The sequence below is a fragment of the Desmodus rotundus genome, chromosome 7 (genome assembly GCF_022682495.2).
Source record: "Desmodus rotundus isolate HL8 chromosome 7, HLdesRot8A.1, whole genome shotgun sequence".
Classification (NCBI taxonomy): Eukaryota; Metazoa; Chordata; class Mammalia; order Chiroptera; family Phyllostomidae; genus Desmodus; species Desmodus rotundus.
Genome location: NC_071393.1, coordinates 126,280,764 through 126,393,537, shown reverse-complemented (window position 1 = coordinate 126,393,537; position 112,774 = coordinate 126,280,764). Strand labels below are relative to the sequence as shown.

The window sequence follows — 112,774 nt, the reverse complement described above, 5'->3', positions numbered from 1 at the left end:
ATCATGAGGCCGCCTAGGGTCTGTCTGCTATGTGGCCCTACATCTCATATGTCTATTTTTTTCCTTCTGAATTCCTACAGCATCTCTGTGGGAGATGCTACTACGAAACAATATACTTTCTATAATATGTATTTTATTTGTGTGTGTGCTTTCTAACAAAATTATAAACTCCTTGTAGGTCTGTATTTCTCCAAAGGGTCTTTCAGGATGCCAAACACATAGTAAGCACTTATTAAATATTGTAAAATAAAAGAATTAATGACTAAGTTACAAAAGCCCTTCTCATGGATACATTCAGTGATCATGTCCTCATTTAACATTGATGAGAGGCGGTGGAGCAGAGTGACTGAGAACAGGGACACCGGAGCCAGGCTGTCTGGGTCTGAGTCCCAGCTCAGCTACTCCCTTCAAGACCATAGGCTTGTTGTTTATCCTCTCTATGCCTCAGTTTCTTCATCGGTGACATGAGTATGATCCCGATTTCCCCTTCGTGGTGTTATTATGAAGTGAGGGTGAAATGTTAATATTTGGGAAGCATTTCAAACTGTGCTCGGCTCATGGCAGCACTATGTTTGTTGATTAAAAATTAAATGCCTGCCCGGAGCCAGATACTGTGCTAGGAGCCAGAGCACAAAGATGAGCAAGGCTACATTCGTGACACTCACAATCCAAAAGACAGGTACACTGTTTCTATTTGTGCACCCACCATTTCAGAACTAAGAACGAGAACACATGTGTTTCCATTCCTGAGTACAAAATCCTTCGCCAATATTTAGGTAATATTGAAAGAACCTGTTAGCTAGTTGGTTAGAGCGTCATCCCATATGCCAAGATTTGGGGTTCAATCCCCAGTCAGGGCACATACAAGAATCAACCAATGAATACATAATAAGTGGAACAACAAATTGATGTTTCTCTCTCTCCCCCTTCCTCTCGCTCTCTTTAAAATCAATAAATAAAAAATTTAATAAACAGCTCTTATAAAAAAAGGAAAAAAGAATGAACATGTTAAAAGAATAGAGAATGTTTTCATTAAAATGTATTTGGAATAGGGAAATTTTATTAAAATGTATTCAAGAAAGAGTTTACTTTGGGGGGCAATCCATTTAAAACTATTGAAAGAGAGGCTTTGCAGGCTGCTTAGGAATATTTAGATCTCCGGAGTAACGTGTGGAACACAGAAGGGGACAACCACGCTAAACCAATCATGTCCAGGGGCCTGGTGCTTCGCCGGAAGATGCAGCTTCACAAACTATCTCGTCAAGAGGAAGAGGAGCATGATGGTGCCCCGAGAGAAACCATTAAAGGGGTCTTCAGCTTGAAAAAGACTAAGCTGAACCGTGAGAATGACATAATTTGCTCTAGGGGCTAAAATGAAGACTAGATTGCCATGAACCACAGCACTGGCTAGGAGAGCTCTAGGGCGTCTTTCAAAGAGAGGGGACTAAAAAGAGCATAGGTTTGGAAGTCACAGAGGCTTGAGCATTAATCCCAAGTTCACGGAGCCCTGAGTCCTCTAACACTGGCCCCCTGCATATCCAACCTCCTCTCAGGGCGACTTTCCAGCTGGCTGTTGTACATCCTTTGTAAGTATGTGTCGGGGTGGGGAGCAGAGGTGAGGGGCTGGGGGTGGTTCCTTCAGCCTGGAATGCTTTTCTGTTATTTTTCTTTGAATGCTTAGTGAACTTTTTATTCATCCTTCCAGACTCAGCCTGAAGCTGATAAAACAGGCATTACCACTCCACTTGGAATATACAAGGCTTGTCCAGAAGGTATCCAGCCAAGTAATATTGGAAAATAGAAACATGTATTGAAGAAGACACGAGATACAAAAAACATTGTACATAGGACAATGACGCCTCAGTCCCCTTCAAAGTTGGCACCTTGGGACCTCATACAGTTCTCCCAGTTGTCATCAGCTGCCCTATCATATTTTCCTGAATCTCATCAATGGGCTGAAATCTCTTCTTTTTCAAAGGTGATTTTAGTTTTGGGAAAAGCCAGAAGTCACAGGGCACCAAATCTGGGCTGAAGCGGGGCTGAGTTGCCTGGGTGATTTGATGTTTTGCCCAAATACTCTGCACGAGACGTGATCCATGAGCGGGCATGTTATTGTGATGAAGCAGCCAATCATCAGTCGCCCAGAGCTGGGGTCTGAATCATCCAAATAGTTTCTGTGGAGGAATGTTCAAGCTTAATGCAAAATTTGATGCAGATTCATTGCTCTACTCCCTCAGTCATTTTGAATGCAACAGCCACACAGTACACATGCTCAGTCAGTGGCATCTACTGCCCTCATTGACTACTACAGTGAAGTTGTCATGTTCACACACGTACAGTCCAGTCCACGGTCCTTGGCCACCAGGTTCCATTGATGTCGTGCAAACTGTTCTCATTATATTAACAATGGCTGGAGTTTTTCCGGACAGACCTCATATACCCATTAGTGTATTCATTCGCCTACTCTACTAGAGTTAGATATTCACCTGTTTTTCACATGGTGAGTCTTTGAGGACAAGGCTATGTACCTTATTTACCTTTCTTTTGGTATAATAGCATCTGTCTTCCAGTGAATGAACAAGTTTTTTCAATAGTGGATACCACATGGCATGTCAGTCCTTGGATGAAAACCCTGAAGTGTTGGGAATTACAGTCATAGCGCTCATTTACGCTACTGAGGCTGACACACTTTTCTCCATTCATGTCCATTGGAGCAAATATATTGCCAACATCATCATTTCTCTGAAGTCCAGGGGAATCGAGCCTCTGATTTGCAGCCGAAAAAGTGCTGTGCCTGAGGTGGTGTTGAGTGTGGTAGGCAGAGCACACAGTGAAGGTTGAGAGACCAAAGGAGATTTCACCTTCTGGCTCTGACTCCCACTACCTCCCGCCCCCCCGGGCATTATTGTCTCTGTCTAAGGTGTTGCAGTCATTCAATTTAGATTCTTGCAGATGATGGTAATTTATATAATGAGGTACAGTGGGTACTCATCAAGCTCTCAAAGCAGATCTAAAAAACTAACCGTCAGTGCACCAACCAAAACACAATTTCCTTCCCTTTTATGGAGCATCTTTAAAGTCAGTAAAGGACTTTCTTTTGTAAGTTTTAATTTTTAATTTTAACTAGAATTACCTTCATATGAAAAAATATTGACGATATGCCACTTTCCACGTAACAGAAGAAAGATACAGATATGCGCTTGCTTACTTATCTACAAAATATTTCTAGATGGATACACAGGATTACAGTAACACTGGTTACCCCCAGGAGCAGAGTTGGGTATCTACCATGCAGGGTGGGAAGGGGAGTTTTCACTTACATGTTTTTTGTCTTTTGGGGGTCGAACCATATGAATTACTTCACTTCCTTCCATACAAACATAATTTTTATGAGTGATACTTTGAAAGCATTGTTCAAGTGGCTTCTCATGAGGATGTTACTGTCTAATGAACATGGTTGGGGGGAAACAGCTACAGTACTTGGTCAGCAAATGACACTGGTGGATTATGAAGGCAGAAGTTCAACTCAGTTATCTAACGACCGTGGGTTTTATGATCATTTTCTATTTTTAAAATTCTTTTATTTTCTTTCTGATTTAATTAAGAAGCGTTTATTTAGTGCTTATTCTCTGCAGAGTAATGTCCTAGGGAATCTTGGAGGTATAAAACAAGCCTTCATGAAAACAGTTTTTAAAGTTCTTGCCAAGTGTGGAGATCACTGTGGAATGGGGTGGCTAGAAAGTTGCCTTGGAAGCAGAGGGCCTTGAATTGAGGCTTGGAGAGAAACGGAATGCTTAGGCAGGTGGAAGAGCGGGCAGCAGGAGCTCCAGGCCAGGAGAAACAGCTCAATGAGAGCATTTGGGAGAGGAGAGAAATAAGGATGGTCTGAGAGGCTGAGGCCAGTTTAGCAAGGCCCTAAAGGTCAGGCAGAAACGCTGGCTTAGCTGTGGGGGTCCCAAGAGAGAGGTATGCGTGGTATTAGCCTGGAAATGAGACAGCTGAAAAACCGAAAGCAAGGAGACCACCCTTGTTGCAGTAATCCGGATGCAAAATGATGAGGGTTTGGATTAGAACGGGGGAGGGGTGTTGAGGAAGAGAGAGGAAAGAAAATTCATGAGACATTTCAAAGGAGGACCTATCAGGTCTTAGTGACAGGCTAGACGAGGAAGGGAGAAGAATCACGCAGAATTTCAATTTTTCTAGCTTGGGAGACCAGGAAAGTGACTCATTGTCTTGTCTCTCTACATCCCTCACACAGAAATTGAGCCCCTTGTAGTGCCCAGTTGAAATATCAATTACAAACACTATTTATTTATTTATTTATTTAGGAGCACATGTAATCTTAGATGCCTCTAGTTAGCTCCTGACCCAACCCAAATCTTGCCCAGGCTGTTTTTCCCAGGCATTCATACCTTTAGGGTGGTGCTCACCATTTAGGCCTCAGGGGTACTACGTGTGTGTGTAGGTGTGTTTATCACCCACTACACCAGAGGTCCTTTGTGTCCAGGGACCATGACTTACGGGAAGTACACAGTAAGTGTCTGTTAACTGTTGAAGAAGAAAATGAGAGTTAAAAGAGATGTAACGTAAACAAGCTTTCCAGAAACAACAGTATTTTAAAAAAACATTTACATAAAAGCATCTCTGCTCCACACCCTCGAAGCACCATGTGCCAAGATCAAACACACTGATGTGATGGTGTCAGTGTCCCGGTTGTATTCCTTGGCTAAGTGTTGCAAGACAGACTAATAGCACAGTGTGATGATACCATGCAATAGAAAACTTTGCTAATAGGGTGTAGAATTAAATGAAGCACAATATGTATTTTACACAAGCTACTGGATAGTGATCATTTTACTCCCATTTTATAAAAGAGGAAGTGCGCACAGCGAAGTTAAGAGATTTGCAGGTCACCAGCTAGCAGGTGTTGGCGCTGAGATTCGAACCTAGACCTCTTGACAATGGAGTCTGCATCCTTAATAGCTCTCACTTGGTATTGTATATGCATACAACTTTTCTTTCTTTCTTTTTTTTTGAGATCCATGGGTTATTTGAGGCATAGCAACTCTTTTTGGAGAAAGGGGACTTTCCCACCCAGTACTAGGGTTTTTCCTTTTTTTCCTTTTCTTTTGTGGGGTATATCCTTAGACGGGGTAAGCGTAGGAGGAAGCAAAGAATGCTTAAATTGTTTGCAGAAATGTACGAGAGTAAACGAAAAACTTCAGCAATAATAGCTTTTTACAAACCACCGAATAGCACTGGAATAAAAGCCTTTCCCTGGAACAGAACTAATATCCCCTTCCCCTCATTTGTATTAAAAGCCTTGCTTTATTTGGAAACTCTTAAAATAAGTGGTCATATGATTATAAAAAGAAGCGGCGCGCCCCCTCCCCGGCGGGCGGGCGCAGCTGTCCGCGCCTCGTCCGCGCCTCCCCCGCGCCCCGCCGCCCGCATTCCAACTCTCTGAGGTCACCGGCCGCGGCCGCCTCCCCAGATCCGCCCGCCCGCCGCTCCGGCCGCGCGTCCCGAGCCCGTCGGTCGCTCTTCCCGCCGCGCCGACCCCCGCGCGCTCTCTCCGAGAGCCGCTCTCGCCGGCGGGCCCCACCTGCAGGCGGCTCCCGCGCCCCGGCCGCCGCCGACTCGCCCGGGGGATGGTGCGCGGGCCGCGCGGCGGGGGACAGGAAGTGCGGCGGGCGAGCCCCGTGCGCGCGCCGCGGGGCGGGCGCGGCTGCGGCGGCCGCGCGGCGGGGCCCCGGGAGGCGGGCCGCTGAGCGGGGCGCGCGGCGCGGAGGATGCGGGAGCCGGAGCAGGTGAGGGCGCGGGGCTGCGGGCGCGGGGCGGGCGTCGGCCGGCGCTGGGGGACGGGTCCCGGCGACCGACCGCTGGAAGGAGCGAAACAAAGAGAAAAGTGTTTCGTTTCCCGGCGGTCTGCGGTCCACGGTCTTGAACGCCTGTTCAGAGCTCCCCTCCGATTGTGGCGGCTTAATTCGGGAGCAGGGTTTTGAAAGTCTGCGGCTCATTTTTGCCTCGGACTACGAAGTGCGAGATTGCCCGGGAGCGTAGGCGAGAAGGGGAGTAGGGAAGGACTGCTCGGCGATGACTTGTTTTTGGAGTAGAGAGTGTTTACTCTGGAAAAAAGAATTCTTGGGTCTGCAAATTCCGACTTGTGATTTCTGCAGATCCTGATTAGAAGTTCTTGGCATGCTCGTCTTACTTTCTTTTTTGCTGAGAGAGCCTTATAATAATAGCGTAAGCTCTCAAACATCCAGAACACTGCGTGTGCTCCCGCTGACAACCGCTGTACGCCTCGTAGTTGTTGACAGGCTTTTTTTTTTTTTTTTAAGTGTCAGATATGACAGTAATTTTACTCTTAAGATAGCCGTCTGTTTCGTTTCTAGGGCATTTTGTTCTCGAGTATCTACGTATAAATGTTTGGTCCTTGAGAAACATACGTTTGATTTAATGCTATAGATGTATATATTACTTAAAAAATATCGTATACCCTTTGCTGATTATTTTAAAGCATCATTGGCAAAGTTACACGTGATGAAGACCTTATGAGCAAGGGGAGAAACTACAGGATTCAGAGTTAAAAGTGCATTTGAGAAACTTTTGAGAGGAGATGTGGAAAGAAGACATTAAAATGAATTTACAAGTATCTCCGGCTGTCTTTTGAAAACTTGAACAGAATTTAACATGGATCTGTTTTCTTATTACTAACAATGGTTTTGTAGAGAAACAAAGTATCCTAGTTTCTTTTTTTTCCTTCAAAAGCTAATTACGAATTGTTTAGTCGTTAGGTAATTTGTAACTCAAGACCCAACTACCTTTCAGATTATTACATACTATTTTACCCCTGAAATGGACTTGCCAAAAAGCATCCTAAATTTCTACTCCTCTATTCAAACAGTTATAACTTTATGACTTCATTTAGTAGCAAATGTGCATAAATGAAAGTTAAGATGTGTACATCATTGATAATTTTGTGATTAAGCAAAACATTGTTTTAACACAGTAGTTTATATAAATAAGCAAAAAGCAAGCTATTCTTATGGATTGATCTTGGGTGGGGGGAAGGTACCTGAGTTATACACAAACCCTCAACTTTTTCAATTACACCATAATATCTACCAAAATAAAGAGAACAAATTGGCTTTTCTTTACCTCTGATGCTGTAAAACATCTCAAATCTCAGGAACAATTGAAAGTTTTACTCAGTTTGCTTAATCAGAGCTTGTTAATAATTACATTGTGTCCTTTTTACCGCCTTTAATGTATAGTTCTATCTTTGTAGTGAAGAGACTACTGTATTTGAACAGCCTTAATACAACTATTCATCTTTCCTCTGCTTACATGCAATATCTTGTTTGTTCATCTACACTACTCAATCCTGTTTCCAGTTACCATAATTTGTATACAAAGTTGAAATCCGTCACCTCATTTCATGAAAGGATATTTAGTATATGCAGGGTCCGGCAGAAGTGACGCCTGCTGGAGTGTGGTTGGTAGAGTAATACGGGTGTAATAATTTATAGCTTTAATGCGAACATTTCACCTAAAATGTCATATGGTGTGCTTGAGTGTGATATTGTTATGTTATAGAATTGCATGCTTATGATTTTGTAATAGGTGTTGTTTGTGTCGGATCCTGTATATTGTATGTATATACAATCTTTGAAAATTTACATAAACCCTAGTTAAAGTATTGAGGTGTTCTCATTTCTTGATTTTTTTTCCATTTTTGCCTCAACTGTCTATTTAGTTTATACCCTGACATGGCAAAGACCATTAAAAACTGCAGGTGGAGACCATAATATTTATTTTCTATTTCACTCCTTAGTATGATGCTTTTACCTATAGGACGCACTCAGGAAATGCTGTTGACAGTGCTGTAGGTAGTTCCGGTTTTCTTCTTTTCCTCTGGCCTTCCTTCTCCATTCCTTGTTTTTTAACTTTTATTTTATGTTTGCTCTCTGGGGATAGCCAGAACTCAAAAACCAAAACAAAAACACAAGGAACAGAAACGAACAAACAAAAAACCAGAGAGAGAAAATCGTGGCTGGGTCCTCATTAGAGATACAGCCCCGTACGTACAAACAGCACGCTTGTAATCTGCTTAAGGGCAGCGACGGCTGGGGATTCGTCTTGGATTCTCAGTGCCCACAACGTTTGCACCCAGAGACGCAAACACACTTCTGTGGAATGCAACTACAAAATGTTGTTGGGCAAAGCCTAGTGTACTAGCTAAGCCGTATTTTCTGGCTCTGCCATCCCCCAGCCCGGAGTGCCCGTCACCTCTGGGGTAGAGACGCGGTCTGCAGAGCAGAAAAGAGGGTCGGGAAGGAGCAGACTGGGATCCAGTCCCACCTCTTCCCGTGCTGGAGTGAAGCCGAGGCCTGGATCCTGGGTCTGCCGGAGGAGAGGGTTGGGGGCGGACCCTGCCCCTCCGCGCGGTTCCCGACCCGAGCTCAGGATCACCAGCCACTGCCGAGCCTCGCAGAACGATTCCTCTTCGGGCGGAGACTCTGCTCAAAAGAAAACGGAGGGTGGGGACTATCCCGGGATCCTGCCGTCTCGTTCAGGGGGAAAAAAACATCCGGCTAATGTAGAAATCCCAACTTGCCGCCCGCGGCCAATTTGCTTCGGCTCAGGAGTCGCCACCAAGAGGTGTGATTAAAAACTTGTAAATCGGGTATGGTGGACTCCTGAGGCTCCAAACCGGGAGTCAACAGCACCGCGCCCAACTCTCCCCACCACCTGTGGGGTCTGGAGCTGGGTCCTTTAAAAGTTCCCTCCGGGAGCAGCCGGGCGGGACCTTCCCTAGGGCGTCCGTCCGGAAACGCGGCCGCGGGCCGAGGGTTCCGGAGGCGGGGAGGCGGGGAGGCGGGGAGGCGGCGCGTTGGCCGGGCAACGCCGGCTGCTTTTCCGCGCGCGGTCGGAGCCCGAGCTCTCCGCGGTGCTCGTAGCCGCGCGGGCTGGCGGAACTCTGTCCGCCCCTCCTTAACCGGGATGGTGTTTTTAGGTGAAGGTCCACCGTCTCTTTGGGCATCCCACCCGGAGATGAGACGGGGTCACGGCTTTCAGAGCTTGCACGCTCCTGGAGGTAGTCGGATAGCAAACATTTGTAAGGACTTCCATGATTTATTATAAAGACATCAGTTTGATGACGCCAGCATTTATACACCAGAAGGGGAACTACAAATGCTTGTTAAGCGCTTCACCTTGTTTGAACCTCACAGCTGCCGTGTGTTAGAGGGGATTATGCCTCTGATTAGGGTTTAGGGTTAATTTGCCTTTTGGCTTGAATCTAGCACTCCTGGAGGTGTTTTGCAGTTAACTCACCTAAGGGCTAAAGATCCTCATATTTGGAGTGTTGGGGAGACAAAAAGTTAACTATGAAAAAAGAAATCTGATCTAACATAGGAACAGGACCACTAATGCTAGCTACTCAATTTGGGGTTATAGTAGTGCCAGCAACTATCTCATTTAGTCCTGAAAGGGCCACAGGTGGTCGTCGCCACTGTTTGGAGGAATAGTTTGACCGAGGGTCTAACACAGCTCCGATTAAACTTCCTCACTGTCTCCCAGACCCTGTTCATGCCTTCTTTTTTCCAGAAGAGAGGGAAAGCTTATTCTTTGGCTGTAGCGTTATTGATGATTATTTTTAAAAGCCCAGAGTTGCCATGGCCCATGTAACCAGTGTTCCTCTCTCTCCAGCACTGGCGTGGATGCTCCCTTCACCTGGCCTTTGGAGACTCAGTTGTGTTTTAATGGCGGCGGCGGCTGCTGGGTGAGCAGCCCGAGACTGTGCAGATTCCCCCCCGGAAGGAGGGGATCGCCCTCCTCCTCCTGCGGCACCACCCCTGCATTGGTGGTGGTGCTTTTCCCTTGCTACCCCTCCACTCTTGAAGAGAGAAAAAGATGCCACTGCCATTTGGATTAAAACTCAAACGCACCCGGCGCTACACGGTGTCCAGCAAGAGCTGCCTGGTTGCCAGGATCCAGCTGCTCAATAACGAGTTTGTGGAGTTCACACTGTCAGTGGAGAGCACTGGTCAGGAGAGCCTGGAGGCTGTGGCCCAAAGACTGGAGCTGCGGGAGGTAAGCTGCACAAAAGGCTGCTTGCTCTTCTGGCCTGGCTTCTCTCCTTAGGTCCCAGCCACTTTAATGTATGATGGCTGTGTGTTCTCAAAGTGTGTCCCTGGCCAGGGTATCTTCAGTTGAGCCTGCAAGCCCATATCCCATGAATAAGGTATGGACACAGAACAAGGGGTCTTTCTTTGGGGGTACCCTGTAAGAGAGTGAACAGTGTCCGAGTTTTTGAAATGTTTATATGTTCCTCCAAAATGTAATTCAAAATCAAGTATGAATGCATTTTGGATGACCAAGTTTCCTTTTTCTAATATTGGGTTGGCCAAAAAGTCCTTTATGTACACTGGCTCTAGCAGTGCTTAGCTGTCTTTAACTTCATTTGACACAATTTTGTTAGGTTGTATTGTGACAGCTGTCATATCAGCATGCATTTAAAAAAAGTATCAAAATTGGTGAATTTTTTGTGCAGCCATTTGAATATTGAAGATGGAAAAATACACAACATTTTAGGCATATTATGCTTTATTATTTCAAGAAAGGTGAAAACGCAACTGAAACACAAAAATAAGATTTGTGCAGTGGATGGAGAAGGTGCTGTGACTGGTCGAATGTGTCAAAAGTGGTTTGTGAAGTTTCTTGGTACTATTGACATTTTGGGCAAATAATTCTTTGCTGTGGGGCTGTCTTATGCATTGGAAGATATTTAGCAGCACCCCTGGCCTCTACCCACTAGAAGCCAATAGCAGGAGATAGCTGACATACTCAAAATATCCAAATCAATAAAGTTATTGGTGAAAATGAAAAATGTGTCTTTATTTTATGGAAAAAATATACAGACTTCCTTGCCAACCCAATATAATCCCAAAAGGGTCATCCTGATCTAGTACATTGTATAGACTTCATTCATTCATTCGACATTCATTGTTTTCCACAGGCCAGGCCAAGATTCTAGAGACACATTGTCTGAGTTTGAATTCTGGTGGTTTAACATTGGGCAAGCTATGTGACCTTTCTGGGCCCCAGTTCCCTTACCTGAACCATGGGGATAACAGGGGTTCCTAATCCTCAGAGTGGTTGTGTGATTTAATGTGCAGGTAAAGCCAAGCTCTAGTAACTAGTCTGTTATAGTAATCATAGAGAGGTTTGCCCTGGAAAATCCCTAATCTAGTCAATAGGAAGTTGTAGAGTCCTCCAGTATCCACATAATGTCTTAAATTTAAAATACTATGTAAAGCCTATGAGGATTACGGCTGTAATTAAACCTAGGACCCTTCCATCCTTTGGCCACCTGGTTCTCCAGTAAGAGAAAGATGGAGAGACTGGTTATTCCACATGAGTACCTATCTTCCTAACTGATGGTTGTAGTTCATAAAAAGTTGGCAATAAACTGCGCCCCTGGTGACCATCCAATCATTTGATGATTCAATACTGAAGGCCTAAGTGCTAAGCACATACTGTATTAGGAGCTTACCCTAGTGTTGATACCAGCCAGAAAACCGATCTGACCCATGCTGTCATGGGGGAATGGAGGGTGCAGAGACGATAGGGAGGGGCAGCAAAGGGAACACTTCCCAGGGCAAGTGATGTCTGAGCTGGCACCTGAAGGATGAGGCAGGGTGGTCCTACAAGGGACTGGAAAAGACTGTTCCAACAAAGGAACTGGACAGGGCCAAAGACATGAGGCAGGTGATCCACCTGGAGTCTGAAGTGGGAGAGGAAAGGCTGAGAACAGGGGCTGTGTAATATAGGGGGTTGTTAAAGGGTTTGGGCTTATCCTGAAAGTAATGGGGAAGTTAATGAAGGGCCTTTAAACAGGAGTGTGGTACGATTAGTTTTTGGAGTGAGCCCTCTGGGGAGTGATTAGAAAGGAGTAGTTGTGCAGATGGTGGGCACTCGGATTTGGGTGGGGATGGAGAGAAGTGGGTGTAACCTGGAGATACTCAGGACCTACCTCCCGAGTGTTGGGCAAGGGCTAGCCAGGGGTCCAGGTTGATACTTAGGTTTCCGGTAAATGGTGGGGGCTCTAACAGAGAGGAAACATGAAAGGAAGATTAGGTTTGAGGGGGATAAGGAGAGGTGTGTGGTGAGTTTAGTTCTGGAAGTACTGACTTTGAGATGCCAGTTGAGAGGTTCAGCAGGCAGAAGCAGGTGTGGGTCTGGAGCTCAGCTGAGAATTCAGGCTGGAGAGAGGAGATTTTGGAATCATCAGCTAAGGTCAGTTAATTAGTTGAAGCTGGGAGAACATGTGAGGCTTTCCAGGAGGGAAAAAGATGTAGCAGACCCCTCAGGGTTGAATAGAGGAGGGGGAGCCTTGGAAGGAGCCGAAGGTGGAGCAGTCCTAGGAGGAAAAAGTAAACCAGAAAAGCTGGCCTCAGCGACCGCTCCCATTTACTTGCATTTATTCCATCATTTTTGCTTCCTTCATCCATTTTTCCTTTTTCCCTATTTTGGTTTGTTTTTCCTGTAACTTCTTCGTCATGCACCAGGTCTGCATACAACCACTACAGAGTCAACACCTTGAGCAACCGCGGTTAATTTATTTTTGTACCCAGAGTACCAGGCCTGGAATGTGCTCAGTAAATACAGGTTTGAACTGAGCCCACAGGCCTTGCCTTCATTCTCTGTCGGCCGAGAAGTCGCTATCCCTTGTTTAATGTTATCAGACTCAGGAATAAGCAACTTCATACAGCTGTGGGTTTATAATGATGTTGAACAGAAGGGTGTAGAGTGTGCTGAGAGGGGACAGATGTGATCCCTAGAAAATGTCTTGCCCCTGCACAGGCTGTCCCGCCATTTCTAACACTTCATGACAGCCATGGTTAGGAACTTCGTTTGGGTAGCACATTTTTCATTTCAAAGTTTCAGAGGCTGTGCTCCGTAGCATGTAAACAGATGGCCCAAGCCCCAGGCCTAATCTTACTGAATGACTGTTCAGAAATGATCTGAGTCAGCAACACCTGTTCTGGGTTTATGTCCATACATCACAGATAGGATTTCATGCCAAGAGATACTGGTACGTTGTCTTACAGTATTCTCCCGTCAAGCAAACGTAAGATTATCATAGTGTGTACATTTGGCGGATGAACTTTGCTACTGCTCAAATCTAAATCGGGGGAGAAACAGCCTTTTCTTGTTTAATTGAATACCACTTCACTTTTATTGTGGCGATCATAAGGCTACACGATAATGTCATTATAAACGCTATTTCCATGGGCTTCCACTGTATCGGTACTATATTATTTCTTAAGATGGATATGATGTTTGTTTTTACTCCTCATTTTTTTTTTGGTCTGAGATTTTATAATATATTAAAAAACTAAAACCAGAAAGGTTAATATACTTATACTCAATTTAGTTGACTTAGATTGTTAACTTTTCTAAATTCATCCCATTTGAACTATGGAAAAGTGACTTATAAAAAGGGGAAAAATTATCCTCATAGGAAAATATTGCTGTTTCTTATAGCAACAGCTTCACAGAGAGCTGTTGAAATTCTCTACATATCACGCATTCTGAGTTTCACAATACTTTCAAGAGAGGCTGTGAAAGGCTTTATGGAACTTAAGCAGAATTAGAAAAATTTCGCTCCAGTCTTGAAGGCATTCGCTCTGGAGGTTTGATGGAGGTGGTGGGACAAGAGGGTGTCCGCTGGGCACAGCCGCTCCCATGGGGCAGTATTACCTTGACGGAATTAGCACATTCTGGAGTGAGGTGGTCAGGCTTCAAAAGCCAGTGTGGCAGGGAGTGAGACCTGTGTTAGCCCAGCTCACCGACAGTGGTATATAAAACCAGGATGCTAGCTTAGTAGTTAACCAGGAGCTGCGGAACCGCCGAGGGCCCCCAGTGGATGTGCCGTGAGATCTCCCTGTAGGCAGGCCCCTTGGGAGCCGGGGCCAAGAAGTTGCTTGGGGAGCATGAAATTAGAGAACGGAGGGCGCCCTGAAAACCTCACATGTCTTCATAAAGGGGAGCTGTACTCCCTCCCGGACCAGACAGGTTCCTTTGGGGCAGTGATTAGGTGGGGGCACTGCCTCTATTTGCCTCTTGAGAAGACTGGTTAACAGTGCGATTGAGACATTGGCCAGCTGAGTCAGAAACCTCGGATCTGGCCCTGGTGCTGCCACTGATTGATTAGTCATATGACCTAGGGCAAATTACTTAATTTCCTAAGTCCACTGGTTTTATCTCTAAATTGAGAATAATAACATTATCTACTTGATGGTGCTTGTGAGGATTCAATGGTAAATGTAAAACATTTAGCAGAGGACCTTGTGTTTAGGAAACTCTCACTAAGTGTTGTTCTTCATGACTGTTAACTATTTGTGACTCTTCCATGTTGGGGTGACTGACCCACTTTCCTTTGAATTAATTCTCTTTTGTGAATATCTTTGTTTCTTCCATTTCCTTAGAGAATATATGGCTGTTTATAAAATGTTCTTATAGCACAAACACTGGTAATCAGCTTCTTACATTACTGAAGGGCTAACTGTTTTATAAACCACTGTAACTTAGCATTCATACTCGAATCTGTTTCATGCTAGCTGGAATTAATTTGTACAATGTCACACCTCATTGCCCTCAAAACACACAGCTTTAGTAGGTTTCTACTTCTCCATTAGCCGGTTTCTTCCCTCCTGTCCACAACCTAACTAACCCCTAGGATTAAAAGAAAAGGTTTTATGAAATTGTGGATTGAGGTTTATATTTTTTCTTCAGGGTATGTCTTAAGGATTCTTTTTAAATCTTACGTTCGATAATCACATTGTTATCATGCTGCCATGGCTTTTAATTAGAGTCGTTGCAATCTTTCATTTACAGGGACCCTTCCTCGGTCTTAAAGTCCTTATTCAACTTGAATTTACCAGTGGTTGGAGTTATTTCTTTTATTTTTATTTTTTTTTAAGTTTTTAAATCTCTGGTTAGGAAACAGGGAAGTTATAAAACCCAAAAACCTTTTGAAGACAGCTTTTTCGTGTTTTTTCGCTGTGAATTTTATGTGTTAGCTGTACAACTTAAACTTTAGAGGTCAGTTTTTCAGCTGTTTCTGAGTGCTTTGTGTGTGTAGAGGGGCAGAAGGATACTCCTTGTTGTGTACGTCTATGGCATATACACATAACTACCATTCTGAAGTTGAGATCAATACTCACCCACTCCTAAAAATTACCTCCAAAGCATTTTGTTGAGTAAGGAGAAAAGGCTAGCACGATTTAGAAGTTCTTATTATGGCTGGTCATTTTAAACTTGTAAGTATAGGCTTTGATGTTTGGGTACCGTGTTGTGGTTTATCACAGATCTTCAGAAAATGCTTTTTCAATTGTATTTGAAGTGCATCCCACATAGGTCAAGTTCTTCTCCTTTAGAACATAAGCTCCGTCAGAGTGGGACTGATCTCTCACCACTGCCTGGAGTAGTTGCTGCATAAATGTCTATTGAGTTAAAAATCAAGGCTTTTTTTTTGAATTTATGTGATAAGCAGGGATAACAGGTCAGTTTAGTCAGTGTTTATACACTGTATGATTTTGTTTCCTGGGGAAAGTTGAACATTGACAAAGTTTTGAACACAGGTTGAAAAGCACCTTTCTTTTTAGACTTTTATTTTTTTTCACTTTGGGGTTTCTTTTGAAACACTTAGAAAATGATCTCGTTTTTCCAACTCCCTGAGATAAGATTGCTGTATCAGGGGCGTGTCAGCTTCTTTGCTGAACTTTGAACGGATTCCTCTCATATGTTTTCTGGTTGATGGGGAAATTTTTTGGCTAAGGGATTTGTTGGGAGAGAGGAATCAAGCATATCATGCAAGCCGTTACTCTCAAGTGCAACTTTAGAAAGTGTTCTTGGCCATTAGAGTGTTTTATTTTAAATTGGTGTCTCAGGTATTTCAAATATCCACTGACCTTATCTTGACTGTTACCTGAGTAGAGCTCAAGAATTTCATACGCATTTCCTGCTGTACTCGCTGTTTTCATCTGGACTCTAAAAATAGCTGAAATATGTGTCATTACCTATAAACTTTTTAACCTTTTGGGCTGGTAGTTATTAATTCAGTATGTATGTTATAAAACTGGTAAGATTCACTTATAGAGGTAGGTCAGTGAATATTTTTAGTTAGAACTATTGAATCATCTGAAGCAAATTTAAATCTTAGATTGGCTTCTTTCCCCCAGATAAAGAAAGCTTTCCAAAGTCCAAAGCTGATTAGAAATGAGCAAGGATTTTTCCTGATGTTTAGATAATCTGTTCTTTTCTCGTTTGGTCTAGATAATTAAGAACCAGCCACAAGAACAAGTAAAGGAATTACACATACAAACATGGAGATGGTATGCATTTTAGAATAAGTAATATATCATCATACAAGTTAAAACAGAATTTGGAAACCTGTTAACTTACAGAAAGGGAGTATTTTTCAACCTTCACCTCTATACTTTCTTTTTTTGTTTGTTTATTCACCTCATTTCTGATAAATATAAAGGCTAACCGCCGGAGATGTTATTCTCTCAGTATTGGATTTTTCACCTAGGAGACATTAGAGATGTCCTTGAACCTGTCTTACCAACAGTCTGCCACGACACTGCAGTCTCAGGACCGTGTGGGACTGTGGCTTTGCTCTTACCGCAGGGTTGTGAGTTGAGTTACAAAATGGAGGACGTGGGGAACCGATGGTGTTTTGGGGGCTCTAAGTTCTGTCATTGTCTTCATCGTATGTGGTTTCAGGTTTCATTCCTTATAATACTAGGAGCTTGACCAGCTTTCTGCTGTCCTCCTTCTGGGTGAATGAACATTATTATGCTGGAAGCTTAACATGCCTCATCTGGTTTAATCCTCGCAGTGAATTAGGCATTGTCTTTTCCAGTTTGAAATGAAGAAACCGAAGTCCCGAAGAACTGGGTCATCTGCTGCAGTAATCTGGGTGGTCACATAGCTTAGAAGCAAAAGAATCAGAACTTGCGTTTATACCTGTCAGACTTCTGCTTGAACTTTGACTTTTAAAGTGAGAGAGGCCATGGACCTCTTGCAGAATCGGGTGACAATGCAGAATTTTGCATACAATTTCAGGTGGTTCTCGGATACTTCCCTCAATCCATCTATGAGCTCAGGCTACAGGCCTAGAGGATCTTGGATGAGCCAACCTTTCCTTCTCTTGGTTTAATATATTCTTCCCCAATCTTTCTCCAGCGCGAAGGTGCTGATGGGATGGGGTATTTGTGAGCCATTGAAGGCCTTCTTCTTTGTGAGAAAATAACTTGTCTCTGAAGCATTCTCCCTACCCCCTTCTCCCACAGATGCCCTTTTTAATGGCCTTTATCCTCAGATCTCCGGAAGGGCCATTTGGGTTATTCATTTCCTCTCTGGGAAAACTTTCTGTTAAGGGGAGAAAAACCCACAACCCCTTTCAAGGACGAAAGGGAGGAGGTTGTGAGTGGGACTCCTTTGTGCACCTCTGAGGGTAGACCATGTCTGTCTTTCCTACCAGACAGCACCTTTGTGCCCACCACGCAGTCCAGCCGTAGGTATGTGACGATCTTCAATGAATGAAAGGATGGCTCTCTTTTCTTTATGCAGTAACCAGATTCCCTGGCCAGTTGTTGAGCTTTATACTTCATTCTTCTTGTCAGATTCATACCCTCCTCGATCATGACATAAGGCCTTTGCTTCCAGCACTTTTTTAGCAAGATGCTGGGTTCTTGTTTTGAGGGGCAAAATTATGCTTCAAGACTGAGTTTGTCTTTGCCAGTAACTTATTTAACACAGGTTCACTGAGAGAATTTCACAAGCTAGTAGCATGCAGGATAATGTCTTTTAATAAGTCGATCAAGAAATAAGTACTCCAAAGGATTGGTAGATTAATTACACTATTGTTCCAGGCGAGGGGAGATGAAAGGAATAAAGTCTGAATTTAGTTGAAGTATACCTTTTAAAAGTTGGCACTCAGTTTAGCCCACCAAGAGCTGACGCCCAGCTGCCAGCACCACAGTAAAAGTCTCGTGTTGCTAGAGCACGTTGCTGGGGAACGAAGGCCCGGGCTTGATGGGAAAGAGGTTCTCTGTGGGGCCCCTACACAGCTTTCCCACTGCTGGTGGAAGTCGCCTTTGTCAGGGCAGGAGTCTGTGCTCCAAAGGGCTTTGGAGAGCTCGTTACATCAGCAAAGGGTGGCCTTGTCCAGGCCAAACATTCTCAGATAGTCCTCCCAGACTCCTGGCGTCTGTCGTCCAAATGTCCTCTGCCGTCATTGCTTCTTCGTATATTCTTATCGACGAGCCCCAGTGGAGCCCCCCAGCAGCTGAGCTGCTGAGTGCTTGGCAACAACTGCAGATGAGATGAACGTACCCTCACATGGCTCACCTCGCTCCTGCCCCAACGGTTTTTACTTATAAAAACAACTTCGCTCTTAAAAACAACGTCAATTTTTGTCATAAACAAGTGGACTTGAAATCCTACCAAACCGATACAGCACAGCTGGTTTAGCAAATATTTTCCTGTTTGGCTTTCCAAGCAGTTTATTCATACATAAATATCACTTAGATTTATCATTTAACAAACTGGTAGGATGTCCAGAGTCAATTTAAATTTTCAAGATTAGCTTAAGATGCTAATTTCAGTAGAAGAAACTATGCATGTCACACGTTTTATATGAGAAGTAGCAACATGCAGTAGAAGTAAGCTTTCTGTTGAGGGTTTGTGGTGCTTTCCATCATAGCTTACCCAGATGAGGTCACTGAAAGCTATGCAGCATCTACATTAATATTTCCAAGTAGGACACAGTAATTGTGCTATTTTGAACAAGCTTGGCCTGAGCTGGATAAGAAAATACACAACTAACTTCATGCTGGGTGGCAGCGACCCGTTTTCTTCGTGAATATACAACAACTTGCCTTTGCTCAGTCCTGTGACAATTATTTAGACGTCTCAGACTTTGACTTGACAGATTCCCTTTAATGAAAGTGAATTTCCAGCAGGTTGAATTCAGCTGCAGTTGACAAAACGGGGTTTTGTAGGCAAAAGTAGAGTTTTGGTGGGTGATGAGCTTGGGTTCCAATCCCTGCACTAATTGTATGATTTTGTTTCTTTCATTTGTGACATGGTTGCACGTGATGGTACGAATGATAGCTATTTATTGGGAACTGACCATATGCCAAGCACTGTACTAGATGCTTTACAGGCATGTAATTTAATCCTGAATGTAACTGACTTCCTTCCTCCTTCCACAAGCTCGGTGGACAGGACCAGTGTCAGACCAAAGGGAGATCCTGATGCAAGACACTTGTTAACTGGCAACTCTGCTTTTTGTTTTTTGTGTTTTTTTGTTTTTTACTGCAAAGTTATTTTTCTTTAGCTATTTCCATTTTATTTTTTATTTTTTAAAAAGATTTATTTGTTTTTAGAGAGAGAGGAAGGGAGGGAGAAAGAGAGGGAAAGAAACATCAATGTGTGGTTGCCTCTCACGCGCTCCACACGGGGGACCTGGCTTACAACCCAGGCATGTGCTTTAGACTGGGAATCCAACCAGTGACCCCCTGGTTTGCAGGCCGGGACACAATCCACTGAGCCACACCAGCCAGGGCCATTTTCTTTTTTATTATGTCAATTTTTTCTTTAGTGGGAATAATATACTGAGAAAAACTGGATTGAAGAAAAGTGATGGTGTTATTTTTTAAGTTTTTATTAAATTTATTGGGATAACATTGCTTAATATTATATAAATTTCAGGTGTACAGCTTTATAATATGACATCTGTACACTGTAGGTGTGTTTACCACCTGAAGTCTAGTCTCCTTCTGAGGTGTTATTATTAAGTCAGCCAATTAAATTCTAAGTTACGCCACTGAGAATTAAGATACTCACTATAACATCCTCTGTCTTTCTGCCAGAATTTGGTGTAAATTATTTAGAAAATAACCTCTTTCCCCCATATTTTGCATTTAACGGTACTATTTAGACAAGTGCATATTTGACTTGTCTGTATTTTTATTACTGGCACCTATTCTGAAGTCCAGTTCATGTTTGCATGGTGAATTCTTGTAAACCTTATAAGTTCTTTGTTACTGTATGATAACAGGAGGAAAACTGAAGCATGTTTAATGAAGAATATACCAGAAGTGATATGTTATTATGCACGTAATGTCTGTCCCCCCAGTGGCACGCGGACTTTACTGTGCACTGCTGTACCCCTCCCCGTGCCTGGCTGGGGCGCCCGGTCACTGACAGCGCCCAATGAGAAGTCGGGTCCTCCAGCTCCAGGTTAGCCCTTTTCCTCCACAACGCACTACTCTGTCATGAGCCCCCGCCATTTCCCTAAAAAAAGCCAAAACAACAATCTGAATGTTGGTATTTTCTAATAATTTATTTTGAAAGGATGAGAGAAAGAAAGGGAAAGTTACCCAAGACAAAACCCTGTTAGTGAAGGAAATATGTAGGTGTAGAATTTTCTATACTAATGGAGATAGAATATGAAATTTTATACTGTTTACGGGAACTTGAAAAGTATGATAATAAATACTAATATTACTTCTGAGTGCTGTAACTGCTTTCCCTTCTTCAGATCCTCAACAGTCCCGTGAGTGAGGCACTATTACACTCACCTGTATTCTGCAGATGGGTAAACCGAGTCTCACAGGTGTTATGCAACTTGCTTGCGGTTACCTGGCAGGAGCCACAACCGGAGTAGTTCTTCTGGCTCCTTGGTGGGCATCTTGCTTCCCAATATGTGGCCCTGGGCGAGTAGCAGGTGTCCTGCCACGGAGCTGGTGCCCTGAAGGACAGCCTGGCACATGCAGCCTCCCAAATCTGGTGGAGATCGTTTTCAGTACTCTTGAGACATTTGTTAGCATACATTTTAATTACTGTACTTTATTATCTTGCTTAAAATATCTTTTTAAAGTCACATCGTGCTAAGAAACATAGGCCTGAGGCAGAACATGAATTTAGCCAACAAGACACCGCTGGGTGCGCCCACCCGAAGTGCCAGGGCAGTGATGGTGGAGAGGAAGACCTTTGTGAGCCTGTTTCCTGGTGGCGTGGGAGCTCGGGCCAGGGCTGATGAAGTAGGTCCAGGGACGCTCCCCTCTGGGAGGTTTCCCACGGCGATACCTGGCTGCCCTGCTGTGGGATGAGTGTGGGGGCTTCTGGAGCCTCAGTGTGCATCAAACAAGAAAAATGGGGGGCCCATGAGCCCATTGAAATTCTCACCCCTTCAGGGACGGAGCCGGGCCACTGTGACTTAGCTGCTTTGCACACGGGTGTGTTTCCACCCGTTACAGCGGGTCACACCTGAAAGTGTCTCCATGCTTCCACCTGTGAGTCACTGGCATGCGGCAAAGCCACCTAAGTTATTCCATTTTTATTCCTCTTCCGCAGGTCGTGATTCTGTTGTTTAACCTTTATTGGTTTTTTTTCCCAGTAAGACATTTATCATTGTGTTCTTTGAATATAGGGTAATTGGATATAGGATAACAAATAGTGGATAATTCCTATCACCTTTGGTAGGTGGCACATACATATTTATGGCCTGTTCATCCTATTCTACTTTTAAATATAATGAAAATATCTTGTCTTACGTATTTAAAAATAGAACTCCTTGGAACAAAATGTGACTGGTACTATGGGACTTAAACAATGAAAACATGCTGAGTGCATTTTTCTGAGTTACCTGCCCTCCATGCCTTGGTCCTCAGTGAGGAACATAGTTTACAAGGAAATCCATTAAAACCATAAGTGTGCCCTTTGTTAAATGGAACTTTATATTGTTAATAAAAAAGGGAATAATAGCTTTTTGTATTAAAAAAGGAACAATTTTACATTTTCTTGAAACATTTGCGTGCATGGAAGAAGTATTTGCTGTAAGTAGAAAACCACCTTGTAAGTATGTGGAGAAAAGAACTATTTCATGCATGATGAAACCATGACTTGTAAGCTTTGGTTAATGAGGAAAACCAGTATAGCTTTTACTAACAGAAGTCTGGGAGCTTCTTCACGTGTATCTCTTTAGTATTTTAACCATAACCCTTTCATGGCAGTACTAATTTAAGAACAGTAAAGCCGTTGTATTTTTCCTCAGGGCAATGAAAAATATGTTGGGTAATATTCAGGCAATAGAAATTAATTTTGACTAGATTCTTAAAATGAAGTAAGACCCATATCCATTTAGAGTTCCAAAATCCTCTTTCTAATTCTCTTTATGTCTTTATGGCCTTCCACAGTTACCACATCATAACCATTTTTGCGTTAAAATGAAACAGCTGTAATTTTAACCTGAAATAAGTGAGTGTCAAAAATAATCAGCTATTCCTAAATATACTCATTTCAGCTCTTCTTTTCTTGTTTGCATTGTTAGCACAACTTCTAAAAATACTGTTCACGATACTCAGTATCTATGGTAAGACAACATAGAATAACTAAGACTTGAGTTCAAGTAAACGCAAAAAGTTTTTTTTCGGTGAATTAATTGGAATGTAAAAACTGGAGTATGGGCCAAAATAGACTGAGGTTATCTGTCTTTTCACTCTCTTGTAAATGAAAAGGGAACAGTAACTATCCATTGCCCTAAAACATAGGCATTTGTGAGTTACTCTAATAAGCAAGTCCCAAAGGGCCAAGTTTAACGAATCTGTCTGATTCGTTTGTTGGAATGGGATATAAGAAAGGGCCCTGCAGTACAACAAACTGGTTAACTGAAATGATTAAAGAATGGCAGGCTGTGCTTGCCCTTGGTTTTGTGGGTCCTAAGCAAAATGACCTTTTATGTGGTAACACAAAATAGAGCATGTCCGGCCTTTGCATTGAAACTTTGTTACTGAAATGTGTATACTAACATTTTCATTTAATTCTGGCTTAGTCTTTAAAAACCGTGACGATACTGTTTTAACTTTATAATCAAGTATCTTTCTGTGTAACACTTCCTCATGTCTGCCCTCCCATGTATTTTGCTTGCCTTTTTTCCCCTACTGGAATGTAAGCTACACAAGGGCAGGAATTGTGTTTATTTTTTTCTTCAATGTTGTGTCCCAGCCAGCATTTGACCCATAGTAGGTGTTCAGTCGCATTCACTGAGTAAGTAGATGAACTTTCTAAGGCATCAGTCTGTTTTCTTAGAAAGTACAATATAATATATATTTTTGAAGACTGACCTTCCTGTGTTTTGGAATCATTGTATTCTTCATAGCATCTTCTCGTCCTGGACAGTAAATAGAAAAGATATGAGCAGTCATCGAGGCAGTGATCCCAGGTCATGCCTTGGACTTTCTTTCAATAAATCCCTGAAATTGGCTTGTCATTTGACTCTTTTTCCTGAAAGTGAAATGTTATAACAGCAACAAAATCTGGTTATTTGAGAACATCAGTTACGTGAGCTTCCGTTTAATAAAAGTCTCTGTATAATTAGAAGATGAAGCTGTACTTCTGATTATTATTTTCCTGAGTCCTCATATGTGTAGGGTGTAGTGATACTGTATTTTATCCCCTTGACTGTGAAACAGATAATATGCTGTCTGACCAAGGATGTAAGAAAATGGATTATAATTAAACAGGAAAGGAAAAAATACTGCCTGCTTTGAGGCAATGTGACCACTTTACTGTCTGTCGGAAGAAGGCGGTTCAATGCTCCATTATTTATGGCAGACTCCGTGCAAGGAAGCTCTGGGCTTGAATTAGGTTAATACTTGTTATCCGCCCTTGTTAGACGATCTCTTTCTGAGATAGGCTTCATCTGGTGCTGTCTCCTCTCATCTCTTTCCTGATGAAACGTCTTCTGACTTCTGCCTAGTCTAAGAAAAGCATCAGGGTAAAATTATAGTTGCAATTTTATATGGGATTAACTTTTATCAAACTCAGTGGCTTAAAAAACCTCCAGCTAATTTGTGTGTCCTTCTGCTCTGCCTTAAAAATAGTACAACTGAAAAGACTCTTAAAATAATTAGACAAGAAATGACTTGGGACTTAGGAAAGGGTTTACATTCTGAAAGGATTTGGACCTGCTTATAATAGTTGGTATCCCTTTAGAGGACTGTGATTTTGGACACACCCAAGTTCAAAGATTTGTAACTACCTTTTTCTCTGAACTAAAAGCTTAATTGCCCAATCACTTTGTCCTCTGAGTAAATGTTGGTTCATTTAAAGTAAGTCAACCATATTGTGCCTGTAAAGAAGGCAGGTTTTGCAACTTGTAACTTTTGTTTATACTGTAGTTTACTTAGCAGGCATAGTTATCTGTACAATTTTAGGAGAGTAGCTGGTAAATTTTTAAACAGCTATAAAGAAATCATTGAATAACTCTAGTAAAACTACTGCTATGTTTGCTCAAAACAAAATAGGAAAGAAACAGTGAATGTAAAAGTATCTGACCATGAAGAAGTTTTACAAAAATCTACTGAGTGATAATTGAGAATAGCGCTAGACGATGCTAGAAGCTTCAGTTACTAGAGGCTTCTGTTGGAGTTCCCCAAGGTCAAGTCAGCTTGCTTTGGTCACCAGTGAGAGGAGACAGAGCTGTGGAGAACAAAAACCACATGGATGACGAGCTGTGGGAGGCCTCATCTGAAAGTCAGTGATTAAAGGCTGGTTTGTGGGAAAATTTTTACTACAGTTCAACCAAGCCCATAAATGATTCTGGACATGCATGACCCGGAAGATCTGGATTCAAGGAAGAGAAGACACGTGATTCTGGGAAACTGTCACACCAAGTAATGACTGGTAACAGTTGAAATTTAAAGCACACAGGGGCCTGTCTATACCAAGGGTTTTGTATATAAAAAAATAGTTCCAGGTGTATATTACCTTTAAGTAATGAAGGCCTAAATATAGATACTAGGAAGCAGCAAATACAATGAACTCATGGCTAGGCTCATCTGTTTCTGGTTCGTTTTTCCCCCTTAGGCTGTTTCCAAAAAACTGTATTTGACCTATTTAAACATTTAAAAGTAAAGCTTTAAAATTTTGTACTTGATTTTAATTGTTTCTGATCCTTAAAAAAAGTATTTTTTTGAGATGAAATTCACATAACAGAAAATTAACCATTTTAAACTAAACCATTCAGTGACTTAGTACATTCACAATACCTCCTCCATCCAGTTCCAAAACATTTTCATTACTGTAAAAGGAAACCCTTCACCCCTTAAACAGTTACGCCACATTCCCTTCCCTTCCCCCAACAGCCATCAGTTTACTTCCCGTTGCTCTGGATTTATGCATTCTGGATATTTTGTTTAAATGGAATCATACAATAGGTGACCTTCTGTATCTGGCTCCCTTCTCCCAGGAGAATGTTGTTGCAAATCGTCCACATTGTAGTATGTATCAGTGCTTCTTTTTAGGGCCGAGTAATATTCCGCTGCATGTGTACTCAGAATTTGTCGATCCTTTCATCTGCTGACGGACATTTGAGTTGTTTCCGTCTTCTGGCTGTTGCGAGTAGCCCTGCAATGGGCATGCTTGTACGTGTGTTTGAGTGCCTGTTTTCAGTTCCTCTGGGTATATGTCCAGGAGTGGAATTGCTGGATCATATGATGATTGTATGTTTAACTTTTGAGGAACTGCCAGACTGTTTTCCGTCGTGGCTGCGTCATTTCACATCCCCACTGGCAGTGCATAAGGGTTCCGGTTTCTTCGCATCCTAACGCGTGTGGAGTGGTATCTCACTGTGGTTCCGAGTCGCATGTGCCAGATGACTAATGATGTGAAGCATGTTTCATGTGTCGGCTATTTGTATATGTTCCTCGGACAAATATCTGTTCGAGTCCTCTGCCCTTTTAAAATTTGAGTTGTCTTTTTGTTGTTGTGTAAGAGTTCTTTATATGTTCTAGGTACTAGATATATGACTTACAAATATTTTCTCCTATTCTATACAATTTGCCTTTTTACTTTCTTGATTTGGTCCTTGGATGCACACAGTTTTTAATTTTGATGAAGTGAAATGTACCTATTTTTTCCTTTGTGGCTCAAGCTTTTGGTTGTCATATCTAAAAATCCATTTCCAAATTCAAGGTTGTGAAGGTTTACCTCTGTGTTTTTTCTTCTAAAGTGTTCAGAGTTCTTATATTTAGGTTGTTGATCCAGTTTGAGTTACTTAAAAATTTAAAAAAAATGTTTATTGATTTTAGAGAGAGAGGAAGGGGGGCAGAGAGAGAGACAACAAGCAATCAAAATGTTGATTGGTTGCCTCCCATACGTGCCCCAACTGGGGTGGGGATTGAGGCTGCAACCCAGGCAGGTGCCCCAGCTCTTTGGAGTTGGAGTCAAACCCCCCAACTCTTTGATGAATAGGACGACGCTCTAGCCAACTGAGCCAGACTATGCAGAGGCTGAGTTACTTTTCATATATGGTATAAAGTGTAGGATTCTAACTTCAGTTGTTCTAGAACATCTGTTGAAGAGACTATTCATTCTCCACTGAATGGTCTTGGCAGTTTTGTCTAAAATTGGTTAACCATGGATGTGTGGCTTCATTTCTGGACTCCATTCCATAACATTGGTTTATACGTCTCTCCATATACCAGTACCTTGCTGTTTTGATTAAGATAGCTTTGTAGTAAGTTTTAAAATCAGAAAGTGTGAATCCTCCAACTTTGTTCTTTTTCAGTATTGTTTTGGCTATTCGGGGCCCCTTGCAATTCCATATACATTTGAGAATTGGCTTTTCCATTTCTTTGACATTAGCTGTTGGAATTTTGATGGAAATTGTATTCGAATCTGTTGATCACTTTGGGTAGTCTTGACATTTTAGCAATTTTAAGTGTTCAATCCATGTACGTGGTATGTCTTTCCGTTTAATTTCTTTCAGCAATGTTTTGTATTGTACAGTATAGAAGCCTTTTCACCTCCTTGGTTAAATTTATTTCTAGATGTTAATACTTTTGGATGCTATTATAAATAGAATTGTGTTCTTAGTTTTCTTTCTGAATTCTTCATTCCTCGTGTACAGAATCCATACTGATCTTTGCGTGTTGATATTATACCCTGCGATTCTGCTGAATTTATTAGCTCTGGTAGTTTTGTTCTGATGAGGGTATCTTCAGGATTTAAAAAATTACATATGATCATGTCTTTTGTGTATAGAGATAGTTTTACTTCTTTCTTTCCAGTTTGGGTGCCTTTATTTCGTTTTCTTACCTGGCGGGAATTTCCAGTACAGTGTTGAATAGCAGTAATTGATGTAGGCAGACTTGTCTTTTTCCCGATCTTAGGGGGAAGCTTTCAGCCTTTCACTGTTGAGTATGATGTTAGCTATGGGTTTTCATAAATGCTCTTGAAAAATAAAATTTAAAAAAGTACCGTAGACACAGAGAAATGAAGTAACATTAAAAATTCAGTTCCTCAGCTCCACTAGCCACACTGCACGTGTTCAGTAGCTGCTTGTGGCTGGTGGCCGCAGTATTGGAGAGTGTAGCTGCAGGACATTTTCATCATCATGGAAGGCTCTCCTGTGTAGTGCTGCTCTAGAGCGTTGCAGCCGTGTCCAGCCTTTTGGCGTCTCCGGGCCACACTGGAAGAAGAAGAGTTGTCTTAGGCTACACATTAAACACACAAACACTAATGAGAATCGATGAACAAAAAAAAGGTTTTAAGTATATTTACAATTTTGTGTTGGGCCACATTCAGAGCCGTCCTGGTCTGCATGAGGCCAGTTGGACACCCCTGGCTCTAGAACAAAGCAGTGATTTTTAGTTACTTTGACTGTAAGTTGCTTTCAAAGGAGGTAGTATTAGCAGTGGCCTGGGGCTATCATTTCAGTTCTTGAGTGCGTTAATGTCCTTTCAGGTTGACCAAGCCCAGGGTCGGTAATGATTTATCTGGACAGTTTCATTACACAGCAAGTGAGATCGAAATGTCTGGGCATTTTTTAAAAACCTCCGAGTAATACACTTAAGTGATTTCATTGCTTTAGGTATTGTGTGTGTGTGTGTGTGTGTGTGTGTGTATGAGAGAGAGAGAGAGAGAGAGAGAGAGAGAGAGAAAGAAAGGAGAATTTACCTTCATAACATTACAGTTGCTTTAAGTTTGTACCTAGTGAACTTTTGGTGGCCCAGAGGAGTTGCAGTTTTGCTATTGCATTAGTATTACTACAATTTACAATATTCACATGAACTTTTTTACTTATAGAAGCCAAATTTTGGAGTAGTGAAAGGTTGGGCAAATATTGTCTATTCAGAGTTCTACTATGTAGAACCCCAGGTTTGTTTATTATAACACATTAATTATAATAAATTTAGTATTTTAATAATTTGAAAACTAAATGTTTCTTCAATATATGGTTTTTGTTAAAAACTGTATGTAAAATTTCCCAGCACCCACTGCATTCTGATATCTAGGCCACGAAGGCACTTTTTTTTGTGCAGAGTTTAAGAAATAGTCTACGCGAGTCGTTGACTTTTTGCCTCTTTTTCCTGCATATGGGTAGTATCTAGATACAGATAGGTCTTGACTCTTCTTTTTCCTTCAGGTTTTGCCATTGTCCCTTTCTGAGAAGCGAAGCAGTAGGAGGAGACTGCCGTCACGTGGTCCCCGGTTCTGGATTAGAGCAATTCAAGTATAGAGACCCTTTTGTACATTTCTGCCTCCTTCAGTGACTTTTCCTCCTTCCAGATCACTTACTTCAGCCTCTGGTACTACAACAAGCAAAATCAGCGCCGCTGGGTAGATTTAGAAAAACCTCTCAAGAAGCAGCTGGATAAATATGCCTTGGAACCGACCGTCTATTTCGGAGTGGTGTTTTATGTGCCTTCAGTTTCACAGCTGCAGCAGGAGATTACCAGGTGAGAAATACCAGGAAGTAATCTAGTGAGATTAAAAAAGTGCAACCCAGGTCGAAGTCAGGAGATAAGACTGACCTTTGCCCTCCTGCCCCACACTTTTATGTGAGGGTTCTGGTATGTGGTATGTCAGAATGCTTTATTGCATGTTGCATGCATAAGTTAAGGGCGCCCTGGGTGCGAAGGAATGATTAAGGGGAAAGTGTTTTACCCTGGCTGTGAACTCTTCTGGTAGTGAGGTCACCTTTAACGTTTTTGTTGATTTGTTTCTGAGCTTTCTAGCACTGAAACAAGAGAGAAATTTAAAAAAATGTTAATCACCTAATCTGTGTTATTCTTCAAGAAAATGTGCTACAGTGTTCTAGCTCTCTGACTCCAGTAGTGAGACTGTGTAGCCACATGGGAGGGGGAGGAGAGGCAGGAGGTGTTTAAGGTCAGAAAATTTTAGCTAATAAGTACACTTAAAAAGGACAAAAAGGCAGAATAGGGAGATCATATTAAGGAGTGGGATAGAGGAATAAATATTCCTTTTTTTTTTTGAAAGATAAACCAAACCAAAAAACATGGAATAAAATTTGGATTCTTGTGCCTATCTGTCAAAATTCTCTGAAACCTGCCAGTAACTTATCTTTTTAACCCTGTTTAACATTAGTTTTGAGTCAAGCTGGACTACTTCCAGTGCCCTGAACATGCCTCATGCCTTTTTATCTTTGTGGCCTAGATATTTCTGCCATATTTATAAACTGGAGTCCTATTCATCTTCTGAATTTTCATTCAAACAGCACCTCCTCCATGAAGCTTCCCAGGCTCAAATGAGCTTTGCCTTCTCCAGGCTGTCATAGAATTTGCTTGTACTTCTGATAAAATGGCAGTTGTCACAGCCTTTCATTAAGCTGCTTGGGTACATATCTTATCATTTTTAAAAGATTTTAAACCCATGTTTTCCTTAGCTTTACCGTTCACACAATATCTAACCTAGTGCCCTGCAGATAGTGAGAACCTGGTACTACCTCGTGTTTGTGGAATGTTCCTTTTAAGTTCTGAGTTTGCCAGTTAATTACTGGAAGCATACGGAAAACCAAAGAAGCAAAAACAAGGTAATGGGGATAAATGCACACTGACTATAAAACAGATGTGAGAGATGAATGTTAAAGAGAGAAGACAAGCCAGGAGGAAAAAAGCAGCAATTGATCACGTTGACTCATTTATTGAAACATCTATTGAGGTATGGTGTAAGAACTATGTTGGTTACAGTGGGAGATAAATATACATGTGAATATGCTTTAATCCTGCACTGGAGGAGTCGCTCATAGTCTGCAACTGACCGTCCATGTAGATAAACACTGACGGGATGTGATGACAGTAAATGCTTTAATTCAAGCACTGGATTCCCAGGGGTTGGGTGTGGGGGGCGTGAACAGGGAAAGAAAAGCAGTTGACTTGTCAACTGACTTTAGAAGAAATTTTCTAGTTAGAGGGAACAGCTCGTGCTACGTAGGAGGACTGACATTTTCAGGGAATTGGAGATTGTACCTAGAGAGGGAAGAGGAGATTTGAAAAGTAGGAGTGTTTTAGCCATAAAGTCATGGTACAATGAGGAAAGGCATTTCTGAATTTTAACAGAATGGAATGATGATGTTTGCATTTTACAAAGAGCATGCACCATAGAAGGTAGAAGAGAGGTGGCAAGACTGTAGGCAGCAGACCAGTTAGGAGTGTGCATGCCATAACCTAGGCATTAGAGTAGAATGTGGACCTGAACAAAGGCATAGCCGTGGGAAGGGCTGAGAGAGAATAGCACTGGGAGCTTCCACCAGTAGATTGCACATTGATTCGGTGTAGGAGAACCTGATAGAGAAGTTGTATCAGGTTGTAAGTATGCCGGTATATAACAAAAACCCTAATACCTTTGACTTCTCCCAGAAAAGAAGTGAGACATCAGCCACGCGGAGCTAATATGGTAGTTCCACAAAATCTTCAAAGGCTGCTCTTTTCTCTCTTACTGTTCCAGCATCCTCAGCATGTTCTTTCCATTTACTGGGCAACCTCAGAGTTCTAGAGGTTGTTGTACCTATTGCATTCATACGCCAGGCGGTTTTACTCTCTGCCAGGTCATGTTCCTCCACGGGGCCTTTCCCAGTTCCTCAGTCACACTCGCAGCATTCTAAGTACTCAGTGGCCACACGTGACTAATGGCTACTTCATGGGGCAGCACAGATTTGTACCATTTTCACCGCTGCAGAAAGTTCTGTTACACAGCACTGCTCTACAGCTAACAGTTGGTTCAACAGTTGGTTCTCTCAGTTGGAGAATAGATGAGCATATCAGATGACCCCATGAGAGTACAAATGAGACAATTTGAGAACGTGGAAAATTCTACATGAAAAATCACACCATTTTGTCTATAAGTAACATGAAAATAAAGAGGAGGCGCCTTTTTTAAAATTAAGAGAAATTGAGAAATAACAATAAAATGTAATCTGTGGACTTGTTTGAATCCTGATTTTAAAAAAAGCTAAAAATACATTTTGATGCACTCAGAAATTTGTTCATGGACTGGGTAGGGATAGTATTAAGGCATTGTTAGTCATTTTGCTGGGTATGTTAAAAGTGTGTATGTGTGTTTACACTACCTTTTAGGGGTGTATGCTGTAGTATTCGTAGGTGCTGTGATGTGTGTGGGATTTGCTGTAACACGTTCTGGGTGGGGAAGGGGAGAGGAAGAGGGAACCTGTTAGGCATGAAGTTGATGACAGGTGAGGCTGCATGACAAGGCTGTCGGGGCTCTTTGTACTTGTTTTCTGTATATCTGTTTCAGAATTTCTGTACTAAAGCTTAAAAATATAAAAATACACATGCTTATACACTCGCCTTCTATTACTAATCCAAGAAAAACAGCTTGCAGACTTGTTTATTAACATTGCATAGCATTTAAAATTTCTGTTATATAAAATGGGGCACCACATCTATTATATTATTTATTGTAATATTTTTTGCATAAAAATATTTTATGTTAGAAAGTTGGTGGATAAGTTGATAAAGCTTTACACTATTTTTATGTAGTTTTAATCAGCATATTTGGGTTTTGGGCAAGTTTATGGGATGCTTGCTTTAGAATTAACATGTGCAGTGTCTTTTATGCCTTGGTTTAAACGGTTTTGAATTCAGGTTCGTGTGTTACGTTTTCTTAGGCATTGCTTCTCCAGGCTGTATTGGCAGTTGGTGGGTCTTCATTTCACATCGTATTCCCAGCATCTAGAGCAATGCTGACTGCCCAGTAGGCCCCAGGAATCACCTGTTTAGTGACTAAGTAAACAGAAGGCAGAATAAGTCTCCACTGTAGCGATTCACCCAAACAGAGAAGTGGTAACAGATGGAATTCCGGTGACCGGCTTAAAGTAGATGATTACAGATAACGATGATAATATGGTTTATTGAGTGCCAGCTGTGTTCGAGTCTTGTGCTGAAAGCTTTAAATTATATTCCTTGAGTATGTTCGACCTTGTGAAGATGATAGTATCCCCTTTTGCTGGTGACAGCTTAAATCCACAGGTCACGACTCGCTCAGATTCACGCAGAATGCAAAGTTGGAGAGCTGGAATTTACCCCAGGCCTGCTTGACTGAGTCTGGTGCCGACAGCCAGGGCCCTGTATACTGAAAGCGTAAAAAGAAGTAAACTTATTTTACAAGAATATTAAGAAAGCATTTAGCAGCTATTCTTTTGGGGGATTTCATCCAAACACATTTTAATATAAGCCGGGTCTGAAATATCAGGAACCACCTTCTTCTGGCTTTATTTTCCAGGGCTAGGGAACTTCCACCAGAGGAAGCAGAGTCTCCTGTTACCAAGTTCCTAGTCAGAGTTTCTCAAGTAAAGATTGGCCACGGAGTCTCTGTTTCTCCAACTGACAAGAACTGTGTGTAGGGGCTGTCTCCCAGGGCCTAAGACAGATGACCAGTTGTCTCCTACCTGGTTAGAGCTTTGAAGTAACTACACTTAAGGATAAATTGATTACATTTTGTGTGTGTGTGTAGGTGTAGATATGGTCAAGAAGGTTCTTGTCGTTCTTTGAAACCATCTTGGGTTAAGATTTTTATTTGACTAGTTTATGCTCTTCTACCAAATTACGGTAAAATGCGTGGTCTCCATTGGAGGTAATGTTGACATTGACTTATTTAAATTGACATTTTTTTATAGGTATCAGTATTATCTGCAGCTGAAGAAAGATATCTTGGAAGGAAACATTCCTTGTACATTAGAACAAGCAATTCAGCTAGCAGGCTTAGCTGTTCAAGGTAAATAATGACAATTGATAATGTAATAGAGCTACCAGGTTAAAACAGTGTTATAATGAAAACAGCAAGGGATTCTTAAAGTAACTGACTTTCTGTAGTGTTACTATATTAGTGAAATATTATTCTGCTATCTGAGGAGCTTCCTTGTGGGAAAAATGAACGTGGATTACTTCAATGAATTGAGACTTTCGGAAAGATAAGCATGTTATCATATGTCCACAGAGAAACAGACCAAAAATAGAGAATCTCCCACCCCCCACCCCCCCACAGCAGTTAACATGCTGTGTATTTCTCTAGTTCAAGGGTCTGCTGCTAGCTGATATTTTCGGAAGAAAGGCCAGCCGAACAATGAGGTTGACGAGATTATGATTACTTACATTTTAGGCATACGTCATTTGTTCGGTTTCTTAAACAGCTGTCCTGGATTATAGAGCATCATCAGTCATAGTAGATAAAGTTTTGCATTTCATGAGTATTTCTTTGAATTGTTTAATTCTTTAATTTTTCACATGTCCAATCTCTATGCGTTTATATGGATATACACGCACACATAGTTTGGGAAGACTTCTCATGGGGCATTATTTCAAACGATAACTGGCATTTAATTTGGGGGATTGAAATTTAATCAAAAATTATTTATAAAATTCCTTCAGCTAGTAGCAAGCATGGAGACATTTATCATTTCTAGACAAACAAATGCCTGATACATATGGAGCCACATTTCCTTTTCAGGTTCTTTAAATCTTCTTAAATGTCATCTTGGGCTGGAAAAGTTAGTTTTTCATAAACTTGATAGTTGTTGAACTATCAATTTATTTTAAAACTACAAATTTCCAAGCAAGTACGTCTTGCTGTAACATATTCAAATGATCTGATTCCATTTCCTAGTGGTAGTCACTACTATGAACACTTTGGTTTCTTCTTGATATTTTTCTGTGCACAAGTAAGGTAGTTTTGTTTGTTTTCTTTTAATTTTAAAAATGAGGTCATGTTACATATAGTTTGTGTTTTTTTCACTTTATTAATAGACATTTTCCCTAGTCAAGACACATGAATCTACCTAACTTTTCAAAAAGATATTTTTTAAACTATACACTTTATAGCTGTAAAGCAAATTTGACTTCTGAATTATAAGCACACCATCTGTACATAGCATATTGAGTTTAGTTGTGCGTGTTTTGCTACACAAATTAAGCATAATTGATGTGAATATTTGTCATTTTGTATAGCTGATTTTGGTGACTTTGATCAGTATGAATCCCAGGACTTCCTTCAGAAATTCGCCTTACTTCCTGTGGTAAGACTCCCTTTGACATTCGACCTTTGTGTAAACAGTTTATTTCCATACCCTGAATGATCCCTGAAATGAAGTCCGTGTGTAGATTTACTGCACAGGAATAGTGTTAAAAAAACAGTTCCCTCTTACGAACGACTCAAATATAAATATTTGTCCTATTATACTTTTCTTGGGCCTGGTAAACCCACAGACATGGAAGGGTCTGTAGCCAGAGAAATTTGTCTTATGTTTGGATGTGAGTCTAAAGGGAGGGATTCATCTCCAGCTTCTGAGGAACCACGCAGAGGTTTTGCTTTGAACCAAAGGCTTGAAACCTCACAAAATTATGGCTTCTCATCAACAATTTACAAAGTAGATGACAAAAAGACACTGCCTTCTACATTTTTTGCGTCACTGCCCAGGGACTTGGCAGGAACACTGTGCACAGGAACAGCTCTGCTCTTCCGTCTGCACAGCCCACCAGGGATGCACAGACGCCATTGCTGTGCCGGGTTCGACACTGGCTGTTGGATGTTACTGTCCTGAAATAACTCAGCTGAAACTTTCTCTGGGACAAACTGAGAAGGCAGGGCAGGCGTTTGGCTCCTGAACAGAAGCCACTTATTTCCTGAGAAAGATCATGATTACGTGCTCAAGCAAAGTGCCCTCATATGAATACCAGCCCCACTTTTGCCTCATGGTGACTCAAGCTGGTTAGTCAGTAGCAACGATTATTCCCAAGAAATTTGGGGTGACTTGTTTACATACTCACTGCAGTTTGTTTTCTTCAGGGGTGGTTACAAGATGAAAAAGTATTGGAAGAAGCAACCCAAAAAGTGGCCTTACTGCATCAGAAATACAGGTAACGCTAAGAAAAGGAGACATAGAAGTAGCGTAGAACTAATGCCTGTTTGAACCTGCAGTAAGCATTGACACAGTTAAATTGGGAACTTAAGACTGTGGCTGCAACTACCACCAGTCCTGTGAGTCGCCAGTGTTTTCATAGCACTCACTGTGGGCCAAGTGCTGGTCCAAGCACTTACCCATAGTAGCTCACTTATTACCCATGTGGTATCAGTGAGGAAGCTGAGAACGTTGAAAGCAGCCAGTCATTGAAGGGTGCCCATTCGCCACCCCGTATGGTAAAGGTTTGGGTGCTTACCTAGTCCTTTGTAGATGGATTCAAGGCTGGAGAGACGTGTGTTCTTTGCGATGCAGCAGGTGCAGGCTTTTTCCCCTCCTTGTGCACCTTTGGAAGCTGTATCTCTATCTTCCGGGGACGCTGTCTGTGCTGCGAGCCGTAGTGCTTACTGCATGACTTGCTTTCATTGTGAATCTGTCTTGGTCCGTAAGAAAAATCCTCTCCGAGAAAATTCTAGGTCTTCCTCGAAACCAGTTCCGAGTACTTGATGTATCATTAAATCCTTATAACCACTCTTTAAGGTAAATGTTATTATCTCCTTACAGATTGGGAAAGCCAAGCTCAAAAAGACTAAATAACTTGCCCAAAGTTACATGTGGTAGACGTGGGATTTGAACCCAGGTCTGTCTAATTATAACTTATTGTTCATCCCTTCCCATTAAAAATAACCTTTTGCCTTTAGTCTCTCTCCACTCAAATCCATACGCTCACTCCCAAAGGATTAATATTCTAAAACATCACTTTCCTCTTATCTACCCCACCACCCCTTTTCTCAAATGCTCATGAATCTTTTCTTGCTCTTCACTAGCCTGAGCTCATTACTCCTGGGATTCAAGGCCTCCTATCAATTGTTATATCCTGCCTTTCCAGCTTTACCTTCTGCTGTCCCAAATGAACCATGTTTTCCCGGCACAATTAATCCCTCGGGCACACATCACCTCGTCTTTTGTTACTTTCATTCATTCATTTGTGCATCCCCCTAGAAGATGGTCTACGACGATTACTCTCTGGGGGGGGGGAGTGCTGCATGGAATGGCACAGGATAAATGGACAACCCCCTGCCACCTGAGAATGGCCTTGCAGTCTAAGGGGCGGGCAGGACTACCTGCCCCTGTGGTAGTCATTACAATTCTAAGCATAGAATTGGGTGCGGTGGGAGAAATGTGCACAGAATGTGGTGGGCCTGCGCAGAGCAGGGGCATCTGGCTTACACTCGGGGGGATCCCAGAAAGTGATAGAGAAGGAGCGAGAGATACATAGGCAAGGTCTTGAAGGATATTAGGGATTGACCACGTGCATAGGTGAGTGACAGGTAGACCAGGAGGAGGGATTAGTGTGTGCAAAGGCCCAGAGGCATGAGGGAACATGGTGTACTCACAGAAATGCAGAGTTTGGGATGGCTGCAGTGTGGGGTGCCCTGGGGGTGTGGGGGAGCAGCAGCAGATGAGGCTGGAGAGGCACGTTTCCGTACAGTTGAGCACTTGCTTTACCCGCACCACCTTCCCGCCCATCCTTTCATTTCTGTCACTGGAGCGAAAAAGGATTTCCATCCTCCTAACTCATTATTTCCTGCACTTTCATCATTTGGCATGTAGCACACGATGCCTAGTATTGCCCAATACTTTGGATAATAAGCAGTTACACAGTGGCTTAGAGAGAATTTTAGCTTTTAGCAATGACATTTCAGGGGGTTGTCTTATTCCCTGCGTTCCCCTTGTCTGCCTAAAGTACAAGGGGCAGGATCTTCTGTAACTAAACCTCAGTGGCCCACAGCGCTTTGCATGTAGTCAGTTTTCAGTCGATGCTGATGGATTGATACAAGCAATTACAGATGCTTAGAAACTTGAAGTATGTATAGTGTTTTATGCCAAATTCGTCTGTAGTGTTTTAGAAAAGCTTCTCTTTTGTTGTTTTCGTTTTTGTTTTTAGCTTTGTGACTAATCTCACTAACATCCTTTGGGTTGCAGAGGGCTTCCAGCCCCTGATGCTGAAATGCTGTACATGCAGGAGGTGGAGAGAATGGAAGGCTACGGGGAAGAGAGCTACCCTGCGAAGGTGAGTGGGACGCGAAGGCCGGGGTTCTCCAAAATCAGCCTCAGCTACTCTGAGGGGGCAGTGGGGAGGCCCCCGGGGGGGCCTGCTGTGCACAGGCCGAACGCGCACAAAAGACTGGAAATTTAAAAGCTGAGGTCCTCGTGGCCAAAATTTTGAGGTAAAACACATGCGTGTTTTACAGTGTGTTCTTTGAATGCTCTCGAGAGTTCCTTAAGGAGTCCATCTCTTCCTGTACTCACATATTTACAAGGTGGTCCATCAGAAGTTTGACTTTCCCCTTCAGAATAGTTACTCTGCATGCTGTCTGAAGGTTTCACGGGCGCAAGCTCAGGGATTGAGGAATGGCTGTAGCTCCTCTCTGCCTGTGCTGCCCGAGCGTCTCCTTTCCTTTCAGGATAGCCAAGGCGGCGACATAGCCGTTGGGGCGTGTCTCGAAGGCATCTTCGTGAAGCACAAGAATGGAAGGCCTCCTGTGATGTTCCGGTATTTTCCTCCCATCTTTCTCTGCACTCTCTGGGGCTCCTGTTGGTGGTATTGTTTAGTCCCTGTGCTGGTTCTGTTGCTCGTAAGTCTCTCCCAAGGTCTCATTAGGAGATGGAAACATGCCCTCCCTGGAATAAACCAGCCCCTGACCGCAGTGGTTCTTTTTTGTAAGCTGCTTTCTTCAAAACCAAATGGGCAGAAAACTTAGGAAGTGCTTAAAAGCATGTGCCCCTTTTCTTAATATTTGGAGGTGTTCTTTGTTATGATGTGCACTTTTCATTTGAGCTCTGGTTTCTAGGGCTATTTCTTGTGGAAAATCTAGGGCTTTCTCTGACTCCAGTTAATGTATCAACATTCCTAACCTACCAACATCTCAGCAAATTTCAGTGACGTTTTGTAATGTTGACTTTGTTCCTGACTATAAAAAAGTGGCACTGTTCATTTATGGAAGCATTAGGAGGTGTGGAGTAAGGAAAACAGAAAAGATATGTAACAATGTGCTAATTAATAGTGGCGGATGCTGAACAATGAAATTTCAGGTGGCTTAAATTTCATTTTCAGTATTCTGTGTTCCAATTTTTATCGTTCTGTTTTAAAGATGTTATTTACTTATTTCTAGGGAGAGGAAGGGAAGGAGAAAGAGAGGGAGGGAAATTCAATGTGTGGTTGCTTCTCCTGCGCCCCCTACTGGGGACCAGGCCCGCAACCCAGGCACGTGCCCTGACTGGGAATTGAACCAGCAACCCTTTGGTTTATAGGCTGGTGCTCAATCCAGTGAGCCACACCAGCTAGGGCTCCAGTTTATATCTTAAAGATAGTAAATAGGGCCATGTCGTTCAATCTCTTTATTCCTCAAAATTCATAAGTTAAAATTTAAAGTGTCATTTCATAGAAGTATTTGCAGTTTTACTGAGATTCTCCCTATTAGATTCTGTCATCTCTTGATGAAAAATGAAACGTTTATATCAGTTTTGTTTTTTGATTCCTTTGTGTTTACCATTTAGTGACCCCTGTATTAAACAGATTCTTTTATTCCCCTTACCCCTCCCCCCCTTTAAAAGTAAATTCCTCCACCTCCACCCCATGTAAGCTTTTTAAACCATCCCTACTATTTCTTCTTGGGAACTAGTTACTCCTTTCAAGATTTTTTTTCTCTGAGCGAGCATCTCTTCCCTCATTTTCTTTGGTTTACTGCGTTTTGGGGCCCTGAGTTCTCATGGTGATCATGACCACAGTGAGTGAACACTGCTCGGGGAGAGGTTCCCCTTCCTAGGCTGGGCGGCACTGGGCCTGGCCGCTCCTTTTTGGCGATTGCTGTCGTGTGCTTGTTAAGTGTTCCCAGTATGCTGAGTTGGGGGTTGGGGCGGGGACCGGATCTGGACCCCACTGGAAGGGCTGGGCCCGACAGTGCCCAAAGGCCCACATGGAAGCTGGAGACATCAGTTGGCTCCCTTCCTCTCATGGATAGGAATTTCAAAAACTGTCTTTAATATGATACTCATAATCTTTGGATTTAACAATTCAACACTGGATCACTACAAATTAATTTCATTTATTTTAAATAATATAATGGAGAAGGATAAAGAGTAGTAAACATTTTTTCTTCCAGACCCATTTTCTCATTCATAAAATTACAGTTACGTAATAAAATCAAATATTAATATATAAAGTCTAACCATGATAAAATACAGTTAGAAAGTTCAAGGCAGGATTTTGAGTACTGGTGAACACACCCAGGATAGAGTAGTTGACTCTTTGGGTTCCTAGCATTGGAACTTCATTGTCACCCTGAAGCTTCTCAGAGCACCCCTCCTCCAGCTTTGGGTCTTATTTTATCCAGCCTACAAAACTCAACAGTACTTGCGTGCTTCTCTCTCTTGCCGTACCCTCCAACTATGCCCCTTTGAGGGAAGCGCTGTGACTTACTGATCTTAGTATCCCTGAGACCTAACAGAATTTCTGGCCTTGTTATAACACATGACCTTTAAGGTGTTTGTTGAATGAAGAAAGGAGGCACTGGCAACCAGCTGATATTGATCCAATTAGTGTTGCAAGGGAGGGTAAATAGATTTTACATTTTGACACAATCTTTGGCACTATTTGGTATACATGCATTTACTTTCTGCAACTAGGTGTTGTGACTTCAGTTAGAAAACGCATGCTAGCTGATTAAAACAAGTTTTCTTCCTAAAATAATTAACACACATTATCTTATGCATCAAGCTCAAGAAGGAATCCGTATCCCGGTGCAAACATGAGCGCTCACATTGCCATCTTCTGTCTGTCGCTCTGCAGGTGGCATGACATCGCTAACATGTCCCACAACAAGTCCTTCTTTGCGTTGGAGCTGGTGAGCAAAGAGGAGACTGTCCAGTTTCAGACTGTGAGTGGACAGTAGGAGTCGCATGGATGACTTTCTGAGCGTTCAAGTTAGCGTTTCTGTGTGTATGTTGGGGGGGTGGCATTAAAATGATAATGTTTTACAGTTTTATAAAACATTGTAAGATTTTATAACATTTTGCATAATAGTAGTTTTGTCATAATAGTACCTTTGGCAAAGGCAGTTGCTCAGGTAATATTGTCGAATGAATGAGTACTTGGATCAATACTGTCTGATCATGATGGTCTTTAAATTAAACTTAAGGGACTAAGTAGGAGAGGAAGTAAGCACTAATAGCTTAATTTCCGTTGATACGTGAATGGCTCTGTAGAAAGATTATTTCACAGTTAATTTGCTTTTGCTCTCTTGACAAAAGATAGTATTGAGTGGCTGAGTCAAATGTTTTGTTTGAAAATGTCTTTGAGTTATCTGTCAAAATAAAAATTGATGTTTTCATAATTTTTAAATTTCTAAGTCATTGAACTTGTTTAATGCAGGAATCACACTGTTAGAATAGATTTTTTGTCTTCATACCTAATTATAGCACTCGATGAAGACACAGTGTTAGAACTGAAAGAATCACAGTGTGTTAAGTGACTTCACATAATATGTTACCCAACTATGTCTTGTCCTCAGATACACTCTGTAACCAGTTGTAAATGTGCTTTCATTTATTCTATGCACATTTTGTTTGCTAGGAAGACATGGAAACAGCGAAGTACGTGTGGAGACTGTGTGTCGCGAGGCACAGGTTTTACCGCCTGAACCAGTGCAGCCTGTAAGTATGGCCGGCCCATGGGAGCTGTGGGAAATGGCAAGTTCAGAAATTTTGATCTTGAGTTGTATTGTATCATCTTAGAAAGGCAAATTTTATGAAAAATGATATTTTTATAAGATTTTTATGGTAAACTCTTTGTGTATTAAAATGAAATTTCTCAAATTATTTTTTCATTTTGGCTTTGGACCAACATCTGATAACTCCACATATGCCTCTGAGATCTTCACTCATTTACTAGGATCCTTCTAATTCTTGAAAGTTAGAAAGGGAATAGCCTTTTTTTTTTTTAATCAGCATTTTGTATAATTAAAGATTTTTGCTTTTCAAGCCATTTGAAGAATTTATGCCCTTCTTCCTAATGTACGTTTTTCTTAGCCCACGTGGGATCCCCTCCCCCGCCTCTGCTGGATCGTTGGTTCCCATTGGCAAACAGACACACTGCTAATATCTCACATCTGAAATGCATCTCCTTTATTCCTTGTGCCCTCCGGCTGCAGTGTCCTCTCTCTGCTCTCCTTCCTAGCGAGTTTCTGCAACAGAGTTGTGCGTACCTGCTCTCTCTCCCTCCTCCATCCTGTTTCCGCTGGGCTGCCTCATCATTGACACCGCCTGTCCCAGCCACAGTGACCTTCACCCAGGGGTCATTTCAGGTTCACCCAGGGGTCATTTCAGGAGTTCCTGCACTTGACCCCTCAGCAGCACTTACCCTGTGACTACCCCTTCCTCCTTGCACCCAGCCGTTCCTCGGCTGTGGGGACCCTGTCCTCTCCTGCTTTCCTCTTTCCAGGCTGTTTCTTCTCACTTGCCTTTGCTGGTTTAACCCTCAGAACTCATCTCCACCCACTTGGCCCCTAAGGGATTTTGCCTTGCCTCAGGCTTAAAAATTGCATCCCTGTGCTGAAAGTGCATCTGATCTTATATCTAGCCCCATCTTCTCCCTGAGCACTTGGGCGCTGGCCTAGTTGACTTCTCCACTTGGGTACCTAAGAGGCTCTTCAAATTTGATACGTCTAAAAGCAAACTCTTGATTTGCTCCTCTGCTTCCTGCCTCCAAACCTTTTCCCTTCTTCCCCTTTTTGACAAATGACAGCACTATATTCACCAGCCGAAAACCTACCTAATTCCTGCTTGATTCCTGTACCTCTTTCCTCCACATCCAATTCTTCAGGAAGCTCTGCCTGCTGTGCCTTCAAAATATATCTGGTTCGATCCCCGGTCAGGAGACGTACAGGAAGCAAATAATAAATGCATAAAAACGTGGAACAACAAATTGATGTGTGTGTCTCTCTCTCCCCTCCTTCTTCTCTCTCTCTAAAAATCAGAGTAAGTTTTTTGGCTGGATGAGCAAGACAGAGCACCACTCTCAGAGTTCCAGCTCAGGACCAGACCTGAGCCTGTTCCTCTCCTCCACCCTTCCTTAGCTAGGGGGTCACTGCAGCCTCCTGTGACCCCCCTGGATCTGTCTGGACAGCTGCCCCTTGATCCCAGCTCCCAGACCCACCAGTCCTTACAGTGGGAATGCCCCTCGAAGCTGCAGGCCTTTGCTGGCATACCCCTCCTCCTCTCTCCTGGCAGACTCGTCACCCTGCAAGATCTGGTTTAAATGCAGCCACTCTGGAGCCACCATGCATTTCATTTGCTTAGTCCTCAGTACTACTCTCAAAGTCCTGTCTTTTCCTACCACTTTCATCATAATAATTATGATTCAGGAAGTGCTTTTCTCTGCCAAGCATTATGCTGAGAACTTTTATCTCCTTTAATCTTTATAGGAGCTCTGTCTGGTACAATTATTATTGCCCCTTGCTGGAAGAAGGGATGGAGACTTAGAGGTGTGAGATAGTGTTCCCTCGCCGCATAAGTAGTCACTGGGAGCAGGGTGACTAGAGCCTGTGCTGTTGGCCACATGCTAGCCTGTGACAGCTCACGTCTGCTGTTCCAACATGAATGTGGTTTGTCTGTCTTGTCTGCCGGAGCCTGGGTGACACAGTGATGGGATTGCAGGGGAGGAGACCCTTCTGCTTCTGGTTAATTTCCTTTCATTACTGATTGATTGCCAGTTGGGGGGAGAAAAATCTTAAAAGGACATTTTATCCCTTTGGGCCAGGAAGGAAGAGGCAAGGCTGGGGAAGTGCTTTGTGTTTTATAGGGACCCAGGTGTAAAGAAAACCTCCAGTCAGGCCCAAATGCGCAGAGACTCCTGGGAGAAAAGAGAAGGAATAGGCCTTGGGGGACCCATTTGGCAGATCCATCTACTGAGGGGCACTTGGGCCCCCTGTTCCCCTCTCCACCCTGCAGCCCCTCCAACCATGTTTTTATCTGAGTTCCTCTGCTGGTCTGTGATGGGGTTTTGGAAAACCCTAACTGACCGGGAGGAGCAACCCTGTTTTCTGAGGGTGTGGGGAGCCGCGGCTTGCTGTCGGGCATGGAGTTCTGGGTGCATTTGTGGGAGGAAGTGTTCCTTCTGCTGGCTGGATTCAGTGTTGCTGCTAGGCCAGGAGAGCTGCATTCGGGGCTCCTCTGGGCGGGCCTGGTTCCACCCAGCCATGTGTGACATTATTTTTATGCAGAAGTGTGTTCTGAGATTCCAGGAGTAGGCATGCAGTCAGGCTTTTCAGAAGTATAAAGCCTTTCGTAAGTTTAAGAGTGTTCGTAATATGGAGCCATCAATACCTTAGTTCATTCATTTCCTGGAGAATAATGGGGAACCAGTCATTTTGGATAAACCATAAACGTAGCCCCTTTTCCAGTAGGCATCTGTATTGGTCGGTGCCACGTTGCGTTTCAGGCTCTGTACATGCAGTAGGCCGTGGAAGTCCATTTCCGTGGAGTACTTTTTCCTCTGTAATTATCTATGACGGTTGATGTCCACTTCCTTCTGTGGGAAACGAATGTTGCACTGTGAGCACTCGGTCCCCAGGTAAAGTAAGTGAATTCTTAGCTTTTAATATTTTGCTAGGTAATAAAATGGAAAATAACTTTAATTTTTATGGTCACTTCTCTTAAGGCTCTCAACCTAGACTGTTGAGTGACCTTTAATATTACAATGATTCTAAAGTGGCAGTAGACTTGTTCTCATGGTCCAAAAGGGTAAGCTCAAGTCAGTAGACTTGTTCTCATGGTCCAAAAGGGTAAGCTCAAGTGTGGTGGGCATTTCAAGAGACAGCAGGAGGCCTGGCGCTGGACAGCGGATGCTGGGTGTCTGGTCCAGGCTGGGGCCACCGGTGACTCAGGAGATGGATTCTGTTTGCATAGAAAGGGAGACTTCACTCCTTGAGTGTCCCCTTGCCACCTACTCAGACCTGATACTTATTGATGGTGTGATGGTGTTGAGACGACCTAATGAGATTCATCTATCCTTGGCCCAGATGACCGTATTTCAGAGTTTAAAGAAGGGCCTGATCCACCATGAGTCTTGCCTGCTCCCTCCACTTTCAAACAAGGTACTTAGGTAACAGGATCATCTTATGTCACCCAAGTCTTAAAAATGTTAGATAACAACAGTTGTTTTGTTTTTAATTTATTAAATGGGGATAATAGGACCTTACGCAATATTCCCTTAGGATTGGAGTAGGAATTCAGTAAGATAACGTCAGTCTTTTAGGTGAATGACTTCTCGCCCCCCCCCCCCCCCCTGCCCCGTCAACTCCCCCAGGACTGGTCATGCTAAAATCAGCCTCTGGGAAAAGCGGGGGGGGGGGGGGGGGGGGGGGGGGGAGGGGAGAAAAGGAACCTTGAGAGGGTTCTTGGTGTAGGAGGCTTTTCTCTCCCTTCTATGTGGAGGGGAGTAGAGAATGGTATCCACCCCCAGGCTATAAAGCCAAGTGGTAGAAGTTTCAATAGACTTTCTCTAGAGGTGGAAGTTGGATTTCACTCACTAGCAGGCTGCTTGCTGAGCACAGTGAGAGGGTTGGCGTGTGTTCCCTGCGGTTTGGGGCTGTCCGTGAACAGGGCAGCCGGCATCACCTGGGTTCTGGAGACTTTTAGGATCAGGAGACTGCTGGAGAAGGCCCTGCCTGGGCAGGGGAGGGGGGTTGCCCCACTTCTTTGAGGCCTAATGCAGGGTTTGAAGATCCCGTGAGAGGTCGGGGGGGAAGGTAGAGTAACCGCTGTTCCATTTGAGGAAAGCCACAGAGACTAACATTTTCTAGGTATTTCCACCATCCCCCACAGTTTTTTGTTCATCAAAATCTCATTCCTCTGCACTAGCCATAAATATATAAAAAAGAAGCTCATTAAGCAAAATTCAGACAACCCTTAGAAATACGAGCTCAACTGTAAGTGCTTAGGAATAAGCATCACTTTCTGCCTCATGTAATGTATCATTTGTTCAGCAAAGACTGAGGCCTTCCTTGTGTGCCCGGCTCCAGCGATGCCATGGTGTACGCTGTGGCCTCCGTGGAGCTTACAAATTGCCAGGGCTGGGGCTGGGGAGTCAGACTAATAATCAGCTGTCAGGAGCCTGTGCTCGGGAAGCTGACAGACCTGCCTCCTTCAAGTGCCAGTTCTGCTGCTTGTTTTCCATGTGACCAGGAGTAATTTACTTAATCTGAGTATCAGTTTCTTCATGTGTGAAATTGGGGTAATGATCGTCCTCCCTCCACAGAAAGCACTGTACCAGCAAGTGCTGTCGTTTATTTTACTTGGGCCAGCAGCCTTTTCTCGCTTTCTCATGTCCAGCGCACACATCCCAGTGATTTTTTCCCTAAGAGTTCTTCACCTGTCTCATCTTAGCAGCACCCGCCAGCATTGTGAACTGCCCCCAAAGTCTGGAAAACACAGCCACCAGTTCCACCGTTTTCCCTTGTGTACTAAGTTTAGGAGAGCTGACCTCACAGTAGACGCCATTTACAAGAACATTGGCAAGAAGCAAGAGTTGGTTAGAGTATTAGAGCGGATGGCGAGGCTGGCCCCGTCAAACAGTTTGGCAGGAGGAGGAGGTGGTTTGTTGGTGTGAAGCAGAAACAGCCTCTGCAGTGGGCGGTGTCGCCCACATCATGGGTGCTGCCAGCCAGGGAGCCAAAATAGCGTGGGGGGGAGTTGCTGCCTGTGTCCTAAGCTCTGTGTCCTTGGACTTTGTGTTAAACACACTTAAGTTTATTTTTGCTGCAGGCCGGGCAGCTCTGGACGTGTTGGAGGATTCTATCAGCATCCTCCTTTCTCCTCATGTCTGGGTTTCGAATTCATAGCACTTGAAAAGTTCAGTCCATTTCAGTGAGTCTCTGGATGAAACACAAACTTCAGAGGACCAGTGTGCCTGAACCTAGCCCTGATGATGGCGAATGAGCAAAGGCCAAGTACATTTCAAGGCTACAAAATGCAGTGTCTTCAAATTCTGGACACGGATTTTAGGAATATATTAACACCCAGTTAAGGAGTGTTAAAAAACAAAAGAAGCCCAGACACACCCTCCTGACCTGTTTCACTAAGGAGGCTCCTCCTTTTAGCAGCGTGTGGTACTTTACCAATTGATAGTAGGTACTTCTGCAGTCCAGTAGAATTCGCATCCGTTTTACTGTTGAGCAACGCAAGTGCTGGCGGAGTGGAGCGTCCTTTGGAAAGAGACATCTGCTCACCTGACGTTCAGCTAAGGTGCAGGGTTCGAACGTAAGATACCAGTTGTTGGAGCACTAGGAGTGTTGGTTTATGAGACACGGGGCTTGATGTTATGGAAAATGTGCTGATTAAGTGGAGTGAGTGTTCACTTCGTAATTATGGATTTTCTGGTAATTAGTCCTTAGAGTGCTATAACGAAAGGTCACAAAGTATTTTTGTGATCAGTGATTACATGTCACGTAAGCTCCTGAGCCAGGAGCAGATGGCGAAAAGTTTTTTTTTTTAAAGTGCTTTGACAAAATTCTGTAAGTCATCCACAAAGCCAAGAATCCTCAGTATTTAGGTTCCTAGATCTTATTTTTGACAAAACTGACCACACAAAAACAAAAAGTGTTTAAAAATGATATAATTACAAATGGGCTTTTCTGTTTCTTGGTCCTTTTTGATCTGATTCAGAGATGGGCCTTGTGAATAGTTTCAACTCTCAGCTTATCTGATAAACATTAGTTGACCCTCCTTAATATTCTCATATTAAGATTATGAGAATAATCTTATATTGCTTTTTAAAAAGTGCATTTAAAGCCAATCAGAGAGAAGTTTCTTGAAAGAAAGTTAAATAAATGGGTTTACCACAGGCCCACTAGAACGATTTTCCTGCCTTTTTGTTTTTCCTAACTCTGTTCCTGAGAAGAGAGACAGTCTTAAGTTATCAGAGCTATAGGTGTATCCCATCGTTACGTTTGCAGACTTTTAATTAAGGGCAGTCTCCATTGCTTCTGGTGTTAGGGCCCTGGTAATGGGGTGTTCAGTGCTGACCTGGCCCCCAGGACGGATGCCTTTGCCCTGAGTCCTGCTTCCTCTGGGATAAGTCTGTGGCTGGACTGGCCCTGCCCTCTTCCCCGCTGCTTGAGGTCATTCCCGCGGCTTCTGGATGGACCAGGGAAAATCACTCCAGTGGATCCCTCTGGTATCCAGGCAGCTGATGCTCTGTGAGGAGGCTCAGACCCTGAGTGGTCAGAGAGACCCGGGCAGCAGGAAGGGGCAGAGGCCCCATGTGAGGACAGAGAGTCTCCCGCAGCTCAAATTTGTGGTTGGGTTACTTTGTCTTTTTGCGTTAGAGCATTTGTTGTTTTACCTTCTTCTTCATTCGTCTCGGTAGAATTAGGAAGACTGTGTGTGTGTGTGAGCATGCATGTAAGGTCTTCTAAAGACATGTCTTGTTTCATAGGCAAACTCAGACCGTCGCAGTGAACCTGATTAGGAGGAGGTCTTCTTCAAGGGCGTCTCTGGTAAGAAAGGAGGAAAACTTCGGTGGCCGTTTTTCTTTCAGTGACGTCATGTCGTCTTTCTCCGTACAGCAGGCTCGTGGCAGTGCTGGTTTTAGTTGGAACCACAAGTGTGTCGATACATGATTGTTTTTGACCAAAGAAATGGTGATTTTTCCATAGGTTAAGCCCAATATTTATTTGTTTACTTATTTAAAAAAAAGATTTTATTTATTTATTTTTAGAGAGAGGGGAAGGGAGGGAGGAAGAGAGAAAGAGAAACATCAGTGTGTGGTTGCCTCTCCTGTGTCCCCTACTGGGGCCCTGGCCTGCAACCTAGGCTTGTGCCCTGACTGGGAATCGAACCAGTGACACTTTGGTTCGCAGGCCCGTGCTCAATCCACTGAGATACACCAGCTAGGGCCCCATATTTATGTACTACTTATATGTCACGTATTGAGATGTTAGGTCCAACCTAATACTTAAAATTTTGACTATTAGCCAAGTGTAATCAGAAGTTAGTACTACTGATTAAGATGAGCTATGTGCCTCTTAAGATGAACTTTGCTACATGAAAGCTTTTTGTATTCAGGTGTTTATATAAGAAGCCAGGATATTCGTGTCCAGGATGTTTTCTCGTGCTGATGTCTGACATGTGCGCCCGGGGCATGGCGTTGCCCTTCTGGGAGACGGTGAAGATGACAGGTGCAGCTGTAGGGTCTTTGCTTTGTTTACTTCTCATGTCTAATGTTTTTGACTCCTTTAGAAGTTTCCTAGTGGCAGGAAAGAAGCCAGCAGAGAGCTACTTCACATATGGTGCACAGGCAATGCGTTTTAACCCTGTTTCCAACTTTCCCTTTATCAGCCTAAACCTCAGCCCTATGCGATGCCTCCGCCGCCCCAGCTGCATTATAATGGGCATTACACAGAGCCATACACTTCTTCTCAAGGTAAGGTGCACTGTTTCTCCAGCGCCTTACAAAGTTATTACCACTTGAATAAATTGTGAACATTTGGAAATCTTGAAGCCAGCATCAGTTTTGGCTGAACTGACATCCAGAGTTGGTGTCATGATTATAGCGAAGCCGGACGTGCAGAGTAGACGGCCGCTGTGTTCAGTTTCTTGGACGTGTGTGGAGAACGTGCAGTACAGTCGTCCTCCTCTGTCTGCGGGGCACGTGTCCCAGGACCCCCAGTGGGTGCCTGAAACTGCGCATGTACCGACCCCCGTGTGTACTGTGCTTTTTCTCATGCACACATGCCCAGGTAAACTTTACCTCATAAATTAGGCACAGTAAGAGATTAGGGTGTTCGGAGAGTAAGGAGGTCCATTCAGCTCACACAGGGAACTGGCAGGAAACGATGCCTGAAGGGACCAGGAGGTGGACCGGACTGTGTTGTCTGTGCTGGGCCCCGGGGTGAAGATGAGAGTTCCATGCAGCGAGGTGGTCAGTAGGGGAGCAGTGTTTTGGGGCGGACACTCTAAGACTGTCCGTCTCGGGATGTTTTGCACCTTCACTGTCCTCTCCTCCTCGCGCCCTGCCCTTGTCTGGGTTTGTGACCCCAGCCCCTCCTACTCCTGGGACAAGACTCTTCTGTTTGTGTTGCTAGTGTTTCCTTCCTACTCGTTCCTTTTCCTGGGTCTACAGACATCCTATCCTTTGCCCCTCTCTTCTCTTTGACTGTGTGTGATTGTTTTCCTTTTTCACCCCTTTCTTCCAAGAGCAACACCTGTGTGTTGCGTTGGTTTGGTTTCCCGCTTACTCCTTGTGCCTTTGCTGCTCTGTTTGAGCTGCCCTCTCCCGGGTCCCTGGCACCCCACCCATGCTCCTTACCATCTGGTTCCAGCATTCCCTCCTTCCTGAGAGGTCTCAGTGTGCTGGGTGCTCCCTCCTCTGCCTGCGCCATCAGTGTTGCTTACGCCTCTGACGTCCGTCTGTCCCTGGTCGCCTTCCCTCCCTTTGCAGGCTCCTCCACACCTCAGGTTTCACCAAGGATGAGTATCACACCTGTACTTTCCACTCCTTCCTCGATCCTGAGCCCCAGCCCCTCACTTCCATGTCTGCTAGGTGTCCACGCTGTTCAGGGAGCTATGGCATGGATGCCCTCAGCCGAGCGCCTGCCTTATGGTAAGCAGTCAGTACATAGGACCAGCTATTGCAGACTCGCGGGACGTTGATTGAAATATTAAGTTTGATCTCTTCACTCTACTAGCCTTTCTCCATGTTCCTTCATCTTTATGATGAAGTCACTCTCCTGGTTGCTTGGACTACACACTGCATGCAGTTTTTCTTTTCTTCCCTTCCTCGCCCTTAACATCCAGTCAGTTACAGATCTCTGGTATCATATGGCTTCTAACTGCGGATGATACTGCTTCCTTCGCCCCGTCCCTCTGCTACGGCCCTAGCCTAGTTTCTTTTCAAACCTCTCGCTCACTGTTGTGCCCCAGGGCCGGGTATCTTCCAGGCCCACTCTCCCAGCTTTCTTGGCCACACAGCTGCCAAGTGATTGTCTTAGCTGCCTGATGGTCGTTCCTTTGCCTGGCGTTCAGCTCTGCACGACATTCCCTCACTTGGTTTCCAGCTTTAACTCCACCACCCTTTCCCTCCTCCCCAGCTGCCTGGTGCGCAGCCAGGCCCAGCCCAGCCTCTAGGAGGGGTCTCGCATTGCCCTTGCCGCTCCGTCACCCAGAGTGCCTGTATCCTGCCGGCCTCCATCCGGTCAGGATAGTCCAGGTTGTGCCGTGAGAACAAACAGTGCTAAACTCTCCATGGCCCACACAGTCAAGGTGACTCCTTGCTCAGGAGGTTTCAGGTTCCCTGGCCTCTGTGCACTGGCAGGAGGACCCTGCTACCCACTGGAATGTGGCCGGTCATATCAGCAGGGGCAAGGGAGCCTGGAACCTGGCTGGCCTCCCTCTGCTCACATTCCCTTGACCACGACCAGTCCCACGGTGGTGCCTGACCTCTGGCGGTGAGGAGGCGCCATCCCATATGCCCTGGGAGGTGGTACTGGCCACTCATGAAAGCTGGGTGTGTCTACCCCACCCACCTGTCCCTCAAGGCCTCCCCAGTGCCATATCTTCTCTTCTATGACCCCATCAGCCCGGCACTTTTATTTGACTGGATTCCATTCATTTCCCCCCTTACGTTCTTGGCGTGATGTTTTACAATATGGGCTCAGAAATGGATGGTTCATGGGATGCAGTGAGGAGCCTGGAGGCAGGGTGGCCAGGTGGGCAGGGTGGGGTTAGTCCAGACAGGCTGGAGTGGGGGGCTTGAGCTGTGCCGGCAGCGAGAAGAGGGGGTGCTCCTGTCTCTGAGATCGCGTGTGTCCCAGGTAGGGAAGAGTACCGGGACAAGGAGACGTCGTGCATCAGCAGGAAGGATGCGGCGATACCTTAGAGTCCTGTACCTCTGGCTCTTGGCTACCAGGATGAAGTCCCCACGCTGGACTGTGCTGCATTCACTTAGAAAACCCGTTGTTACTTAAAATTGTCGTGGGGCTTTTGATTCATGAAAAGAATGCTTTTCAAAGGCTGTTCTCTGAAGGACTTGACTGCTGCTTCTCTTGAAGTGTGAGACATCACCCTCATCAGTGTTTCAGGTGAACTGCAGATGGGCTGGAAGAAATGCCTCTTCCCAGCCCGGACAGGTACACACTTACCCACATAGCTGCTGTCAGTCAGATTGCGGTCCTGAATCTGAGCGGTGGGTCCCAGGCTTAGCGAAGCGAGGAGGCAGGAGCAGGGGCAGGGGTGGCTGGATTAGCACGGTTCTTCTTGGCTTCTGCCCCCGGGTGAGGCGGACAGCTACAGGTGACACTGTGGGACCTGGAGAAGCTCAGATAATGCTGGACTAGTGCCTTCTCTGTTCATTCTGGAAGAACCTATACGAACAAGCCGCAGTTCCATTTAAAGAAGTGTTCACAGAGCGTTGGTGCTTGAACTAGCTCAGCACCCGCAGGCCACGTCCCCACCAGGGAGAAAGCACAGTCGGTGGCCCTGTGCCTGCAGTGGAGCCCCTGCCTCTGGCTCCCCAGAGTTTCAGGAAGCCTGTTTCACCTCTCGTAAAACACGTGTTTGACTTTCAGAAGAAGACAGTGTTTTGTGATACAAGTTAAGATGGGACTTAGACTTGGCTAATCTTTACTGGGTGTCAAGTGCTGAGCACCATCCTTGGAGCAGGCAGAGCTGTTCCCAGTCTGTAGGAGAGGAAGCCGCGGCTCCAGGACATGACCTGCCCAGGGTCACTCAGTGCATGTGGGGAAAGCAGGTCATTTCAGCATGGAGTTTCACAAACTACATTGAAAATGTCATCAACATTCAAGACCTGTCTCAATATCTGTCTAGAGTATTTAAAAAAAATCTCACTTTAAGTGTTTTTCCCCAGATAACCTCTTTGTGACCAACCAGAACGGATACTATTGTCACTCTCAGACAAGCCTGGACCGAGCCCAGATCGACCTCAGCGGCCGCATCCGGAATGGCAGTGTCTACAGCGCACACAGCACGAACTCCCTGAATAGCCCTCAGCCCTACCTACAGCCCTCGCCCATGTCCTCGAACCCCAGCATCACTGGCAGTGACGTCATGAGACCCGACTACGTCCCGTCACACCGACACAGTGCGCTGATACCCCCCTCTTACCGCCCGACCCCAGATTATGAGACCGTGATGAAGCAGCTCAACAGAGGCCTGGCGCACGCGGAGAGGCAGAGCCGCTCGCTGAGAAACCTCAGCATCGGCAGCTCGTATGCGTACAGTAGGCCAGATGCTCTGGTCTACAGCCAGCCCGAGATCCGGGAGCATGCCCACTTTGCCTCGCCCCAGTCGGCCCACTGTCCGTTCAGCCTGAATTACAGTTTCCACAGCCAGTCCCCCTACCCCTACCCCACAGAGAGGCGGCCTGTGGTGGGTGCCGTCAGTGTGCCCGAGCTGACCAATGTGCAGCTGCAAGCCCAGGATTACCCGGCTCCAAACATCATGAAGACCCAGGTGTACCGCCCGCCCCCACCCTACCCGTACCCGAGGCCTGCCAACAGCACCCCTGACCTGTCCCGCCACCTCTACATCAGCAGCAGCAACCCGGACCTCATCACCAGGCGCGTCCACCACTCGGTCCAGACGTTCCAGGAGGACAGCCTGCCGGTGGCTCACTCCCTGCAGGAGGTCAGCGAGCCCCTCACTGCAGCCCGGCACGCTCACTTACAGAAGAGGAACAGCATCGAGATCGCGGGGCTGACTCACAGCTTCGAAGGCATGAGGTTCAAGGAGAGGACCATGTCGGCCTCGGCCGCGGACGTGGCCCCGCGGGCTAGCTCTGCAGGCTCCCAGCCAACTGTTTTCACTGAAAGAACAAAACGGGGAGAGACGGCCGAGCAGGAAGGCCTGAGATACGGCCACAACAAATCTCTTTCGGATGCCACCATGCTGATACACAGCAGTGAGGAGGAGGAGGACTTCGAGGAGGAACACAAAGCGCAGGCTGTGCTCTCCCCACGGGCCCGGGAGCCCCGGGGCAGTCACTCCCAAGAGCCACAGGCGGGCTACTCCTGCGCCTCGGTCACTCCGGGTGTCGGCCCTCTGCACATTCTTGAGCCCAAGTCCCATGTCGCAGAGGCTGAGAGGAGGGTGAGGGAGGGCAGCCCCATGCACGTGCTGGTGGAGGCCCAGCGGCCCAGGAGAGACGGGCTGCTCACCCCCTCCATGTCCGAGTCTGACCTCACCACGTCAGGGAGGTACCGGGCCAGGAGGGATTCTCTGAAGAAGAGGCCGGTGTCCGACCTCCTCTCAGGAAAGAAGACCATCGTTGAAGGACTTCCGCCGTTAGGGGTGAGTGTTGCGTGTGCAGGGCTGCCGCAGCCAGCCCCGCACAGCCTTCCAACCTGCCTTTTCTCCACGCCTGCTGCCCTCCGTGGGTCTTTTCTTTGACTCACTACTGATGTTTCCAGCTTTTTTCCTTTTAACGTTTTTTATCCCCTCCCCCCTCTCTACTGTATTTTTGTCTTATTTGGAACACATTTGAGTTTGATTGTCTATGAAAGTAATAGAGATTGGCTAGATTTTAGTGGCATTTGTAGAGATAACTAGAGTTTGGAAGCTCTGTGGAGTAGAGCAGAAAGCATGAATGGAATGTTTTAGCAATGCAGTGTGAGGGAGAAGGAAGCTAAGGTTTGGTGACTTGAGCCCAGATTGCTGTTAGCCTCCTGTTAACAACCCCCGTTCCGTTTGCGGGTTTGCTTGAGTGGTGTCTGAGAGCAGCATCCATCGGGTGTCCCTAACGTGTCTTTATGTTAGAGTCGTGTGGGTACAGGTTCAGGTGCTGGGCTGTGATCTCTGAGGGCTGGAGCGACTCTGGCGTGATCCTGGAGTTGGGAAGGTGGCATGTTGTCAAGAAAGCTCAGGTCTCTTTAAAAGATTAAATGAACCGAGAACCGAAGGAAGGTTCCTTGTAGAAAACACAGCTGAGAAGTTTAATAGTCAGTATAATAAATAACTGTGAACTAATTAAGCATGTCTTACTGATTGGAAGCAAAATGTAAAAAGCACAGCATCATCTCTAGCTGCCATTTCCAGCTCATTTGCCCAGCATGCCATCTGCTAACTAACCTTGTCCAGTTTGAACAGGCCTCCTGTTCTTGCCGACGAGGAAGTGCATTCTGAGATACTAAGTAACTTTTCCAAGGTCACACAGCTAGTGAGGGACTGGACTGGAATTTTAAACCCACATTTATCTCTGCAACCTGTTCTCTTATTTGCTACACTGTTCTGCATCCAGATGTATTGTATATAATATTTTGTTAAGTAATAATTGCTTATCTAAGCTTTGCTGTTCTCTATCTTTCCACTGAAACCTTTTAACTTTTGAGTCCCCAAGCTTTGGCCAAGCGTTGGTGGCCTTGTCACATCAGCTTGTCCACTGAGTCATTTTGCTTCATTGCCCATGCCCTGCAATCTGGCCAGCCTGACTCGAATTGACCTAACCAGTCCATCTCCCAATCGCTCCCAGTGTCCTGGCAGCTGGGACGCCTTATCTCTGCTAGATGGCAAACTCAGACTTCAGGGCCCATCGCAAGTGTGGTCTCTGAGGTGCTGTGAATGTCTTCATAAATAGGAAAAAAGTTCACACACTATCACTGTGCTTACGAAATAGATGAGTATACATAAACTAAACCTCCTTACAGCAGTGCTGTGGATTTAAATGTGTTCTCTTTTAATGAATTTCAGTTTCCTTTTAATTTTTTTTTGGGGGGGAGTACGTTCTTACTCACCTGGCTGAACAGTAAAGGCCGGTGTCTCAGATTGGCTGAAAGCGTGGGCTCATGGTGAGTGATTGTGGGAACAATCAGTGAAGTGTGGATGTGTCTTCCACAGTCACTCTGCTTTCATGGTTAATATTCTCCTCTTATTACAACAGGAACCGCCCATCATTTTAGGTGACCCAGGTCTTTTCCCCAGATGGAACTTGTTTGAGTATGGTCCGGTATTCACGCCTGTTGTCCCCCTGCGGTGTTCATGGGCCGAGCAAGGCCTGCTAAATCTGAGGACTTCGGTCAGTTTGGTTCTCTAAAAACACAAATTTTCCTTCTCATTGACTTTTAAGACCTATGGTATTAATACAACTAGGTGATTGGATCAGGCTTTTGTTCTTCTTTTCCCGTAAGGATTCTCTTCACTCACAGAACATGCGCAGGAGCTGTGGCCGGAGGAAGGGTGCAGGACCTGAGGGAAAGAACCGGTCTGGGTCCAGGGACTGCCTTTTTTATTAGTTCTCTGCTCCGTGGGCCGGACAGACCCTTCCTGCACCAGAACCTCAGCTTCTCCATCTGCCGCACGGGCACGGTCCTCTCTGCTCTGCCTGCTGTGGTGGGTTGTGTTACGTCCTCTGTCAGGCTTGGCATGGAAAATGCTTTCTCAGTTCTTCGGTGCAGCAGAACTGATTTTAAAGAAGGTAGTTTTTATAGTTTTGACACAGTTACCATATATATACACAAATAAACAAAGAGGCAGCTATGTGACCTTGGACAAGCTGTTTAATCTCTCAGTTTTCTCTTGCCAGTGAAGATGGATGGCCTCAGGGAGTTGCTGGAGGGATATGGTGAGATCCCAGCACACAGCAAGTGCTCGGGTTTAACTTACCACTGTGTGTCGCATCCACACGTTTAACCTGCTGGCTTCCCAAGACGGAAGAGCTCAGGTCTGTTCCATGATCCTGTTTTAACTGTCACAACAGAGACACTCAGTTCACATATTGATGTGAATTCATGTTTAGGATTAAAAACGGTGAAATAAATTGCAGACAAGCAGGAACACTTCAGCATTCTCCACCCATCTCCACCTCCAGGGCCTTGATTGCTATCTGGGAAAGGTGGACTGGTTTGAGTGCTACAGAAAGACTTTCTTTCTGCTGCACCCTTAGTGTTGTGTGGCGGTTCTCACGTAAGAGGTCGCTGTGCAGGCTGTGCATTGAAGACCACGGGCTTGCGCTCTAAGGGCTCTGTAAGAGGTATCGCAGGCTACTTTTGACTGTATGCCCCTTTCTTCAAACACTGGCGTTCGAGCTGACCTTACAGCCAATCAGCCTCATCCTGCATGTCCATGCTGGGGCATTTTGAACTACCTTGTACTGGCTGGTGAGAACTGACTGTTAAATTTTCAGGGCCCTTGTGATTCAGTTGATGTCACTACACTGGCAGTTTGAACTTGGCCACGGTGGGAGCGTTTGCACCACGGAGGTGGGCAGACCTTACAGATCAGAGCTTCCCCCACCCAGACAGCTGGTGGTTAAACAGCCCGCTGGTTTTTGCACACATTGGAATCGTGGAGTTTTCGCCAATGCAGCAACCTCTCAGTCTCTCTCTCCCTCTGTTCCTGTCTCCCTCCCACTCCCTCCCTCCCGCCCAGGCTGGTAGAGCTGGTTTCATTTATGAGACAGAGCTGAGAAAGCCACTACTTCTGAAATGGGGCTACTGTTGTTGTAAACTTACGGCTTCGAGGGCGTGTAGGACATCTAAGGAAACAGCGTTCTTGGGCTTATTTGCCTTACAGCAGAAAAGCCTTTGCTTTAACAGTGAGCTTAGGAGCGCCTGTGTTCAGGAGGCAGCTTCTGGTGACGTGCTGTCTTCTACCTGGTCTTCCTGCAGTGGCGATGAAGCTCTCAGCCCTGTTTTACTGTCCTGGTTGAAAAACGTGGGGGTCCTGAGAGGTGAGGTGATCCGAACCAGGCCACACAGTCTGAAATGTAATGACAGAACAGAGAACATTTCCTTCTTCAGAGAGGCTTAAAGGACTCATTTATATTTCTTAAAAAATCATCAAAACATATTGCAGTCAGCTGACGGCATTTAAAACTCTTTTCTAAGGACAGCAGCTGATTTTATTGGCGCGCCCTGTTTTGAAATTTGGGGGTTCTGTGTAGGAATGCTGTCTGCCTGGAGCCTCACCTTTCATTACAACAGAACTCTGAAACCAACTGCATTTCAAAACCTTCTTCTATCTGGGAGACTTATCAGGGCCTTGGCCTGGAAGGGAAGGCCCTCCTCCCGACGCTTGTCCAGGGACTGGGTGCGGGTGGGGAGGAGTAAGCTTTCTCCTCAGTTTGCTTCCAGTCTTCACACCGTTCCTGAAGGTTTCTTTTCAAAGGAGTCGTATTTGTGTATATTTCATATATACATATCAATATTTTTCTAGGGCATGAAAAAGAGCCGAGTAGATGCAAAAAAAATGGGTCCTCTCAAACTGGCTGCCCTGAACGGCCTCTCCCTGTCTCGCCTGCCTCTGCCTGACGAAGGGAAGGAAGTGTGTGCCAGAGCCACGAATGACGAGAGGGTACGTACGCTCAGGGCTGCGTCCCCCGCCGGGGACAGCGGGGGAAGCGCTGCAACACTGCTTCTTAAGACTTTAGTGACTTCCCTGACACACTGAGTGACCACAAGTGAGGGTTAAGGAATTTTGTAATCTGGACTTCAAAATTGGGGCTAATTGATAGCTAATGTCTTATAAGTTCAGGCTAGAATGTTCTTCTATTTTTTTTTTTTTTTTTTTTTTTTTTTTTTTTTTTGGTGAATGTTGTTCTTTGCATCTTCCAGCCACCTGTGGCAGTCTTGATTTTTGATGGCCTTGAAGGCAGAGGAAACATGCAAAGGCATACAAGCACACACAGGAAAGAAAGCAGACATTGACTGTTAACACTGTACTGAAAATTTACCTCAATAGTAAGCGATTACTGGATTTTTTAAAACTTCCTTTGTGACCAAGAGAGGCATGAATTATGCTAAGCAAAAATTAATTTGCTTACCACTGGACCCCGGAGATGGTTTCCAATAGTTACTATTATGTTCAGCTTTTTATATAATTTATATTATAAAATTGAAGTATTTGTTCACAGATGTTGGAATGGATTATCCTATGCTAGGATTTACTATTCAGGGGAATTTTCTCTTTCATAGGGGTCACCAAACTGCCCATAAATTTAGAGGAAATGAATTCAACAGATGGCATAAAGCCATTTTGCACCTATAAATAGAACTGTGCATTTATTTCTCACCAGTGAGATTACTTCATTTGTTAATGTTACGGCTTGGTAAAAACTGGACTTTGGTTTCAGTGTTAGAGAGTGCCAGACTTGACACCGAAAACGAGACACAGCTGCAGCATGGACCGCATTCATGCCATCCCACGTGCTCTGTTTTACAGTGTAAAATCCTGGAGCAGCGGTTAGAACAGGGAATGGTGTTCACAGAGTATGAACGAATTCTTAAAAAACGGCTAGTGAACGGCGAGTGCTCAACGGCACGCCTCCCCGAAAATGCGGAAAGAAACCGATTCCAAGACGTGCTTCCCTATGACGATGCCAGAGTGGAGCTGGTCCCAACCAAAGAGAACAACACTGGTTACATCAACGCGTCACATATTAAGGTGAGAGGCACGTTTAGAATAATAAACGGGAGGTGAAGCTTTGAGTTAAGTAAGTTACAAGACTGTTGGAATTATGCCCATGACTGTATTCTACAAACACCTGAGTTCTGCTTTATGCTGTTAGCTGGGAAATCCATACATCAGGGCTGGATAGAAAGTGGTTATCAACAGAACCCAGGTCCTGCTTGCTGTCTCCACATGGTGAACCACTGTACCCCCCCACCGTGGGGTTAGGACTTGAGGTGCTTACCTGCCAGGTTTTAGAACTTTGCCTTTCTAATTTCTGAAGATTTCTTTCCATTGCCCCTGAGAGAACTTATCAACTGGAATTGATTTCTTTCTCGTGACAAACCTACATGCATTTTTATGTAACAGAAGTGCCTGGGTTTTTCAGTGTTTTCCCCAAAGCTTTTACCTACGATGGTGCCATCTGTTCCCTTTGCATGCTCCCTGTGATCTCTTTTGAACATCATTCTGCTCTTCGAAGGAGCAGTGCCACATTTTTCCTGGAAATGGTGTAATGCTGTTTCCCTGGGGCGACGTTGCACCATTGAAATGGGAAGAGCGATGGTTCAGCCCAGGGAGCCAGGGGAGGCCGCCGCCCCGTCTTCTCCATCGCTGAGCACACTGTTCCTGCCGGCGCGGGGCAGCTCCTCACTGCAGGAGGAGAAGTTTCCTTCTGTGCGTGAATGACTTGGAATGCATGGGCAGGTGCTGCTTGTCTTTCCCCCACTTTATTTAGTTTGCCAGTGGTGCTCGGTGAGAGCAGTTCCACCCCCGAGGCCTGGCAGCCTGCCTGAGAATGGCAGTGCCCTGGTGGCCCTCGGAGCTCTGTGCGCGTGCTGTGCGACACTGCCGGGCTGCATAAAGAGCACGCATTTCTTTGGGGTAACTCACCCTGTCTCTGCTCTTCGCATGGATCAGAGTGGGACGACGCCGTATTACTGTTCTGTAGTGGCATTTCAGAATCTTCACAGGCAGCCCGAGGGATGGTGGCTTTGGAGCTTTGGGCCTACCGGCCCTACCCTCGCCCGCGTGGGGCGTCACGGTGTTTATTTTGGAAGGAAGAAATGCGGGCATGTTCCCCCTGAGGCACCCGTCAGACCCTTCCTCCCTGGTTCTTGTTCGCCATGTGACTGGTGGCCTTAAGTGAGAGCAGGGGTGGGACAGCGCCCTGCACGCTCAGGGGAGCACGCTCAGGGGAGCCCCTGCGGTCGGTGGCAGTGAGTGCAGCCGAGCGGTTGCCCGACCTCCTGACCGCGTGGAGCATTGTTTCAGACGGCTCTCCGGGAGGGCGCATCGGAAGGGTCAGCCCCGGTCATCGTGGGGGCTGATCTCCACTCGGAGGGCGGAGGGCGGCGAGGCCCCTCCCAGAGGGAGGTCACTTTCTCCCAGACCGCTGACGTTTGACTTCGGTGTTGGCTGGCTGGCCAGTGCTTCCTCCAGTGCGTTCCGCTCCCCGTGAGGGGATCCTGTGTTTGAAATTCAGGTGCTGTGGCCTGGGTACTGCTTTCCTGAGAGGAAGGGCCGCTGCTGCAGCAGCAACAACTGCTTACCGAGTGCCCACGGGGTCCAAGGCGCCGTGCGTGGCCCCACGAGGGTGGGCCATGCTTTCCCTCTAACGTGGGAACCCACGTGCAGAGAGGTGGAGCGAACTGCTCCAGGTCACGCAGGTCTGTGAACTCAGAGAGTAAGTGTATGATGACGTCGGACACAGAAGCTGTGCTAACAAGGAAAAGGAGCTAGACGGAAGCCTTCCTTATTCTGAATGATCTAGTTCGCTCTGTAGTGTCACCGCCAACAAGTCCACGTGCCTGCGTGTCTTAGGCACACACGCGGACTCCTTCCCACCCTTTCTCGCCTCAGGTCTCTGTCAGTGGGATCGAATGGGACTACATCGCCACGCAGGGGCCCTTACAGAACACCTGCCAGGACTTCTGGCAGATGGTGTGGGAACAGGGAATCGCAATCATAGCGATGGTGACAGCGGAGGAGGTGAGTCCTCTCTCCTCCCGTCCACTTTCCTCCGCCTCCCACGCAGTTGGTGTCGTTCACGCGGGATCCTGGCCTTGGGAGAGAAAGGCGGGTGGGGAGGGAGAGTCTGGATTCCAGACGGTGGCTGCGAAAGGCCGCGCGTCGCTGGATATCGTGTGCCATCCTGACCGTGGGTGTGCTTGTCTGCGACAGGAGGGGGGAAGGGAGAAGAGCTTCAGGTACTGGCCACGACTGGGCTCCCGGCACAATACTGTCACCTACGGAAGGTTTAAGATCACCACCCGGTTCCGCACGGACTCCGGCTGCTACGCCACCACGGGCTTGAAGATGAAGCACCTGCTCACCGGGCAGGAGAGGACGGTCTGGCACCTCCAGTACACGGACTGGCCCGAGCACGGCTGCCCGGCGGACCTCAAGGGCTTCTTATGTAAGTGTCTCCGTCCCCACACGGCCCTGCGTGGCCTGTCAAGTCAGGCGTGGAGGGGAGGGCCTACTTTCCTGAAATACTTCCTTTATGTTGTTTCATGTAAACTTGGGACTTGTTTTAAAATCAAGATGTCAAGTGTTTAGGGGAGGCTTAGAAGAAGGTTTTTAAGTATAACCGGGCAGTGAGTGAGCACGATGCTGTGAGTGTGTCTGGGGTCGTTTTGTTGGTGAGAAAATGGAGGCCCAGTTGGGGTCGGCGACTCTGTGAGGTCGCACTGGCAGTCATTGGGGGGCTTGGCTAACTGGGACCCAGGGCCCCTCGTCTGGAGTCCTCTCCATCAGTAGGGACCATCTCAGAAGGGTCGATTTGGTACGCCTTACACCCTGAGTTTTTTCCTGCTTCCTTGGTGCCTCGCAGCATACCTCGAAGAGATCCAGTCTGTTCGCCGCCACACAAACAGTACAAGCGAACCCAGAAGCCCCAGCCCCCCGCTGCTGGTCCACTGCAGTGCGGGCGTGGGCCGGACGGGCGTTGTCATTTTGTCCGAGATCATGATCGCCTGCCTGGAGCACAACGAGGTGCGCATTTCCTTGTTTTGGTGGGGGGAGAAGCGGGCTAGGGAGAAGTCTGGGGAAGAGAAGGACCTAGCGGCCTAGTAGCTCTTTTTGCATGAAGTTCCTTGGGATTTTTTTCCCCCACAAATAGGATTTTTTTTGTCACCAGTAAACATCTGACTTTTAAACCGATTCTTTGACTGGGGGCTCCTATCCATCAGCTCGTTCACCTTTAGCACCTGTCTCATCCCCAGTAGCTTTTCCAGAACTGCTACCTTCACCAGGAAGCTCCATGAGTTTTCCCAGTTTGAACTTGGGCTTCTTCGTCATCCTGACTTCTCTTAACGAAGACGTGACGGAGCTGATGGATGACTGGCAAGCCTTCGGTGTCTTTTCCAGAGCTGCCTGGAATCAGTTTGTTGACTGCCTTTTTTCTAGTCATGTGTCTGCAGTCTAGGGTCATGATTCCCATCGTCATGCTCTGGATTTGGTGGCCCTATTCATGCTGAGCATAAGCGGTCTTCAGAATCCGATTGTTGTGTTTTTAGTAAAACCAACACAGAATAGGTGAAGCAGATAACCGCTTGTATCGTGACATCTTGAGCTTCAGTCCTGGGCTGCCGTTTTTTGAGCATGGAGCACATTTCTCACGGGTAAAACCCATGCTGTTGAAATCAGGTGGTTTTTGCCCTGAACATGCGCAGAAATTAGCTTGAATTTTCTAAATGCATCTTCATCGTTCTGCAGATCAGGTAGGCTCACTTCAAAAACGAGACCCGTGAGACCATCACATGCGATTTTGGTTCCTTGAGTTCTGGTGACTGGTGTTTTCCCAGTGTTTTTTATGTTGATGTAGCTGGTACTTTCACGTCAAACAATTTTTCTTAGAGAGTGGATTAACTGCTTTCTTCTTGGCTCCCTTTGCTGCCTTTTGTAAGGTGCTTGTTCTTGCCCACTACCATGGGGCTGCTCACAGAGCCAAAAGGCCCTTGTTTTTCTTTTTAAATATATAGAAGATGTGAAGGTAGACAGGGTAGGAGACTATCTGTCTCCTGCCCAGCTAACAAGACTTCTGCTTGGACACCCACTCTCCTGCCCCCTTCTCTGACGCAGATCTCGGCCCGCAAGATCTGCTGTTGAGGTTTCAGTATTCCATGTACACACGGACTACAGACATCCTGTGGGGGAAAAGGGACGCGAGGCCGCTCTCTCAAGAGGAGAGCACCTCTGAGCGCCTCGGCCACTCCCTCAAGGGGGGAGCGCCAAGAGCCTTGCTGTGACCAGCCTTTATAGGTTTTTGAGGCTCTTAACATCAAAGAAGGTCCTCTTTACTATACAAAGGTTTGTTTTGGGTGGTTATCTTTGCAGACACAGGAGAGGAAGTCACTGAATACATCAAAGGAGGATATTTGCAATGTAAAAGGAGAATTGGTCGAAAAGGCTATGTTCCATACCTGGAGGGTCTAGCCTAGATTCTGTAAAGATAAAAATACTCAGTAAACATTTGCTTCCTCAATTCAGGGTGAGGGAGTTTTTTAGCAAGAGCAAGTCTCATAGCAGTCTGGGTACAATGCAGGCCTGATTTCCCACTGGAGAACTTATCCATACGTGGGTCCTGCCCACCAACTTTGCTCCCCACTAGTTTTCTGAGTGGGGGCTGAGCCACATTTCCCACGCTTGGAATGGTTCCCCACACTTCTCTCTCCGGGAGCGCATTCCCCTCACCACTGTTTCTCTCAATCCAGGTGCTAGACATCCCAAGGGTGCTGGACATGCTGAGGCAGCAGAGAATGATGCTGGTACAGACCCTGGTCCAGTACACGTTCGTGTACAGAGTTCTCATCCAGTTCCTGAAAAGCTCCAGGCTCATCTGAGCTCCCACAGCTTCCGAAGGGGACCCGACCACGTGAAGCGTTTACAGTAAGGAAAGGGCATAGTGCCCAACTCGCAGTGCCCCCTGGACTCGCCCGTGCAGAACGCTGCATGGGGACTGGGCGCAGTGCGAATGCGGGGCACTGGGGAGTGTGCAGAGCACGGGCCGCGGGGACGTTCCACCGGGGAAGATGCAGAAGCAGGTGGCGTGGTGTGGAGGGCCTGGCCCGGCCCCGTCTGTCTGTCCGGCGTGCAGCCCTTGCACACACCTCTTGGAGGCCGTGTTTTCTGGACAATTCTGTGTTTTACTGAAGCTGTGCTGGCAACTCTGGCAATCATTAACACACATAGATTTCTCTCTTAAACTTAAGTTTTTGATAATGGAATTTTTATTTTATGGCTAAACTATGTGGGGTTTTCTTGTTGAGAAACTGAACTTTCCATGAGGATAATCCACCAAAATGAGTGGTTCCTTTGTAACTTTGTATTCAAAACCATGTTGTTATCTTTTGATATTTTTTAAAAACGTTGGGTACTTAACAATTTAGTTATCAAATCCAAGCTACAAGAAGAATCTAAAGGTGTTATTTTGAAACATTTAGAAAGCATTTTTATATTCAGAAAATTTTTTATCCTAAAAATTCTATATATTTGTACCTTCTGTATTTTCCGAACAAGAGTTCAACTCACTAAGGTACGGATATGAGTCAGTTAAGGGCAAGCTGGGAATGAAGGCACATTATTTAAAAATGGGAGAGAATCATCGGATTCACTTTTTTTCAGTATTATTCATAAACCTCAATGAGTTTGATTTCATTGGTTGAAAATGAGGTGAAAAACAATCGCATAGGATGGGTTTAAGCACTTTTTGGTTAGAAAACAGTAAGTCTGAGTTTTAATGTAAGTGTTGCTTCACAGATGAAATGGTAGCGTAACGGGAGAGCTTTGGACGAGGTCAGGAGTAAGAGCACGTAGGACGGCAGACGAAAGTTCACGCGGGGCGGTCAGTGCAGGGGCCTCTGGTTTTAGAGGTCAGTGTTATCTGAGCTCAGACTGACATGCTGGGGCGGGCGTGGGGGCTGGGAGTTTGGGGCGCCCCACCCCCCAGAGGTAGCTCTCCCCAGGAAATTCAAGGCCTGTCACTGTTAGTGACCCACTGTTTCTTTGGAGTTCTTCCACCTCAACCTCTATTTTTTAACAAATAAAATCAAGTATATGTTATCATTAAAAGAAGCCTTGAAGAGACTTTATTATTTTTGTTGTTGTTGAAAGAAGAGAAGAATCTCACCTCTTCTCCCAAAACCACAGCCCCAGACTTGTGGGGCTCCCAGCGGCTGGTGTGGCGCTAGCTCCCTAACCCCTGCCTTCACCCCGGAGGTCAGTTTTAGCGGCTCAGCCTCCCCTGCCCCATCACAGTGGGCAGGACACGGCTGAAGGGGGGAGAGTGTCGCCCTGGCCCAGGCGAAGATGGCCGTGTCACAGAGGGAGTCGAGTAGGTAAGGGCTAGCCCAGCGGTCAGCAGGTCAGCCAAGGAGCCATCCCGTTCTTCCCTCTTCGGAGGCTGCTTCGCCAAAACAGGGAGCTTCTGGACTGGCAGGTCTGGGGCTCTTTTCCCAGTGACAGTACCCTGTGGGTGTCTTCAGTTCCCGTGTTAACGCCTGACCTGGTTTAGCTTGCTGCTGCGACCACTCGGTCTGTGGTGTCGGCCATGCGACAGGCCTCCTTCAGACTGTGGGTCTGCCTCACCCTGAGCACCCCGAAACCAGCCATGGACGTGGGGAACGCAGAAAGTGTTAGCAAGAAGGAACATTGCCAGTGAGCACATCGGTCACTTAGGAACCCAATATTAAGTTTAAATCCGAAATTGTTTTTGAGAGTGCTGTTTAAAGAGCAGGAGACTTCGGTGTCAATATTCAGGACGAGCTCCTCAGAAGAACGGAGTAGACGTTTTTTATGGTAACAGTTCCCATCTCCACGCCACGTAAAGGACAGGAGTGCTTCTGATGATTTTTTCTTCTTCCGTGGGAGGCATTTTAAGAATGCTTTTCTGTCAGGCTGAAACATTTTAAATGCCCCGCCGACAAGAGCCTGCTGCGAGACAGAAGCTACAGTAGGACGCGGTGTGTTTGTGTTCCGCTGGAACAGTTGATAACGCGGGCTGGACCGCGGTGCGAACGTCACAGTTACAGTGTCCCGTGTCTGACCTAGCTTCTCAGGCCACGCAATTTCTCGTCCCTGTTCAGTTTTTAAACTTTTAATTGCCATTAGTGACCATGAAGGTATTTCTGAATAAAAATACATGTCATAGACTTTGAAATAATGTGACTTTCAAGAGCAAACTCGAAAACATTGAGGTTTCATAGTCTTACCCTGTCTGAATTGAGAATGTTACTCTTCGCCAAACTCATGCTTCAGCATCTCAGTGTCTTTTGGTTCCTTGGTATTATTAATTTCAGACCAAAATCACCAAAACGTACATTTTCACAAAAAGGTGGTTATAAACCAGTGCTTTCGGTGACAAATTCTGGCATCCCTGGCGTCCGTTTTCCTGATGAGTGGGGATCTTCTGATGAAACAGGCTAGTTGGTACTTGTGAGCGCAGAGCGCTCATTGTAGCAGAGCGTTTGGGATGTTGCTCGCAGTCACTAGCATTACTTTTTCCAGGAACATCTACTGTGAAGCATCGAGAAAGCCCTAGAATTTTAGCCTTTAAAACCTTTTGGCAGGATTAAAACAGAAGCTGTATCTGTGCTTCCTTAGAAGCTTCCAGAAAGAGCAAGGTCTAGGGAGAAACGTGAGAGTGTCGGGTTGCTAGACTGAGTGGCCAGAGCTCCGTGCTGCCAACTTTTCTGTGAAGCTTTTGTCGTCAGAAGAAAACAGTGATTTCAAATGGGTTGCTATGGTAATGTTCACAACCTTAAGAAAATTTAAATATATATGTTATATATAATATAAAGCTTTATATGTATTAAAATATAAAACTGGAGGTCAGCTGCAACTTAAGTGCAGGTTTCATTGAGATTTGCATGAACAGGTGGAAACCAGAATTACCGTTTACTATAGGTTGTTTTTAAAATCAGACTAAAAAGTCTTTTTGTAAAGGAACTCGTTATAAATTTAAGGAATTTGCTTCTCATCAAGATTTTATGTGGAACAAGCTAAAACTATCTGTTTCCAGTTTAAAGTTTGTTTAAAAAAAAATCCACATTGGAGGGGGCTCTTTTGTGAGCTGAGGAATAGATGTTTCAAAATAGCGGAATTGGTATATTAGGGATTTGCCTGGGAAAACGTCTCTCAAAAGAACATCAGTTTTTCATATTCCTGTAGATAAGTGTTGTATTTACCCCCGTATCTACAATTAGAGAAAACTGAGGAAAAATCAGGAAGTCCAGCTGCTTGAAGTCTGTGTGTGTTGGGGGAGGGTGGGTAGAGAGAGAATTGAGAAAGCATGTGAAGAGGTCCTTGGATTGTTAGAGTGGCATTGTTTTCTGTACATTACTACAGGCAGTTCTGAAATAAAAATTATGCTTTCAAAGTTCAGATGTATGTTGAATTATTGAGATACAGTAATATTGGCTACTAAGAACAATACTGTAAGCGGGTGTTCACGTTCTTGGTTTGTCCTCCCAAAGCTTATTTTAACCATGAGGGCTGAATGGGAAGCAGGGGCAGGACCCAGCCCCCACGGTCGGCACTCCAAGAAAAAGATACAGCAGTTTTGCTTCCCTGGTGGTGAGAGCAGAGGAGTTTCCTGTGTCTGCTTAGTAGTGTCTGCAAGCAATTGAAGGCGGGTCAGTGTTTCATGCGCGGCCCAAGGTTTGTCACATTGTTTGTTACAGATATTGAGTGGCACGTGAAGGATGGGGAACAGAATGGGACATGGGATGAGGTGAGCAGGGATGTGGCCTAGGAAACCGGCTGTGAGGTAGGGCAGGGTGGGGGAGTCTGAATGGGCAATACAGCCCCCTAGCTGTCCTGCTCCCACTTACCTGTTCTTTGGGTGGTCCGGGGCATGAAATGGGAAGTAGAGGGTGGTCCAGGAAGGAAGCAGAAGGTCCGCAGCACCCAGCTGAGGAAGCAGCAGCTGCGAGGCAAATATTCCCACGGACAGGACAGCTCCTGGTCACATGTGTGTAAATTAGGGTCTGGCTGCACATCATGTTTTCAAAAATGTTTAAATTACTCCACTATAGCTGAGAAATGAAAATGCTTAAGTTTTCAAGAACTGGAGAAATCTAAACTCTCTCCGATATGTTGATGGAAAGAGTAACCCTATACTGATCTTAAATTACAGTTTTTAATATAAGTACAAATGAATGATAAAAAAGGAATAATTGTGTTTGAACTAACTGTAGAACAGTATGGCTGACTTACTGTTCTGAGTTTTTGAAAATTACGTAATAGGTGAATTTCTTGATCATTATCCCTTAACTTCCATTCAATGACGCTGTGGTGTGTCATATAAAAGGACCGTTTAAAATCCCTAAGACCCTTTGGCTTTGAATCTGTCCCACAGCGCACCCATAATGGCTGTGGCTGTACCCAGTCCCAGTGTAGTAAGTCTGCGATTTCACCTGGACTGGTCGGCAGGTTTTAGACTGTGTGAAGGAAGAGACCACAGCTCTCTTTCAGTTGTCACTATTGATATTTTAACTGTGCGTGTGTATTTTAAATTCACACTCCAAAAGCTTGGATTAAAAAAAAAAAAAAAAGAGCATTTACTGTTAGGAGCAGGTCTATACTACCAAAGAAATTCAGTGTTCGATCATCTGGGTTTGTCCTCACCCGAATCCGTCAGTCTTCAATTTCGGGGTACACTGGTGAAACTAGTGCGGATTTAATGATAACTGGCTCTCCATTGCTGTCTGCTCATTTATCAAGGGAGGGAAAGTGAACAAATATGTGGGAAATACAAGCTCAGTCACTCACTTTTCTCGAACGTGCAAACATTACAGCTCAGACTGCTACCATAATGCAAAGATACTCGAACCTTTTTATCCCGGTTTATTGGGAATCACTTAAAATTATCGGACCATGGAATGAGACAAATCTTTTGTTACTTATCTCTTAGGAATACTTATTAAAAAGTAGTAATTGAATTCAGAGTTAAGTGTCTTGAAAGGATGCAATGGTTTGGAAGTTTTACTGGAAAAACACCTGCTGCTCCACAATGGCTCGGTCCGACAGACTGGCTGGAAAAAGGCGTGTTCTCCAGAGGTGACAAACTTCTTTCCGGAGCAGATTTAAATAAACACAAGATGAAAAACAGTACAAAACTCTTAAACTCAAATGAGTTAAATAAACCAAAAGGTGAAAGGAAGAAAACAGATCAAATCCTGTAACTTGTGACAACTTGTAGATCAGTAGAGCTCTGATGGGCTTCATTCGCATAGTTTGGTTTTGTGGTATAATAGAGAAATTAAAGTAGTTACTATACAGGGATGTTTGTTAATGTTTTTGACAAATTTCTGTTAATATCAGTTAGAATATCTCCATATTACCTGTTCCCCAGTTATATATTAAAAGTAAGCGACATAATTCCTTGGGGTAGAATTGAGCTGTTACGCAATTATCAGTATACTCAATTTCTAACACACTGAAAATGAAGGGGAATGTTTGTCAATATATTAAGACTTTTAAGGAACTTGGGTACACAGTCAAACCTTACTCAAGAGATTGTTTGAGTATTGAGCCATTGAGATATATTTTTCCTTTTTACTGGGTTCTCAAGTAATTTTTTATGTCAAAATATAAAACAGATTTTTATCATGAAAATGTTAAATATTTTCCTATAAAAACACCTCAATGTTTCACTCTGTTGTGTTTAGTAGAGGGAGAGATTCTGAATAGAATGATGCTGTTTAGTTCAGATGAAGAATTACTCTGTAATAAACCAGAAATTTGTTGTATATTTCTGAGCTAACAGCTAAAGCAAGCCAAATGCCACCCATAGTAAATTTGGCAAAGCATTTGGATAGCAAGTCTTTTTAAATAAAATTCAGAGGTTAGTGTGATTTAATAGGCCTAACAAACCCAAAATTTGGAGCATATTTCTATAAATACGCCTTCTTAGACAGTTTTCCTGTAATTCAAGCAATGCCCTGGGAATTCTACCTTTTTGAAATGGTACTATAAATAGCTGTCTAGAATTATCTTACAGTTTAAAAAGCAGGTTTATGTGCTACTGTCTAATGATCAATAATGTAAAAATGTATAATCAGAAGAGCTTCTAAACTGTCACTGGTGTGTGAAAGTATATACATTTAATGGGCAAGTAGGTTTAAATGACTGAGTATAATATATGTGAAATGAACATATTAGTCTATTTTGCCATAAAAATAAATATTGAAGCGAGATATGACTTGTGTGAATATAATAGTGCAGTTAAAGCTATTTCGCCTTTTTCATTCTAGATCTTAGTGCAAAGAGGCATATAATCAGTCTTATTTCCCCATTGGGTTTTTAAAAACTAATGTGCTAATAACAGATGCTGCTTTTAGTAGCTGCCAACCTGTCATCACACAACTCCACAGGAGTCAGTCACTCCAGCTTCACTGAGGAGGAACAATTAATACCTTTGAAGAATAAACTTTTACGGACTCCCCAGCCGGTCGCCGGAGCTCCTCACACTGCCATCCCTGGAGTGGAACTTAGTTATTTGTTGAATGTCCACTTTGTTTTCTGGTGGGATTGTTGCTCAACCAGCAATAGCAGCACCGGAAACTTATTAGAAATGCAAATTTTGAGGCCCTTCGCAGATCTGGAAATTTCGAATCAGAAGCTATGGGAATAGGGCCCCCAAATCTACCTTAACAAGTTCTCCAGGTGATTCTGGTAAAGTGTGAGAGCTACTGCCGTAGTACTTAATAAGCGGTAGATGTTCAGTGTAGATCTTAACTGGGACTCCTTACACAGCCAAGGTACAGTTGATAGGCAGCAGGGGTGTCCAACCTTTTGACGTCTCTGGGTCACACATTAAATGCACAAACACTTAATGAAAATTGATGAACAAAAAAAGGGTTTCAAGTAAAGTTACAGTTTTGCGTTGGGCCACGTGCGGCCTGCGAGTTGCGGGTTGGACACCCCTGCGCTGGAGTTTATGTAGAGAGTTTTTGTTAGGTTAATGACATGCACAGTTGTGGTAGGCTAGATAATGGGCCCCCAGAGATGCCCATGTCCCCGAAGTTGTAAATGTCGTCTTACATGGCGAAAGGGACTTGGCAGGTGTGATTATGGTTCTTGAGATGGGGAGCTTGTCCCGGCGTGTGCAGGCGAGCCCAAAGGAATCACAAGGGGCTTTGTAAGAGGGAGGCAGGAGGGCCACAGTGAGACATGATGATGACTGATGACAGATGCAGCTGCAGCTGGCCTGGGAGGCAGGGGGAGGGGCCACAAACGAGGGAATGCAGGCGGCCTTTTCGACGCTGGACAAGGTGAGGAACATTCTCTCCCCTGGAGCCTCCAAGAAGAATGCAGCCCTGGCAACATCTCGGTCTTCAGGATTTCGGACTCTCGGACGGTAAGATAACAAACATTTGTTTTCAAGCGCTGTGTTTGTGGTAGCTTGTTACGGCAGCCGTAGAGAGCAATGCAACAGCATGTATTTTCTCTCAGGAAAATCTGGACAGTAAACCCACCTGGTTCTAACATCTTGGAAAAACTAGGGGAATCTAAAGTGTGAATCAATTTGGCAAATTGCTTCACAGGACGATATACTAGCACGAGGGAAAACGAGAGGAGCTGTTTCTACTTCTGGATGTCAGTTATTTCAATGTTAATTTCTAAAGGCCTGAAGAATTAACTAAAATAAATCTTTGCCTCACCTAGTCCAGACTCTTAAACTGAGGCCCAGGGGAAAGTAATTCATTGGTGACCACACAGCTAATTAACTCACTTGGCAAGTTGTCATCTTGTCTGTAACACTTGCTCTGATCTTTTCTGATTAGCTTCACGGGGCGGGGGGGGGGGGGGGGGGGGGGGGGTGACTTTTTAAATAGGGCTTCTCAGGAAATTTTCAAGTAACTTTGGCATTTGCTACATTCTCCCTAGTACTTGGAGAATTTGTATTATCTGAGTGTAAAGAGAAGAGGAAACTTCTGTTTTCCCCATAACCTCGTCTGCAGCCTCCCCTCCCCCTCAAACTGTCTCCCTTCATGGACAGATACATTCATTCTTACGCAGACAAGGACCTGGGGACCCGAGAAGTGAGTTCTTCCTCCTGAGAAGCCCATAGTTTAGACAGGAGACAATCTGGGCCTGTAAACAATGTTATCATTCCTATTGTAGATGAAAGACCCCAGATCCCAGAGAGGGCGGGACAACAGGAGGGACAGTCACTGGAGGTTTCAGTGTTACATGCAGTGTGGGGTATCAGTGAAGGCTCAAGTGGGTAGGGGGCAGAGAAGAGGGGGGCTGGGGGCAGGGTGAAAAAGGTGACGGGATTGAGAAGTAGATTGGTAGTTACAATACATGCACGGGGATGTAAAGCACAGCACAGGGAATACAGTCAATAATATTATATATAATAACTGTGTGAGGTGCCAGATGGGTACTGGAAATGCCAGGGCAACACTTTGTAAAGTATGTAATTGTCTAATCATTATGCTGTGTACCTTACACTAATACAAAATAATATTGAATGTAAACTGTAATTGAAAAATAAGAAGCTATTTAAGGAAAGGGAGCAGCAGACGGAAAATGGTATTCTGTGCAGATCAGGTACTCAGAGGCCTGGAGAGAGGACCTCTGCGTGTCTAGGGAGCCAGCGATGGGATGTGAGACACGTGGGGGGGCGGGAAGAAGGTAGATACTGGGAATGCCTTAAGCAAGATGGCAGTGCCCACCGAGGGAGAACAGTGGGGGCTGCCAGGGCAGTGTGAGGTCCAGCCTGGATAATGAGGTGAGGGGTTTGTCAGAGAGGGAGGCTGCGGCTGAAGAAAGGCACCCTGTGGGCTGAGGGAAGGATGAAGTCCAGGAAGCAGATAAAGGGGTGAAGGATGCTTTGATGGGGAGACCCAGGCTGGGAGCCAAGGATAGGGTTGGAGATACTTGAGGTTTAAGAGCACTGCAAGGTGGGGAAAGGAGGGGTTTCACAGAGGGTTAAGGAGAACTCCAGGCACGAGCCCTGAGTGGTTGCTGAGGGCCGAGGAAGGGCTGGGGCAGGTTGACGTGGAGTACAAGACATCGCAGAGGTGGGCTGGGTGCACAGCTCTGCCACACTGCACTTTGCACTTTGCCCCTGAGCCTGAATCCCGAACACAGTGGTGATGGTCAGCCTCCCGTGAGTGAGATGGCCCTGTCACCCATGCCACCAGAAATCAGCTCTAATACCTCCAGTGCCATGTACCACCTTTTGGGAAACACTGGTGTGGGCAGAGGATCATAAAAAGCCTGCGTTGAAGAACAGGACACTTGGAGGCCATTGCTGTTTCTAACACATTTGGGTCATTATTCTGTTTCATCTTTTTTCATCCTCCACAGTGCCTGGGCGTGAAACTTTGTATATAACAGACACTCAAATACTCAATTACAACAGTTAAGTGGTTGAAAAGACATAACTAGAGATGAGTCTTCCGAGACATACACAGTATTCATTAGCTGCAACGACAGGGGGAAAGTGTCTGCCAGAACATTCGCCCTCCTAAGAATGGGTAATTTCCAGGTAGCTGACAGACGGCGCTAGCTCACTGGTATCTAGAAATCCCTTGAGGCTTTAGATATTGTAAGTGAGGGAAAAAATGATACTGTAGACCAGGCTTAATGTCTCAAGATCCATGCCAGATCATAACCACGTCCTGTCCCACTGCCTGCGAAACCTCTCATGTCTGGGTAAACTATGTTCTCCTGAAAAACCACCTTAGAAATTGCGGCCGACAGATTCTAAGGTGACCCTGGCGATTCGTACCTTTTGGCATTCACACCCTTCTGCAGTAAGAGCAGGTAGCACCTGTGACTTGCTTCTAACCAAAACAGTATGTCGGAGGTGACACAGCCACTCCTGCGACTCTGGTGAAGCCAGCAGCCGTGTCGGGAGCTGCCTGTGGAGAAGGCCAAGTGGCTGGGAACAGTGGGCAACTTCACGAGTGGAGAGCAAGCAGCTGAAGTTTTCAGCTCTTGCTCCAAGGAAAGGATTCGGCCAACAACGTGACAAGGGCTTGGAAGCAGGTTCCTCCCCCGTAAAGCCAAGGGGAGGTATGGGGATGACACTGGGGTGGTAGCCCCGTGAAGCTCGGAGCAGAGGACCCGGTCCACAGAAATGGTGCGATAAAAATAATCCATGTGTTGTTTGAGGCTGCTAAATTTATGGTAATTTATTATACAGCATAGAAAATAAGTACAGAAAATACCAGTATATAAAAGAAAGAAAAGAGGAAAAGGAAGATCAACTTACTGGCCACTTGGGATATTTATTAAAGATCAGACCTCCGAAGGGCAGTCCTCAATGCCCACTTCCATGATTCTAGGCGCTGGCTCCCCCACGCCGCCCTCATCGTCCCCGCCGACGCTGCAGAGCTGGTCAGACCGGGTGAGTGCTGGGCTCAGGCAACACAGTTCACTTGAAGGCTCAGCCTTTTCAGTGTCACTGTCACCTTCAATGACAGTCACCGAGGTTTCTTGGTCTGTTAAGCTGTCTGAAATACTTGGATTCTTTTCATCCCAAATTGAAGGTCCCAGATTCGTTTCATCACCCACCTGCTGAATTATAACCCCTTCCGAATACTTTGATTTATAGGCAGGTAGGAAGAATTCACTTGAGGAGAACGCCTCGTTCTCATCCTTTGGGGAGGACAACAACATATCCAAAGCTTTTCGGTATTCCTGACGTTCCTGTTGAATCGACGCATCATGTTCGTTTGGTTCTGAACGCGCAGCCTTTTCCAAATCAAGTAAATTCAACGCATCAAAGTCATCTGTCTTTCCTGAGTTTTCCTTGGATGTGCAGCCTAAATTCACCTTTAGGATATGCAGCAGGTGGCGCATTTTTTCCTAGGATTAAGAAAAAAGACAGTAATTCTATTAATTTAGCCAAATGGAATTACTTTTGTCTGCACTACCGCTACCCTCAGAGGATCCACCCTTCTCTTTCCACCCCACCCCTGCATCGCACACAAAGTACAAGGGTTTGAAAAAGCACTTGCATTCTTTGAGGGTACGGGAAACCTTTAAAATTCTTTCTCTATTACAATTGTTCTAATGAAGTTCTAGGGAAAGACAAACCTCCTCCAAATGGTGTTTATTTTGTCTTACATGTCGTTCAAACAGTCGTTCTAAAGACCTACAAATGATACAAATGTTAATGTTTCAATCAGAAAATCAACTGAAGGTAAAATACCCATGCAATAACTAACTAAACTACTACAAGCTGGTAAATACTTTTTTACATGACTCTTTCTCTTTCCAAAGTTGGAGACCAATCCTTTCCTGTTCTGTCAGGTTCTCCAATATGGAAGCTAGTACAGCATCCACCAAATGTTTACGCTAATGTAATGGATGCCCATGTTTCCGAAAGACTGCATGCTACTTACATTTCTGCGAATAAAATGATTTAAACGAGGTCCCAAAACTCCTTCTCTCTCTTTCTCCCCAACAAAAAGCTCTTTCTCTCTCCTACACATATGTGAACACTATAAGCCTCCCTTCCCTCTCTTACAAACTACCCCCATACACCAAACTCTGAAGACAACTCTTATAAGAGTTATTTTATAATGTTTCCTGAAGTGTACTTGAAAAATATTCCACTAGTGGTAAATCCATATAATAACCTAAAAATTATCACTTATTAAATGCCACTAAGTGTTAGGCACATAATAATAATTATACCTCTAATCATGACCAATATTGGGAAAGGTATAGTAAATTTTAAAGATGAGAAAACTGTATGTCTAGGAAAATGATTTCCTTTCCCCTAAGGCCACAAGCCATTAAGAGAATCTAACCCGCATGTGTCTGGCTCTGAGTTTATTTTCTCAGCTACACCATGCTTGTCTTCTATCACGTGAAAGTATCAATAGATTTCTTAAAAAACAACTCATTTCCTTTGTTCCCATTTGTTATTACAATGAAGTTAGGAGCCAACTTTATAGTCAATAGTTCTGAATAATGTAACATTTTTTTAAAAGCCCAAGAAATCCATACTCTACATTTTACAATGACTGTTGATGTTTGGGAATATTCGCTCCCAGGCAATTTTCCAAGCATGCAGTGTACTTAATGGCGTCTTATACTACATAACACAGTCTGTCTCAGTGCCCAACGAATTTTAGATAAATAACTTCAGGCTGATTCAGGATACAGTTTCCTTCTGTATCCAATACCTAGTCTGGTTTTGCAAACTTCCGATTTCATTTACAAGGTGGCAGACACAAGGCCCGTGGGCCGAATTCAGCCCTCCACCTTGTTTTATCTGGCCCGGCACCTTGTTTCTACCTGGCGGCAGCGCTGAGCTCCTTGCTGTAGTTGAAGAGTAGTTACATTTATAGAGTCCTAAAATTACATTCGGCCCTTTGAAGGCAACGGTGAGACTGATGTGACCCCCCGGGAAAATGAGTTTGACACGCCTGGTTTACAGCATGCAAACCTAGCTTTTAGTTAGTACTCACTTTATTAGTAACAGTTGTAACCAAAATGCTTGCTTTTGATTCTCACCATAGTTTCAAACAGCAAACTGGACTATAGATCTTTGCAGATAAGCAAAAATTTTATTGTACTAAGTCAATTATAACCAAGAAATATAACAGTATTTAAATGAATAAAATTTCTATTTTTTCTGTAACTACCCCAAACTGTAAGCCTGCCTAACCTATGACTTAAACATTCTTTACAAATTGATACCAATTATAAACATATGGTCCCCCAAGAAAGCAATATAGTTTTTCATTTCCTAATATGTGGAAATAACTTTAAAGAGTATTTAATGTACTCATCACCCACCATGTATTATTTTAAAAGATCTAACCTGTTTGAAAATAAGCCAAGGTTCAAAATCTCCTCTGTGACATCTTCAATGAAACTGAGATACAACAGTTCTTCCTCACTGGGAAGGCAAAGCAATACACAGCATAAAAATTCCTCGTCACTTACTGTGAGAATACAGGAGATAGGAATCCTTAATTAGAAGTAGCTCTATGATTTATTACAAATGGACTTATGCCTCACATAATAAGAGGAATATTATAAAACATGTCGACTTTCTGAAATTATGCAAGGATAAATATTAAAGATGAGAAAATATTCCCTAACAGAGTAAAATTTCATAGATGTCTGTGAGGTCCACCCAGTAGTAAAAATAAGCAGGGATTAAATAGAACAAACAGAGAGCAACCCTGGCTCTGTCTCCCTCGGTCTTAGTGACCTGGTAACACACTCGCCAGTGTGTTCACTTGCTGTCCCCCAGGAGCACGGGGCCTGTGGCCCTAGAGGCCCCATGGCCCACGGCCACGCAGGCTACAGGAGGGAGCCTGCAATGAACCGCAGCCAGGAACGAGCTATGCTGCCTGGCTGCTGTGAGCTCCAAAGCACTGTGCTTGAAACTGGAGCAGGGTGTCTGGACCCCGGCTTTCCCCTGGTCTTGCTGAGGAGGGGCGTTGAGATGGGCGTCCGCCATTCTCCCCGACCGCACAGCCCCTGATAAAACCTCTTCCCTCTTACACCGGCACCTCCCTCACAAGTTTGGCTTTTGTGTGTTTTGTTCTGTTACAGTATTTTTCATTACTTGGACATATTTCTCACATTATCTTACAACTACATTTTAGTAGCTATTACAAGAACGTCAGGATACTATTACAAGTTTGATTTTAATGAGCTGAATGAGAATTGCTAGAAAATGTGAATAGTTTTTATTAAGTGTAAATAATTATTGAATAAGTATAAGGGAGGAATTAATTAGCAAATCAGATAATAGAAAATTTCAAACTGCTTCAGTCCTTGTATTTAAGTAACAAGTCTGAGAACAAATTACACTATCAAAGTACAGGGGTTGGCAAAAATCGGTTCACCCTTGTCCACATGGAAAATGATACAATAATTAATAGATAGTAATACAACAGTAAACTGTTCCACGCACTCACAAATGTAAACCTCCTTTTGCCCACTGCTGTAGACTCGTTTCCCTCAACAGATGCAGCTCAACTAAAGCAGCAGCACAACCTAGAAGGACAGCATCTGCAGAGAACTGGTGAGGGCAGAAATCTGCAAGGCTGTCCTGAGTAACTAAAGGCCTGAATTTCTTGAAAACCATTATTTTTACTCATAAGAATATATAAGAATTGTGGATACTAATTATTAAAAAATAGCAAGTATTTTAACTTAGGGACAAATTTCCAACGGCCATAAAGACAAAGTGATGGATAGTTATTTCAGAAAATTCTGTTACATGACTGAACCCCAGAGCTGTTTGTCAGAGAGATTAGTGTTCCATCCCAACTAATTTGATAACCGTTTGTATGATTCTTAGTTCTTGATTTGCACTGAGCAACATGGAAGGCTGAGAAAGGTCTTACTCAGAGTAGATTTTTCTCCTTGAAGGACGCTGCAGAGAATGCTGACACACTGACCTGAAAAGAGAAAATTAAATATTGGAACAGCGGTGGGCATACAGTGTTGGTAATATTATGTATTAGTAATGTGTTGCATACCATGATCTAATGTAATCTTCAGAAAAATCCTCTCATGTACGTTCGGTAGGCATTACATTTCTCACTAATGAGTTCACCAGCAGGCAGTAAGTGGTGAGACAGATTTTTTTTACGGTCTCTAATTACAAATTCACTATCCTTTAAACAACTGCACTACAGCACTTACCTAGTGTAAAGAGTAACGTGACAAAGAGTAACATAAATAATGCTGAACACAGATACTTCCCTCTGAAACAGATTTCAAGCTGGTCATTATGAGAAATTCTGTCATTCAGTTATGTCGTCATGACTTAGCTCCAAAGCTTTTTAATTTTTTAAAAAAATTTTATTGTTATTCAATTACAGTTGTGTGCCTTTTCTCCCCATCCCTCCACTCCACCCCAGCCGAACCCACCTCCCTCCCCCACCTCCACCCTCCCCCTTGATTTTGTCCATGTGTCCTTGATAGTAGTTCCTGTGCTCCAAAGCTTTTTATTCAGGTACACTCAATTATAATATTATACTATGTCACTTCTTTTAGATAGAAACTACTAGCAAAGACAAATACCCCTTTTTGAAGGTGATTCTTTATGTAACTGCAGAATAGCATATGAATCTTAAGTTTGAAGCGCCATGAAATTCAAGACGGGAGGCCCTGGGCCCTGCACCAAGCAGCTGCGCTCCCTGGGCGGGGCCTGAGGAGGAGCTGGGCCTGGGTGGGCCCGCCTTCTGGTCTGCTCCAAACCACCTCGTTCTTGCCCTCTTTTCCCTCTTTTCCACCTCTAGGCCTTTCTTTCGTCCTCCGCCTGCATCTCCTAACCAGTCTGACACCAGAAATGCATTTGACACCTGAAACTATCAAGGGCATTTTCTGCGTTCTATACTACAGGGCTAATCTGTTTTTTTTTAAATTTAGGTACAGTATTTCATACTCACTAAACATGATGAGTAGTTTTTAAAAACAGTGCCTCTACATAGCATGGGTAGGCCAAGCACCAGCGTATGGTGAATATTCAAATCAAATTATGAATCTCCAAGTGGTGAGTTGCTCGTGTGCAGTGGAAGTTTACACTTGTGCTATATGAACTAGTTAGCATCGCCGGCAGGGGGTTTGTCTTGGGGAAGGTTCTTTTTCACATGGATAGTGACGGCAAGTAACATAAGCCGCTATCGCTTTTTCCTTTATTGATAAATTAACAAAATGAATTCATTTAAACTTTTGTTGAGTGCCTACTGGGTAAAATTTCCTGAGCAAAGCCAGCACCGCCTTGTGCAGCGGCAGGGTGTAAGTAAACTGTGCTCCCACGTGGCAGACACCACAGTTCTGCCCCCCAGGGCAGCGGGCAGAGAGGACGGCCGGCGGCTTCCCCTGTGCGCTCACCTTGGCGGGGAACACTGAAGAGTGCCATCCTCTATCTCGTCCCCTGGCAGGCCGCTCCCTGGTAAAGGTGAAGGAATTACGTTTTCTTTGGTTCCGTATGTCATACAGTTAGGTGCCTGGGGATATAATGACAAGGATGAACCTTTACTTTCCTTCAGAAATACTGTAAAAGCAGAAATTGAGCAAAACAGCAAATTAGAAAAAAGTAGAGGTTAGAGAGTAGAGGTATTCAGTAGATAAAAGTGACAGATACATTATGAAAAGGATGTTTTAGAATATATTTTCCATCCAATCAGGACTTTCTTCTTAAATGTATTTAAAGCAAGATAAAACAACTTATTTCTCACATTTTAACAAGAGACATTTTAAATGACATTGAGAAATCACTACAAACAAACATACAAAGAGAAAATAAAGCAAATATGCCAGTTTTAGGGAAACTTGAGAAAAATGTCTCAGACACCCGGGCAGCCGATCTGTCCCCAAGGCCACCGTGTCGGCATGCGGAAGCAGCGGCGGCCATGGCAGCACGAACAGTAGCCCTAACCAACAAACCACTGGCGGCTCCGCTTCGCAGAGCCCTTGCTGGGGCCGCATACTCTGCCAAGCACTTACTTGCATTTTAAGATTTAATTTTAAATTCACCTTTTGTGTAGTGCTTTATAGCTTCAGTTATAAGTGCTGTTAAAATGAGGGTCTACTGCCTATTTAGTACTCGACTAGCCCCCTCAAGTAGAAAGCTGCTGTTAATGGTTATAGAATATGGGGACACACCATTTTCTTAGAGGGTTACAGAACATTTGGAGCAAGCTGTCATAAAAATGGACTTACTCTGCTTTAGTTTATTTAGTTACCTACAGAGCTAACTCTTTTCCTAATCTCAAGCTAGTCACAGCCATCACTTTTGGAGCCCAGGTTGGGCTGGGCGCTTCCTCTCCATCTATTCCTTCCAATGGCCGACATGTTAACTAGTTTTCCTAGATGTGGAAACTCAGCTCTCAGAGGGTAAGTGACTGGCCCTTGGGCCTTAAGTGGCCGGGCCCTATGTCAAACAGCTGTTAATGGCTGATATGGAACCTTAAGTCCTCCCTCCATTTTCAGAAGGGAAGAGGAGAGTTGAATGTGCCTCGATTTCTTAAATCCCTTCATCTTTGTTTGACATTTTAATAGACAAACTTTTTAACAATAAATTTAAATTAGAATACAAGTTGGAATTCCCCCAAATAAAAAATAAAAATAATTGCTAATCATTCAAAATATATACACTGTGAAAAAGTAAAAGCAAACATTAAGAGAATGATATATCCATCCAGTCTTATAAAATGTATCATTTTCAATAACATAATCAGTGGCAATTCTTTAAAGATATATAAGCATAAAAACTAAAATACTTCTATACAACTTTTTTAAAAAAAGATTTTATTAATTCGTATTTAGAGAGAGGGGAAGGGAGAAGAGAGGGAGAGAAACATTAGTGTGCGAGACATACATGGATCAGTTGCCTCTCGTGCAGACTGGGGACCTGGCCTGCAACCCAGGCGTGAGCCCCGACTGGGAACTGAACCGCCGACCTTTCTGTTCGCAGGCTGGCACTCAGTCCACTGAGCCACACCAGCCAGGGCTACACAACTTTTCTGGCTCCTTTAGTAACCCAAGGCTACATCTTTGAAAACAACATTTAAGGTATTTTATTCATCCATCCATCTATCCAGCCAGTCAACCAAGCATCTGGAAGAGATGCTAATAACACATGATTTCCCAAATTAGCAGGATCCACCTGGCCATTCACAGAGAGTAAACAGGCAGACCTTCTTTACACTGGCTATATCATATGCAAGAAGTGTCGCCACGAGATTACTCTCCACAATGCAAACGGCTGTATGCATTCCATTAAGTGAGGCACCTATAGTTCCAATGTGGCGCACAGAGACCGCATCCCTATTACCTGCGTTATGTTCACTTCCGAGGCTGTGAAGTCCTTAGTCTCAACTGTCTCAAACTCGGATTTAAAGCTGTAAAGTTAAAAATATGTATTGTTAAGCTTTCAAAATGTAAATACTGTGATAATGAGCTTTGATGTCTAGAAAAAATGAACTCAAACACAGAGATGAGATCCATCTACTCTTATAAACTGTGCTGTTTCTAATTACACAAGCAGGAAATAGACGCAGTTTGGATTACCCATGCTGCTTTTTCCTGTTTTGGGAGAGCTAGATTTCAGCTGGGCAGAACAGGACTAGTGAAATGGAACCACTATCTTCAAAAGCTGTCATAAGTATAACAGAAAAGCATATGATCTGGTTTCCTCATTTCTCACTCACTTGGACAAGTTCCAGTATAGATTCAGTTCCTTAATTCTTTGATTAAATGTATGCAGACTCCCCTGATATTTCTGTACCTCTTATATTGTCCAGAGGAAAAACACTAGTGATAACTTGGTTGTTACTTTCTAGAACAACTAAAACCTAGTACCCAATACCTACTTGTTTATGTAGCCCAGAATAAACAATCACAAATCAGCGTATACGCAGTACTCTTTGCTCCTCCGACTACCGGGCACACTTTCACTGCATGTCCATGCTGGGGCAGGCACTCTCGCTTCTGCAGACATTTCTGAGGCAGATCCTATTTCACTTTCAGCCACGACCCCAAGTGTCTGCATTACGCCTGCGGGGGGTTCCCACACAGGACTGGGGTTGAATGTCTGCAGGGGAGGGGGCGCAGGGGCGGTTGTTTCTCCCTCCTCTTCAACCCACTGTTTTGCCATTTTTATCATAAAGCAGTAGACATATTTACACAAATGCTATTTGTTGACATATTTTAAGGATTCTCTGGAGGTATATTTAAAAACATAGAAAAGTTCTAGCACCATGTTTAAAACATGCTTAATTCATGGTACATGAATTAAGAAATGTAACATTCATGTATATGAGGAGCTTGACAAGTTTAACAGCTATTTGGTTTTTCAACGGTTATTCTGACAGTTGTAAGAGACACATGCAAAAGGAAAAGTCACACCAATGTCATTCCATTCAAAGGGCAGATAAACTACATGGTGTAAAATAAAGAGTATTGTTTAATTTCTACAACACCCCAGTGGACTTAATATTGGCTGTTGCTGCGCCGTACCTGCTGAACTCGGTCTGGGTCTCGGCGTCTACCCGCTGGTCTGTAAAACTCTTTTTCCTTTTGGCAGGTGTGTAGTATCGATATTGTGACAGGAAAGACTTTGCTTCTGTTTTCAAAGTGCGTGGAGTGAATGGCAAATGTCTGTTAGAAAAGAGATTAGAATGTTTATCCAAAAGGTCCCCGCTGGGTGCTTTTGAAACACCTAACCGAAACCGGCTGGCATTTGGGCGCGCGCTCCTGGGCCCCCTGCCAGCCGAGGCTCCAGAGCTCGTTCTCCTGGCCTCGCAGGAGGGGTGGTCCACGCTGGACGGGGGGAAGCCCGAGTTCTTCTCGGCACCATTTGTGAGGACTTCGCTGGAGTTAGATGCACTTTGGTGCGGTCTCTCTGAAGAAGTTACTGGTGACTTTGTAAAGGACGAATATCCATTCACTTCCACGATTAATGTGTCGTCTTCATTTCGTGGTTCTTCTGCAAGCTAAGAACATTGGGTTTGATAGTCATTGATTACATTTGCAAAGTCATAAACTCAAAAATGCTTGCCTCAGGAGTCTACAAAATTAACATACATGTTCCTAAAGATGTTAGCCTTGTATATAAAGTTCTATTCAAGTTTTTGAAATATTAATATATGAAAACAGAAATAGAATTCTAAATAGAATAGCAATTCTTTCTTTCTGAAGCTAAAAAATGATTAATACCATATACTTGTATTTGAGATCTTGTGTATTTAGGTCTACTGGTAGATCTCAGTTTCATCTGGAAGTTTCCAAATCAATGGTGAGCCCCTCTCAGCCGCAGCTGCTGGCACCCTCCCCTTCCCTCTTTGTCACTAAGGCCGTCCTCAGTGCCAGCGGCTGCTCTGGAACTTTAAGGCTTTGAAGAAAGGAGAAGGAACTTCTCCTCACAATGTACACAGCCCTGACTGAAGTAACTGATACTGTAAATACCATCGAGAAATACTTATTCCATAGAATGTTCACATGTGTTTTCTCAAGTTCTCCTCATGAGGGGGGAAAACTTCGAAAGGGAAGGTGTTTGCTCCATTTTGGGGGGGTGGGAATTAACCTTGGAAGAACCATTTCTATATGGTACGTATAAAGTCTGAAAACACATAATATTTTATCATTTTACAGATTAGATGCCCCAGAAGCCTTGTCTAAGATTCCAGACTTTATGGACACCTGTTTATCCTTTACAGAACTGAGCCACTTTATTAGGCAGAAGGGAAGTTACCGAAATTGAGGTGAAAATGGTGAGGATGTAGCCAGTTCTATCTTGTCCTGTTAGCTCATGGGGTGAAAAAAGGAGTAAGGGAAGAGCCAAGTGCTTCCCTTATACAAGGTGCTGTTCTTACCAGTGAGCAGAGGAAGAGAGGAATGATAAGAACTTCTATCACTGTAACTATTAAGCATAGAATGTTTACTTTTGATTTGCAAGGTGCTGCTCTAATTGATTTACATGTACAACTCATTTAATCTTCCCATCAACTTCTGGTGGTGGTACAATTACTACCTCTACTTTACAGACGGAGAAATTCTGGCACGGGGTCTCGCACGTTTGAACCCAGGCCGAACCTATGCTCTTTGCCATTACGTCATATTATCTATTTTTTTAAAAGATTTTCTTTATTTTTAGAGAGAGGGGAAGGGGGAGAGAGAGGGGGAGAAACATCAATGTGTGGCTGCCTCTCAAACCCCTCCTACTGGGGCACCTAGCCCTGGCTGGGAATTGAACTGGTGACCCTTTGGTTCTCAGTCCGGTGCTCAACCCACTGAGCCACACCAGCCAGGGCCATATTATCTATTTTAAAGAAGTCATTTGAAAATCATGTATTTTTAGATGTTCACACCACCAGGGATTTTAAGCTGATTTTAACTCCTTTCCTGGCAGTGAAGGAGTCAGATAACCTAAGTACTGATTTATCTAAGTAAGGAAATCGCAGATCACTGGGTATTGTGACTACTGCCTAAGATAGAGCACATTTCCCTCCCAAGTGCTTTCTGACCCTATTCCAAATCCAAGGCAAAATTACTCAAAAAGCAAGTAAATATTTTGGCATTAAAGTCTGAGTCACTGGGGTATTGTTTAATTAATGACCTTAATATGTTCGTTTTAAAAAGTACTCCCAATCTACACTCATTACTGCAGCGCACTTAGCAAAAGAGACTGGCTCCCTGGGAAGAAACTTGTGAGCATGATGTGAAAACCCTTTAGGGCTACTAAACAATAATCACAGGAATTATTTACACTTAGAGGCACAGTAGAAACCGAGATCAGAGCAGGCAGAAATGCATAAGGTATTAAATTGCCTATAAGAAAATTCTTATCAGTAATGGTTATTTAATGAACAAAATGGACCACCAAAGAAAGTCTTTAAAGGCAGCCGTAGTTCCCATTCGTCCGACACGGGCTGTAAAAACTGCCTTTGAGCTGCAGGAAGGCATGAACCCTTCTGTACTTTTGTGTCCCGCCCGCAGCCCCTACCTGGTACCCTACCTCTCCTTCCTTGGAAACCACCAGAACACAGTATGAAATCAACTGTATCAAGCTGCTTTTTTGAGAATATACAATTTCCTTTAGCCATAAATATCAGAAAGCTGGGATACATGTAATTTTTGCAGAAAGTGTATAACACATTGGTAAATTCACCAAAATTTGAACAGCACTGTCAAGTTCTAAAACCGGAAAAGGGTTGATCAACGGTATGCCAGCAGAACAGGAATTTGGGTGGCAGGTAGTCCGGCCGCTTTCAGTCCTCCCCTCACAGTCCAGTGCAGTTTGCTGTAAACCGTTTCTGCGGTTTTTATTGCAGAAAGGAATTTATATAAGGTGATAGTCATTTCAAAGTTTACATACACACGTTTTTATGTTAAGAATACCTATCCACAGGAGGGCACATGGACAAATCCAAGGGGTGTGGTATCGAGGGAGGGAGGTGGGGGTGGCTGGGGTGGGGGCAAATGCAGACAACTGTACTGAACAACAACAGAATTTTTAAAAAAGGACACCTATCCAATTTTATAGTTACAGAACAACTGAATAGTACGTTAATCTTTTTCAGGTATGACGTCAGAACAAGTGGCAGACAAGGATTTTCCAACTGTCAGGTCTTTAAATAGTGGAGGAACCAATTCACTTGCAGAACAGCATGGCCACAAGTTATTTAAAAGTTTGGTTAACATTTGTTTTGCAAAAAAGTTTCAAATTATACTTTATAAAAGAAACTGATAGCTCTTGATTTTAATTGTTTTATGTTGCTTTTAAAGTAGCTTCGTTTAGGAATACGGACCGCATGCACAGACCGTTTCCTCTTACCAACACGGACCGAGGCTTCACCGTGACGCGAGCGGGTGGCGGGTGAATGACTGAGTGGCAGTGCGCACAGGGTGCAGACGGGAAAGGCACAGCATGGTCCGGAGGTGACAGCGTACGAGTCAAAGTGTGACAGAAAGAAAGCAGCTTGAGAGTATGGGCAATGAAAAGATTTTTGAGTATATGATCTCATGTGTGTAAATGGCTAATATGTCCAGAGGCTAAAGTTAGCACTTCCTTTTTAACTGTAGCAAACTTTTCAGTAAATGAAGGTTATAGTTATAATAGGTATCTATTAACCATAAAACCCACCCAATTATCAAAATATAATGTCCCAAATAATTTTAATTTGAATGTGCCTAAATATTTATCATCAAGGCTTACAAAAATGTAGGCAAGTTCAAGTTACCGTAAATTCTAAATGAAGTATAAAACATACCCATATTACAATACAAATGAACTACTTTACAGAGGCTAATGGATACGGTTACAGTGGCTAATGAATCTGTTACATTTATAGATTTGATTATATAGTTTATTTCCAATAAATCCACTATCTCAAAATATAATTTTAATTTATACTCAAATTTCTGGATAATAAAAATTATTTTAATTCTTCAGTTAAAAAGTCCGATCACTAAAAATGAAAGTGCACACGTGAGTCAAATACTGATGAACAGACTCGCAGACGGCAAATTACAGTACAGTGTCCGGCAGGTTTACCCTCAAGGAAGCAGCGATTCCTGGCCCTTTCGTCTACGTAACAGCCCCAGGGGGTCCTAAGCATATTGCAGCTTCCCTGATGACCCCCAAATCTGTCTCAGCCTGACTGGGATGCTTATATCAACTCTCGACTGGTCGTGTTAAGACGTTCCAAAGGCCCCCAAATCAAGCATGTCCAGACAAGCACACTCACACCTCACATGACCCATCGTCCAGAGAACACTGCACATCGTCCTGCTGTGTTACTGCAGTGAATGAGGTACCACATCTTCCCAGCTGCCCCGGCCAGAAACCTGGGAACCTCTTTAATGTGGCCCCTTGCTCTTCACACCATCGAAGCAGGCACTGAGTTCTGGGGGATTCTACTTTGTAAATGTCTCCTGAATATATTCCTTGTGCTCCCTTCACTGTCTTAGATCAGGTCTCAGTCATTTCTTCCCCAGATTATTGCAAGTGTTTCATAGTTAGTCTGCCCCTCCTGCCAGCGTAGTCTTTGTAAAGTGCCAGAATGATGACCTAACATCCCAACTGAAAACTGGCCTATGGCTCCCCGCATTTCTCAAAGAAGAAAATCTGGATTCATTATTATGGTGCAAATGCCCTTAGTCATTCCCCTGCCTACCGGTATGTACAATGGGGAGAGCTGGAGTCAAAATACGGTACGTGATACACAGTAAGCAGGGCAGTGGGACGGGCTTTTACTTTAATAGTTTTGATCACATCAAGGGTGTTGGGGGACAGAAACAAAGCTCGGGGACTGACCTGGACAGTCTAGGAGATCACGCTCATGGATCTGGGATCCTCTCAATGGCTACATCTCAACTAGGTGACTTGCAAGGAACACTGGCCTTCGAGAATCTGAAACCATACGCTGCCCTCGCACAAGCCTACAGCCGGCATTTGCATTACCCGGACGGTCCACAAAAACCTTAAGCCAAGATGAGTGACTTGGCTGATTCTAATACATAAGTTGTAGGGGGGTATAAAGGTGGGGGAAGGAGAAGCTACAAATTAAATATTTATTAATTAGCCGAAATTATTTAGATCCCAATACTAACAAGCTAAAAACTAAACATACATGGTAGTGGAACAATCTGAACAGTGGACATTAAAGAATTACTAACTTTTAGGCAGAGTAATGGTACTGTGGTCTGTCTTTGAGATATGGAAATAGTTCTGGGTAAAATTATACATCTGCAATCTGCATCAAATAATCTGGGATAGGCTAGGAAGTGAGAATACAGGTAAAATACGTCTGTTGTATCTGGGGGATATCATGGGTTCATCACACGACTCTATTCTTACAGATGCTAAAATTTTCAAGATTAAAACTTTAAAGGACCCCCCCCCCAAAAAAAAATAAATCAGACTTCCAGTTTCAGCGGAGAGATGGAGAGAGATGGAAAGAGCCTACCTAGCTTTCACCATTACAACAAGAAGAAACTGGAGGAACTGCGGGTTACTGATTTTTCTTGAGCCACAGAGAGAACTAAGGTCACAGCGCAAACAAATAACCTGAAATCCGGAGAGAGACTGGCACCTGCAGAGAGATAACATCTGAGCGCTTGCTTATCTGGGACAGGTGACACTGGGCACACACACTGGTAAGAAGATTACGCAGGAAGTTTTAGCTAATCGCCGAAGACCAACTGTAGACTCGTGTGAGAGTGGAAGCCTCTGCATCTTAGGGACTTTGTACGCTCTTGGCGGTGTTTCCTCAAGGAACCCCACCAGGAGCTCACAGGAAAGGGGAAGGAGAATCCTGAGAAAGCCTCCCCCTTCCCTTGTCCCCTCGGTGAGACTTGGGGAGGGGAAGCCATTTCTATAGACACCACTGCCCAAATTCGCCCGGACCCATTTTTCCTTTCTCTCTCAAGGAACCAAAACCTTAATCTGCAGGGGCAAATTCCCTTCGCTTTTGCCTTGTAACATAACCACAGAAGTGATATCCCATCAGCTCTGCCATATTGTATTGAAAGCAAGTTAGAGGTCCGGCCTACATGCAACAGGAGGGGACTGCTTAAGGATGTCGGTCGGATAGACAGTACAAGATAAGGAGGCAGAAATAAAAACATACCAAAAGCTCCAATTAAGAGACAAAGATTATCAGAGTGAATAACCTGACCCGCCTAATACTTTAGGTCCTACCTTAAACATTAGAATTAAAAAATGGAAAAAGGTATACCATAGGAATGCTAATCAAAAGAAAGCTGGTTTAATTGTATCACTATTAGAAAAGTTATACAAACAGCATCAAGGTAAAGAAATTCAAAGCACAGTGATAGAAGGTTTGATTCACCAAGAAAATATATCATCTCTAAATCTGTTTGTATATAGATTCAAAATATATAAAGTAAAAATTGGTAGTATTAAATTTTGGAAGAAAAGCTAAGCATACAATTATGTGGGGAAGATTTCTGTTAATAAATAATAATCAGACAAAAATCAATAAGATTTGAACAACTCTATGATACAAAGTTTAATCTAATGAATATATATTAAATACCGTGCAAAACAACTATAGAATATAATTTATTTTTAAACACACAATGACAGTGAATTAAAAAAAAAAACTGTCCACCTACTGGGTCATAAAACAAGTCAACAACAAGAAATGGGTACCATACAGACCTTCCCGATCATACAACAGACTGGGAAACTGTAACAAAAAGAAAACTAGGAAAAATTAGAGATTAAGAAACACCTCTAAATGATTCCAGGGTTAAAGAATAAATTATAATGGAAATTACAAAATATTTTGAATTGAGCTATAATAAAAATGCCACATATCAAAACATATGGGATGCAGGTAAAGTAGAACTTGGAGGGAAAATTATAGCCTTGAAAACGTTTATACTATAAAAGAAGTGAGGTCGATAATAAGTTAAATTGAACTCAAAAAAAGCTAAAGACAACAATAAAGATAAATGTGGACATTAACAAAATAGTAGACAAATTCAATAGAGATGATTAATGAAGTAAAAAGTGTACCCTTAAAGAGATAAAACTGACAAATCTCTGGTGAAAATACCCAAGAATGAAGACAGAAATTTAAAAAATCATTAGGAATAAAAAGGGGGAGCAACACATACTTAAGAAAGAGTAAGAGAATCCTATGAGTAAGTCTATGCCCAAAATTTGAACATTTAGATGATATGGACAATGTCATATATGTATTGATTATATATATAATAAATAACAAAAACAGTTACATAAGGATTTCAAAAAATTGAATTAGTAGTCAAAAATTTTCTCACAAAGAAAACGCTAGGCCTCGATAATTTTAATGTTGGGTTCCATCAAATTCAAGGAATAATTATTCCAAACTTACAGAAACTATTCTAAAGTTTAGAAAAAGAGGAAACAGTGCCCAATTTATTTTCTGCACTAGCACATCCTGACACAGTAGAAAAAGGAAAATGACAGGTCAACATCAATAGTAAATACCGATGTGAGAATCCGAAGCACAGTGTCGGCCACTATGCCAGCCACGTGCAAGGAAGGTAAGGACAGAGTTGTGTCCACAGTAGGGATGCAGAAGTAAACACTAGAAACTCAGTTGTAACTCACTTCATTAACGGATTAAAAGGAAAAATCTTGCCCTCATTTAAAAAAATGCAAAAAAAGCATTTGATAAAATTAGCATGAATGTTATATTCATGGGCAAAGAAAGAAATCCTCTTAGCAAAGTAGGAATAGAAGAGAACTTACTTGATCGGATGTTAAAGGATCTCACCTAAACCCCCCAGCAGGAGGTCAGCAAACTACAGCTTACAGGCCAAATCTGGCCTACTGTCTTTTTTGTTAATCAAGTTTTACTGGAACACAGTTAGGCCCATTCATTTTTGTATTATCCATGGCTGCTTTCCAATGGCAAATACTTGTAACAGAGACTCTGCGGCTTAAAATGCCTAAAAGAGTTACTATTTGGTTCTTTACAGGAAAAGTTTATTGAAGCTGTGACCTATAGGAAACATGTTACCAACATCAGGTAATACCACTAATAAAGTAGCTTAGAAATATCTGCTTTCAAAAGGTAAAAATACCATCTTACCTTTTGTAGAGTGTTAAATAATGCCTTGGAATTACTTTTAGAATTGGTCTGCCCCGAACTTTTAGTTAATTTCAACTCCCTTTCATATTGTGCTAATTCCTTTTTGAGTTTCTCTCTTCGTTGTTGGTCTGCATCTGATGGGGAAAACAAATCTTTTGAAATATAGAATAAAAGAGAAAAATTAATTTTTTGGTCTTGGAAGACGAATAAAGCATACATCTTTTCCCTTACTAAAACTGTTTACACTACCAATATGTAAATAAAACTCCATGTACTCTTCTGCATACAGCAAAGCTAAAATACTGAATTTATAAAAACTTTAAGTGGACTAACTAAAGAACGCAACAGGATGGGATACACGGGCCAAACCTGAGGGGTCCAGAAAGCAATGTCTCGCAGCTGATTCAAGTGATTCAGATTTTTAAAGCCTGTAAATATTGAACCGGTTTTGTGTGCAATAAAAAGTTACTAATATGATAGAGAAGAAAAAAATATAAGGCATAAAAATTAAAAACCTGGAAGAGTCCCTAGAGACTACGTAATTACCTTTCATATAAAAGAGGGCACGAGAATAAAATGACTTGCCCACCTAACGTGTGTGCTGTGGTCAAGTGGTCTTTAAAAACACACACTCAAGTCCCAACTCTTGCTGAGTGGCTTTGCCTCTGCTAAAAATTATTTGAGTCACAAAATGTCTTCAAAGACTTGAGAGCCTACTCTAAGGCTTGTCACACACACAGAGGGAACAGAAGGGGAGGACTCCCAGCGCCAGGCATGCGGCCGACAGACACTGTGCTCTGAATGGCGGCTGCTGGTGACTGCCTTAGCCTGGGTCCTCTCTCCCCCGCTAAGCAGACAGACAAGAAGAGGTGGGTCCAACCTCACCTGCTGCCTGTCATCTCTCCTAGACTGTACCTGATGGGCATTTCCCTAGCTGGGCTCTTCTTCCTTCACCATTTAGCACGCACCTCCTGGGGTTGATGATTATTTTTTATTGCGGAAAGCCTTTCTCAATTAAACTATAAATAATTAAATTAAAATAGAAACTTAAGGAAACACTAAATTTAAAGTTTATAATACTACGATTTTTATAAGATAAGCACAGACTGTGATATTCATGGTCTGTGCTACTTTTAAGTTTCTTGAGTTGAACTCAAACAAGGGCCTCAAATGGTATCTTTGAGAATATTTTTAAATAGGAATTGCAAATTTCGTGGAATCAACTGCAAACTGATTACTTCCTTGGTACAGATTTCTAAAAATTGGAATATTTATCAAAGGGTATATATAACATGATTCCATGATATCATATGTCAATATGGCTTTTCCCATACATATAACTACCATGGTTATTATTAGTTAGGCTATTAGGATACAAATAGACAATGCGTACCTGCAGAATAATTCAGTAATCTTAACAAGACAAGGACAGTGAGAATCACAGAATTCCAGAACTTAAACCTTGGCAAGCCTTTTGGTATTACCCAAATTTTTATATGTAGGAAACATGAAATCCAGAGAAGCTAAATAATTTATCCAAAGTCACACAGCAATTTAGTGGCAAAGTCTGGGTTCATTTCTAAGTTCATAATCTTAGAAATACAATACAAGCCACTTTTATTTATGGATAATATTTGTAAGTTAGAATATGCTTCCTCAAAAGGCAATATGTCAACACTCATTAGCACGGCTATATGAAAAAATAAGTGTTAGGGAGGGTGTGGAGAAATTGGAATGCTCGCCCACCATTAGTGGGAAGAAACAGTGACAGAGCTACTACCATTGATAACACTATGGTGGTTTCTCAAAAAGTTAAAAATAAAATTACAACATGATACAGCAATCTCACTTGTTGTATATCCAGAAGAACTGAAAGCAGGGTCTCAAAGAAGTATTTGTACATCTGTGTCCATAAAAGATTATTACGATAGCCAAAAGATGGAAATAACCCAAACGTCCACTGACGTACTAATGTATAAAGAAAATACGGTATATACATGCAATGGAATATTATTCAACCTTAAAAATGAAGGAAATTCTGGCATCTGTTACAACACGGAAGAACCTTGAGGATATGACGCTGAGTGAAGAGGCCGGGCAGAAGAGGACAAACGCTGGGTGGTCCACTCACGCAGACACTACGGCAGAGACATTCACAGAGACAGAGACCAGTGGTGGCTGGAGGGGGCATGGGGGTGCATTACTGTTTCACAGATGGCGCTGCAGTGAGGCCGGATAAAAGGAGAACTACCGAAAATGGGTAGTGGTGATGGCTGTACCGTAACATGGGTGTTCTTAACGCCACTGAACCGCAGACTTACAATGGTTAAGAAGGTAAATTTATGTTATGTGTAGTTTACCACAATTTTTAAAAAGGCAGTATGTGAAAAATTACTTACATTTGATGCTGGCACTCAAGCTGAGTGGAACTGAGCAGTCTACCACAGCTGAAAGAAGAAAATGAAGAAAATCAGTTGTTTAATGATGTTCTTAATATTTACAAATGACAACAAATACCGAATATGGAAATCACAAAAAGCTCCAGAACTTGCAGTTCCTTGTTTTGACTTTTATGGTACTCCTAGAGATGAAAAATATAATATGCTTGATAAAAAAAGACACTGGTTGGGATTAACACCTGCTAGATACTATAAAAGAAAAAACCAGTGAACTTAAAAACATAGCAATATGAACTGTGCAAAGCAAAACACAGTGAAGAAAGCCTGGAAAACAAACGCATAGAGAGCATCACTGACCTAACCCACCTGTGTCAGGCACTCAATGTACTTGTAATTGGAATCCCAAAACAAGCTTGGGGAAGAAAAGCAAAATTGCAGAACCCACACCATCTGACTTTAAGACTTACTGTAATGCTATAGTAACTAAGGCAGTGTGGTATTATACTACAGATATCCATGTAGAAGAGTAAAACTGAAGAGTAAGTCCAGAAGTAGATCCATATATATGGTAAATTGTCTTTCAAGAAGTGCTAAGGTGATTCAATAGGGAAAGAATACCTCTTCAACAAATAGTCCTGGTTATATTTGGATACTCATAGGCAAAAAAATTGATCATTATATCATACCATATGCAAAAGTTAACTCAAAATGGATCACAACCTTAAATGTAGGAGCTAAAGCTTATATTTCTAGAAGAAAACATGTAAGAAAATCTTAGTGACCACAGAGTACGGACAGATTTCTTAAAGAGGATATAAAAAGCATAAACTATTTAAGACTTGAAAAGCTGATTTTGACTTCACATATCACAAAATATTTTCCTTTAGATTTTCAATCATTTAAAATGTCATAAAATATGAACTAAAATTTTAAAACCTTAGCCTTTCAAATGGGAAAAATAAGAAAATATATTAGTGAAAAACTGGTGAAATTCAAATAAGGTCTGTAGTTAATAGTATTATATCAATATTAATTTCTTGGTTTTAATCACTGTTATAGGATTACATAAGATTTTTAACATTGGAGAAAGCTGGGTGAAGAGTTTCTGTGACTCTACTATTTTTACAACTTTTCTGTAAGTTTGAAATTATTTCAAATAAAAATTTTTAAAAAATGAAAAGACAAGTTACAGACTAGGAGAAAATATTTGCAGAACATGTATCTGTTGTAGGACTTGTATTTCATAAAAACTCTCACAACTTAACACAAAGAAGACAAACAACCGATTGTAAAAAATGGGCAAAAGATTTAAGCAGATATTTCACCAACAAGATACACAGATGGCAAATAAGCACAAGAAAAGTTGTTTAACATCATTAGGCATTGGGGAAATACAAAGTAAAACCCTATCAAATGCTGGTGAGGATATGGAAGTGATAGAAATTTAAAATGGTGTAGTCACTCTAGGAAACAGTGCAGCAGCTTCTTATCTACTTAAAGTACACTTACCATATTACCCCATAATTCCACTCCTAGTAAATTTATCCAGGGAAATAGAAGCGTATGTTCAAAGACTGTATGTCAATGTTTATAGGAGCTTTATTCCTAATAGTCAAAAGTATGTCAAAATAAACCAAACACCCACCAACTGGTAAATCAATAAATTGTGGTGTATTTCTTTATATGGAATGCTACCTTAGCAATAAAAAGGAAAAACTACTGTTACACACAAGGACATGGATTAGTCTCAAAAGCGTTAGCTAACTGAAAGAAGCCACGCTCAAAATGATACATATTGTGTGACTCCATTTATGTGACATCCTGGAAAAGGCAAAACTACAGTTAGACTGCAGATCAGTGGTTGCCAGGGATGGCGGCGACGAGGCTGATTGCAAAAGACTAAGGGGAGCTTTCCGGGTGATGGGATGCTCTGTAGCAGGGATCAGCACTCTTTTTCTGCAAAGGGTCAGACAGGAACTGCTCCAGGCTTTGCAGGGGGATACGGTCTGTGCAGCAACCAGCCACCCATGTCTGCAAGTGTAAAACCCACTCTAGACAATGCGGAAAAGAAGGGAGGTGACCGCGTTTGTGGATGGACAGTGAAATTTGCATTTCATGTAACTTTCACGTTACAAATATTCTTCTTTGGACTTTTTCCAACCATTGAAAAATTCAAGTACCATTCTTAGTTCACAAGCTGCACAAAAACAGGTGGCAGGAGGACTGGGCCTGTGAGCTGTAGCTGGCCCGTCTTTGTTTTACAGCACGTGTGGTGGCAGCCATACAAATGTGCATATTTCTTTTTTTTTTTTTTAATGTGCATATTTCTAAAAACAACTGTACTCTTCAAGTTAGTATATTTTCTGTAGGTAGGTTTATCTCAGTAAAGCTGACCAAAAAAGAAAAAGAGATTAGTTAGCATCTTTTCTGTGCAACTTCTTTAATATATTTTAAAATAAGAAAATAGATTATAAACTTCTATTATATTAAAATCAGTATCTAACCACAAAATAACATTAGGGATAAGACAGGTAAAAGGAAATAACACAGGCACTATAAAAATTGCAGGTAACAAAAATGGCATTCTGAATTTGCTATGTATATAAAGTTAGAGACAGGAGCTGGTATCTCTACCAGGGGTGTCCAACCCTTTGGCATCTCTGGGCCACATTGGAAGAAGAAGAGGTGTCTTGGGCCACACATTAAATACACAAACACAAACGAAAACTGATGACCAAAAAAAAAGGTTTTAAGTAAATTTATGCTTTTGTGTTGGGCTGCATTCATAGCTATGCTGGGCCGCATGCAGCCCGTGGGCCGCGGGTTGGACACCCCATGTACCTGTACTAAACACCAACCCAGATATATAACGTGTTCATTTTTACTATGGATTTACTCTAATTAGAAGTGAAGTCAAGGGTTTAAATTGGGACAGAAAGTTCACATTTGCACGTTTTTACCTTTGGCTGAAAGGATTTTGTTATAGTGAACAGCCATGTGACTCTTGACCATGTGCAGAGTGCTTAGTCTGAGAGAGGAGGAGTCAGTGCAAAAAGCTAAAAATTGAAACACATTCAATCATTATATATTTAAAATTAATATGAAATCATCACGACACCAACAATTTACTGATTATTAAGTTCATTTCTGTAAAATATCCTGAAATTCAACCACCGAGATACCCATAAACTCTGCGCTGCCGAACACGTCGCAGCCTTGACCTCACACGGGGAGCTGGTGCGCTATCAAACGTCCCAGGTTTTACAGCCTGAGACTTTTGAGAAGAGATTCCAGAATATAATCTATCATTATAGCTATAAAACTATTCTTATCAACAGCTCTCGAGCTTCTAACTAAAAATGTTTAGCCGCTTTCCTGATTGGAAAATAGTGTTACCACTGTTGGTACTTGAGTACATGGGAGTCTGGGAACTCAAATGAATCCCAAACTCCAAAAGTCTATGCAAAAATTCTATTCTACGAGGCAAACTTCTAACTTCAACAAGATCTATAAATCAGCCTATGCATGCTTTTTCCGTGACATTAGACTTCTTGACCTCATCTAAACTGTTTAAAAGAAATCTTATACATAATCAAGCACTTACTTATAAATATAAAATGTAAATGGAGGCATAACTTTCTTAAACATTAGAAATAGTTTTTGAGAAGTAATACATGCATGTGGTTAAAAAAATAATCAAAAACTAGAACAGTATACAGAGATTGAAAATAAGTGGCTTTCTTGACCCCTGCCCCCCTCCTGGAAAGAACACTGTTACTTTTTTTATGCATCCTTCCAGGGAAATTCTATGCATAACATAAGAATATACAATAATGATAAGCTCGATACTACTCTACTACAACATTTGTTACACAGGTACCACGCATGCATTGCTCTCACAGAGTTGTAAGGTCTTCGAGATCACGCAGCTTGATAAGAGGTGTGGTTCAGAGGTTACCTAAGGCAGCCTCGTACTTCCAACCACTACATACGACTGCACTTATACTCTTTAAAACAAAGTGAGCAAACTCCGTATATTGCTCTTCATGCCGGTCTTCTACATAGGTATCTTTTAAATCTAGTTTTAAAATTTTAGTTAAAAGCTATTTTTCAAAGTTTGATTCTGGCTCTACGTGTTACAAAGAAATAAGTGAGGTAACTGAAAATGTGATCTTTCCTTCACATTTGGAGGAACGAGCACCAAAGATTTTTCATGGAAATGAAGAAAAAACAACTTTAAATTATATGCCTAATAACCCACACTTAAAACTTTTAAACTATGATTATAAAAGTGTATTTTAAGTTTACATTAAAATTTTACTTTAAAGGCTTTAAAGTATTGTCCTTTCATAAGACCTAGAAATCCAGTTGAATAAAGAGGCCCGTGATTGCTCCTGATACAAAATGCGTTTTCTCTGCACAGCTTCTCCTTGTCATTGCACCTTTGACAACCTGCAAATCGCCATGGTGACTGGGAAGGCCGAACCCAGACCAGGCTAGTCCACCAGCACGGAGCAGAGCTGGGCTGGGGCTGCACCCGTGAGAACGAGGCAGCCAAGCCCACGTCCAAGGCACAATAATAGTGTGAAATAATGGACTCCTAAATTAATCCCAAGAATTCCTGTAATATTTAATAATATAGTAACTATATTATAGTTACTATATTATAGTAACTATAATATTTAATAATATATTAACTAATAATATAGTTAATAATATGAAGTTCAAGTATTGATTGAATTTTTTCATGTCATAATTTACAAATAAAGGAAACAGTCAATCTTTACCAAACAAGCTTTCACCATTTTAAGTACCTCACTTACCATTACTTTTGGTGCTCAAGTGTCCTTTAAATAGGCATGACAGACCAGATGTGGGAAGGACAGAGGGTGTTCTGACTTTTAACAAAAAAATTAATTAGTATAAATAAAACACAATTTTCACAAAGACAACAATATTGAGCATTTTTCCCCCTCACCTGAGAATGTGTTTTCACTAATTTTTAGAGAGAGAAAGGAAGGGGGTGGGGAGAGAGAGAAAGAAACATCGATGTGAGAAACAATGATAGGTTGCCTCTTGGACACACCCACCCCAGGGACGGAACCCTCAACCTTTTGGTGCAGTGACAGCACTCCAATCAACTGAGCCACGTGGTCAGGGCAACAATATTGAACATTTAAGAAATAACAAATTTATCTTTAATATTAGAGTTGTTTAAAATTTTAGTCAATCATATTACTAACCAGAAATATCAGACAGACAAAAATTCTGCAGCCATTGATAAGTTTTCTCCTTTTAAGCAAACAACTTATTTTCTTTTTTTAAAAAAGATTTTACTTATGTATTTTTAGAGAGAGGGAAGAGAGGGCGAAAGAGAAGGAGAGAAACATGGATGTGCGAGAGATACAGCAACTGGCTGCCTCTCGCACACCCCCAACTGGGGACCTGGCCCCACAACCCAGGCACGTGACCCTTTGGTTCACAGGCTGGCACTCAATCCTTTGAGCCACACCAGCCAGGGATGCAAACAAGTTATTTTCAAAACAGCTGTACCTTGAGATGTTAGTTTCACTGGGTAAAATGATAAATACATCAGTTATGTCATTTGATATACACTGACCTACTGGGTTTTTAAATGATTTTGAGATACAATAGAACTGAGCTTCTAAGTTAATACGTATGTATTAACTATTTCAGTTAATTATAGGCTAGTTTGTCCTAAAAATAATTTTTTAGAAGGTTTTATTTATTTTTAGAGAGGCGAACAGAGTGAGAAAGGGAGAGAGAGAAATATCAATCTGTGGTTGCTTCTCCCATGCCCCCTACTGGGGACCTGGCCAACAACCCAGGCATGTGCCCTAGACTGGGAATTGAACCTGCAACTCTTTGGTTTGTAGGCCAGCACTCAATTCACTGAGCCACAGCAGCTAGGGCCTAAAAATAATTTTAAGAAAATTATAATCATCCCACAAAGTAATCAAATAAATTAAAATTATATCGTATGTTACTATATATAAAATAAAAACATTTATATTTATTTTATTTTATAAATAAATATAAAATAAATATAAAATATACAAACATATAAAAGTCAGAATCAGAACTTAATGTTTAAAAGATGTCTTGAGGCTCATCTAGCGTACCTCACCCTCCTCTTGCTTGGATCCTATCTAAACAGTGTCTATTTGGAAGTCTCCTTCCAAATGTATCCTTCCTTGTGAATTCTCCCTTAGCTCGTGGGTACCATACAGAGATTTCTTAGGTCATATAGTAACTCTTTTATGATAGTTTAACAGTTCTTTAAGCTTCCCTTGTTTAAGTCATTTTATGGTTTCTATCTTCTCATTGGACCCAAACTGATACAAAGGGGCATGAAAAAGTAGCCTCAAACCAAAGGCCAGGAAAAAAATATCATCCTCTAACTAGATTAGGACTAAAATTCTATCCATGAAATCACAGGTCTTGCTAGGGTGGTGAAATTCATCAGTATGTGCAAGCAGTCCAGTTCCCAAAATGATGTGACGTCACTATGATAGCCAGGAGGGACTCCAATGAGGAAAGGTGAAGGTGTTTCTTGCGGCAGAATTTCCCAGGAATGACAGAAGTTTGGGAATCTGATGTCATTGATAAGTGTCTCTATTGGACCGACAGATCAAGAAAAATTTTCTACCAAGCTTCTTTTAGTTACCTGTACTAATAGGTTGTTTTCTCTCTCTGCTTCTTCCTAAGTCATTGATAATAGAGTAAATGCAGTTTGTTATTCTCAATCTTTTTTCCCCATTCTCCCTTGAGAAGCTGGAAAGACTTTATAGATTATCTGGTCCACCATTGTACAAATAACTAAGGCCCACGGAGTTAAAGTGATTTGCTGACAACTACCTAGCAAATAGCACAGAGACTACTAACGAGATATATTGCTTTTTTTGTAGGCTGGTGCTCTTTCTACAAAACCACCATATAGAAATTTTGCCTCATAAAAGAATGTCTAAAAAATGTGATACCAAAAAGAAAATGCCAAAAGAGAACAATAATAATTATTTTGCTTTAGGTGTCTTAGTATTTTGTGCTCTGAAATCATTACCTTTGTGCAAGAGATCAAAGGTAATCTCTTAATGAAATTTAGAAAGTGCAATCTTTTCAATTAAAACAAAGTATTTTGGCTTTAACTAAAATTATTTATGGTTTCCTATCAATCATAATAATTAAGATCTAAGAGAACTGACCACCCCTCGCATTTCAATATTATATTTGTTTAAAAAATTCAAAATCAATAACAATGTCTGATAATATATATTATATGATATCCTAAAAATGAAGCTAATTAAATTGGGTAAGTTATAAAAATATAAACCGTTTTACATTTGACAGGAACCCAATTTCTAAAATAATTCAATAAATTTTGAGAACTTACTAAGTCTATTATACTCTAAATTTTACATCTATCCTTTGCCAGGCCCCCATCTCTAGCACAAGACAGTGAGTAAAAGCATCAGCGCTAGGGTTTCAAATCCCCCATCTGAATTCCAAGCCTGGGCTAACACCGTGACCATGGCAAGTTATTTCTGGTCTCTTAGTTTATTAGTCTCCAGTGTTTATTCACAGTGAAGTGAGGATAATACCTAACAGAAATTTCTTAAAATTTCTGAGAACCGCAAAAGCACGTTGGTCTCTGATTTCCGGAACTCAGGCTGGTGAAGTGTCAGGATACACAGTCTGCTAAGCAGTGGATAGTTTTCTCCTCTATTCGGAGCGGCACTTATTTTGACTAATGATTCCATATTAAAGGCACGCTCATATTCAAAGCAAGACTTATTACATGAACCATGTAGCAGCTTGGTTTAAAGGTACTTTTTAAAATACATAACAACACTGAATTGGGAGGAGAGGATCTCCTGAAGATTGCCTAATTGGGCTTGAAGAAAGAGTGCTACTTTGTTCAGAGACAGTGAAGATGCAAATAACTTCGATTGGGCCAACAAACGATTTGTAGAGATTTAGTTACATGGCCCCAACTGTTCCAGTGATGTCTACTTGACCCAGAGAGTATTCATTCAGTCAAGGGCAGGTGTCCAGAGCGATTATGGATTAGTTCTTTGCTACTAAAACTGTAGCCAGAAACACTGCATCACTTGAAAACTTGCTATAAAAGCAAAATTTCAGCCCCCCTCATCAGACCTGCTGCATCGTAATCTGCATTTTAACATGATTCCCAGTGATTCCTATCCACTTTGAAGTTCCAGAATCCCTGGTTTACTCAAGAGTTTTGAGAGGAGGGAGCTAGTTACAGAATGGAAATTTCACATTTACTGAGTACTTATAACGTGCCAGGAGCTTTATGTGTATTATCTGCATTTAATCCTCTCGAGCTCTATGGCTCTATGTTTTACCACCACGTACAGGAGGTGAGGAAACTGGGGATCACCTCTGTGGATGGAGTGCAGAGGGGGCCCAGGGAGGTCTGACTCCAAACACCAAATTTGGCTCCTGAGCTCCGGAGCCATGGAGGTAATTAAAGGTTGCACGGCCCCGAGTTCAGGGGACAGGGCCTCCTGGAGTCAGGGCGACGAATTTTGAGCAAGAGGGGTACCCGCGAACCCCCAAAGGAGAGCCTTCTCCGCCAGGGCAACACTCAGGTCCACAATGGAGACTGAGCAGGGGACGGAGAGCGCGCCGGGAGCAGCGTCGACTCGCGCAGCCGTGACTCGGATTCGGACACTGACCCCAGACCCCGGGCCCGAGGCCCGGGACGCGGGCCAGCGCGAGGCGCAGGAAGGCGCCCTTTACCTCTTCGGCTGCCATTCATACTTAGATCCTCTTGCAGCCCCCCGGGAGACACGCTGGGTTCCCTTGGGTCCTTCCCGGAGCTGGGCCAGCACCAGCCGCAGAAGATCGTCTAGCAGGAGCCGGCGGAAAGCGGTGGCGGCTGGGTACCGTCGCTAGGCCGGTTGCTAAGGGCCGGTTCCAGGGTGTCGGGATTGTGACGTCACGACGCAGGACGTGCCCTCCTGCAGCTCCTCCCCCAGGGGTACCGGAGTTAGGAGCGCAACGGAAGATGACGGATGGAGGACCGCGCGGGGGAAGTGCCGCAGGCGCCAGTCTGTGGTTCTGGGACCCGGCAGTCATCTACAGAGCCGCTGCCCGGCAGGAGCCCAGCCACCAGCACCTGGCAGAACTTGTCGCTGCGGAAGGAGCGGGGAGAGACGGTGGTCTCATCTGGCTTGCCCATCCCCTGGGTCCTGGGAAAAAGTCAAACGCAGGTGGTGGTTGAAGTTAGGGTACTGTATAACCAGTTCCAAATCATTAAATTTCAAAACAGTCCTAAACATTTGAATTAGTGAAAATCCTGGGGATGAAAAACTCTACATGTTTACGTCTTAATTCTTAACCACAGTAATCAGTTTGCATTTCCTTTCTGATTACTGAGCTTTCCCCTTCACCCCCCTCCCAACCCCGCCCTTTTGAGCTTAAGGCGCCAATTTGTTTTCCTTAATGAGGGAAGAGAGTTCCAACATCAACAATTTTTTTAAATTTACAATTTGCTTAATTTTGGAAATAAGATTAGGGCAGGGAGCAGGGCTCACAACAGAGGCTCTATTGATATTTGGGGCTGGATGCTTGCTTTTTGCGGGGCGGGGGGGGGGGCGGCTGTCCTGTGCATTGCAGAATGTTTGGCAGCATCCCAGGCCTCTACCCACTAGATGCCAGTAGCAACCCACCCACATCACCCCTGGTTGTGACAAAAATGTCTCCCTACAGTGTCAATGTCTGCTGGGGAAAGGGGGGAGCAAAATTGCACCCTCCTCCTCTGTTTGAGAATCTCTGCTTTAATGAGAAAAGTATTGACTTTGGAACCAGATATGTGGAATTTAATTGTGAGTTTTCTACTACTTGCCCACTAGATCTTGAATTAGTTTCTATACCCCTCTGAACCTTAGGTGCCTCTTTTCAAAATGTAAAAGATGCTACAACTTTGTAGTTGCAAAGATTAATATGTACAATGCCTGGCAAATAAAGCAAGCTATTCAACAAAAAATAGTTTTTTCTCTGCTAAGACTGTTGCCTCTGAAGAACTAGGGTATTGGGATTCCATGCATAAGCTAGTAAGTCAGGACCCTATGTCAAGGAAAGTGAATAAGCCGGAAATCTCCATATAGTAACACCTGAACTTCTGGTTCTCTGAACTCTAGGGAAAGGAGAAAATTAGGTCCCAAACTGAGGAATGTGGAAGTGTGTGTGATGGCTCTTGGGCCCCAACAGCAAAAGTCATGTAAAAGGACATGGGTACAGAAACTCACATGTTAGGGAACAAAAACTGTCTTGCCTACTGACTGACTAATGCTTGATATCCCTATTTAAAACCATGAAGCCTTTTATTTTACTACTAGCATCGGAAAGTACCTCGCATATAATAGGCCTCCCATAAGCAATTGTTAAATTGAGTTACAGCTAAGGTTAAAAGACAGACACCCCTGGGAGAGACAACACATTGACTTGATTCACACAAAGGTGATGCCAGCTCCTCTTTTGATAGCAGATTTTTCTTTGAAATAGGAAATGACTGGGAGAGGACAGCAAATGGGAAAGGGTTCTGAAGGCAATACTGCTCGCAATCCAACTTCTGCTGAAGTCATCTTCATTTCATTATTTCTAAGTATTTTGTTACAATTCTTTCCAAAAGTGCACAATGGGTTTTTTTCTCTCCAATTTTAGCAGTGAACTATTATCATAAGTGCAATTTAATTTGTCCTTGGCCTTTACTCTGTGTGTATAAACAAATGAGAGAAGCTCTTTTCTGGTTGCTATTCCCAAGAGGTAATCCATAGGCAGATACATGCAGCTAGTATGGGCTTATTGTAGAGTTAACTCTCAGGATCACTCTTCCTTTGGGAGAATCACCACTAGCTCAATGGTCTTGGAGAGAAGACCTTTTGTTCCATATTTAAATATGAATTTCTAATCGTTAAGAAATTATTCCAGTGTTATATTTTTGTTATTGATATCCAGAAACTTGATATCTGTATTTGAGAAAGAAAACCTTTTACTCCCTAATAGATGGAAAGCTGTTTTAAAAATCCTCACCCGAGGACACGTTCATTGATTTTAGAGAGGAAGGGAGAGAGAAAAAGAGGGAGAGAAACATTGATGCAAGAAAGAAACATTGATCAGCTGCCTTCCACACACGCCCCAGCTGGGGATTGAACCAGCAATGTAGGTATGTGCCCTGACAGGCATCAAACCCACAACTTTTTGGTATACAGAACAACGCTCCCACCAACGGAGCCACCAGCCAGGGCTGGAATGCTCACCTTGTAATTGGGTTTCTGTTTTTGTCTTGGTGACAGAAGGCTCAAAACTAAGATTTGTGCTCAGGTGCAATAACAATTCATAGCCAATTTTTCTATTTACCTCTTTAATTCCTTATATTAGGCAGGTGACTTTTATCCTTTTACTCTTATTTTAATGTCTCAACCTATATTTTACTAGATGAGCTCTAAACCCTTTGGAAGTGGAGATATAAATTTTAAAAAAACTATATTTTTACACACCATAATACATAGCCTAATACATAAAATATATAGTTTATTATATTTTATTATGTATTATTTAAAAATGTATTATCATGTGTACATTTCATCTATATCATTATAGATGACCCTTAGTTTCATAATTCAGAGAATTCCTGAAATTCATATTTGCTTAGACATGCTTAGCGCCATCAATGAAAATTATCCTATAAATGCAGTAAAAACATTGAGAGGTAAGGCCAAGATAATCTTTTTCCATTCACTGGGTTAATTAGGAGCATACTTTAATCTTTATAGCCTCGGAAGGACAAAAATGAAGAACATTTAGGAAACACTTTTTAAGGAATACATGCCTTAAAATACAGCAGAGTAAAAGAAATAGTGTGTAAGCACTTTGAGTTGGCCTCAGCGTCAAAACAAAATCCTTTAGGTTTCAGTGACGAAAGGATGCTTGGGAATTCAAGCTATTGACTATCTTATTCTCCGATCAAAAGACTTTAACAGTTGATTCATCTAATAACTAAATGGTGGCATGGAACTTTAGAGCTTTGAGGAATGTTATGAAGTAATGGATTAATTTGTTTTTTGTCACTAGAGGGGGCTTTAGCAAAGTTTAAAGCTGTACTCCTGTGAGAAAGGCTGCCAAGCCCAGGCGACAGAAATCTGCAAATCTTACTCCAGGAGTGTAAAGAGTGAGAAACACTCTGAAAAGTGACTCCAAGGTAGAGCTTCTCCAACTATAGTTGGTGATATGTACACTGAGTTCTTTTTTGAGCACGGGAAGAAGTTACTATATTATCTAAAAGCCCTTCATGGATAAAAATTACTTTATTACTGTCAATCTATAACGTGATTTTTCTCAGCTTTATTGTTAAAGCAGGAGAGAATAGGAAATGGCCAGAATTCTCTATAAAGCATTATGTGCCTAAGACACAGACAAGAAGTGCAGATACACAAAAGAGGATGATGATAAGATAAACTGACCCCAAACAACTGTTTTGAGTTCTCTTAAAGGATCAAATTCTGATACTGAACACAAAACCTGAGAAAATGATCATAGAAAATAATCCATAAAAATGATTGTTCTCAGAACTCTAACACCACATGGAGTTTGCACTGTACTTTTTAATATGCTCCATTTCACGTTTTATTCTCATTTTTCCTACGGTTGAAAAGAGTACAAAATGATGACCCTGTAGGTAGCTTAGTTGGCTGCTTCTTACAAATGAAAGACTCACTCATACTGTGACCCCTCGGTGAAGGCTGCTGGCATTGCAGATACAAGGCCCACTAACAACTGTCATGGTCTTCTATCACTTCAGTCTCTCCCCAGCTGTGTTCTTTAAATCTTTTTGTCCAATTAAGAGAGCAAGTCTCTGTGAACAGAATTTAATCATTCAGTGGTTACTAGGTAACCTGTCCCTGTAGCTTAAGAAAAGCATGTTCTTGTTCTTTCACTGCCAGTCAGCTGCCAGAATACATCAGGGATGATGCTCAGTCTAAAGGTTTGATCATCTCCACCCAATATGTTCTCTGCTTACAAATGGCTTCACCATTAAACATAAAGCAAAACGACAAGCATAACCAAGCTGTTTGTCTGTTTTGGTAATTCTTGTTTCACTTGATAAGTAGAGCTTGGAGTTTTAACAATGAATAGATTTCTGGGAAGTGGTAATGAAGCTCTTGCAAGTACATCTATGATTCACCAACTGCCACACTCAAATCAATTTTAAAAAACTCAACGTATTTTTTTAAGCCCCCAGTGCAAACCACCCATTTCTGATGCTGTACCTAGTTTTTCTATGGGATTCAGTTTCTACTCCAGTCACGCTTTAGTTCTTTGCCCTTTAGGATGCTTGCCTATAATAAACTCCTCAAACATTTTAAATTGCTAGGCTGAGTGACACAAAATTGCTATTTTACAAATCAAAGTGGCCAAATACATTACCATTTTGTTTGACCTAATAATGTGAAGTGTTTGGAGAGCACCACTGGAAACTTGACTCTTTCTTTAGAATCTTTGAGCAAGGAGGTTGTTGGGGGAGCTCTCCTGACTCCCTCCGATGGGCTCAATCTCTGATTTGACTTGGCTCAAGTAAAAGATTTATCTTACCTTTTTTGAGACCTTGCATTTCCTTTTCTGCAAACAGCTTTTCTGTGTTCATGTTTTTCAACAAAATCTAAATTGTCCAACAGTGTGAAAATCTGTTATGAAAACATTAAATGTCCACTGACGTTTACAGCCACTGTGATTCAAGAAATAAATACAGGAGGCATTTCCCATAGTGAGGGCACAGTCTGGAAACTCGGGGGCGGGCTAGGCACAGACAGACTTCCTCTGTGCCATCTCTACTCCGAGTGGACGCTTACGCAAGATGAACAGACACACGATGTAGGAAGAATAGTGATGCTCTGAGCCTCCTGAATTTACTTTTTAAAACAAGGCTAGCAGGAGCATATTTTCCTTTGAATGTTAGAGAATGTGGGGGCTGGAAGGATGCTGGTGATCACTAAGCCAAAACCTTCAACTTGCAGAAAAGACATCTGGAGTCCGGAGAAGATAAAGGGCCCACACACGTCAGTTCTCTCTAGTAGTGCTCATTCGTCTAACTCAGGAAATAGGCAGTGAGACAATGATCCAGTGACATCTCCTGATGCGTGTGGCTCTTCGATGAGTGTGCTGCCTAAAATAAGGGAAACATTATTTTCATGTGCAATCATGAAATGGACAATGGAAAGGGGAAGCGAGACTTTGCTTAAGTCCTTTGCCTTCAGAAAACCTGTCGCTAAGCTGTATGAGATAAATGCGCGTATGTGCATTTTAAAGTCATGTGTTTTTTCCTAAAAGACCAACATATATTATTCTCCCAGAATGAAATACAGCCCAGCTGGGCCCAGTTTTTCTCCCACCCAGGGAGACTGTCATTCACATTGAGTTTAGAAACATTTTACACTGGAGAATCATCCCTCAGATGGGCAGCTTCTCTTTTTCAATGATGGCGGAGAAGAACAACATTAAGGACTTCTTGTTAACTAAAAACTGACACATGCTATTCCAACCACATCAATAAGCACCTACTATGTGTAAGACCTGTGACTATTCAGCTCACATTTCCTTCTCAGCTTCCGCAGGACACAACTGTATCTCCTCTGGTTCACCTGCAAACCCTTCAGTGATTCTCTGGGTTTTACCTGCTTAAAACTGAATTACTAGAAACCAGACCTCTACAGGGATATTATAACGTTCCAGGTAACACAGAAAAGCCATGAGGTGTGTGTTGGAGTCCATGTACTCCAGTAGAGCTGAATGTCAGCTCTACTGTTTCCTAGCTGTGTGACCTTGACCAAGAATCGCATTTCTTCATCTGTAAAATAGCATAATGTTAGTGTCTACTCCATCTGATCGTTGTGAGAGTGCTAAGACGTAATACAAATAAATAGCTTACCTCAGTGCCTGGCTGCTGTCGTTTGGACTCCCCCAGAAACAAACCCTGGGACAGTGATTCAAGTGCAAGTAGTCTACACAAGTGGGTGGGGGGGCCCATAAGTAGGAAAGAGAAAGAAAGCAAGCAAGAAAGTAGACACCAGGAGTTCAATCTCTCCAGGGAACTCTGGGAAACGGTACAGGACACCACAGGGTTATCCTACCCAAGGAGGGGGAGCTGGGGTATTTATCCACCACCTCCCATCAGTCCTTGTCTAAGGGCTGCTGGGGACGGGTAGTGAACTCCCCATGGGCACAGAAAGGGGGCCTCTGTGTCCAAGAAAGCCCTAGGCAACAAGGTGCACGCTGGAATGATTGAAGTTGGGATTCACATGCAAGTAGGTGGCAAAGGCTAAGTATGGATGGGGTCTGCTTCCCTGGACCTAGTACCCATTCAACGTATTAATTCTTTGCATTTTTAAATGTTATTGTTACTAGGTGACCTTTTAGGTTCTTTTCAAATTTAATATGCCTGGCACACGGAGGCATTTGCTGTGAACACCTGTTGTTTTTGTCAGCCCAGCATCTTTCCCCCTTTATTCCCGTGGGAAAGGCATCCCTTGGCCTTTGGGTGAAATTGTCTCGATCTTCCCTTCTTCGCACTCTGCTTGTTCTTCTGTCCCTCCGTCAGCACAGGAGTGGAGACTGCGACCACAGCCGGAGGAGGTCCAGCCAGCTGGCTCTAGGGATTGAGTTAGAGGTGGGTGCAGGACACTCGTCAGCTTCCCGTCCTACCAGCTAGGGTCGGCTAAACGGGGCACAGGAGCTCCTGGCTGCCGACAGCTCTCCTGCTTTCTGTGGAGAGCACGTGTACACAAATGAGAGAAAAAGAGAGGGGTGGGGGTAGGGGAGGGAGAACACTGAGTCTTCAAATACAGCTCTGGTTCAATGATTTGAACTGGATCTCCCAGTTATATGAGCCAATAACTTCTTTGCTTTTACTTACAACATAAGAGTCCTAACTGATATATCTGTAGCATTTCATGCTCTAAAATTCTAAAATGTACCTTTGAACATGTCACCCTCCAATATAAATTCCCAAGTAGTTGTAAAAGCTGCGAGTCCGATGCTGGAGACAGGTGTATGCTGACAGTACCTTTTTATTCCAAAAATATATCCTTCCTCTCATTTGAAGTTTTGGCATTTTGTGTGTTATTGCTCAGTCACAGCAGTAAATAACTTTGAATTACCCTGTGAGAAAGTATTTTCCTTTGCAGGTCTTGCAGTCTGAGTTACATGCCAGTTTGTTACTAGTATGGCTTTGGCACTCTCCTCTTTGCCCATCTCCATTTCTAACAAGTACTGAAGCTCAGGCCATAGTATTTGAGGGAATATTTTTTGTCTTTTGTGCTTATTTATTGCAATTACTACTGTTTTTTCCCAGTTGTAATTTAAGTATAGTTGTCTTTAAAAATGTTTAATTTTAAAGGTGACAAATTTAAAGAAAAAGCATAAAATAATAACTGTACTGGTGGCTTAGCAATATGGCAAATGTCGTGTAGGCGACATTTAAAAGACTGAAGTTTGGGAATCATTTGTTTATTACAGTGGTATTCCTGCTTCCACAGAGAAAAAAGAGGGACTAGGTAGACAAGGATCCACTCAGTTTTGGTGTATGATAGAATGGAAACATTACAGAGTGGAGATATTAAACTGGAATCCTTGGGCTGCATGGTGTTAAACTATTTGCGTGAACTTGAATGAGACACTTCTCTGAGCCTGTTTCCTAGCCTTTTTTTAAACAAATGTTAAAATGCAATAAATGTTGCGTCCAGTTCTTATTCTATGAAAACTGGGTATTTTTTTAAAGGTAGCCTTTTCCTAGTGTTCTGACAAAGACCAAGTTTCTAATAACTTTGGGGTTATTTTACGACCCATGCTATCAAGCTGCTTAGGAAAGATGGCGGATTTAGTGTGATATTTTATTCTTAGAAAATTACTCATGGCCTTAAATTGTGTTCAAACACCCTGATTGTTGACACCACCATTTATAAAAATGGAAGAGTGTCAGAGTGGAGAAGCACATTATTCTACCTGGTACCTCCTTGACCGATTGGAGTAAGCATCTTATACTAAACCTGTAAAAAATGATTTCCTTCACCTGCTCTCATTAAACACGTTTTTACACATTTCTTATATCATAATTCGGTGTCCTCTAGTGGTTATGGTCTAAACCAGAAATCACGAAAGCCCACAGGGCGTGGGCAATGGACAGACGTCTGAGGTTGGTAGATACTGCTGCCAGGTGTGAGCTCTGCCCAGGTACTTTGCCTTTTCAACCATAGATGGTATCAAGCACATCCCCAGGCTGCCCATCACACATAAGCACCAACTGGTAACCCATGAGCTTTAGAAATTGTGGCCAAATCCAGATGCTTATTAAAAATCTCCTGGGGAAGTTTTGTTTTTTTTTTTTAAATACTGATGATTGGGCCCCTCTCCTGAAGATTCTGATTTAATTCGCTTTAGGTTGGGTTGGGGCATCGCTATTTTTTTCCTCATCTCCTCTGGTGATTCTTTTGTGCAGCAGTGTTGAAAAACACTGAGGCTATGCTGCTATAAATTTCTTGCAGTACAAATAAAGTGGTCTAATGCATTTGTGGGTAATTAAAGATGCACATTATAAACCTAGGGAATCCACTAATATTTTAAAAAACTGATATAATGTCTATAGAGGTGATTAAATGGAATCCCAAGGAATTCTCAATGGACCTGAGAGTAGGCGTAAAATAAAATAAAGACAAAGAAATAATGGAACAAATAGAAAACAGCTAGTACGAAGGTAAATTTTAATATATATATTATGTAAATATATTTTATATAAAAATACTAATTAAAAAATAGAGATTATCAGATTATACAAAAAACAAGACCCAACTGTGTGCTTCTTTGCTGATCTCAGCAAACTGATTCAGAAATTTATATGGAAAAATAAAGGAGCTAGAATAGACAAAACAATTCTGTAAATTAGAACCGAAGTAGAAAACTCATAGTACCTGATTTTGCCATTTGCTATAAAGCTACAGTAATCAAGACATGGTGGTATTGGTGAAAAGATAGAACATAGATCAATACAACATAAAGGAGTCCAGAAATAGACTCACAATCAATGCATTTTTGATAAAGTTGCAAGGGCAATTCAATGTAGAGAGGATTGGCTTTTCAGCAAATGACACTGGAACAATTGGATGTTCATATGCAAAAAAAAAAAAATTAACCTAGACACATATCTCATACCGTGTGCAAAAGTTAATTCAGAAGTAAATTGTGTACTTAAATGTAAAACCAGAAACTATGAAACTTCTAGAAGAAAACATAGGAGAAAATTTACCTCATGTTGGATTTGACAAAGCATGACACCCAAAGCATGTTCATAAATTTTTTTTGATACATTGGAATTTATCAAAATGAAAAACATTTGGTTTGCAAAAGATATTCTTTAAAAAATTTTTTTAATTGTTATTCAATTACAGTTGTCTGCCTTTTCTCCCCATCCCTCCACCCCACCCCAGCCAAACCCACCTCCCTCCCCCGCCTCCACCCTCCCCCTTGATTTTGTCCATGTGTCCTTTATAGTAGTTCCTGTAATCCCGTCTCCCCACTGTCCCCTCCCCTCCCCTCTGGCTATTGTTAGATTGTTCTTAACTTCAATGTCTCTGATTATGTTCCAGTTAAAGGTGAGATCATATGGTATTTGTCCCTCACCGCCTGGCTTATTTCACTTAGCATAATGCTCTCCAGTTCCATCCATGCTGTTGCAAAGGGTATAAGTTCCTTCTTTCTGTCTGCTGCATAGAATTCCATTGTGTAAATGTACCATAGTTTTTTGATCCACTCATTTGCTGATGGGCACTTAGGTTGCTTCCAGTACTTGGCTATTGTAAATTGTGCTGCTATGAACATTGGGGTGCATAGGTTCTTTTGGATTGGTGTTTCAGGGTTCTTAGGGTATAATAAAAGATATTCTTAAGAGAATGCAAAGACAAGTCACAGATTTGGAAAAATATTTTCAGATCATATATATAAAGTGTATACATCTCTCTTGAAACTAAGTAATTAGAAAACAAATAACCTGATTTTTAAAAATGGCTAAAGGATATGAATGTACACTTCCCCAAATAATGTAGAAGGATGACTCTCTTCGATGGAGTGGGAAAAACAGTGACTTCACTGCGGAGAGACCTGGCAGACACAGCCTTAAGCAAGGGATCGAGGCTGTGTCTCCAGCAATGCCATGCTGGTGGGGGGGGGTCTCCTGCCATGCGGTGATGCGAAGCACAACTCACCTTCCCCACGTCTACAGACTCAGTCCAATCGTAGAAAACGTTAGACCAACTTGAACTGCGAGACCTTCCACAACATTTACGACCAGTATGCTTCAGAAGTGGTGAGGTCACGGCGCACAAGAAACACAGGGAGGCTGTCACGGAATGAAGGAGACTAAAGAGGTGACATCATGGATCAGGAGGTGGTGTTCTGGGTGTGGGCCCTGGGACAGAAAAAGGGTGCTCCCAGAAAAACGGGAGAAACCCTAATAAAGCCTGCTGTGA

General features: G+C 43.1%; 3 protein-coding genes across 11 annotated transcripts; 1 reads left to right on the top strand and 2 right to left on the bottom strand.

Moving 5' to 3' along the window:
* Positions 1-1,026: 1,026 nt before the first annotated feature.
* Positions 1,027-6,492, bottom strand: LOC112311123 (atherin). Of its 2 annotated transcripts, XR_008427261.2 has the most exons (3): positions 5,606-6,492; positions 4,413-4,548; positions 1,027-2,174 (listed from the first exon to the last, which is right to left on the bottom strand). XR_008427261.2 is itself a non-coding variant. In XM_053927822.2 (2 exons), exons 1-2 carry the CDS (start codon positions 6,018-6,020, stop codon positions 4,475-4,477), a joined length of 489 nt encoding a protein of 162 aa, XP_053783797.1. In that variant the 5' UTR covers positions 6,021-6,492; the 3' UTR covers positions 1,027-4,474. The 2 variants fall into 2 exon arrangements, 1 of the variants encoding a protein (XP_053783797.1); XM_053927822.2 differs by having other exon boundaries at positions 1,027-4,548.
* Positions 5,671-67,142, top strand: PTPN21 (protein tyrosine phosphatase non-receptor type 21). Of its 2 annotated transcripts, none has more exons than XM_053927821.2 (19): positions 5,671-5,810; positions 9,718-10,101; positions 28,663-28,832; positions 33,029-33,126; positions 34,356-34,423; positions 35,194-35,264; positions 37,292-37,379; positions 37,774-37,862; positions 40,158-40,245; positions 40,941-41,020; positions 47,802-47,862; positions 48,704-48,788; positions 52,230-53,671; positions 57,530-57,667; positions 58,535-58,756; positions 60,623-60,751; positions 60,944-61,178; positions 61,596-61,756; positions 63,478-67,142. In XM_053927821.2, the coding sequence occupies exons 2-19, from the start codon at positions 9,922-9,924 to the stop codon at positions 63,604-63,606; spliced, it is 3,534 nt and encodes a 1,177-aa protein (XP_053783796.1). In that variant the 5' UTR covers positions 5,671-5,810; positions 9,718-9,921; the 3' UTR covers positions 63,607-67,142. The 2 variants fall into 2 exon arrangements, with proteins under 2 accessions (XP_053783796.1, XP_024423419.2); XM_024567651.4 differs by lacking the exon at positions 5,671-5,810 and adding an exon at positions 8,975-9,124.
* A 6,515-nt stretch (positions 67,143-73,657) lies between these two features.
* Positions 73,658-102,168, bottom strand: SPATA7 (spermatogenesis associated 7). 7 transcript variants are annotated; one of them, XM_024567974.3, is made up of 12 exons: positions 102,000-102,168; positions 98,039-98,113; positions 96,176-96,271; positions 93,216-93,263; positions 90,817-90,968; positions 82,727-83,202; positions 81,543-81,609; positions 79,598-79,713; positions 78,103-78,156; positions 76,560-76,637; positions 74,822-74,879; positions 73,658-74,590 (listed from the first exon to the last, which is right to left on the bottom strand). In XM_024567974.3, the coding sequence occupies exons 1-12, from the start codon at positions 102,016-102,018 to the stop codon at positions 74,021-74,023; spliced, it is 1,809 nt and encodes a 602-aa protein (XP_024423742.2). In that variant the 5' UTR covers positions 102,019-102,168; the 3' UTR covers positions 73,658-74,020. The 7 variants fall into 7 exon arrangements, with proteins under 7 accessions (XP_024423742.2, XP_024423743.2, XP_045057703.2 ...); XM_024567975.4 differs by having other exon boundaries at positions 90,817-90,950; XM_045201768.3 differs by having other exon boundaries at positions 98,039-98,109.
* Positions 102,169-112,774: the final 10,606 nt, after the last annotated feature.

Bases quoted from the DNA above. Each gene is read 5' to 3' on its own strand.
- LOC112311123 (XM_053927822.2), bottom strand. From the start codon at position 6,020: ATGAGCCGCAGACTTTCAAAACCCTGCTCCCGAATTAAGCCGCCACAA. The intron at 4,549-5,605 runs GTGGGGCCCGCC...CTTCTTCAACAG, and splicing joins GGCGCGGGAGCCGCCTGCAG to TTAACAGACACTTACTGTGT.
- PTPN21 (XM_053927821.2), top strand. From the start codon at position 9,922: ATGCCACTGCCATTTGGATTAAAACTCAAACGCACCCGGCGCTACACG. The intron at 10,102-28,662 runs GTAAGCTGCACA...TCCTCCTTCCAG, and splicing joins AAAGACTGGAGCTGCGGGAG to ATCACTTACTTCAGCCTCTG. The intron at 37,863-40,157 runs GTATTTTCCTCC...GTCGCTCTGCAG, and splicing joins AGGCCTCCTGTGATGTTCCG to GTGGCATGACATCGCTAACA.
- SPATA7 (XM_024567974.3), bottom strand. The intron at 78,157-79,597 runs GTGAGCGCACAG...TTCTCTTTTCAG, and splicing joins CTTCAGTGTTCCCCGCCAAG to GTCAGTGTGTCAGCATTCTC. The intron at 74,880-76,559 runs GTTAGATCTTTT...TATCATTTGTAG, and splicing joins CTTGGCTTATTTTCAAACAG to GTCTTTAGAACGACTGTTTG.